The sequence below is a fragment of the Argopecten irradians genome, chromosome 2, assembly GCF_041381155.1.
Source record: "Argopecten irradians isolate NY chromosome 2, Ai_NY, whole genome shotgun sequence".
Lineage (NCBI taxonomy): Eukaryota > Metazoa > Mollusca > Bivalvia > Pectinida > Pectinidae > Argopecten > Argopecten irradians.
Genome location: NC_091135.1, coordinates 26,453,208 through 26,558,564, shown reverse-complemented (window position 1 = coordinate 26,558,564; position 105,357 = coordinate 26,453,208). Strand labels below are relative to the sequence as shown.

The window sequence follows — 105,357 nt, the reverse complement described above, 5'->3', positions numbered from 1 at the left end:
GTCAATATACAGTTCATATTAGAATATTTTAAAGGTTATTCACATCTTCAAACTTTTAAGTTGATTTAATTGAGACATATACACATGTATAATGAAGCCTATGATGGAACTTTTCCTTTCTTCCTTTCATAGCCAAGTAGTTATACATGGTCAAATTGTGTTAAAATTTATCTCAAGAAAGTGGTCTTATAAGCAGGTGGTTTGTATACAGGGTTTTTTTCTGTACATACAAAACTTTCTTCAATAGGTGTTAGATACATAAAAAAAAAAATCTATCAATATTATAACCCATGAGTGACTGACTGTTGGTCTTTCTTCACTTTCTAGGTTGAAGATTTATTTTACAACATTAGCACAAGACGGAAAGCCCTAAAAAGTCCTTCAGAGGAGCATGCTAAAGTCATAGAGGTTGTTAGCAGGTAAGATTGAAGGGAAAGTGTCTGCCAATCTTTTCTCTCTTACATGATGTGAGTAGAATTAACTTTTGCTACTTCATTTGAGAAGATGATATCACTAAGTCATGTCACCTTATATTTCAGGTATGCTGTACATAACAGTAAGGTGGGATTCACTTTAAAGAAGGTAAGTCAGCATTAAATAATTCCCCATTTATCTAGTCATGTGGTTTGAAGAGATCACTCTTGGTTTGGTATTGAACTCAGGAAAAAGTATTCTATGCATTATTTCTACCAGCAGAAGTTGATACATGTAATTAATAGAGTGAATGCAAAACACATTTCCAACAAGCCTTAAATGAAGAAATATATGTTTCAATATTTTTTTATATAGAACTACTCATTCACGCTCATTCATTCGTTTCCATTCATACTAGAATGTTATATAAATTTATTATAGTATAATAATGACTTAATTGCTATAATATCATAGTAAGTGAATGTAACTGAATTACTACTACTTAGTATTATATATACTTCAAATTATTTGTACATAGAAAAACGTTTTGAGGATTTAATATATAAATTTACATGAGAAAGAATAAGTGTATTTATTTGATCAGGTACATGTACATTACGGATGCCACACAGTAGGCATTGTAGATTTACATAACCTAATAAATTGTAGATGGATAAAATGTGGTGCCTTGAATCATTATACAATGGACATTGAAAGAAAAAATGAACTAAATCTTCACTGGATGCACCACATACACAGGATGAGTTATCAATCAGGTGATCAGAATGTTTATCAAAATGAAAGGTCACTTTTAAAATTTCTAAGTTGCAAAGGATTATGTTTAAGTGTAGTCTTGTGAGAGGGAATCCATGAAGACTTCTGAAACAATCATATCATGAACAATTTTCATTTTACATTTAAAAGAAGAAATTGAAAACAGAGTCTCTAATGGAACTGTCAAGTGAGTTCCACATATCCATTGGTAGGAACAGAAAAAAAGCTTTTCTTATAGACTAATTAGTTCTTGACTGTGGAATATTAATAAGCGTTTTACCTGAATAAAACCGATCATCCTTGATTTAATCTGACGCATCTAGAATATAATCGGACATGCTGATTTTTCGGTCTTCACTCTGAATACATTCAAAACCTCGATGTACGAAAGTTCAAGGGACCGTCAGAAAAAAAACTTCGATACATCGAGACTTCGAAATTATTCCGTGTTGAAATTAGACCGATGTTTTTTTTTCACCATGACCAACTGTGGTAGTTGTGTACATGTCGACCTTACCCGTTCCCCCCGTAAACCTTTATAATCATTTGTACCACAGAGTGCAAAAAAACAAAAAGTAAAAAACGAAGGAAATCGCAATTAATCAAATACTTATATTATATACAAGACTTTTAACGTGTACTATGGCCCCCATAAACCCATGTACCATGATGTAACAATAAGTGTTCGGTATGGTTGACAAAAATCACAAAGAGATGGCTTATTAGTTTTTTCGTTAATTATTATAAACAAAAAAAATAAAAACACGTTGTATAAACGAAACTAAAAAGGGGGAAACGAAAGTGCTGACAAAATACAACCAACCTACAAAAAATTACTTCGATTTAGAATGAAATCGATTAGCTCCATTATATTTTATGCCCAAAGGCTTGTGCAATGAAACAGTTTTTGATTAAGGAGTTTGGTTACCAAATAATGGTGGCCACGCTTATTTACCCGTTTTTCCGTTTAAATTCCCTACAAAAACCTCTACCAATCCGGCGGCGAACATCAAAAACGCCTAACTGTATCTTTGCCGTACTACTGAATTTCATATATAACCGAACATGCTGAGTTTAATCTAACACGCTGAATATAATCTTCCAGTCTGAGTTTTTCGGTCTTCACTCTGAATATAACCGAACATGCCGAGTTTAATCTGACACGCTGAATATAATTGGACATAATGAGTTTTTGGTCTTCACTCTGAATATAACCGAACATGCTGAGTTTAATCTGACACGCTGAGTTTAATAGTACACTCTTGAGTTTTCGGTCTTCACTCTGAATATAATGTAACACGCTGAGTTTTCGGTTACAATTCTGAATATAACCTGACCACACTGAATATAATCGTGACACGCTGAAAAACTCAGAGTTGTTGCTTAAAACTACCCAAAAACGAGGAAATTCAGAGTTTTATATTCACCAGTGTATCTTGTAAAGAAAAAAATACTGCTCAAGTCATGATCAGAATGCATTGAATGGATATATAAGCTTATATCAGAACTATATATGTACCATGGTCTATGTTTCTTTAACAGAGCACATGATTTTACATAATATAATTATTAACTTATATTTTTTAACAACATTTCATTGGAAATTTAATGATTTATTTATTTTTAATAAATGTGAATGTAGAACTACATTAAATAGCAATCCATTGCCAACATTTATAACATTATATGATATATTAATTACCTGAGGAAGTCGCTGTCAACAAAATACGTCAGGTGAATTGTGGTTTCACTACATTTAATATATGTAACAGTTAAAATTGTCATCAATAAACCAGAACCAGTAAATAATCAATATTGTCTTCAAATTGTATATGCAATATTAACATGAATCACATATGTGGCACAAGGTGGGAAAATGTACTTTTAATAGGTGAAATAACAAAGACTGACGATAACTGCCTCCATGTGACGATAACTGCCTCCGTTCAAACGGAAGCGCAAATAATAAATTCTCCCTTATTATCACGATTAACGCTGAAAAAGTGCGCACCTGTTACGAACACGGATAATGGTATAGACAACCATATCACATTTTTAAGTCAACTATGTTACATGACTTTGCTATAACCCGGAGATGCTTAACCCGACGATAATACCCTCCATTGCTCTATATATATGTCTAATTAATACAAAAATAATATAAAATAATTCATTCTGCTTTTGGTGCATCAGTACTTCATTCCATATATGACATACTGCCACGGAAATTTTTCGGGATGCAATTAATTATTTTTAATATTTTTATAATGAAGTAAAATTAGAAGCTCAAACTTTTCAATGGTGGTAATGGTGTAAAGTAAGTAACTTTTGTAACTGGACAAAAATATTAAATTGTCTGCTTCTGTTTTGATAGAGAAAAAAATACCATTTGTCAGTGGTGGAGCATCTTTAAGTTGTACCTAAGGGTTTAGTTCTATTGTATACTGGGTTTTCATATACACTCTGTCTTGCCTTAACGTCATTGTCATAATGTGGCATCTATGTTCCTATTGTAGTCGGATATCATTCATTGAAAGAGGTATTCCTTTGACATCAGGAAACTGTTGAATTTCTTAACATAGAATGCATATTAGAAAGTTGAATATACTGTCTCTTAGATATAGAATAATTGTAAAATAAAGCAGGAAATGGATGTATATTGATTCTTGTGGTATTCATTGACAGTGATAATGAAATTACATCATACTTTAAAAAATCACTGTATGGGGGTGTGGGGTGATTTTCCAAGGTGTTTCAGAAAATATTTCTGTTCACAAGTAGGGCAATAGAATTATAGTTGCTACCCATATTGCCTGGTCGTAAAACTATATTTAGGACCATCTTTTATTCTTTTTCCCCCAATTGATTTTCTTCTTCTTGTGAATCCCTTGACATCACCTCACTTTAGGCCTTAAGTTGAGCACTCGCCCCTGTGAGGTACGCTCTGGGTTCTGTCCCCTGACACAACATATAAAAGTGATTCATCCACCCGTTGTCAGTATAATATGCTCCAGTGATATAGCACTATAAATATAAAAAAGACAATAGTTCCACTATACAAGAACACTGAACACGAATATACCTCAGTCTCCCAAAACATACAAGTATTTACACAACACATTGAACACATGGGAGGCTGTCCTTAAATGACCCAGGCTGTTAAATCTTGTAAATCAAACCAATAAAATTGCTTCAAATGCGGTCATGCTTCTTTAAACCTTTTAATAAATCGAAGCATCTAAAGATTGATATCTGACCTCTATTATGCTTGAGTTAATAGCTACCAAGTTTATTGAATTTAAATGACATTGAACTTCATTCAAGGTCATGGGTTTTAAATACCACCAATTCTAGATTGGATGGTAACAAACCAAGGGACGTACTGCACACATGATTAAAAAAAATCTAATTTTTTTGCAGCATGGCGAGAGTACTGCTGATGTTCGAACTCCAACCAACTCTACACATATTCAGAACATACGTACAATATATGGACCATCCATAGCGAGGTAGGTCTTACTTGTACTTCTTCTTGATGGCAATGATGATTTATTTTCATACAATGACATTGCTTCATATAGAGTGATATGGAATTCTATCTCAATTTCAGGCAGACATGGGTTTCATTTTGTATTACAAATACATGTATTTCAGAGTTTACAAGTTATGAATAGTCATCGGAGGAATCAGTAATATTGCAAACCATTTAGAAGATCTATATTGAGCTTCAAGTGACTAATATTGACCCTGGGATAACATATTAGGTACAGGCCAAAAATGATGGCAGATAAAAATGATGTAGAAGGCTAGTGGTAGAAACTTGTATAGATGCCACTTTGTCACAAATCCTGTCCAGCCATGTCACTCTTTATTACGTCACCCGAGACGAAGTCTCAAGTGACCTATTCTTATCGTCTTTTGTCCGTCGTCGTGCGTCGTCCGTCGTGTGTTCATAAACAATTTATATTTTCCACTTCTTCTCAAAAACCGCTGAAGCAATTTCTATGAAACTTTACAGAAACCTTCTAAGGCATAAGGCCAATCAAAATTGTGGATTATATGACCCCCACCCCCCCAGGGGGCTGTGGGAGGGGCCAAAAGGGGTAAAATTGACTAAAATTTCAAAAATCTTCTTCTCCACTCACAGATGTGGTAAAATCAAATACTCTTCATAGATAGAAAAGTCTCAAGGCCCTCTACAAAAATTGTAAATTATATGACCTTGGGGTCTCCGGTTTCCCCCTGGGGAGGGGGTTAAGTTTACTGTAATTTATATAGGGAAAACACATTTTTGAGCATTATTTAGTCATTATAATAGGAAATTAGTCAATTGTAGTCAGAATTATCCCTATGTGATGGCCATTGAATCTTATTACCAAATTTTCCATAACTGATCCCTAGGGGCCTTAAGGGAGGGGCCAAAACGGGTCAAATAGGCTAAAACTTCAAAAATCTTCTTATGAAATTCTGGAACTGGTAGAATCAAATACTGTTCATAGATAAAAAGGTCTTAAAGTCCTTTACAAAAATTGTGAATAATATGACTCTGGGGTCTCGTGTTTGCCCCTGGGGAGGGGATCAAGTTTACTTTAGTTTATATAGGAAAAACACATTTAGGAACATTATTTGCTTAGTTTTCATAGGAAATTAGTCAATCTGGGTTAGAATTATTAGCCTGAGATAGCATTTTAACATCATATCCATATTGGTCCTGGCCGACCCCCCAGGGGCCAGAGGGGTGGGGCCAAAAGGGGTCAAAATGGATAACATTTCAAAAATCTTTCTTCTGAATTCACAAATTTGATGGAACCAAATAATCTTCATAGATTAAAAAGTCAAATTTATAAAATCACTAACTGACTTCAAGGGCCTGATGGGCAAATATATAGTGTTTATATGCATGTCTTTGTTTCATTCTGTATCTGAACTCAGGTGACCGTTAAGGCCCATGGGCCTCTTGTTGTTTAAATTATGGTCATTATGTTTCCATCAAATTTGGTTTTTAAAGAGGCATCATTTCATATAACAAAACAATTATTGACTTTTTGTAAGTTAATAGTAGGAATTGTTTCACCTTTCTCAGGCCTAGGAATTGTTTCACCTTTCTCAGGTTTAACAATTCCTCGTATTAACCTACAAAAAGTCAATATTTGTATAATGTCACAACAAGGGCAGATAACTCTGTAACATACAAATACTGAATTTGTTGGTCATTCATTTGTTGTCCTGTTGCTTGTCTATCAGGTACAAACTTTTCGTTTGAAACAACTTCTCCAAACCCAAGAGGTGCACAGACCTGATAGGAAGAGTCCAGAGACCTATGTAATTTGTTCATATTGTTGAACTTATAACATGTTGGAATGAAGAGCTACATAGTTTGTTCAAAACAATGAACTTAATTTTCATTTAAGGCCACAGGGGTCAAACATGCTATCATATTATGAAATGGCTTCTTTTTAGTAGTTAAAAGACATAGTGATCTAATATTTGGCTCCATAGATCAAAAGGGTCAATTTGGCTATTTCCATATAAACGACTTCTTCTCTGAAACTAAGCAAAGGATAGCACCCGTAATGCAATGGTAGCATCCTTATAGGGTGGGGATTCAAAACTGTATAAATGATGGGGCTGACTCCCAGGGGCCCTCAGGGGTGGGGTCAAAAGTGGTCAATTGGGCTATATTTCCATATAAATGACTTCTTCTCTGCAACTAAGCATGGGAAAGCACCAATAATGCGATGGTAGCATCCTTATAGGGTGTGGATTCAAAATGTGCAAATAATAGGGCTGACTCCCCGGAGGCCTGAGGGGCGGGGTCAAAAGTGGTCAATTTGACTATTTCCATATAAACGACTTCTGCTCGGCAACTAAACATTGGATTACACTCATAATGCAATGGTAGCATCCTTATAGGATGGGGATTCAAAATTGTGCAAATGATGGGGCAGACCTCCGGGGGGCCTGAGGGGGGGGGGGGGGGGCTGGTGGTCAATTTGGCTATTTCCATATAAACGACTTTTTCGCAACTAAGCTTGGGAGAGCACTCATAATGCAATGGTAGCATGGTTATAGGATGGGGATTTGAAATTGTAAAAATGATAAGGCTGACTCACCCGGGGCCTTGACGCGAGGCCAGAAAGATCAATTAGGCTACTATTTTCATATAAATTACTTTAATCCTCTCTGAACCATAGCATATTTGTATGGTATCTATAGCATCATTATATGGTTGTGATTCAAAATTGAACAAATTTTAGAGTCAATTTTGCTAAATTTTCTTATTGTAAGAGTCTTTGTGATTATTACTAAAAAAAAACCAGGTGAGCGATACAGGCCCTCTGGGCCTCTTGTTAGTAAAGTATCAGAAAAAATATCTGATAATTTTTTTAATACATTGCCAGTAAATAAAAGCATGGCATTGATATCTGATAAAGAGTATGTGAATTTATTTTACTGAACATCTCACTAACAACAAGTGTTATTTGAAAACATGTCAGGTTTATTTAGGAGGTGGAGGTAAGTTGGAGTACCTGTATAAAAATGTCCAACCTGCAGTCAGTCACTTGACAATTGACTGCCCCTCATGAGTGTCAACTCTAGGCTAGTGGATATGTGTCAGAACACCTTTAACAATTATAATTTTAACAACATGTCAGTGTGGGATAAAGACAACAAACAATATGAACATTTTGACAAAATCCAATATTGTCTATAATGATGGATTGTTCCCAAATATGATGCCACTATAATTGACGAATTTGTTTAGCTGAAATTCCAATATCGACGATATTTTGATTCAATTTAAGTTTAAAGGTTGTCCTCATTTTGTTAATTCAGTTACGTGTATTTGAATCAATCAAACATTTTATAGACCCCAGATATATTTTTCATCTCTTCATTTGCTCAGTTTAGAAAATTAGAACAAACAAATAGTACAGGTCAAATAAGTCCGAGGTACAGGCCAAGCAAGTCCGAGGTACAGGCCAAATTAGTCAGAGGTACGGGCCAAATAAGTCAGAGGTACAGGCCAGATAAGTCAGAGGTACAGGCCAAATTAGTCAGAGGTACGGGCCAAATAAGTCAGAGGTACAGGCCAAATAAGTCAGAGGTACAGGCCAAATTAGTCAGAGGTACGGGCCAAATAAGTCAGAGGTACAGGCCAGATAAGTCAGAGGTACAGGCCAAATTAGTTAGAGGTACAGGCCAATAAGTCAGATGTACAGACAAAATAAGTTAGAGGTACAGGTCAAATAATTCAGAGGTACAGGCCAAATTAGTCAGAGGTACAGGCCAAATGAGTCAGAGGTACAGGCCAAATTAGTCAGAGGTACAGGCCAAATAAGTCCAAATAAGTCTGAGGTACAGGCCAAATTAGTCAGAGGTACAGGCCAAATAAGTCAGAGGTACAGGCCAAATAAGTCAGAGGTACAGGCCAAATTAGTCAGAGGTACAGGCCAAATTAGTCAGAGGTACAGGCCAAATAAGTCCAAATAAGTCCGAGGTACAGGCCAAATTAGTCAGAGGTACAGGCCAAATAAGGCTTTTGTTTGATCTTTAGTTATTTTGTATATTAATTTTGTATATTTTTTTTTATTTTAATGAAATGTTGAATAAATACAGATATACACATTTCTTCACATTGATGAATTAACATTCCAAATAACTGTTGTATTAACGTTGTACAGAAAATAACAAAAGTGCAATCATATCAATTCTGGTGCATAAATTTCAAAAATATTATTGGCGCGTAACTATATACAATGGACCGGTGATAACTGATCACTTGTGTCCCCAGCCCAAACTGTCCGGAGCGTGGGTTTTTCTGGACTTTCATATTCCTTTTACTTAGCCAATAATCAAATCTGTTCCCTGATACTTCTTAGTTTTCCAGACTATTAGCCTTATCACAGGACCACTGCTTATTTACAGTAGTTGTGCTGTATAATGTGATCGTGTCCATTAGAAGCACTGACCATGAGTACTGTAATATCGGTAGATAATTAGGGGGGTGGGAGCACACACAAGTGGGGGAGGGGAGATGGACAGACTTGATGTATATTAACAAAGATTGGTTATTGTCTAACAGGTCACTGTAATGGCCTCATTAATGCAGTAGATTAAGTCAGTGATGTTTTTAATGTGGTGAGTGTAAAATGGCTGAGCATGACTGAAAACCTAATTCTGTCTACGATCAACTCCTCGGAGAATGCGTTGAATAAAGTAAACAACAGATTTGTATAAATTGGTTGATGGTACAAAGGTAATGGGTGTATTGTTGTGGTCTCAAAAAGGATAACTAACGTCTCTAACAACAACAAAGGACATCAACGTACTGTGTTTCTTTCAGTTCTGGCTTCTTAAGAAATATATGTTGTTTCTTATGGTGGAGCTGTGTAAAGAGGGCCGGTAGTGGCTGAGTGGTTAGGATGTCCTGACATATTAGCACAAGTCATCCACCTCTTAGTTATGAGTTTGAATCCCATGCGATGCGATGAAGATTCAGCAGATATATTCATGAATTTTTTTTTTTTCTTTAGATAATAAAGATTTTAAAAATGAAGGCTTAGAAAACATCATAAAAGAAACTTCTGCATTTGGAAATAGAAATTTCAACCCAAAATCATTTTAGTCTAGCTATAGTCATGTACGTATTAAGATGGGTTTTTTCTGTGTCTATAAAGAACAGATGATATTTTGATTTTATTAGTTTAACATTCTGTTAACAGCCAGTGTCGTGTAAGGATGTGCCAGGTTTGTTGTTTGAGGAAGGCCGGAGTACCTGGAGAAAATCACTGACCATTGGTCGGTACCTGACAACTGCTCCACATTGGATTCAAACTCGCAATTAGAGGTTGAGGGTTTGTGGTATAGTCGTGACATCTTAACCACTTGGCCACGGTAGGCCCAGAAGATAAGAATAGATTTTATTAGTGTTGTATTCAAATTATGAATGTCTGCTGAAGATTCAGATCACTTGTATTATTGTCTTAATTTACAAATTTTTGTCATATTGAACTAGCTAGAACAAGAAAGCTTGAGTTGAGAAAGTAGATTGCAGAATTTTATTTATCAATATTGCGGAAGTATGGAAAATGCTTAGTTAATGTAATTAGATATATGATGTATGTATGTAATATTATTCCAAGAAATTCTATAAATAGGAGCTATCAGTTGAGAATCTGTCAGACAGCTGTCACATACATGCATGATGATGAACCTAGCAGGCCTAGGTTTGTAGCTGAGAAAGTGATTTAAGTCTTCTCCACTCCTCTGATTCTGTCCTCCGGCTACTGAAAAAGATTGATGTGGATTTTAGGGTAAACAACCTTTCTACCCAAACTAGTCTCGTAGTAGGCAGAAAATTCCAGTCCCTGAAGTTGCTACTGTAAATACCTGTCCTTGTTCTACTATGATCTTTCACATCCTGCATGCTGTGTTGTTACCCTTTTAGAGAAATTGTATTGGGATATGTCCATCTATCTGATATGTTTTTTCTGGGCTACAACTGCAAATCTGTTTGATATAACTCCATAAAACTTTCTGTTATATTATGCTAGTGCCTTATTTGTGCCTATCTACTATAAATTACATTTTATTTCTGTATTAAGCACACCTGACCAAAAGGGCTGGTGAGCTTATGTCATGGCGCGGCGTCCATCGTCTGTCTGTCCGTCAACATTTCCTTTAAATTGCTACTAGTCGTAGAGTTCCGCATGGATTGTTAACAAATTTGGCCAGACACATCCTTGTGGAAGGGGAAAAGCAATTACATAAATTTTGGCTCTTAGGTCAATAGGTAAAATAATGGTAAATCCTTTAAATTACTTCAAGTCATAGAGTTTTGCATGTGTTGAAACCAAATTTGGCCAGAAACACCTCTGTGGAATGGGAACAGAATTTGTATAAATTTTGGCTCTGACGGTCTGACCCCTAGTGCAGAAAGAGTGGGATTCAATGGGGAAATTAGAGATAAATCTTTAAATCACTTTAGAAAAGAAATAATGAATCTGTATTCAGTACAAACCAGGTGAGCAATACAGGCCCTCTGGGCCTCTTGTTTTCTGTTACCATGGACGCATACTGGAATTTTGAAAACATAAATGACTTTTCTACTTTGTGTATGATATAAATCAAATTTGGGTTTTAATACCAACAGTGGGTTGAGGGGGAGTTAAGACACACTTTGTAAATATTTTAAGTTTCTTTGCAATAATCATCATCAGGCCTCAGAGTTGAAATTAAAATAAGAATCAAATTATTTGTGTATCAAACACTGCAAAAGTATAAATACTCTCACTTTATTTGCAAGGGTTTATTTGCTTAAAGCTAGCTTAGCCAATTAGATGTATTCTGTACAGATAAAGCTCGCAAAGTTGGCGGCCATCTTGAAATACAAAATGGCGGTCCTTCTTCATGAAGTTTAATACTACCAGAATGTACAGTCAAACCTGTCTTAACAACCCCCTGTATTCAGCGACTTCCTGTCTTATGCGACCTTAATTATTCCTCCCAATGATATTTACTATATAAATGACCTGTATTCAACGCCCACCTGCCTAACGCGAATAACGACCATAAAAATTCACACCATAATGTGTTCATAACCTTTCTCAAGCGACTATTTTGAAATTGAAACAGGAAGTTTTGGAATGAAATCTCGCACGATTTCGTGTGATTTTGTTGTGAACAGTTTTTAAGTCAATCAGATGCTTGATACAATGCATCGCGCCAAGCGTAGTCAACAAGATTTTAATTGCATTGAGCAAATCTATGTCTCTGCAGAGATTGATAAGGCGATGTTTTACGACAGAATGATGATTATAAAATCGCTATTCTATCCTATGTTATATGAAATATAAGTGTATAAACTTGATTGCCAATTATTTCATTGAAATCACTGCGAAATGATTTTATAGAATTCCAGGAAATTACCTGTTTGCCAACATATGTGTCACACGTGTGCAATTGAAGCAGTCGTTCATAACATTGTTTCATTGCTGTCTACAGACATTTATTAAACGTACATGATATTTAAATAATAGAAATAACTTGTTCATTGATATTTCATAATTTTTGATGGTTATATAACTTTTTTCTTTTGATAACGACCCGCAGAAATCTGATTCCAGATCTAGTCTGGCATTTGTTGTCATTGTAAACAGCTACAGTGTACGCTTCAGTCGGCCAATTTTCTGTGAATTAAAGCATTTTGCGATTGATCATGCTTCTGGTACGTAATTATATTCATCCTCATCATATTTCCAGTTGATATTATTTCTTTTAGACACTGTTATATAGATTATTCTGATATATAACTTTGATATATCGAAGAATAAATTATTTGATTTTCACATGTAAATAACGACTTAATTATGTGTCCCAATGGAGCATTTTACGATTAACCATGCATCTGGTACATAATTATTATTACCATTATTGACCCTGTCTTAAGCGACCACCTGTCTCATGCGACCTTATTTTGAACTTCCATTGGAAAGTCACTTAAAACAGGTTTGACTGTATCAAAAATATGGGTGTAGACGTTTAGAGTTTGGGTCTAGCTGGTATAGAACGTAAGATATGGCTCGCAGAAGGGTGTTTTTGGTGACCATTTTTGAAAACCAATATGGCAGACGCCAGGGGCCGTGTTTTTTTGGGTTCATTTTTTTCCTGAAACCTTATGTCCTAAGGAGGTCATATGCAAAATTTCATGCTTTCTTCAAAATTTGAACGATTTTTAGCTCACCTGGCCCGAAGGGCCGGTGAGCTTATGTCATGGCGCGGCATCCGTCGTCCGTCCGTCCGTCCGTCCGTCGTCCGTCCGTCCGTCCGTCCGTCAACATTTCCTTTAAATCGCTACTAGTCATAGAGTTCTGCATGGATTGTAACCAAATTTGGCCACAAACATCCTTGGGGGAGGGGAAACAGAACTTGTATAAATTTTGGCTCTGTCCCCCCCCGGGGCAGGAGGGGCGGGGCCCAATAGGGGAAATAGAGGTAAATCCTATAAATCGCTACTTGTCCTAGAGTTCTGCATGGATTGTAACCAAATTTGACCACAAACATCCTTGGGGGAGGGGGAACAGAACTTGTATAAATTTTGGCTCTGAACCCCCGGGGGCAGGAGGGGCGGGGCCCAATAGGGGTAATAGAGGTAAATCCTTTAAATCGCTACTTGTCATAGAGCTCTGAATGGAATGTAACCAAATTTAGCCACAAACATCCTTGGGGGAAGGGGAACAGAACTTGTATAAATTTTGACTCTGGTCCCCTGGGGGCAGGAGGGGCGGGGCCCAATAGGGGAAATAGAGGTAAATCCTTTAAATCGCTACTAGTCATAGAGTTCTGAATGGAATGTAACCAAATTTGACCACAAACATCCTTGGGGGAGGGGGAACAGAACTTGTATAAATTTTGGCTCTGGTCCCCCAGGGGCAGGAGGGGCGGGGCCCAATAGGGGAAATAGAGGTAAATCCTTTAAATCGCTACTTGTCATAGAGTTCTGAATGGAATGTAACCAAATTTGGCCACAAACATCCTTGGGGGAAGGGGAACAGAACTTGTATAAATTTTGGCTCTGACCCCCTGGGGGCAGGAGGGGCGGGGCCCAATAGGGGAAATAGAGGTAAATCCTTTAAATCTCTACTTGTCCTAGAGCTCTACATGAATTGTAACCAAATTTGGCCACAAACACCCTTGGGGGAAGGGGAACAGAACTTGTATAAATTTTGGCTCTGATCCCCCAGGGGCAGGAGGGGCGGGGCCCAATAGGGGAATAGAGGTAAATCCTTGAAATCACTACTTGTCATAGATTTCTGAATGGAATGTAACCAAATTTGGCCACAGACATCCTTTGGGGAAGGGGAACAGAACTTGTATAAATTTTGACTCTGGCCCCCCGAGGGCAGGACGGGTGGGGCCCAATAGGGGAAATACAGGTAAATCCTATAAATCACTTCTTGTCCTAGAGTTTTGTTTGGATTGTGACCAAATTTGGCCATAAACATCCTTGGAAGAAGGGAAACAGAACTTGTATAAATTTTGGCTCTGACCCCCTGGGGGCGGGAGGGGTGGGGCCCAATAGGGGATTTAGAGGTTAATATTAAAATTCCTTCAGAAAAGAAACGATGAACCTGTATTCAGATCATTACTTGGCATTACAAACCAGGTGAGCGATACAGGCCCTCTGGGCCTCTTGTTATGCTTAGCCGCGCCACTATTAACAATAATCAAGATGATGTTAGATATGTTTAACTTAATGCACTGTATATGTGTATTGTAGAGAAGCTTGACACCAGTGGGCTGACGTACTGACACAGGAAACTGACACAGGAAAGCATTAGCCACTGTACATGTGATTTATGTCCAGCAGGGAGAATACACTATCCATTCTTTATGGTGTATAATACAATCAGTTTCTATGACAAGGAGGATAAAACTCTAACCTGCACCTGCTACAGCCACATTGTTTGTCCTTAATTTATCTATAACTCCATTGCTGTTTTACTACTTCCATTTCGAGCAAAATGTGAACATTTCCGTTTCAAATTAGGTTCGCAAAGAAAAACTTTCGCAGATAAATTAATTGATTTTAGACACCTTGCTTTATTGGTGTAGATACTAATTTGCGGAAATAAATTTTCACAAAGTAAGTATGATCATGAAATATGAGAAAGTCAAAGGCAGGCGAAAGGAAGTTAAATTTACGGTTACATATTTATTATTTGTAGTGTTTGGTTCATTTTGCTTGACATCCTATAAACAGCCAGGGTCAGTTAATGACTTTACTATATCAGGTGGTACGGACATTTATTAAAGCTTGAGTATAATTGGAGAAAAACCTGGCAACTGCCATGCAGGGGTTTTAAAACTTTTGAAATCCGTGATTTTTGTATATGAACTTTTCAGGGGCCTGTGCCTTTTAATTTGGGAAAATACTACATTTTTCCTTCGTTTAAATGCATATATTTTGCAGAGATTTTTCTTTATTTGGGGAAATATTTACATGAAATTGGGAAAATACAGCTCAATTTTTGTAAAGGAAGGGGCCGAATTTCAAATGCACCCAAAAAAAATCACAGAATATATTGATACAGCTCGGCCACAGCTGCTGCAGTTTCATTTGTAAAAATTTGAGAAAATGTTTGGTTATGATATCAAATTCATTTTGAATGGCAAAACTAGATCTATAATTAGCTGACAGGTGATATTTTACCTGTACGGTGTTTGAGCTCTAGAAGTTTATGGCCGAGGTCAGGCTGAGGTGAAAGTGACCATATCTTGTTGACAAAATGTCAGTATTGCAGACAGATCTTGATAGATACCTGTGCAATACAATACAGGTGTAATAATCCATAGGTTCTATAGTGTATTATTTATAGCTACAGATATCCAGACAATATTATCCTAAAATTAAATATGTTTTTAATCTGTAAATTTGTTTATGCCAAAAAGAATAAATGTTTACTTTGTTTTTATACTTCATATTTGACCATGTACTAGGGAAGAAAATATATAGCTTGTCTAGTCTGGATGCAGTGTTTGCTTTTTAGTTTTTCGTTGATGTGAATTTTACTATGAAAGTTTGATTGGCTTGGACGTGGATATATTGTATACCATAGTTCTAACCCATGAAACCGTCTCCATCGGAAGGCTCGTGACTGTAACAATGTAAATGAAACTTCTAATGCTATCTAGTGTCAGGACTGTTCTCCGTTGATAGTTTTCTATTGTCAGGACTGTTCTCCATTGATAGTTTTCTATTCCATCTTTGCATAATACAGAGTTACCTCCCTTGCAGATAGGTATTCATTGTGACATCATTATTTTGAGAGTGAGATTCGGATCATTTTCTCTTAAAAAGTATTATGTTATGTGTTCGAAAATTGATGGCGTCACAAAACAATATCTTTCTGCAAGTGCTGATAACTTTGTACTATGCTAACAGAGTTATCTGTTCATGCCATTCATTCCCTCACATCACTTTCTCTGACGTTACAGTCGCAAACACACCACATTACAATCTATACCAATCCACAAGGGCAGGAAACTATACAAATACGGAATCCTCCTTGTAACTGAGCTCTGTACCTGGGTCCTGGTGCTTGGTTTGATTGCTGAGTGGATGTCCTGATCCATATTTCCATTAGCCCTCTACCTCTGAGTTGCTTAACACTATAAATTTATATCCCATAATGAGCAATGGCTACTCCTATTACTGACCACAGGTCCGTTGTTTTTCTCTGTGTACTCCGGCTTTCCTCCACTTATATTCCTGATAAAGTGTATTACATTCTGAAATATTCTCATTCAAGGAATTTAATAAGGATTTAGGAGAACTATAATTTCTTGACACAGTAGAAAAGTTAAGCTCTTTTAATTAAAGGTGAATTTTTAATTACCACTAAAATTGTTTGCATTAAATGCACATTTCTCATGTGAAAACAGTATCTGGTTGATTATAAAAGATATCTGAAATATTTTGAGGTAAAGTTGCATGTTACCAGGTATTTTTGTAGATTTATTGGAAGCCTGATAGGTTAATGGGACAGATTGTGAGAGATTATTTACATGGCTACCTGAGTTGAGTAGTGTATTATTGGAGGTATAAGTACAGCCTCAAGTGGTATGTAATGAGGTAGTGGTGATACAGGTGTTACTTTACAATCTCATCTGTTACTATTTACATATCTACCTGAGAACTCGTCAGTCACCTGGACTTGTCGAGAATAGTTATCTATCTGATATACAGCTATTGTTATCACGGCTATTATTAACACAAATGACAAATTAAACATTCTGGGATACTTTTGATTCAGAACTTTTATGTTGTAATCGGAAAAAAGAGATTAAGATGTTTGTCCTGAAGGATCTAAAATTTTGAACTTATTTTACATTTTTTAGAATGAAAAAAAGATTAAACTCATTTCAATCAAATGATTCTCTTTTGACTATTAAATAATAGCCCACTCACCTATCGATCATATTTTAAGCTTATATTGTCATATTTTGTCCGAATGCAAACCATTCCTTTATGCTATAAAACAACTTATAACAAATGATCTGTAAATTTGATATTATATAATTGATTATCAGATCAAAACATTTAGTTGTTTCTGCCCCTGCTTAACATTCAGTGTAATTTTTGATAAGTGCTTTGTCAGTATACAGAGACAGGTGATACGTTCTGTTGGATGTGTTTGGCGGCATGTTTCAGTGAGAAAGCACTATAAAAAAGGCAAAAGGAGACTCAACACAAACATACTACAGTCTCCAATTACACGCAAACAAGCATAACAAACAGTACATTGTAGGAATGGATTAGGCTGTCATTAGATTATCTTCTCTGTTAATAGGCTAGTTACTACAGTCTCCAATTACACGCAAACAAGAATAACAAACAGTACATTGTAGGAATGGATTAGGCTGTCATTAGATTATCTTCTCTGTTAATAGGCTAGTTACTACAGTCTCCAATTACACGCAAACAAGCATAACAAACAGTACATTGTAGGAATGGATTAGGCTGTCATTAGATTATCTTCTCTGTTAATAGGCTAGTTAATACAGTCTCCAATTACACACAAACAAGCATAACAAACGGTACATTGTAGGAATGGATTAGGCTGTCATTAGATTATCTTCTCTGTTAATAGGCTAGTTACTACAGTCTCCAATTACACGCAAACAAGCATAACAAACAGTACATTGTAGGAATGGATTAGGCTGTCATTAGATTATCTTCTCTGTTAATAGGCTAGTTACTACAGTCTCCAATTACACACAAACAAGCATAACAAACGGTACATTGTAGGAATGGATTAGGCTGTCATTAGATTATCTTCTCTGTTAATAGGCTAGTAAGTATAACCAACTAGCAGTATGTTACCTATACTATCTTCATACCATGTGTGACAGAAACATTTTTAGATGTAGCACGAAATAAATCTAAAAAAGGAATAAAGACTACAATGTTTAGCTCTGTCTGTTTTTATTATCTTATATCACATAATAATAAAGTCACAAACCTGGTCATAAGCCTTTAAATATCAGACGAGAAACGATGATTTAATTAACATTCACAGTCACAGAAAACATACTGGATGTCAAATTTGTGAAGTTTAGGATTTTGTGAAACAAATCTTAAAAAGTTTGAATTTTTGCAATCGCTGCCGAGCAAAAACGGAAACTTCAAAATAAGTTTTATAAAATCTCATATAAAATAAATAAAATTTTGAAATAATTTCATTTCATGATATCAACCACATTTTAAATAATTTCATTATGTGTTTCAGTATAGGCAGCCATTTTTGTTGTGCTGTCTTCCAGACATGTTAACCTTTGGTGAGCAAAAAGAGGTAGATTTTTGACTCAAATTTAAAATCTGAATATTTTGATATTAAAGCGGTAGGCGGAATATCAGTCTCAAAAGCGGTAGACTTCTGCCAGAATCAGTAGGGTTAACATGTCTGGTCTTCAGATTCTGACATCATGTTGTTTTATGTCAAATCATGACGTATGTTGTATTGGATTTCCTTCCCAGCTAATGTAAATCACTCAAGGGGATATCATACTAGCGACAATGCTGTAAACATACTAATTTTAGCACAAATCCGAAAAATGTAAATTATGATTTATTCGTGGGGATATAAATTAGCATAATTCGGTGATTCAATAATAGAAATACCTTTTACAAAATTTAGCACTGTACACAAATTAGCACGTCATAGTCAATGTGAAAAGAGCTTAAATAAAGCTACCGCTAAAATAAGTACATTTACAGTATGTAAGAATATAAAGTCAGTAGATATCAGAGGAATAATTTGAAAAAAGGTCGCCTATGATGGGCATTATTGATTATAATTCTTTGTAAACAGCCAAATATATTTAAGATAAAATACTTTAGGTAATTTTTTTGATTACAGTATAATTTTTTTTCATAGTTTAAGATTTTCATCTGCCAAAAATTATTGGTAATTTTTGTAACCATTGTAATTGATTTTTTTTAAATAAGGTTATTTTACAAAGGCAATATATTGTTATACAGTGGCTAGCTGGAAGTATTCTTTTCTTTTATAATTCAATATTTATCAACTTTTCAAATTTTTATGCTTCCTTCATTGCATCTATGTCATGAAACAAAGCATAAGAAATGTAGAAGTTGGAAGATTAATTTAAAGAAACAATACTTTTCACAAAAACACTAAACATCTAGATTATCATATTCTCAATAGTGCATTGAAAGTTTTTCCACTGCACAAAATTATGAAAATATGATTTGATAATATTATACTTTTGTCCTTTCACATACATCACATTGAATAATCTATCACTTATATCAAATACACTATTTCATGCAAAATTAAAATCCATATATAAATAGGTATAGATACTTCTGTTTGATTGTCTGCTTCATGATTTAGTTACAAGATTGATATACACGTATAAAGCAAAATATCAAACAAAAACATTGCCTGGATAATTTGTCAACATGTTGATGGGTCACCCGTAACCGTTTGACCGGTGGATATCATCTTGTATTTGGTTAATTTCCATAAATGTCATTGCCAAGGACATTTGCATGTCCTAACTATAGGTAGTCCACAAATTTGACACCAAAGTGATGTTTTGACCACAACATTTCCCTATATAAGTCTCACTGACTTACCTGAATGACCCCAGTTGACCAAATTGATAACCATGAATTTACTTTGTACAGTATACACATGTATCAGATTCTACTGACTGAAGTGATAAACATATTTACACACGTTCCATTTAGCCGTCTACAATTTGGATAACATTTTACATGATGATAAATATTTGTGCAGAACTGTGTCTAGTCAAAGATAATCTGAAAATCACACTCTTGTAATTAATAATCTGGTTTCATTTTAAGAGTTTCAGACATAAAAAATATTTATCACATAAAGAAATATTTTTCATGTTAAAGATGCTCCACCTCCGACAGAGCATAAACGATACTCATCATTTGATCAAGAATTGGTGTTTAATCTTGTGCATTGTATGTCTAATTAATGTAAAATAATTTATGTTGCTTTTGGTGCATACACAACCAGAACTTCATTCCATATAAGATATAGTGCCAGGGAATTTTTGCGGGATGCAATTAATTATTTTTAATATTTTTATCTTGAAGTAAAATTAGAAGCTCAAAATTTTCGATGATGGTAATGGTGTAAAGTATGTAACTTTTATAGCAAAAGAAAAATGCTAAATCGCCTGCTCATGTTTTTGATCGAGAAAAATTACCATTTGTCAGCGGTGGAACATCTTTATAAGTAACATTCACTTCTTAAATTAGCTGGTTTCATTTTTTTAAGAGTTTAAGACATAAGAAAAATTATGATATAATAAGTAACATTCACTTTTTGTTAGCACATACTAATTTTGTGAATTTACTCATTAATTCATTTATGCAGAATTTTGAAAAATTTGAAAATGTAGAAGAATCTTATTCATTTATCCCATTATATATCTTGTATGGAAAATATATTGTATTTAACTCACAAGTTATTGTCTGGATATTTAATATCATCAGTGAAATACTATTTTGTAACTTACTATTTTGAATTAACATTTTTTAAGGAATGTTCCTTAATTAGTCTATTTTCATCAGAATTTTTAAGAAATGTGCAAACTTTTAGAATGTTTTATTCCACTCATTCATATTTGAATTTAGGCTTGATTTTCCATTATTTATATTTTAAGATTAATGAGATTCGTTTTTAAAAAAAGCTATTGCCAATTTTGTAGAAGCAATTATTGGATATTTCAGCAGAAATATTATAATAAATAGAAATTGATTTGAAAATAATTAATGTAAACACGTTTCCATATGTTATAAGGATGCAAGAATTTTATTAGAAATCTGCACAAAAATATCATAATGCGAAATCAATTTAAATTCATGAAAGTGTCAAGATGCCCATTATAACTATGTGAAAAATTATCGGAAGCTATTGATTTAAAGATATGAATTTATCTTCTGGCAAAATATTACTAATGAAATAAAATAGCTTGATTTCAGATTTATTTGACAGCTCATTTCTGACACAAAATTGAAATGGGTTGCATTTTATATCAATGTGTGATAATTATAAGATTTTTAAATCATGTATGGATTTTTACAGTAAAATATTCATGAAAGAATGTTATTGGTCTGTGAGCATTTTATAGGTCAATATACATTTTTTGATTAGACACAAAAAAGTTATTAGGAATGAACAGCAATAATATCACATAAATATGAGCAGCATTAAATGACATACATGAACCTTAAGTTATTATCTTTGTTCTTCGTATCTTGATTCATCATTTACTAAGAACTGTGTTCTGGACGTGACGGCCACCATTTCTATGCCATGATTGTGATCACCGTTTGATGTGATAGGTTCGCAAACCTCATCAGAATCCACATCATCCATTTCCACAATTGACGATTTTGTCCTTGTGTTTCGCCGATCTAAGTAAGAATGCTGCCATTCTTCTTTGATCTTAATTGCGTAGCATTTAAAACAGCGGGACAAGAGTTTGTAATACCCCATCTGTACGTCCTTCAGACGAACAGCATAGATGATTGGATCGCACACAGAGTTTAATAACAGTAGCGCATAAAGGTACTTGTTTGCCCGTAGTAATGTCACAAATAACTTCTGAACCATATCTCGATTAACATGTATCTGGATCACCATAGCAATTTGAAAAATACATGTCGGAAGCCAACACAGTATAAACGTACCAATGATAAGTAGGGTCGTTATCAGCGACTTTTTGTTGTGGAAATTGTCTTTTTGTAAATACGTTAATCTACTATTGATAGCCTTAACTTCACAATAGATTCGTAAGTAAATGAAGGATATCGAAACCAAGCAAATGAAAGTTGTGATCATGATGAGGTACTCTCCCTGGAAATTATTATACATAATCACTTCACAGTAATTCATGTAGCGTTCACGGTCCTTATACGTACTTAGACCCGTCAGAAAATTACAGAAGCCTCCAATAAACGCTAGAATCCACAACAAGGCGATCATTATATTTCCTTTGATTCGGCTTAGAATTGTGTTGTAATACAGAGGTTGAAGCACGGCAATGTAATGATCTATCGCCATGGCGAGTAGATTTAGAAGTGATATCAGATGTGCCATTATATTAAGTCCATTGATCAAAGCAAACATGCATGACGACGTTAAACGTTCATCGGGGTCCAGCAGCGGGGGTAAATTGGCCGAATTAAACACTTTGTTTAACACATGGATAAATACGCTGAATGTGACAAGAATATCGGAGAACGCGAGACTTATGATGAGTTTGGAATGTGTAGTTAGTCCATGTGGGATGTTGGCAGTGGCACATATCGATACAGTATTCACTAGCAATGCTAAAAAACTCAACACCAATATTAGTATTGTCTCCGGCTGGGACAAAATCACCTCGGCCCGCTCATGTATGTTCTGGGGTTGAAGGTTCGTCCAGGATGTGGCGTTTATTACTTGGGAAAATTGTGTAAGCACACTTGGATCGGTTGTATTAAAAAGCGATAGGAACGGATTTGCCGTCACGTTCATGATGACCATGTTTTTATAAATCGAAAGTCCATATCAGACCATTCAGATTGACAATGTTATTGTCCATAACAACAATTAACAGCTTATCAACTCTCCGAATCCATGTCTTGTTAACAGATGTTCCTGTCTGTTGTTAGTAAAATCCACCTGTGTGATTTGAATTCCATCAATATGTAATATTTCTATAAATATTTATATTGATTATATAACACAAAGGAATTATTGGTACTCTCGAAGTAGGTCCTTCATGTATTTTCATGGTATATTGATCCATGAATCTGTAATGATATCCAAATGTCTGGTATTGTTACATAACTTGGTGTTTTCCTTTATTATCATATTTCACCGTCGTCCACCTCTTGTTGTACTAGAGATTATCTATCCGGTCATATCCTTTTCTATCTGCCTTAATTTTTCTCGAAGTCGCATATTATATTCATTCTTGATCAAAATAATTCCTGATATTTTCATAAATCACACCATATTCCTCGTATTGTCATATTGTATGTTTTTTATGTCCCTCTAATTATCATATTTCTTGTTGCCTTCCTCCTTTGGTACCGTGTTTGTACCGATATTGACAGCACTCAAGTATTTCATCTAGATTGCGTTTTTTTTTAGCTGCACACCTTATCCGTTCCTTAGTAGAGGACCTGCACCTTGTTTGGGTGACATTCCATTGTAATGTTGTTTAGTAGTGCGCCAGAATGCCAAGTTGGTATGTGTAAAGCATCACTTGTGAAATAACAACGACAGTGACGTTTGGTGAGAAACCTATGTTTCTTGTGTATAGGATATACACACCTTCTACAAGTGATAATAAATCTCAATGAATGACTTTAGGCTCTTCTAGGATAAAAATATTCTGAAGCCACAGGCTTCTGCTGGAGATGTTAGAGAAATTCTCCCACTTAAGGAAATGTATATAAACTTAGGTATGTTAATACTGTACACAACATTTTTTTTAATGCTTAAGTAAAGAGGACTGCTCTTGCGTCTGTTACCTCAGCATTCTATTTTTAGGCCTTCAGAGGTCACTTGTCCCACTTATCCTATTTATAGAGAGTCATGGTCTACTGGTTCTGTCTTCCTGAATCCGTATGGATCACAACAGTTCACTGCAGCTCAACACATTACCCTGTAAAAGAAAAAAAAATAAAGAAAAATTGCATTACCAATCTGTAAATTGAAATTTTACATCTGAAGTAATAGAATTTTAATAAGAAATTGAAACAAAAAGCTCATAAAAGGAATTTGTATGAAACTTAACCTTGTTGGGTGGATTGACCAGGAAAATAAAAAAAAAAATTATTTAATTTGAGGTAGCCTCAAAAAGAGGAAGGGGCAGTTATATGGAAAGAGGTGATTATTCCGTCAAATATGGTAATTAAGTGAAAAACTGAATTCGGTCAATTTTGTTCATATGAGTTCCATAAGGAGAAAACGTTTTTGACTTTGGGTAAGTCTTGAGTTTCGTATGGAAATGGTAGCCTGGTACAATATTATGCTCAATTTCTCTGGCTATAACTTTCAGTAACATAGTACTATAAACTAGAAACAGTGCTATCATAGAGAGACAAACAAAATTCACAAAAGAGAGACAAACAAAATTCACAAAAGAGAGACAAACAAAATTCACAAAAGAGAGACAAACAAAATTCACAAAAGAGAGACAAACAAAATTCACAAAAGAGAGACAAACAAAATTCACAAAGGAGAGACAAACAAAATTCACAAAAGAGAGACAAACAAAATTCACAAAAGAGAGACAAACAAAATTCACATAGGATGCTGTTCTTAAAGATGCTCCACCACTGACAAACGATATTTTTTCTCTATCAAAAACAGGAACAGACAAATTATTATTTTTCTTCAGTTACAAAAGTTACTTACTTTACACCATGACCTCAAATGGAAAGTTTGAGCTTCTTGTTTTAACTCAAGATAAAAACATGAAAAATATTTGATATTTGCATCACGAAAAAATTCCATGACACTATGCCCTTTGTGGAATTAGTACGGATTGTGCATGCACCAAAAGTAAAATAAATTATATCATATATGTATTTTGGTATTAATAAGACACATATAAACATGATTATAATTCAGTTATTGTTCAAATGATGGGTATCGTTTATGCTCTGTCGGCAATGAAGCATCTTTAAATAACTGCTTACCTAGATGCTTAATAATGTACTCCGCCATGTCAAAATTTTGATTTACTTTCATACCGCAAAGTTCATGTGTACATAAATGGCTCCCGAGGCATGAATAATGTCATTGAACTTACAAGAATTTCTTATAATACGATTTAAAAGATTTGACATATTTTTCTATGATCCACCTTTATTTAAGAATTTATTTTATTTATATATACTCAGAGATTGATTGGTTTCATTTCAGCGGTTAGGTCGTGGTAGGTATAAGTTGTAACGGCGTCAGGCATTTAATATGTATATGTTCTATCAATAGCCTTCTGTCATATACCGTATAATGGGTTTTTTTCGCAAGTGTCAAATTTTCACTATTTTTGCCATAACATATAGCTTGGGGAAAGTTCATTTGGCGAATATTAGTTGAGTACAAATAAATTTACATATGTCATAATGGGTATTCTATCTGTGGGCAGTGACCAGTGTACATGTTTTCGAGGGACAAGTTCACATGAAATTCTACAGTCAACACGGCCAGTGCGTGTTTCAACAAAACAACGATAGTTTTAACTCGAGTTACGTAATTTGAACTTTGAACTCTACCCATGTGTAACCCAGCTCAGACCCAGGGTTGGGAGAGTTTATCTCAGGAGCAAGCTTACTCGTTTTGTTCCTGACTCTCGAACTAGAATCTTTGATTTTACGTCATTGACTCAACCCGCAAGTTTCATGTTAAATCGCCCATTCAGTCTTGTAGCATGTCCATTTGCCCATGACTAATCTGAACATCAGTGATATTAGATAAAAGAAATATATAACCCATGTTGTTTTACATTATACAGGGGATACCATGGTCAGTGTAAAATTGTCAATCATGTCTTACCTGTGATGCTACCAACGTCACCAAACAAAATCCATGGAACACCTATATAGAGAAACATAATGTATGATACAGTAACATCTTCATTAAGCTAAGGATATTCAGTATGATACTCTTCCTGAAACCATTGGCAGATCTCATGTGAAAAAAGTTTTCAAAAAGTTGCAAAAAGGTTAAGCCTTTTTACACCCATTTTTGGTACAGGAGTGTAGGAAATGGGTTGGTGTATACACAGGGTTGTGAATCCCTTAGTGTTAGTTTGTCAAGGAATCAATCATTCATAAAGTCACCATATAAACTCATTCAGCTTGAAATTATACTTGATAAACTTTGTGAACTAGTAAAGTCCAAATTTGTCTTCAGGGGTGAACTAGAAAAGTTCAGATGTGTCTTCAGGGGCGAACAAGAAAAGTTCAGATGTGTCTTCAGGGGTGAATGAATTAAATGAATATTTTCAGGGTCGGGCCTTATACAAGGAATGTAGAAACATTTTTCTTTCAAATTGACATAGTGTGTATTCAACAAACTATTGGAATTCAACGACATTTTATCAGATCTTTTTTTAATTTCAGGAGTTTTTTTTATTCATTTAAAGGGACAATTCAGTCTAAGAGAACATTTAAATTTGTATATATATATCAGATAAAACAAGTTCTAATGGCAATTAGATCAGTCAGTTTTACTGTGATATGCCTGAAACGCCTATGGTGGTGACATGTGTGTGAAATATTCAAACTTGCTCGCTGTCCGCCATTACACACTGTGGTCGAACTTCTTGTATGCCGAACCCTGTCCCTTGTTCGTAAAGTAATGCAACTTTTGGCTAGAACTGCTCAAATCGCTCTGACAGTAGTGTGTTTACCTTATTAGGTGAATTGTCTTGCCTAAAAATCATTTTATCACCTTCTCAGTGGTTATGTAGTTCATTTGTTTAACGTGCGTGACTTTGGCTCGGGTATGGGTACAGAGTTAATATTGTACCTGCTTAATCGTATTGATCAACGATTTGATATTTCAACGATATTAATTAAAATACTTAACAATGTCGTGGAATTTGTCAATGTTTTACGTTATATGTTTCATAAGAAATGTAGAACAATACATTTATGCTATATTTTGCTTATTGGTTATGTAAAAGAATTTGCCTGAGTGAATTGTCTCTTTAATTTAATATTTTTCTGAATGTTATATAAAATGCTCATATTGCAGGTTTTCTTTATAGTTGTAAGTCTTTTTTATTTGTGTTTGAAGGATTCAAATAATTGTGCCACATATTTTTAGGTCTTCTTATCATCTAGTGATGGATGTTGGTTTCTTTATCAGGTAGTCATATTTTACTATACAGAGGACTCCACATAATCGAATAATGGTTATTTGAATATTTCGGTTATTTGTATAAAATTCTGCGGTCCCGATTTTTTCCTTCTTTATCTTTGTTTTTCAACTCTGTGTATATGAATAGACTTCTACATGACCTCCGCTTATTTAGATAAAATATTTGGGAAGTTCTAAAAATAAAATCGAATATTTTTTCAATTTTGTAATATATTTTTAGCGAAATTCGCCGATATATATTTCAAGATACTTCGCTTTTACTAGAAATCATCATGGTGATTAATGTTATTGTATGACTTGTTATTTTATGCATGAAACTGCAAAGGTATTCAAAGCTGTTACAATTTACATCAGCAGCAATAGATCATTACCTTAGTATAACCACTGACTCAAACATCTAATTAAAGCATTTGCACTTTCAAATATGTTTATTTATTAAGGTAACATACCTAAGTTCGCGATCGGTTGGAGAAACCATGCTTCCTTATATCAATCGCCATTCATGGGTAGTCTCGTTCAACCAGAGTCTTGTTGACTACGCCTGACGTGTGCGTATCAAACGGCTCGTTGAACGAGACATAAAAACATGCAAAGTCGACGTGCAATGACTACCGCAAGTTTCGTATGTAATTTTATGGATACAAAAGATACTTGCTAGGTTGTTTCATTGCTACTTGAATATGCATTAATTTCTGAAATGTTATCAAGCTATTCGCCGTATCGATCAACAATACAGGAAGAATTCTCAAAACACATTTAGGTCCAGTGAATGCATGGCTTCATCATCCGCCGCCATTTTCGAATTCATACACGTGTCAAAACATCAACACTTTGAAGTTTTAATCACGATCATAAGCTCATTTTGTCAGGCAAATGTACCTAAATTTGTTTATTATTTAGGTTCAGAATTGCAGACACAAATTCAATCCTGTTTAGTTATAGCGTTTGATATCAATGGTTGAGCTGTTTCTCAAAGATTCATGTGTTGATCTAACGTAAACAAGAACCTAATATTGGAAGATTTTTTGTTATTTAACAGTATAAAAATTGATTTACAACTTCGAAAATGATTACTTGTTGTTCGTTTTAAGTGTAAATAATTTACGTATTTATCAAGTAAACAAAATGATGTCTATTTGCCTGTTCACATGTATGTGGTGGGGTCAAACGGAGGTGCAAAATGCCATCTCCACCTATTCCAATACTCCGCTAATTGAATATTTTTCTTTTGGAAAATGACTTATATAAATAAGCGGAATCCTCTGTAATGGCTTCCTGCTGTGATACTTTTGATCTCTAATTTATGTTTTAATGCTGCTGTCAGAAACACTTTCCAAAAAATAATTTTCCTTTAAAACTGAAGAGTTCAAAGATGTATGCATCATACTCATATGTGTAACCCAAAAGGTTTCAAAATACTCGAAAAAGCCATACAGCATGCAAGCAAATTTTTATAATGCATTGAAGTTGTATGTTCTGTGACTTGCTGTATTTTTGGTATGGAAAAAGTATTGAAAGTGTTCTACTTTTTTTTTCTCTGTCTCTTTAAGTTTTAAACTTTCCATATTTACTGACATTTGTTAAGTTTGTATTCGCAAAGTTATGAAACAATTAAGTTTAAATATTGATTTTTAACATGTATGGATTTAAAAGTACTTCCGATGTCTCCGAACTTTACTGATCTATTTCAATCTGTACGGGTATTGCCGATGTTGGCCACGTAAATCGACTCAGAGGATTCCAATCTATACAGTTATCGCGGATATCGGTCTCCTGATGTAGCTCGGTTTTCCAATATTACCAGAGAAACATGGCCTCGACTGTTGTGGTTCTTACAAAACGAGTGATCTTTCATGTGACATTTACCACTATGTCAATAGTATATTGGTGCTTTTATGGATCTGAACCATCATATAGAGGCATCCATACTCACACATTGTATGTTTTATGGCAGTTTGTGTTGGTGAAAATTACAAGAAATACAACTTTAAAGAAATCAGAAATGAAACATTTGATGAGAGAATTAAATGTTCATGCATTTGTCAATTTTTCCTGGTAATAAGTTATACAGGTATTCTGACTAGTGTCATTCTTCCCTGGCCAAGACACACCAAAGTCTATAAAGGGGTAGTTTTTGCTCCGCTCAGCGCTCAGCATACAGGGAGCTCGAGTAGGACGACTGGTTCACCCATCGTCAGTATAATATGACAGGGTGGGGTGTGTTGCTTGGTGCTTTCTTTGGCATCATGCTTCAGTGATATAGCACAATAAAAAGGACAAGAGTTCCACTATACAAGAAGACACAACATCAACATACTGCAGCCTCCCAAAAACATGCATTACGCACTACATACATGCTACACTCCGCATACATGGGATGCCATCCTCAGCCTGACTGTTCATAGGACATTTATTATTCAAACAAAAAGCATTACTATTAAACAGTATGACTAGACATTGTCTGTGTTTGTGTTGGTATGGTATCATAATCAGAACACCCAGTCATCACACAGAAAAATTGATTCAAGATTGATGTAAAAATTCCCTCTCGCCATTTCAACTGATACAGTTATGAAGATTCTTCCATTGAATTTTGCGACTTAAAATATCGTGTTATTTCCAGCTTTTCTATTATCAGTAGATGAATGACATTTTTAAAAGGAAATGACCATTTCAGCTCCAGAAAACAAGATTGAGATCATGTTACACGTGATCGATTATGAAACAGTGTACAATAATTGCCCTGGACTATGTATAAACAAACCCTGGATTGAAATAATGAGCCAACATCTCTCTATTGTGATATTTCATTGATTAGTAAAGTTTGCGTCGATATCAGCATCCAGAACCATAAAATCTTCAATTACTGAAGTATTAAAAACATATTGAATGTAAGACAATATTTTTATTAAATTGCATTATCTGCCCTTAATGCTCACAACAAATGTTATTCCCATGTACAACTTTGAACAAAAAGGGAAAGATCTCTTTTTTTTTATGCTCAAAGCCTTTCATAATTTTTACACACTACAATTAGTGACTTCTTTTGAGGTGAAGATGGAGATTTATTAACCAACATAAGGAAATTATTTATCACAAGGTTGAAATGAAAGTCTTCTATTCTGAATCTCAATAATGTTCTGTCCAACATATGCTCGGCCTGTTGCAATCAATTCACATGTTTAACCTTGACCTTTCATTCAAAGTCAGGGGATTAAATTTATGAAAATATGAATGTCTATCTTTCTGAAAGTCTAGGAAAGCCTACGATGATCAGTTTTCAAACTGATTGTGATGTTATATTTTTGGGAGGATAACATCATACCTTTGAGAGAAAACAATATGAGTTTGGCTCATAAAACAATGACGTCACAATAGATACTGTATTTATATGCATTAGAGACAATTATATAATAGGTTGGAAGTATTACAGTCAGTAATGGCCACATCTTTTATTCCAGTGTGGCTAATATTTGTACAAATACTGAAAAAATCATTAAAAGGGCATTTTGGCTTATATTCAGAAGGAGCAACTATAATCTGGAATATATTGTACCTACCAGGAGGTACCGAATAGATCTTCACAGTAGGATATCAGTATGACTATTGATGGAAAGCTGATAAAGACCTTGTGTTACCAGATAGAGACAATTTGACATTAAGCTAAGAGTACCTGTGTAATTGTGTTAGAGTGAAAATAACATTTATTGTATTGTGTTTGATTTCAAAGTGATCATCAATGTCCAATAAAATATAAAAACCTGAAAGTGATTCAATGCAGTTATCCATTATGATGTCAAGATCTTTGTAATGATTTTAATGATCCTGATATGGTCCTAACAAAGTGTTGTATTTTTTTCGGATTGATCCAAGATGGCTGCCACAACCGCCATCTTGAAAACACAATTTGATTTAGCTGAAACTTGCATGAAATTATCCTGACATGGTCCTTACAAAGTGTTGTTAATTTTTCATATTGACTCGAAATCCATGAATTTTTTGGCCGTTACAGCCGCTATCTTGAAAACATATTTTGAACTTCTTCTCAAGTTCTACCAGAGAAAATTAAATGAAACTTGTATGAAATTGTCCTGACATGGTCCCAACAATGTGGGTTTTTTTCCATTTTGATCCAAAATCCAAGATGGCTGTCACAGCATCTATTTTGAAAACACATTTTGAACGATCTGTGTGGTGTGGCTGAAATGTACCTGAAATGATCATGACATGATCTCGGCAAAATATTGTTACATCTGGTTGATCCCAAGTCAAAGATGGCTACCATGACACCATATATAGATTATTTCCTATACGATTATTGCCAAGGTAGTCATATGACCATTAAGGCCCTTGGGACTCTAGTTGTACTTAATATGTTTTACATTGTCATAATTAGATTTAATACAATGTAATGTGGTTATGATAAACTTCTAGGGTAGTGCATCTTACGTATATTACGACAACTATAGTAACTTTGGTTAAGAAAGAAAATGACTTATGTTGTTACTTATAACCATGACTTTGTTGTAAGTGTATTTTTAATAAACATGCTTTTACATTTTTGACTGTGTAATATCATGTCATACATGCATCTATTCATACCCTTATTGACGGCATATATCAAGTCGTACATCTATTCATACCCTTATTGACAGCGTATATCAAGTCATACATCTATTCATACCCTTATTACATAGCAAGATAGATATTTCACTGCAAAAGATAAAAATGAGTGTATTATATTTACCAGTTATTTACTTTTATGTGATATGATTGAAGTGACTGTAGATATACATCAGTGTCACAGTACTTACATGCTCTGAGTTGATGCGAGACTGTCGCTATGAAAGATTACAAGACTAGGCCACTATTTATATATACTGTGTACCCTAATTGCTGTATATATGTTTTGCGGATGATAATATGTGTGCGATCATGATCCCCCAGTAACATGTGTTTATTGATATGTATACTCAGGTCTAAATATACATCTCAGACACACAAATCTAGATCTATTTATCACGTACAGCTGGTCCTGTACCAAGAAGACATTCAGCTTGTCAGCTGGTAGACAGGAGCTACAAGACCTTTCAACAGCACTTGCATAATTTTGCATCTAAAGAAACTGCAGTTGACTTGTGTATAGCTTATTTATGTCCATGTATTGCTATGTAAATTGGAGATAAGCAAGGACAAGCAAACTTTTTACTTTCAGTTATATTTTGCTCACAAGACCTTCAATAAAATATATATGATACTTCAAAGTTACGTTATTGATGCTTCACAGAGCCACATTCCAACCCTTTCTACTCTCTCTTTCTCCTCCCTCACCCTCTCTACCGGGGTACTCTCTCTCTCTCCTCCCGCATCCTCTCTACTCTCTCCTTCCTCACCCTCTCTCCTCTCTCTTAATCAGTCTTCCATACACAGGAACCTTCAGAAAAATATATACAATAAACATGCGTTTCATAGCAAAGTAATTCACAACACTGAAATACCTCCCCACCCTCCCTCTATCTCCCTCACATGCTCCTCCCTTCCCCTCTCTCTCCTCCCTCTCGTCCTCTTTTTCTCTGCTATCCATCTCACTTTCACTCCTCCTTCTCCATCTTTCCTCCTCACTCTCTGTCCCTCTCACTCCATCTCATTCTCTCATCTCTCCCCTCCCTCTCACTCTCTCTCATTCTCTCACTCCTCTCACTACTCCCTCTCACTCCCTTTCACTCCCTCTCATTCTCTCATCCCTCCCCTTCCCTCCCTCTCACTCTCTCTCCCTCCTACACCCTTTCACTGTCTCATTCCTCCTTCTCCCCTCCTTCTCACTCCTTCTCCACCTTTCTTCCTCACTCCCTCTCATTCTCTCATCCCTCCCCCCCTCCCCTCCCCTCCCCCCCCTCCCCTCCCCTCCTCCCCTCTCCCTCCCTCCTCACTCTCCTCCCTCTCCTCCCTCATCCCTCCCTCTCACTCTCTCTCCCCTCCTACACCCTTTCACTGTCTCATTCCTCCTTCTCCCCTCCTTCTCACTCCTTCTCCACCTTTCCTCCTCACTCTCTCTCCCTCTACTCTCTCCTCTCTCTTCTCCTCTCTCATTCTCTCTCTCTCCCTCTCCCTCTCATCTCTCTCTCTCCCTCCCCTCTCCTCCCTCCCTCCCCTCCCCTCCCCTCCTCACTCTCCCTCCCTCTCACTCCCTCATCCCTCACTCCCTCATCCCTCCCTCCCTCTCTCCTCTCTCTCTCCCTCCTACACCCTTTCACTGTCTCATTCCTCCTTCTCCCCTCCTTCTCACTCCTTCTCCACCTTTCTTCCTCACCTCCCTCTCATTCTCCCCTCCCCCTCCCCTCCCCCTCCCTCCCTCCCTCTCCTCTCTCTCTCCCTCTCACTCCCTCATCCCTCCCTTTCCCTCCCTCTCACTCTCTCTCCCTCCTACACCCTTTCACTGTCTCATTCCTCCTCTCCCCTCCTTCTCACTCCTTCTCCATCCTCCCTCCTCTCTCTCTCTCTCTCCTCTCCCTCTCTCTCTCTCCTCACTCCTTCTCTCATTCTCTCATCTCTCCCCTCCCTCTCACTCTCTCACTCCCTCTCACTCCCTCTCTCTCCCTTTCACTCCCTCTCATTCTCTCATCCCTCCCCTCCCCTCCTCACTCTCTCTCTCCCTCTCACTCTTTCAATACTCATCCTTCCCCTCCTTATTTCCTTACTTTCCACCCTCTCTACTTTCCCCCTTGCTCCCTCTTCTCTTCCTTCTCCTCTCTCTCTCTCTCTATTTCTCTCCTCACTCCCTTTCCCAGTATCACTCATCACACAACTTTTTTTTGTTGAGCATGTTAAACTTCCCTGCAGTCTGTGACGTTAACTTTTTTTCCCTGCTAGTCATTTGTACTAGTTAAACCCAAAATTTTACTTGTCTGACTATTTAATCACTAGTCCAAATTAAATATACAGCTGTTTTGCTTCAGCACTTCAGTCATAATCAGTTTAAGATTTTTTTATCGCAAATTCTTGCAAAATGATGTATCTGGACTGAATTAATCGCATACAGAATGCAATCAAAATGTGTTGAAAAATGCAACTGACCACTGTAAATATAGTATATTTACCGATTTTAATTGGTTGTGGAGTCACTAGTTCATTACAATTGGCATCAGTCCAGCCATAAAATTACCAGTCATGGGCATTGGACTAGTGTTTTAAGCTGCAGACTGGCCCTGAATAAACTTGTCCTTGATCCATATAGAGACTCTTTAACAGTCATTTTAATTATTGGGTCAAAATTTCTTCCAATGGTCTGTTTCACTGAACATGGGTATATGAGGATTTTGAGGACACAGAATAATGTAACGATTGTAGTTTTGTATAGGTCTGATTAACCTTGACTTTTTATTTCAGGTTACAGATATCAAATTAGCTAAATCATTTTCTTATTAAAAAGGAGATAAAGAGAGACCTGATATTTATGGTATAGTATCCTTGGCCAAAGGCTCCCAAATTGGTCAACCAAAAAATGGCCTCGACCATTATGGAAGATCACAAGGTCTGAACAGCATAAAATATTTCAAAGGATTCAGATTGCTTATTGAGATTGTAGCGTCCTGGGATGAAGAGTTAATAAATTTATACAATTCAATAATGTTGTTGACCTTCATTCAAGGTCAAAAAGGCTAAATTCTTTTAAACAACTTCTTCTCATTAAGTCAGAGCCCCTGTCAGCAGTATACTGGGATTAAGGATTACCAATTCATTTAAATAATAGACAGAATTGTTTATTCCTGGTATTTATAGTTAGAAAATGCTGAAATCTGTGAATGAATTGTTTACAGTTATAACAGACTTAGAAACCTGATATCTGCAGACTGATCTGTAGCTTTTGAAATATGTGTTGGCCAATAAGGTTCAAGTGTACAGAGAGTTTGAAGTTATATGACAAAGAAAGGACATTTTGTATTTACTTTGTTTTCAATTTAGGTAGCTGTGAAGGCCCATAGGTAATACTTTAACAACAAATAGATATTGTCCTAAATAGGTATTGTCTTTATGATAATAGTGTACTTAGGATAGTGATCAATAGTAAAGAGTTTAGTTAAATGTAAGTCATGGTCAATAGCCAAAACTAATATTTTGAAACAAGATATCTATACCTTGTGTACACATAGAAAAAAATCAATGGTATTATTGACAGGAGTAGAGAAGAATTAATGATTTTTTAAATTCAACATTAGATAAAGGAAAGCTCTAGAAAATTTAATTGAAAAATCACTTTGTAAAAAGAGGTCTTTAGATCGGTCAGACAAAAATGTTATATAAATGCTATAACACATTGATAAAAAAAATCACAAGACTTAGACATTACTAATGTTTCTTTTAAACCAACGAAAATTTTCAATATAATTTTGTGTGACAGTGTTACCTGTAACTACTAATGTGTGACAGTGTTACCCATAACTACCAATGTGTGACAGTGTTACCTGTAACTACCCAGGTGTTACAGTGTTACCTGTAACTACCAATGTGTGACAGTGTTACCTGTAACTACCAATGTGTGACAGTGTTACCTGTAACTACCAATGTGTGACAGTGTTACCTGTAACTACCAATGTGTGACAGTGTTACCTGTAACTACCAATGTGTGACAGTGTTACCTGTAACTACCAATGTGTGACAGTGTTACCTGTAACTACCAATGTGTGACAGTGTTACCTGTAACTACCAATGTGTGACAGTGTTACCTGTAACTACCAATGTGTGACAGTGTTACCTGTAACTACCAATGTGTGACAGTGTTACCTGTAACTACCCAGGTGTTACAGTGTTACCTGTAACTACCCAGGTGTGACAGTGTTACCTGTAACTACCAATGTGTGACAGTGTTACCTGTAACTACCAGGTGTGTTACAGTGTTACCTGTAACTACCAATGTGTGACAGTGTTACCTGTAACTACCAGGTGTGACAGTGTTACCTGTAACTACCCAGGTGTGACAGTGTTACCTGTAACTACCAATGTGTGACAGTGTTACCTGTAACTACCAGGTGTGACAGTGTTACCTGTTACTACCCAGGTGTGACAGTGTTACCTGTAACTACCAATGTGTGACAGTGTTACCTGTAACTACCAATGTGTGACAGTGTTACCTGTAACTACCCAGGTGTGACAGTGTTACCTGTAACTACCCAGGTGTGACAGTGTTACCTGTAACTACCAATGTGTGACAGTGTTACCTGTAACTACCAATGTGTGACAGTGTTACCTGTAACTACCAATGTGTGACAGTGTTACCTGTAACTACCAATGTGTGACAGTGTTACCTGTAACTACCCAGGTGTGACAGTGTTACCTGTAACTACCAATGTGTGACAGTGTTACCTGTAACTACCAATGTGTTACAGTGTTACCTGTAACTACCAATGTGTGACAGTGTTACCTGTAACTACCCAGGTGTGACAGTGTTACCTGTAACTACCAATGTGTGACAGTGTTACCTGTAACTACCAAGGTGTGACAGTGTTACCTGTAACTACCAATGTGTGACAGTGTTACCTGTAACTACCAATGTGTGACAGTGTTACCTGTAACTACCCAGGTGTGACAGTGTTACCTGTAACTACCAATGTGTGACAGTGTTACCTGTAACTACCAATGTGTGACAGTGTTACCTGTAACTACCAATGTGTGACAGTGTTACCTGTAACTACCAATGTGTGACAGTGTTACCTGTAACTACCCAGGTGTGACAGTGTTACTGTAACTACCCACGTGTGACAGTGTTACCTGTAACTACCCAGGTGTGACAGTGTTACCTGTAACTACCCAGGTGTGACAGTGTTACCTGTAACTACCATGTGTGACAGTGTTACCTGTAACTACCCAGGTGTGACAGTGTTACCTGTAACTACCCAGGTGTGACAGTGTTACCTGTAACACACAGATGTGACAGCGTACCTGTAACTACCAGTGCATGTTACCTGTAACTACCCAGGTGTGACAGTGTTACCTGTAACTACCCAGGTGTGACAGTGTTACCTGTAACTACCCAGGTGTGACAGTGTTACCTGTAACTACCCATGTGTGACAGTGTTACCTGTAACTACCCAGGTGTTACAGTGTTACCTGTAACTACCAATGTGTGACAGTGTTACCTGTAACTACCAATGTGTGACAGTGTTACCTGTAACTACCCATGTGTGACAGTGTTACCTGTAACTACCCAGGTGTGACAGTGTTACCTGTAACTACCCAGGTGTGACAGTGTTACCTGTAACTACCAATGTGTGACAGTGTTACCTGTAACTACCAAGGTGTGACAGTGTTACCTGTAACTACCCATGTGTGACAGTGTTACCTGTAACTACCCAGGTGTGACAGTGTTACCTGTAACTACCCAGGTGTGACAGTGTTACCTGTAACTACCAATGTGTGACAGTGTTACCTGTAACTACCAATGTGTGACAGTGTTACCTGTAACTACCCAGGTGTGACAGTGTTACCTGTAACTACCAATGTGTGACAGTGTTACCTGTAACTACCAATGTGTGACAGTGTTACCTGTAACTACCCAGGTGTGTGACAGTGTTACCTGTAACTACCAATGTGTGACAGTGTTACCTTTAACTACCAGGTGTGACAGTGTTACCTGTAACTACCCAGGTGTGACAGTGTTACCTGTAACTACCAATGTGTGACAGTGTTACCTGTAACTACCAATGTGTGACAGTGTTACCTGTAACTACCAGGTGTGACAGTGTTACCTGTAACTACCAGGTGTGACAGTGTTACCTGTAACTTCCAATGTGTGACAGTGTTACCTGTAACTACCAATGTGTGACAGTGTTACCTGTAACTACCCAGGTGTGACAGTGTTACCTGTAACTACCCAGGTGTGACAGTGTTACCTGTAACTACCAATGTGTGACAGTGTTACCTGTAACTACCCAGGTGTGACAGTGTTACCTGTAACTACCCATGTGTGACAGTGTTACCTGTAACTACCAATGTGTGACAGTGTTACCTGTAACTACCAATGTGTGACAGTGTTACCTGTAACTACCAATGTGTGACAGTGTTACCTGTAACTACCCAGGTGTGACAGTGTTACCTGTAACTACCCAGGTGTGACAGTGTTACCTGTAACTACCCAGGTGTGACAGTGTTACCTGTAACTACCCATGTGTGACAGTGTTACCTGTAACTACCCATGTGTGACAGTGTTACCTGTAACTACCAATGTGTGACAGTGTTACCTGTAACTACCCAGGTGTGACAGTGTTACCTGTAACTACCCATGTGTGACAGTGTTACCTGTAACTACCCATGTGTGACAGTGTTACCTGTAACTACCAATGTGTGACAGTGTTACCTGTAACTACCCAGGTGTGACAGTGTTACCTGTAACTACCCAGGTGTGACAGTGTTACCTGTAACTACCCAGGTGTGACAGTGTTACCTGTAACTACCCATGTGTGACAGTGTTACCTGTAACTACCCAGGTGTGTGACAGTGTTACCTGTAACTACCCAGTGTGTGACAGTGTTACCTGTAACTACCAGGTGTGACAGTGTTACCTGTAACTACCCAGGTGTGACAGTGTTACCTGTAACTACCCATGTGTGACAATGTTACCTGTAACTACCAATGTGTGACAGTGTTACCTGTAACTACCCATGTGTGACAGTGTTACCTGTAACTACCCAGGTGTGACAGTGTTACCTGTAACTACCCAGGTGTGACAGTGTTACCTGTAACTACCCATGTGTGACAGTGTTACCTGTAACTACCCAGGTGTGACAGTGTTACCTGTAACTACCCATGTGTGACAGTGTTACCTGTAACTACCCAGGTGTGACAGTGTTACCTGTAACTACCCAGGTGTGACAGTGTTACCTGTAACTACCCATGTGTGACAGTGTTACCTGTAACTACCCAGGTGTGACAGTGTTACCTGTAACTACCCATGTGTGACAGTGTTACCTGTAACTACCCAGGTGTGACAGTGTTACCTGTAACTACCAATGTGTGACAGTGTTACCTGTAACTACCCAGGTGTGACAGTGTTACCTGTAACTATCCAGATACAGTGTTACCTGTAACTACCAATGTGTGACAGTGTTACCTGTAACTACCAATGTGTGACAGTGTTACCTGTAACTACCAATGTGTGACAGTGTTACCTGTAACTACCAATGTGTGACAGTGTTACCTGTAACTACCAATGTGTGACAGTGTTACCTGTAACTACCAATGTGTGACAGTGTTACCTGTAACTACCAATGTGTGACAGTGTTACCTGTAACTACCAATGTGTGACAGTGTTACCTGTAACTACCAGGTGTGACAGTGTTACCTGTAACTACCAATGTGTGACAGTGTTACATTTAACTACCAGGTGTGACAGTGTTACCTGTAACTACCAGGTGTGACAGTGTTACCTGTAACTACCAGGTGTGACAGTGTTACCTGTAACTACCAAGGTGTGACAGTGTTACCTGTAACTACCCAGGTGTGACAGTGTTACCTGTAACTACCCAGGTGTGACAGTGTTTACCTGTAACTACCCAGGTGTGACAGTGTTACCTGTAACTACCAAGTGTGACAGTGTTACCTGTAACTACCAATGTGTGACAGTGTTACCTGTAACTACCCAGGTGTGACAGTGTTACCTGTAACTACCATGTGTGACAGTGTTACCTGTAACTACCATGTGTGACAGTGTTACCTGTAACTACCCAGGTGTACAGTGTTACCTGTAACCAAGTGTGACACCTGTAACTACCCAGTGTGACAGTGTTACCTGTAACTACCAGTGTGTGACAGTGTTACCTGTAACTTCCCATGTGTGACAGTGTTACCTGTAACTACCCAGGTGTGACAGTGTTACCTGTAACTACCCAGGTGTGACAGTGTTACCTGTAACTACCCAGTGTGACAGTGTTACCTGTAACTACCCAGTGTGACAGTGTTACCTGTAACTACCAGTGTGACAGTGTTACCTGTAACTACCCAGGTGTGACAGTGTTACCTGTAACTACCCATGTGTGACAGTGTTACCTGTAACTACCCAGGTGTGACAGTGTTACCTGTAACTACCCATGTGTGACAGTGTTACCTGTAACTACCCAGGTGTGACAGTGTTACCTGTAACTACCCAGGTGTGACAGTGTTACCTGTAACTACCCAGGTGTGACAGTGTTACCTGTAACTACCCAGGTGTGACAGTGTTACCTGTAACTACCCAGGTGTGACAGTGTTACCTGTAACTACCCAGGTGTGACAGTGTTACCTGTAACTACCCAGGTGTGACAGTGTTACCTGTAACTACCAATGTGTGACAGTGTTACCTGTAACTACCCAGGTGTGACAGTGTTACCTGTAACTACCCAGGTGTGACAGTGTTACCTGTAACTACCAGTGTGACAGTGTTACCTGTAACTACCCAGGTGTGACAGTGTTACCTGTAACTACCCAGGTGTGACAGTGTTACCTGTAACTACCAAGGTGTGACAGTGTACCTGAACTACCAGGTGTGACAGTGTTACCTGTAACTACCCAGGTGTGACAGTGTTACCTGTAACTACCCAGGTGTGACAGTGTTACCTGTAACTACCCAGGTGTGACAGTGTTACCTGTAACTACCCAGGTGTGACAGTGTTACCTGTAACCTACTACCAGGTGTGACAGTGTTACCTGTAACTACCCAGGTGTGACAGTGTTACCTGTAACTACCAGGTGTGACAGTGTTACCTGTACTACCGTGTGACAGTGTTACCTGTAACTACCCAGGTGTGACAGTGTTACCTGTAACTACCCAGGTGTGACAGTGTTAACAGTGTTACTGACTACCCAGTGTGACAGTGTTACTAACTACCCAGGTGTGACAGTGTTACCTGTAACTACCCAGGTGTGACAGTGTTACCTGTAACTACCCAGGTTTGACAGTGTTACCTGTAACTACCCAGGTGTGGCAGAGTTACTGTAATGTGGCATTTTGACAGTTTTTAACCTGTAGGTAGAGTTTTAGGATTTTAGATAAAAGATTTATGCTCAAATGCCCGATATAAAATGGTGCATGTCTAGCTCAAAATGCCCGATATAAAATGGTGCATGTCTCTGAATATATCATTGTCTTATTTAAGACAAATCCTATTTAGTTTTTTAAAAACCTAGTTATTTTAGAATAAATGAATATGGCTCTTACTCATCCTAATGTCGCGTGGTATCTGCATTAAGATTAGTGTCACCTTACATTAGGTAGACCATGAGATAATCCTAATCTTCTATGAAATACCTTAACACCATTACGACTGTGATATAAATCAATAAGATACTTATTGATTATTATGATTTCTGTAGTGTTAGTTCGACAAATTAATTAAAAGAAAAAAAAACTGAAAGTGAAGAGAGAAAAAAAAGAAACAGAAAAAATTGAAGTTGGTGGTTCAAGTGTTTCAGTAATGTCATCATAGAATATGGCCCATAAGCATTTACAAATTGATAATTTAAAATATTCTCTGCATATCTCTAAGGCTTATTTAGAAACATTGTTGAGAAATTTAATATACTTAAAAGTGGTATTTTCGAAACCAATTCTCACATAAGACTAGGAGATATAAAATGATGAAATGTAACTTACATTGAAAGTTTCCGAGTGTTATCCAAGAGTGCTATATGACATCATTTACACTCAAGTCAATGTGAACTGTAACATATATCAGTTGATAGTTTTCAAGTCTGATCCCCACACTTTAAGATATCCAGTCAGAAACATAATGTATTAGGTTGGTAGCTCCAGTCGCCACTGTGTCCAGTCTGTAAGGTACACTGATATATCAGTCCTAAACAGCCTTGAACTTGAAGTAACCCTGTGGATCATTCTTGACCACCATGTATTGATGTAACCCAATTGTCACAGTTGGTAATTGTCTGTATTGGAAATTTATTTTGAATAATTGATGACCGACAAAAGAGATTTGTAAATAATCTTGTTAAATGTGTTGGCTTTAATCTGTAGTCAGTGTTATATCTAGCCCACAGCTATATCACTGTTACGGATATCAAATGTTTTCATACCAACTTTCCAAGTCCACGATAATACACAGATTCACTGATAAAGCAAATTAGTGGTATATTTAACTAGACCATGTGTATGATAACAATGTTAAATCATATCATTAAGTCTGGCTCTTGTGAAATGATGTTTATTTTTCTAGCTGATTGGGGTGTGAAACCCCACTTGCTTTCGTTTAGTCTTACCCCCAGGGTCTCGATGACCATATGTCCGTGTAAAATTAAGTCTTGCTTTAAGCTTTTATACATTTTATTGTAGTATACAAAACCTGTTAGCCAAAGTCTAAATAACATGAAATGTTCATTATACATTAACATTAGTGCTGGAATGGTTAGTAAAAATGCCAACCGGTTAACCGGATCAGATTAACCGAAACGTAACCGGATAACCGTACAATTTTGTAGCTGTTTAAGTAAGTAACATTTCAGTCGTACATCGATGCCATGAATTAGTCATACTTCGTCTGGATTCCATAACAATTATTCATATCTTTCAGGAAACACTCATTTAACACAAAGAATAATTACTTCGAATTGGATTTTTTTTGTTTGTTTTTAATAAAACCATGATGGTGAATGAAAATCGGTGTAAACACTTACAACATCAAAGTATGCCTACATCCAGAACTCCTCGGGGAATAGATATTATTCTCGCGATAATACCCGATGAGTTCTGGATGAGTATGCCTACTTCCTGCACATGGCTTCTTTTGCACACGGCATTTGCACACATCACGCTCACTGGAACATTTGCATAGAAGCCAAGTGACACCTATAAGCGTTTTAGTGACGATCCAGTTTCCGATAACAACACTGTTGTCGTAACACTTTTAATTTCATTACAAAATTGCGCTTCTGAAAGCATGTATACTTTATAGGTGAATTAAGACGGCCATTAGTACAGGAATTACATTACTTTGAGGATTATTTTTGCCGTACGAAATGTATATGGCACTTATCGGATAGCTAAAATGCTAACCGGATACAAGCTGAAACCGAACCGTAAAACGGTTATCCGGTTACCCGTTCTAGCACTAATTAACATAATGGCCTCTATTTTGTTGTAGTGATTACTGTTAAACCAGAAATAGAAAGCAATCAAAATTTTATTGTCAATACTATCAGAATATTCATGAAATAATTGGGTAGCAAAAAAACCACACAAGCAAATCCATTGTTTTACAGTTTTATCATGTATAGTTAAAACTGTCTATAAAGACCAACCAAGGGGAAGTGAAAAATGACTTATACACAGTAAAAGTTGTGTTGAAATTGCCCAATAAAGATAGTGGTCATATTAAAAAGGTGGTCTTTATACAGAGGTGGTCACTAAGGCAGGTTTTACTGTATGTTCTATATGTCAACATTCTCCATTCTGCCCCTTCCTTCCAGAAGGGAATTAAAAATCTACTTGTGGACAGTTGTGGTACTATCAAGCTTTTAGTATCGAAGCTTTTCATTTTGGGTTAATTAGCACAAAGTCTTAGACTAAGGAAAATATTAACCGATTTTCTTTCAAATTTGGTAACAAGGTTGAATGCCTTACGTGCCTGGCCAACTTCGATCAACTCTTTCAGTTTCCAGAGTTATGGCCCTTTAATTTACTACAAATGTCATTTTTCTGCAGATTCTGTGTAATAACTAACAAATGTTAAAACTAATATTGTTAAAACTTGGTAACAAAGTTATATGCCTTAATGGCTTAGCCAAGTTTGATCGCCACTTTTTGGCAGATCTTAATTAGCAGAGTTATGGCCCTTTGATTTAACAAAAAATAAGTCATTTTCTGCCACTTCCGGACAATAACTGTAATAAATATTAACTGATTTTCTTCAAACTTGGTAACAAAGATAAATGTCTTACTTCCGAAACAACACTGTTGATCGTAACACTTTTAATTTCATTACAAAATTGCGCTTCTGAAAGCATGTATACTTTATATTATAGGTGAATTAAGACGGCCATTAGTACAGGAATTACATTACTTTGAGGATTATTTTTGCCGTACGAAATGTATATGGCACTTATCGGATAGCTAAAATGCTAACCGGATACAAGCTGAAACTGAACTGTAAAACGGTTATCCGGTTACCCGTTCTAGCACTAATTAACATAATGGCCTCTATTTTGTTGTAGTGATTACTGTTAAACCAGAAATAGAAAGCAATCAAAATTTATTGTCAATACTATCAGAATATTCATGAAATAATTGGGTAGCAAAAAAACCACAAGCAAATCCATTGTTTTACAGTTTTATCATGTATAGTTAAAACTGTCTATAAAGACCAACCAAGGGGAAGTGAAAAATGACTTATACACAGTAAAAGTTGTGTTGAAATTGCCCAATAAAGATAGTGGTCATATTAAAAAGGTGGTCTTTATACAGAGGTGGTCACTAAGGCAGGTTTTACTGTATGTTCTATATGTCAACATTCTCCATTCTGCCCCTTCCTACCAGAAGGGAATTAAAAATCTACTTGTGGACAGTTGTGGTACTATCAAGCTTTTAGTATCGAAGCTTTTCATTTTGGGTTAATTAGCACAAAGTCTTAGACTAAGGAAAATATTAACCGATTTTCTTCAAATTTGGTAACAAGGTTGAATGCCTTACGTGCCTGGCCAACTTCGATCAACTCTTTCAGCGGATGTTATTTACCAGAGTTATGGCCCTTTAATTTACTACAAATGTCATTTTTCTGCAGATTCTGTGTAATAACTAACAAATGTTAAAACTAATATTGTTAAAACTTGGTAACAAAGTTATATGCCTTAATGGCTTAGCCAAGTTTGGTCGCCACTTTTGGCAGATCTTAATTAGCAGAGTTATGGCCCTTTGATTTAACAAAAAATAAGTCATTTTCTGCCACTTCCGGACAATAACTGTAATAAATATTAACTGATTTTCTTCAAACTTGGTAACAAAGATAAATGTCTTACTTCCGAAAAAAACTTCAGTTTATTTTTTCATGTTTCAACCAAGGTTAAACCTAACCTCAATAATGTTTTTCTACGATATGTCCTGAAAGCGAAGGATGGAAATTCCATGAATTGTTGGAAACAGTCATCAATATATTTCTTATCATCGTTGTGATACTTGTTATTAATTAGAATTTATGTGGTACAACACTGAGATGTTAAGCTTCTCATTAGGTAATTAAAAGTTGGCCACACAAACCATAATTTTGATAAAAATAGTCATAAAACTTAATTATTTCCTTGAAGATTATAAGACTCTTTCATATGTGGATATGAAGGATAGGAATATTCTACCCGAGGGTCACAGAATGTAGTAAAACCCTAGGCTTAAACTTCAAAAATCTTCTTCTAAAATTCTGGAATTGGTAGAATCAAATACACTTTATGGATGGAAAGGTCTTAAGGTGTTTTATAAAATTGTGAGTTATATAACCTTGGCTCTCACGTTACCCCCTGTGGAGGGGGTCAAGTTTTCTTTAGTTTATATAGGAAAAACACATTTATTAACATTTTTGGCTCAATTTTTATGAGTCAAACTTGATTAGAGTTATTAGCCTGAGATATAGCAGTTTAACATCAATATCCATGTCGGTCCTCGCTGACCACTTGGGGGACCAGAGGGGCGAGACAAAACTGGGTCAAAATGACTAAAACTTTAAAAAAAATTCTGAGTTCACAGGTTTGATGGAAGCAAATGCTCTTCATATATTAAAAACTCAAATTTGTAAAATCGTTGATCAACGTCAAGGGCCAGTATATAGTGTTTATATGTCTTTGTTCCATTCTATATCTGTACTCAGGTGACCGTTAAGGCCCATGGGCCTCTTGTTGCAAATATATATGTATGCATCCCCAAAGAAATCCTATCAGACTTGTAGCAGATATCATTGAAAAGTCTTTGATCTAAACATTTCTCATCATGAATTAGAAAAGTCTGATTTAGACCTCCATGATTTTAAGACAATTGGCTATGTAACTCATTCATCTCTGAAAATTCAAAATGAACTAGTCCAGCCTTTGGAATTGTATTAAGTTGGTGAATGAGTTTATCACTACTCTCTTGAGCAGTACATTGTCTGAATAACAAACCTTCACTCGTATTGACTTCTAAACCATCTTATATTTTGGTAGGCTAATCCCTTGATCCCTGGAGGTCCAAAGGCATTCAATTTTTAGTATGACCTGCATAGCAAATTAGGGTTAAGGTTAAAGGTTTTGAAAGTCAAATTTTGTACTGTTTGTTCTCTTTAATTGTTGTCTTAGATATCTCTGATGTCTGCTTAATCTCTGATTTAAGTTTCTAGTGGAATACTAAAACAGAGATAATGAAAGTCTAGTATAAAAATGGAATATTCAGTGCTGACACAAAGATCTCCCCAGTGTCTTGTTATAACCAAAGGGCTGGACAAACATTCCAGTAGATGTGCCTCCCTCTGTGGGGGATTACAAGCTAGCCCAAAGTCACACCATATTGGTGCTATAAACAGTAAAATTCTGCTGGTGTGGAGCTAGAACAATTTTCTAGCAGTGTTGATATGGAAAAGATTTTGTCTAAATTGATAAAGTGAGTGGAGTGTCTGTATAATATATTGGTTCTAGTTAGCTTACCATTATCCATGGCAGACTGATATATCTCACTGATTTTATTGCAATGTCTTTGATTTGTGGTCTGTCCAAGTTGTCTTTGTGCATCCCTTTGTCATTTAATCATTCTGTACCAATTATCTTTCCTTTATACCACTCTCATAAGTTAAAAAACACCAATGGTCAGATATTTGACCAATATAAAACAATTAAAGCATCCTATTACTAAAGTTCACCAAATTGTCCAAATCATGCAGTGACCTTGACATTCTTCAGTCAACTTTAAAGGGAGATTTTTGCTATATCTTTTGTACAGTCTTTACTAAGGTAAATGACCTTCAACTTTAAAAAGAGCAGGAGTTCCACTACAAGAAGGAAAATATAGCTCAGTCTTCCAAAACACGCACCTTGCACCTCGCACTATACACACACAAGACACCACATACATGGGAGTCCACCCTGGCTGTTGATAGGATAGATATGTCATAGCAATCTGACCTTGTAGTCTCAAGGTCATGATCAAGTGAATAAGAGGAACTTATTCAGACTAGAACACAGTGAAAATTAAGTCTCATAGTATGAATTCCTTAAGTCCTGCTTAATAATCTGTTAATGGATTGTATTTAAAAATCACTAAACTAAAATAGCAACATATTCATTTGGAGTTATGACAGAATTTTTATTTTACTATCATCTTTTCAGTTCAGTTACAAGTACATGTAAATTTGCACAAGTTTGATGGAGGGAGGGGGCGAGATGTTATCTTAATATCCTCTTTTATAAGAAGTTTAACAGTGACTTTGCTTCTAAATTTACATTAAATAAGGGAGAGTCTTGCTTCTAAATTTACATTAAATAAGGGAGCGTCTTTGATTTCTTTGATATTGTGGAAAGGAATCTCCTTTGATAGGGATAATTATGGGATATTACTTGATTATTAACTGCTTTTCCTGAAAGTCCCTGAGGAAATTCTTTTTCCATTTTGAGATCCAGTATTATGACATTATATTGAGACAGGTTTGATTTTACCTATAGCTGTGGTAATAGATAGCCTGGCTTCAGATTAAAACGTGATATAACAAAAACATGATACCAGTGTAACATTAATTCTATCTGAAATTCTTGTTTTATTAGGCCTTGGCAGACAAAATAAAGTGTGTGATTCTTGTGTTCTCGAGGTATTCAATTACCTGAGGACTATTAATATTGTTTGTGTCACGGTCGACTTCATTCATCATCTTCTAGCTCCGGGATTTAGGCCATGTGTACAGTTACATGTAACCTCCCTAGTTGTCACATTCACTGTGCATATCTTACATATTACAGAATATCTTATGTCTTGTTTAAGCAACAATATCAAATCTAAATGTAGTCCAAAGAAAAAGTCTTGTAGGAATAGGAAGAATAGAAATCATAAGAACTATAATTGATCAGATCCCAAATTAAATTAAAATCATGCATTGGGGTCAGCAGGTACAGCCGTCCTTGTGCCCTGACCTGCAGGGCAGCCGTTAACATGGCATTATTTTCATGTGGACACTATACATCTGTTGACCAAGTTTGAGGTCAATGTGTGTTTCGGTGAACCAGAGGGCCAGACTTTTGCCTGGGGCCTACCTAAAGCTATTGCTATAGTGACTAAAATATTGTTTGCAACTGATTTACACCATGGAATATTTTTGGGTCAAATGAATATTACAAACAATGTAACAGCTCATTGATACAGTAACTTAAGTTCATTGATACAGATTCTTTGCAATGAAGCCAAAGCCATCAATTGTAACCTTTGTTTCCTAATGAGCAGTTGTCACACTGCACATTCACTATACAAAATCTCAGGTCTGCTGACTTCTTATGAGCCCACCATCATCGTCTGTCTGTCCATTTACAGTTCTTACCCTAGTTGTGTAAGTTGTATTTTCGGATTGATCAGACAATAATATGGCCATTAGGCACTCATAATGTATATTGAATATTGTTACTGCTATTTCTTAAAAAGTACTGAAGGGATCTGTCTCAACTTTCATATGTAAGCTCCCAAAGGCCCTAAGTTGTGCATATTACATTTTGGAACTGATTGGACAACAAGATGGCAGACAGGCAGCCATCTTTGATTTTGCTAGTTCAAGTCTGTTACTGCTATTTCCAAGAAATTAGTTATAAGAGATCTGTCTCTCCTTTGGCCCTAGTTACCTATATATTTTGAATTTCAAGATCAATTTAACAAGATGGCCGATATGATTTTGACAATTGCAGTTTAATTGTTATCACTATTTCTTGAAAAGCACTGATGGGAGCTCACTGACATTTCGTATAATGTACAATAGATCCCCGTTATATCGCCACCTTTTGTTTCCCTAGATTTTGGCGATATATTGAGTTTGGCGGTATATCAGATTTGTTGTTGAAGTTTGAATTTGGCCTTATAAATATAGGAATTCCTTCGGTGTCATGCTGAAACAGGCTTTCTAGTCAGTCTGTGTACTGTATGGCCTCTTTTTATTTTGCGATATGAATAGTTCCAAAATTAAACTGATATCAAAGTTAATTTCAATAATAGTCATTCAATAAATATGCAAGCTTTATGTGTGTAAAATATGAAAACTGAACTCGTTTTTGTTACCAAGTATCGTGCCGTAATTGCCGGCTAGCTGGGATTTTTTCGGTTACATGATATTTTTATCCCAGGAAATCCCACCTATAAATGAAGTATGGAAGTTCTGAACAAGCATAGTGTGGTTGTAACCTCACTTCTGCGCACATGTCTGCAAATATCAAAACATGTGCACCGGTAATAAACGGCACTCAGACGATCTTACTAGTAATCGATGGATTCTTCTGCACGCACGTAATATTTATATCGCACTAGAAATTGCTAGTCCCATTTTATGGTCCAATATAAACAAAAGGCGATATTGAGAAACAGACTTGTGGGTTCATTTTTGTCAATAAACAACTAACGTTGATAGTAAGTAAAACACATATACAGAAGTGAGTTTTATTCACCACAACTTGTGACACCTACCTGTAAAACAATAACAAAGGTCTACCCATATGGTTTATTAATTTCACTGTGTACACGTGGTCATAAACACGGCCATAGTGTGTGTAGCTGGTTACCTGTCGGTCGACATTCGAGAACCTTACGAAAACATGTGCCCCTATTAACAGAATTTGGCGATATTAACAAGGTCATTATAGTGGTATTTTAATCATTTGTTCCACGAATGTGATGGCGGATGGCGGTAGGCGGGTTTGGTGGTATATAACAGGTGTATTTGTATGAAGGGAAATCCGTTCTGAATAAATTCATGGTGATAAGCGGGTTTGGCGCTAAAACGGGTGGCGATATAATGGGGTTTTACTGTAGGTTCTTCTTGGACCATATTCCGAATTTGCATATTACACTTATCTGCACTTGCGGGTAGGTATTGATTGTGACGTCATGTGTTTAAGAGCGTAACGTCATACATTTCAGAGAAAACGACGTGAGTTGCGCTCACAAAATAATGACGTAACAACCAATACCTACCCACAAGGGAGCTAACTCTGTAATATGCAAAGACGGAATAGATCTACCAATTGCATTTTATGAATAATCAGGAAACAACATGGCTGATAAATAGCCATTTTGGATTTTGACAATTTACTTAACTCCTGGAAGTTGTGATAAGTCTCGCCCCCGGAGGTTTTTGAGAAAATACCAGACAAAATGTCCAGTTGTTGTGTGCTAATTCATTTAATTTAAATATGCTAAGGTTAGTGCAATTATTTTAATTGACTTAGAAATAATCTTAAGATTTATTCAAAACCTGCATCAAGATTTTATTTTGATATTGCAATCTGGAACAAAGGTGCAATAAACCACCATTTTGACAATATCGAGTGTCGACTATAGTCGACACAGGAAGAGAGAGGTAAAATTCCTATAGTCGACAACAGGGAAGAGAGAGGGTAAAATTCCTATAGTCGACAACAGGAAGAGAGAGGGTAAAATTCCTATAGTCGACAAGGGGAAGAGAGAGGGTAAAATTCCTATAGTTAACAACGGGGAAGAGAGAGGGTAAAATTCCTATAGTTGACAATGGGGAAGAGAGAGGGTAAAATTCCAATAGTTGACAACGGGGAAGAGAGAGGGTAAAATTCCTATAGTTGACAACGGGGAAGAGAGGGTAAAATTCCTATAGTTGACAACGGGAAAGAGAGAGGGTAATATTCCTATAGTTGACAATGGGGAAGAGAGAGGGTAAAATTCCTATAGTTGACAATGGGGAAGAGAGAGGGTAAAATTCCAATAGTTGACAACAGGGAAGAGAGAGGGTAAAATTCCTATAGTTGACAACGGGGAAGAGAGGGTAAAATTCCTATAGTTGACAACGGGAAAGAGAGAGGGTAATATTCCTATAGTTGACAAAGGGGAAGAGAGAGGGTAAAATTCCAATAGTTGACAACGGGGAAGAGAGAGGGTAAAATTCCTATAGTTGACAACGGGGAAGAGAGGGTAAAATTCCTATAGTTGACAACGGGAAAGAGAGAGGGTAATATTCCTATAGTTGACAATGGGGAAGAGAGAGGGTAATATTCCTATAGTTGACAAAGGGGAAGAGAGAGGGTAAAAACTTGTTGACTGCAACAAGGGTATGGAAAGAGTCCAATGTTATATAACTTCTTTGGAATTCTAGACATGTTAATGAACTGATAAACATTTTACATAATACCAGTTGTCTGGATGTAACTGAAATTTGAGAATAATAGTACAGAATATATATGTCTTACAAGTTTGCTGTTTTCTGGGCTTGATACTTGATAACTACTTCCTTTTCAAGGAATCTAATATGTTTAAGTTACAGTTATACTTAATTGACCAATCGATCGCCATGCCTCATGCTCTGTTATGCGTGTGTATCTATATATATTGTTTAAAATCTGGACAATTTCCTGAATCGAAAATAAGCTGGTGTAGATCATTCAATTTCTTACAGTCAAATATACCTTATAAATATGCCGGCTTTGAAGAAGACCATGCATACTTGGTACTCAGCTTTTGATTGCTTGCAGCAAAATTATCTCAAAAATTAGCTGACTACATCTAAAGAGTGAACAATCTAAGGTATTAATGTTCTGTGGTGTTGTTGTTTTATTACCTACATACATACATGTAAATGTATTTAAATAAAATCATAATTGTATCATCAAATATGTTTAAAATGACCACTGATGAGAAAGGTTTTGAAAGCACGCCGGTCTTGTAAGTAAGTCTAAATCAGGATAAAATAAGACACACTTGAAAAAAGGCCGGTCTGGAAAATAAGCCTGAGATTTCCTAACAAAAAAAAAGAATATAAACCATAGCTTATTATCAAAAATTCAGTATATTTTATGTAAGAATAAATGTTGTACGTAGCATACACATTGTAAAGTTATATGTACAATACCTGGTCTGTTTGATTGGCATCTCAGGCAATAGGAGACTTTTAATTAACTGTATATGTCAAAAATAAATTAGAATTTCATACTTACTCTATCACTTGTCCGGTTCCTACCCCGTGTGCATGTCTCACCCAGTATACACCACCGTTTTAATTGTTGCTGAGAATTCGTATAGTCTTACAGATATAAATAGACTTGACTAGTATCATATGGCAACCTTTTTACACCTGACTCGCTCATTTCCATACAAACCTTGGGTACATATAATTTCAAGGTGACCTGAAGAGACATCTTAGCAATAGTAATAAAGAGGAATTTATACACATTTGGGCCGGAATCATGTCACCCATTGTTAAATCCTGTCGGGAGACTGGATTAGATCAGTATCTTTATTTTTAGAATCCAGGAGATTTTCTGTCTTTCCTGTTGAAGACATTGCAGTCATATTGTATTGATATAATAGCCTTCAGTATCACCTTATCTAGTAAATCATGGCTAAAGAAAAAAAATGTATCTATATTTAGTCTTGTTTATCAGTTATGTTGTGAGCTTTTGCAAGTACGTGTGCACTCATAATGATGTTTCTCTGAAAATTTAACCACAAAAAGAATTCTTCATGTTACCTTTTCAGAAGTTAACACATATGTTCTTAACTTTTACACCATAGGAGGTAGACTGTTAGGATGAAAATGTAATAAAATATCCACTCTGGTAACTATGCTTATTGCTGAGAAAGATATAAAATTAGTGATCACACTTACTATGAAGAGAAATAGAATACTTGTAAAAGGGGATTTTATGAGGGGAAAAAATAAAACATAAATTCTGTTGGGAGCGGCTTTTTGAAGGAATTTAACGACAATAAAACTATCATTAACTGTTCCACAATAGATGAAAAGTGGGGGAGGGGGGATTGAAGACAAAGATATATATTAGTTTACTATTGCAAGCTAGGGCATGGCAAAAAGCAGATTGAAAGTTAAAGTTCAAGGTCACTGTTACTATAGTAATTTGTTCCCTGTGTTGCCTTGTATACCTCAGGCTTATAGAACTAATAAAAGTGCTTATGAGGGTGCCCTATAGCTATCAGGTTGTCTGACCATCTGTTCTCCCTTCCTTTCTGTCTGTCTGTTTTTTCTTTTTGTACAATAATGATAGAAGGAAGTGGAGTATTGCTCTTAATTTGATTGCACGATACCATCAGAGTCACTCAGATTTGCTGAATAACGGAGGGCAACCAGATACAAAAAGTTTACTAAGCGGCCATCATGAATTTCAAAAATGACCAAAAAATGAAAGTTTTGTATGTAAGGAAATGGAATAGTGTTCTCAAATTTGGTACAGTGATTTCCCCATGTCATCTAGATCTGTTACGTGCCTGTTTTGGCAAACTAGATTCAAAATGGCTCCTTAGCAGCCATCATTGATATAAAGAAAGAGAATAAAATGGGTTTTGCACCTAACTGATACAAAACTGATACATACTACTTTAATTCTTATGATAGAGTCTGATATTCTGGTTGAGTCATTTAGCGGAGCCCTTCCTGATATGTTGGTATTCTAGTTCATGTACAGTAACTAGAAGTTCCTTCACCATAATAAACTTGATTGCTGTTTATACCTCAGAATGTCAAGAGTCATGGAAATCCTGTCAGTATAATTTAATATAGTGTCTACAAATCATGCACTGAGTTTATTTTCTGTAAACAAATTAACCTATAGCAGTTGATCAGTAAGTCAGTTTGCTGTATAGATTTGTTTTATGTCGTTCCAGGGAGATGTTGGAGGTGGAACATGAAGACAATAAGCTGTCTTTTAAAGTCCATGGATTTGTAACAAATGCTAATTACTCCACCAAGAAGTGCACCCTGCTGCTCTTTATTAACCGTAAGTCCACCTGCCGGTGTCAGACAGAATCTGGTAGACGTGAGGGGAAAAGTACATTGAGCATAGAAGCTCCAACGATCCAATCCAGTCGTAAAAAGTCTCCACCAAATCAGATTATTCAGCCATACTAAAAATACCATTAGAACTGCCTCCTGAAACTCATCCAACTGGAAATTGATTTGCTTTTACGAAATAAAAAGAGTTTTCATATTGCTGCTAGCTGTTTCGTTTTGGGATTATTGATTAATTGATTTTTAGGTGTGATTTATTGGTAGGCAGATAAAGAGTGCAGGGCCTATACTTTAATGCATTTTTGGGCTGATATTTGGCCCCATCTCTGGTTGAAGATAGCAAACTTTTCTCCCAATTTATTGCTTAAGTTCTCAAATGATGCTTCAGATTTGCATTTTATGTTGATATAAAAGGCTAAAACGTGATTTAAAAAAAATTTAAATTTCCTTGGAGAAATAGGTAATAGTATGCATAAAATTCCCAGTTTGACTAAATATGATGTACTAGAGAATAGGCCCAGAGAGTGACATTATTCTTTATAAATCATAGGTAGCTTTCCCCTGATAGTTGATGGGATTTTAGATAAACTCACTCGGTGGTTTTGGAGTTTATGATGAAGAAAAAGATTTCCTCTGTGTAGTATAAAGGCCTGCATTATATTCATTTACTTTTTGTATTTTGGGATTTAATACATTGTATAAGCTTACCTGTCTAATGAACTTATGCTGCAACACTTTGCAGTATAAGTATTTCAGCTACTCTTTACACAATGGTTTTTTTTTTCGAAAAAAAAGTAAGAGACTCATATCAAGAGCTGCCAAGTTTGTTCAAATGAATGACCTCAACCTTTACTTTACAGGGATCAATTATAATTTTCAAAACTTTAATGTCTTCTTACCAATTCAGAAATCTAATATTTGACATGTAGCATGCTGGAATAAAATGTTACCAGTTTCTTTCTATTGAATGAACCTGACCTTTAGCGTAAGTTCGCAATGGGGTTTTATGAGGGGGTCCTATTAACAGCCATGGTCATGTAAGTATGTGTCAGGTTTGTTGGTGGGGGGAAGCCAGAGTACCTGGAGAAAAACCACCGACCAGTGGTAAGTACCTGGTAACTGCCCCACATGGGATTCGAACTTGCAACCCAGTGGTGGAGGCTTATGGTAAAATGTTGAGACATCTTAACCACTCGGCCAACGTGGCCCAACATGGGTCAAATGTGAATGATATATCTCTTTAAGTGCTTTCAATAATGAAATGTCTCATATGACCCTGGCTATTAATATGATGTTAAAATAATCAAACAAAGTGTCTCATCCATAGACCTCATATGAACCTGTAGCATGAAAGGGTGACAGACAGGTTAATCAAATAAAATTTAAAAAATTATAGGGGCTGAAAAATTGTTCAATTAAATGACCATGACCTTCAGTCAAGCAAGGCCCAATCTCACTAGAGTCAGTTTTACAAGTGAAGTAATTGCATTAAGCCTTATGTTTATTTCTACACAGATCGATTGGTGGATTCAAGTGCCCTGAGGAAGTCACTAGATACAGTGTACCAGGCATATCTTCCTAAAAACTCACATCCATTTATGTATCTCCATTTATGTATCTCAGGTAAGACTAAAAACTCCCATCCATTTATGTATCTCAGGTAAGACTAAAACTCCCATCCATTTATGTATCTCAGGTAAGACTAAAGACTCCCATCCATTTATGTATCTCAGGTAAGACTAAAGACTCCCATCCATTTATGTATCTCAGGTAAGACTAAAACTCCCATCCATTTATGTATCTCAGGTAAGACTAAAAACTCCATCCAATTATATGTTCTCAGGTAAGACTAAAATCTCCATCTATTTATGTATCTCAGGTAAGACTAAAACTCCCATCCATTTATGTATCTCAGTAAGACTAAATATATTTATGTATCTCAGGTAAGACTAAAGACTCCCATCCAATTATGTATCTCAGGTAAGACTAAAACTCCCATCCATTTATGTATCTCAGGTAAGACTAAAGACTCCCATCCATTTATGTATCTCAGGTAAGACTAAAGACTCCCATCCATTTATGTGTCTCAGGTAAGACTAAAGACTCCCATCCATTAATGTATCTCAGGTAAGACTAAAACTCCCATCTCATCCTTATGTATCTCAGGTAAGACTAAAATCAATCTCAAAGACTAAAACCCATCCATTTATGTATCTCAGGTAAGACTAAAGACTCCCTCCAATTATGTATCTCAGGTAAGACTAAAGACTCCCATCCATTTATGTATCTCAGGTAAGACTAAAGACTCCCATCATTTATGTATCTCAGGTAAGACTAAAATCCTCCATTAATGTATCTCAGGTAAGACTAAAGACTCCCATCCATTTATTATCTCAGGTAAGACTAAAAACTCCATCCAATTAATGTTCTCAGGTAAGACTAAAGACTCCCATCCAATTATGTATCTCAGGTAAGACTAAAACTCATATTTATGTATCTCAGGTAAGACTAAAGACTCCATCCATTTATGTATCTCAGGTAAGACTAAAGACTCCCATCCATTAATGTATCTCAGGTAAGACTAAAGACTCCCATCCAATTATGTATCTCAGGTAAGACTAAAGACTCCCATCCATTATGTATCTCAGGTAAGACTAAAGACTCCCATCCATTAAAGACTAAAACTCCATCCATTATGTATCTCAGGTAAGACTAAAGACTATCCAATTATGTATCTCAGGTAAGACTAAAGACTTCCATCCATTATGTATCTCAGGTAAGACTAAACTCCATTATTTCTCAGGTAAGACTAAAACTCCTATCCAATTATATGTGTCTCAGGTAAGACTAAAATCTCAACAATTTATGTATCTCAGGTAAGACTAAAACTCCCATCTATTTATGTATCTCAGGTAAGACTAAAGACTCCCATCCATTAATGTATCTCAGGTAAGACTAAAGACTCCCATCCATTATGTATCTCAGGTAAGACTAAAACTCATTAATGTATCTCAGGTAAGACTAAAGACTCCATCCATTATGTATCTCAGGTAAGACTAAAGACTCCCATCCATTATTATCTCAGGTGTAAAGACTCTCAGTTCTAGGTAAGACTAAAACTCCCATCCATATGTATCTCAGGTAAGACTAAACTCCATCATTAGACTATGTTCAGTAAGACTAAAGACTCATATGTATCTCAGGTAAGTACTCAGTAAGACTAAAGACTCCCATCCAATTATGTATCTCAGGTAAGACTAAAGACTCCTCATCAGGGTATCTCAGGTAGACTAAAACTCCATTTATTATCTCAGGTAAGACTAAATTTATCCAGTGTCTCAGGTAAGACTAAAACTCCAATTATGTATCTCAGGTAAGACTAAAACTCCCATCCATTATGTATCTCAGGTAAGACTAAAGACTCCCTCCATTATAAAAAGACTAAAAACTCCTATCCAATTATATGTGTCTCAGGTAAGACTAAAATCTCCAATTTATGTATCTCAGGTAAGACTAAAACTCCCATCTATTTATGTATCTCAGGTAAGACTAAAGACTAAAATGACTATCCCATCCATTAATGTATCTTGGTAAGACAAAACAAAGACCCATCCAATTATGTATCTCGATCAGATAAGACTAAAAACTCCCATCCATTTATGTGTATCTCAGCTTAGACTAAGCTATACTAACATGACACATAATTGAATATTATCCAATGATGAAGAGTGCAGAACAGGTCAATACACCTTATGTCCATTATTTATAATATATTATAGCTTAATTATCCCCCGCTTTCTCCGAAATGGGGGATATCAATTTGGGTTTGTCCATCTATCTGTAACACTTCGTTTCCATGCAATAACTGTAAGAAATGTAAACCAATTTTCTTCAAACTTGGTGACAAGGTTAAATGCCTTAAGGGCTCAGCCAAGTTCGATTGCCACTGTCGATGTTATTTAACGGAGTTATGGCCCTTCAAATTACTAAAATTAAAAAAAATTCTGCCATTTCCGTGCAATGAGTGTAACAAATGTGAACCAATTTTCTTCAAACTTAGTAACAAGGTTAAATGCCTTAAGGACTCAAATTCGATTGTGACTTTCAACGGACCTTATTCAGCGGAGTTAAATTTTAAAAAGTCAGTTTCTGCCACTTCCGTACAATAACTGTAATAAATATTTACTGATTTTCTTCAAACTTGGTAACAAGGTTGAATGCCTAAAGTGCCTGGCCAGGTTTGATCAACTCTTTCAGCAGACGTTATTCATCAGAGTTATGACCATTTAATTTACTTCAATTGTCATTTTTCTGCAGTTTCTGTGTAATAACTAACAAATGTTAAAACTAATATTGTTAAAACTTGGTAACAAAGTTAAATGCCTTAAGGGCTTAGCCAAGTTCTAAAACATCTTACTTCTGAAAAATTCTTCAGTTTATTTTTAGCTCACCTTGGCCCCAAATTTGGCCACAAACATCCTTGGGGGAAGGAAAACAGGACTTGTATAAATTTTAGCTCTGACCCCCGGGGGCAGGAGGGGCGGGGCCCAGTAGGGAAATAAGAGGTAAATATTCACATTTCTTCAGAAAAGAAACAATGAACCTGTATTCAGAACATGACTTGACATTACAAACCAGGTGAGCGATACAGGCCTTTTGGGCCTCTTGTTTAATGTTTCAACCAAGGTTAAAACCTAAACTCAATAATGTTTACCTGCAATATGTCCTGAAAGCGGGGGATGGAAATTCCATGAATTTGCTTGTTAGTTATTAGATTTATAGTATTGTCAAAGGATATTATGAAATACATTCAGATTTATTCCATATTCTGTCATAAGACAATACTATGAATCAATAGTACACGCTTGACTTGGCCATAATGTATAATTACCTCAGCCTCATGTTCATATTTTGCCATTTTGATTTCTAAGAGAATAGGAACACTTGATGTTGCAAAACATTAGGTATTGCATTTCCATGTAAAAGCATGCTTTTTGTTACAAGTTCCATTTGATCAATTTGAAGTGTTGTTTAGCAAAGATTGATGACAGAAGACAAAATAAATGGATATTATCTGGGATTTTAAAGATAATTAAATACACACGGTAGTGTGAGGGGTTGAATGTGATATTTTAATTTAATGCCAAGGTAAACAGTACATCAGATTACAACAGTAAAGGTGATAATGAGTCTGTTATAGGTTGAAGACAAATGGTGACTGTTACTAATCATCAGGCAGGCTTCTCCCTAAATACCACATAGCCAGCTGGAATTTTTGCACATCATTGATATCAAGATTTTCAATTCATTTTACAAAATTTGTGAATCTCGGTGAATGGAAATTTTGTGATCTGACTTCATAAGAAGATGTAATTAATAATCATTATTTTAAGGATATTATTTAAGCCACTACTTCAACATCAGTATCATATTAGCACTATATCCTGGAAAATAACTTTAACAATTTGGATTTAGTTAGTTTTAATGTCCTATTAACAGGGAGGTTCATGTAAGGATGTGCTTGGTTTAATGGTGAAAGAAAGCCGGAGTATCCGGGGAAAAACCAAATACCAGCTGTCAGTACCTGGCAACTGCACCACTTGAGATTCAAACTCGCGATCTAAAGGTGGGGGTCTTATGTTGAGACATCTAAACCACACGGCCACCAAGGTCCACCCAACCTTAACAATACGCTTTAACAGCCTTCCATATGATTAGAGGGGTAGCCGTCACCTGCTACAGAGATAATCCATTAATTAGCTCTGGACTATTAATCAAACATTAATCGTAAGTGGCTAGTGCATTTTGCTACCTTAGAAATAGTTTTTGGGTTAAAGATAATGCCTGAATTTGTGTCATGTAGTTCTTATATAGTGTGAACTGGTGTTAAGGTCGACCTGCTGACCAAAATGTGGGGATAATGGCATTAATTTAGTCTGGTATCAATTAGATCAACTTCTAATTAATAAGTAATCTGTCTGGAAATAGAAATCCTAGTCTAGGTCATCTAAGTAGAATCAATGTATACAGGTGAAAATCATTATCACAGTAAAGTTGTTGCAACTGTCGTAAAGCTTTGAGGTACGCCTATATTATCATATTCGCTGTAATTAGCCCCCTCTCCCTATGAACTGCCCTTCCCCCTTTACTGGAATAGAGTTGAAGTTGTATAAATGCCCCTTCCCATGGATTTAACAAAGTTTTACAACATATGATGCCTCTTACATCAGCATTGTATCCCATATTATATGAACATGGGAGTCATTATGGGAATCATGACATGATAATGCGTCTCAATGGATAAAAGACATATGCATGTTTACAGAAAAAGTTTTGAAATATGATTGACTTTTTTTATATACAACTTAAATTTTGGTTCATTAATAACCCCCCACCCCCACCCCCACCCCCCCATACTGACAACAAAGGCATTAAGATGTGCATTGCCAATAATGATATTTTGACCTAGTTCATCTCACCACACTGTCAGAATACCATATTGCTTCCATGCTGCGAATTCAACCAGAGATTTAAAATTGTACTGTAGAGACCCTTTAACTCAAACTCATATCAATTGAATACCGCATTTAGTTTAAAATATTAAGAGTTTGCAGAGACATTGTCTAAATAACCATACTTTTGATAATTATCAATGAGTAATGATACTGAAACACGCAAGGCGGGGTGTTGTTATGAAACAATTATGTTGGTGGGTGATGAAAGGAAGTGACATGCATATTTGCAGTAAAACAATTGCCAGTAGTGCATATCATGGCTCACTGCAATCTGAACCTGGCAGCTTCCATAACAGGTGATGTGTTCTGATTGAATCAGCCATTGAATCTTAATGCATTCACAAAGACAGGGTTTAGATACAGCTACAATTAGATTTTAACCAAAACCTATTCTGATAACATTTGAGATGCTATAGATACTTAAATGTTGTCCTTTAGAAATGTACACCTGGGTTCATTTTTGTGTCGCATGCAAAGCACTTAGGTATCACCATGTCGGTGTCCAACTGAGATGGTTTCCGTGGTTTAACTTAAGTATTTATAGTCCGATTTCAACCAAATTTTGTGTATTGCTTTATATTAATGTGATCTTAAATAATTTTGATAATTGTCAAAATCCGTCAATATTTGCAAGAGTATCGGCACTTTAAATTTGTCAAAAAAGATTAATCTATGGTTTCTGCTTGAAAACTTTAGTATTTATTGTTCAATTTAAACTTATTTGGTATATTGCTTTATATTAATGAAATCTCGAAGTGGTTTGATACTTGTCAAAATCCATCAATATTTGCAAGAGTTAGAGACTTGATAACTTTACCTAATTTTTAAAGATGCTCACAAATGGTATTTTTTTCACTATTAAAAACAGGAGCAGACGATTTAGTATTTTTCTTCAGTTGCAAAAGTTACTTACTTTACGTCATTATTGCCATTGAAAAGTTTGAGCGTCTAATTCTACTTAAAGTTAAAAATATGAAAAATAATTAATTGCATCCTGGAAAAAATCCGTGGGACTATATCCTATATGGAATGAAGTACTGATTGCACATGCACCAAATGCGAAATATATATTTTCATATTATTTTTTTGTGTTAATAAGGCATATATATACACGATTAAACACCAATTATTGTTCAAATGATGTATATCATTTATGCTCTGTCGGCGGTGGAGCATCTTTACAATATTTTCAACTGTAAATAACTATTATTTGTGATGCTGTGCAGGCAACACATCCGCTTTCGTGGAATTCTTGTTAGTTCACCTGGCCTGAAGGGCTGGTGAGCTTACAGGGCTTTTTTTTTAGCAGGATTTGGGGCCGAAAATCGTCATTCCCCATGGCATTTTTCCCAATTCAACCTTAAAATTTACCAAAATCAGTTTCTTGAAAACTATCCAAAAATATTGCATGAACTTAGTTGGTTAAGGCTTTAGATATTTGTGAATTGGCTTCAAAGAAGTATATAAACTACACTGTAAATAAAAAATCTTAATTGTTATGCTTTACATGTATTTCATATTTCATAATTTTCCCAAATCTTGGTTTTGGTGCTCCATTTCCCAAATTCAAAGCCACAGGCCCCATTCCCAAAGCAGTGAGGAAAAAAGCCCTGGCTTATGTTATGGTGGCATGTGTCGTCTGTACGTCAACATTTCCTTTAAAACACTACTAGTTATAGAGTTCTGCATGGATTCTAACCAAATTTGGCCAGAACCATCCTTGGGGGAAGGGGAACAGAGTTCATAATGCATAAATTTTGGCTCTGACCCCCCGGGCGCAGGAGGGACAGGGCCCAATAGAGGTAATTCCTTTAAATCACTACTAGTCATAGATTTCTGCATGGATTGTAACCAAATTTGGCCGGAAACATTCTGGGTCCCTTCAATTCATGTGTATTCCAAAGAGAACATTAAGATTTTTGGGTGTTATTTTATACATTTACTGATTACCCTGCCTTTAGATTGGTACATGTCAAGTAAAAATCTCAGAAAGCTTCCAAATGAAATATTTGCACAAAGACTGATGTTAGTTTAGCGGTTATTATAGATAGATACAGAGAAATGATCTACTGGGATCCAAATTACAAAAGATGTAGTCATTTGTTTTCAATCTAAATTATAACTGCATCAGTGAAGTTTGATTGCATTTATATAGATGTTTGCTTTCAGCAGTTTACTGGAATGTGTAAACAATTTTATATAAAGAATAATGTTGATGTGTGTAGATCCTTAAAATTTTAAGATCGATTATGTTACTGGGAAGACAAGTCAAAAATATAAAAACAAAATTTTGTGATTTGTTTGATGTACAGCTTGGAGATTGCTCCCCAGAATGTTGATGTGAATGTCCACCCTACAAAACACGAGGTCCACTTTCTACATGAGGATGCTATTATAGAGTCTGTACAAAAGGCTGTGGAGGCCAAACTACTGGGGTCAAACTCGTCACGGACATACTACACACAGGTAAGTATGCAGGGTACCAGTGTTATTGGCAGTGTTCACTTCTACTACCATTATACATCATAGCTAATAGATACAGATTCATAAGCATGGTGTTGTCTTTCAAAACATACGATTAGTCATAACAATCCTTCTGACCTGGGGTGGTATGTATCAAGATGTAGGAAAATGGCCCCGATAAAGAAAAAGGTGAGAGGTGGCCAGAAAATGACCAGAAAGTAAAGGGGTTAAGGTCAAAGGGTGAGGGTCACAAGGTAAGAGGGCTGAGGGACTTCAGCAATTATAGGAAATAGAAGGGCCGGTTCCCGAGTAAGTGGTTCCCAATTAAAGGGCTAGGGGACTTTAGCAATTATAGGAAATATAATTGGTTTCCAAGTAAAGGGCCAAGGGACTTTAGCAATTATAGGAAATATAATTGGTTTCCAAGTAAAGGGCCAGGGGACTTTAGCAATTATAGGAAATATAATTGGTTTCCAAGTAAAGGGCCAGGGGACTTTAGCAATTATAGGAAATAGAATTGGTTTCCAAGTAAAAGGCCAGGGGAGTTTAGCAATTATAGGAAATAGAATTGGTTTCCAAGTAAAAGGCCAGGGGAGTTTAGCAATTATAGGAAATAGAATAGGTTCCCAAATAAAGGGCTAGGGGACTTTAGCAATTATAGGAAATATAATTGGTTTCCAAGTAAAAGGCCAGGGGAGTTTAGCAATTATAGGAAATAGAATTGGTTTCCAAGTAAAAGGCCAGGGGACTTTAGCAATTATAGGAAATAGAATTGGTTTCCAAGTAAAGGGCCAGGGGACTTTAGCAATTATAGGAAATAGAATTGGTTTCCAAGTAAAGGGCCAGGGGAGTTTAGCAATTATAGGAAATAGAATTGGTTTCCAAGTAAAAGGCCAGGGGAGTTTAGCAATTATAGGAAATAGAATTGGTTTCCAAGTAAAGGGCCAAGGGACTTTAGTAGCAATTATAGGAAATAGAATTGGTTTCCAAGTAAAGGGCCAAGGGACTTAAGCAATTATAGGAAATAGAATTGATTTCCAAGTAAAAGGCCAGGGGAGTTTAGCAATTATAGGAAATAGAATTGGTTTCCAAGTAAAGGGCCAAGGGACTTTAGTAGCAATTAATGGAAATTGAAGTAGTTCTAAGTAAAAGGCTAAGCAATCAACAGAAATAGAAAGGGTTCCAAAGTAAAGGGCAGTGTGACTTCAGTATTCAAATGAAAATGACGAGGTGTCTAAAACCTTGAGGTGGAGAAAAGTCAACTTCGCTAGCCAAGGGTATTAAGTCCGATTCTCTTCTTACTACCCGTGGCATATCTCACTTCGGAACAGGTGTTTTTGCTTTCAAACTCTGATTGGATGCAGCTAGGTTCAGGCGGCCAATGAAAACGCAGCTTTGATATGTCAACAAAACTGAACTGAAGCGATAGTATAGTGACCTACATTTGTATGATGAGGCAGCAGGCATGTCATGCCTGTCATCATCAACTCCTAGTGAAGTTATATATTACTATCTATTTAATCAATAAGATGTTTTATACCAGCTAAATGAACGTCTTGGAGATGTTGCTTTCCAAACAGATTGGAAAGTACATGCATGGTTTATGTTTCACAAAGTAAACAATTAAAATATATACTGTGATCTCGTTATAAAATTGGACATTGCAGAACTTCTGCATGAAACACAAAAACTGGTGTCCGAACTTACTAATAAACAAATGACTCACACACATGTTCATCTTTGGTATTTTGAATCTGTCGCAAACAACACACGTGTTTTATAGGGCGCTGCCATTTTTTCAACCATGCAACAATGATACGAGCTTTTTAATTGGTTGGTTATTACGTAAATGGAAGGGGCGCAACTGCGGTGATCCAGCAGGTGGCGCAGTGCGGGACCATCCATTCTGAAGTGAGATATGCCAAGGGTAGAAGAAAGAGAATCGGACTAATACCCTTGGCTAGCGAAGTTGGAGAAAAGTATACCCATTGCAAAGAAAAACCACCGACCTATGGTCAATACCTAGCAACTGTTCTACAGGTGATTTAAACTCGAAACACAGAAATTCAGAGCTAGTCGTTATGTGCCAGAACACCTTAACCTCTCGACCATGGTGGCCTATTTCTGGAATTTAGTAGGACACATGTGGTGTGTATTTGATCAGATTAACATGGTCAGTTATCAATCTGATACCCCTCAGCAGTTTCTGGTCAAATTCAAACCATATCATTATTGTATCAACCGTTACAATGAATACAGTAGTAGATTTTATTGATAGATAGTGAAAGTTCACCTTTTGTCACTTGTATGATTTAGTTAACATTCACACTTTGTTATTATTTGGCGCCTGGTTAGAGTTTTAAGGTCATCAGTCAATGGTAGAGGTCACAGGTTACGCCTGGCCACTTTATAAATAGACCCCGGGTATGTAAGGCATCATTTATTTTGATTTTATTTGTTTATCTTCAGGCCTTGTTACCCGGTGCTTCCTTCACTGCTGAAGAAAAGGCCATATCCTCAGGTGAGTGGTTTATTTCAGGTAACAATCAGTCGTTACAACTATTGATTGACCTGGCAGCTCACCTCATGACCTTTGATTGTGACCTCTAGATTCCTTAAATGACCTCTAAAGTTTACTGAGTACCCAGGTTGTACCGATCCACAGTACCTATAAAGTAGCCATGTCCCTATGACATGTTGTTGATAACCTTGGTGATGCACATGTAACGGCTTCATGTGTTTTATTAATGAACCCACCTGTAAGGTGTGAGGTTGCAGGACAGATGTAATGCTACCTATGTCTGTCAGCCTGTCTCAAGCTATTGCTACCTTTTTTGATTTAAAATCGTGGAAGAGCAAACAAATTACGTAAGAAAATCAGAACACTTAAAAAAAAAGAAATGATGTTAGCTAGGGTTAAAAAAAAGACTTGATGTTAGCTAGGGTATCTGAATAATGTATAACTTGAGTTAACTCCCTTGGACTTTTCCATAAAGCTGAATTACAGTCGAGACTGTCTGAGCGACCCCCTGTATATAGCGACTCCCTGTCTTATGTGACCTTACTAGAGACCCCCCCAACGTATTTTGCTATATAATGGGTCTGTTTTCAGCGACTCCCTGTCTTACGTGACAAGCTCCATGTTTTTACAACTCACACATCATTAAAAGTCTGTCTTGAGCGACTTTTCATTCGCCTGGGGTCATAATTATGACCGAGAAAGAGGTGTGAACATCGAACTAAACATTGACTGTTGACTAGGATAAGAGTAAATTACTGTGTAACCAGTTTTGACAGATAATGAAAGATCGTTTTTCCCCACAAAATTTGGCCTATAACTATTAAATAGGCTAGATATCATTCAAATATTTCTCCATACTAAACAATGGTAAACATTGACAATTAATAACGAAACACGTTAAAGAAATAGGCAAGTTTTATTTTGCCTACCGTATCATCCTATAGCTTGGCGTGGGTGACTCTCTTCTTGTTTTGTACATGGCATTTTCGACCAAACATAATTTCGTTCTTTGATATGAGTAAACAATCATTATAACTGCCATCCCAAAGTCAGAAACCCTATATTTTCTTCAAACATTTCTCATAACACCAAAAATTCTTGTAAAGACAAATGCACAAGACTTTGGCTTCTGTAATGGCCACCATTTGGTAGCAGTTTACAGTAGATTTGTAAAATTTAGCAAAATAAAGCCCAGGTTTTAAAATGTTTCCTCTACTGTACAGTAGTAATGTTTTTTAATTTATACAACATCTGCAATTGTTTTGCAATGGTTGTTTTTGGAGAAGTGTGATTTTTGTATTTTTTTTAAGCCTGAAAAACCATGACATACACATATTTTTTTAATTGCAAAAAAAAAAAAAAAAAAAAAAAGAGATTTTTTACCCAAAATCACATCCCTTCCAGATAGAATTTTTTTCTTGAACAAAGTTTAAAACCAAACATCAATGTATGTCTGCTTGTAATTTATTACTAGATCTAAATGATTTTTAATAAAAAAAAAATAAGATAATTTTTCATTTTTGTGTTTTTTTATTATTATTTTTTATTAATTTCAAAAAAATTAGGTAATTGATATATTTATAATGAAGAATAAATTTACAGACAATTGAAGACATTGTTTGTACAGTGATGTTGCGGATGAACTTGGACAGTCTTAAGTGACTCCCTGTCTTATGTGACCTTTTTGTAATGGTCCCTTGGAAAGTCACATAAGACAGTCTCGACTGTACATTACAAACTAGGTTGATTGGTGCGATTAGTAGATTTCAAAGTCTGAGAAAGCGTGAGGAGTGCTCGTAGGAATGCCCCAGGGCAGTTATATGTATTTGTAAGATTGTCCCAAAATTTTTATTTTTGAAAGCCTAGGCAAGCAAAACTTAAAACATAATGAAATTTCAAATGAAATTTACACAAATTTAAGATATACTATTACTTTTTAGGTAATCTGAACTGAAGGGTCAGGATGAGCCATAGTCATCATGTTTTGTCATCCACCGTGCATAACTTTCATTCAAATGACTCCTTCTCAATAAGCGAAAGGCACAGGAAAAATTAATTTCTTTCTTAATGATATTAATTAAAACTGTTTAATCCAGAAATTTCTCTATACCAGCCAAGTTATGCTGTAGCTATATTTGTATGCCATACATTATTTCTGTTAAAGTGATATCTTATTTTTGTTATAAATACATCACCTAATATTAGTCTGTGATGAAGTTAACTGTAATGATCTATTTTGATGAAAGATTGGCCATAATGTAAAAATTGGATATAATATACAGTAAAACCCCTATAACTCGAACACAAGGGGACCAGGTCAATAGTTCGAGGAATACGGGGTATTCGACTCATCCGAGGTTGATCACGATCAACAGTCAAAATGTCCGGTTTCAAACTATGACAAAACAATGCACTGCAAAGACATTTTAACTACCCTATCTTTCAGGATTTTTGATTTCTTTATTAAAGTTTTTTATTGATAGTAATATTAAGTTGAAAAAAATATATGTATAACATAAACTGAGCGTTTGAAAATGCTTACATCAAAATGTCATTCCAAGCAGAGTAAACAATCATCATCTAGGTCATTGTACAATCCATATTGGTCAATAAGTAGTGCATTTTCTATTATTTAGTTATCACCAATCATTTAAAACATTTACAAAATACATACTCACAATTAACCAGCATAATTAATTTAATTACGGACATAGGAAACGATATCTATATATGTCTATTTTGTTCATACAATATACAGGAAAAGATACGGAACCCACTGATAAAATGTACTTTGCATATCGTTTGATATATCGTTTATGTCTTTCGATAAATAACATTGTGTTAGCATGTCGAATGAAAACAACACAGAAATTTAAAAAGAATGAACTTATAATTAGGGTGACGTCAGCAATATCTTCCGCCTCTCTTGACATTTCACAATGCGTACTTTCTATTAACACGGATCAACAACTTTCGTATTTACAGCAAAGATTATTACGAGAGAAACGTCAATAATTTAATGCCTTTTCTTAAATGTTCAAATAAAGTTAACGAGAAACAAAGACTTTCGATCGTGTAGGTAGGTATTAATGACACCGTTAATCCCGTAATTAACTAAAGGCTTGATTCGCCACCTGTATAAACACAAGGTCGTGAGCAATTATCCATGTCGGTTGGTGCAGTCAGGTGTGACACAGGTAAAAAAATCTCAAGGGCCGAACACCTGTTCGACGAATACATGGTTAAATACTATGTATATGATGAAACGGGGATATATTTCTGTTCGAGGAATGAGGGGTATTCGACGAATAGCTGTTTGAGCTATCCGGGGTTTTGTTACATAGATTATATAGAGACACGGTCGGGACCGTACGACCAGTTCGACGAATTCAAGGAATCCGGGTTTGGGTTAGAGGGGTTTTACTGTATTCATAATGTAAAAAATGGACATAATATATTCATATAAATGTAAAAATTGGACATAATATATTCATAATGTAAAAATTGACCATAATATATTCATAATGTAAAAATTTTGACATAGTATATTCATAATGTAAAAATTGACCATAATATATTCATAATGTAAAAATTAGACATAATAAATTCATAATGTAAAAATTGGACATAATATATTCATAATGTAAAAATTGACCATAATATATTCATAATGTAAAAATTGACCATAATATATTCATAATGTAAAAATTTGACATAATAAATTCATAATGTAAAAAATGGACATAATATATTCATATAAATGTAAAAAGTGGACATAATATATTCATAATGTAAAATTGACCATTGATCACAGCACTAATTAATCAGATTAATAATTGACCTGAACAGATAGCTAGAATATTATTGCCATGATAAATTAACACATTATTTTGGTAAAAAAACGACCATTACTCACTTCAATTAATTATTCTTGTTATAAATTGACTATAGTGCGATATTCTTGTGAAATTAAAATAACAACAATATTTTAAAATCATTCATATGAAAAATCAATCATAACACATTATTCCTTTTTAAGATTAACCATAGTCTACTACATGATAATACTAATGATAAACACTTTTTTATAATGCTGGTGATTATTGTATATTATAACAACAGTTTCTTTCCTAGTTGAATGGAGTTTGCTGCATTACCTAGCTCAGTTTGTGTATACAATAGTATAAAGAAATATCTACAAGTTATTGTTGATAAGTAAAACATTGCTACTATAAGTACAATAACACCACCTACCTTTTTATATGCTGAGCTGCCTACATTACAGCTGCTCCAATGTAGCTGTATGAGAGTATACTGGGACTTGTTAATCAGTCTGTGATATGATGGTATGCTAGGCTCAGCTGCTGTCTTAACCAGCCGACTCACTTCTCTGTCTGATCGCAATTCTGAAAATAGTATCATTTAATATCGACAGCTGACCCTGTCATCGACATCAGCATTTATTTTATTGTTAAACTGTTTAAAGGGTTTTAATCTCATTGTCATGTCCCTACAGCGAGGATTTAAATATTATACTCTTTTAAACAGCAATGCTTAATCCTATTGTCAAACGTCAGTGGTTAATCCTATTGTCAAACATCAATGGTTAATCCTGTTGTCAAACATCAATGGTTAATCCTATTGTCAAACATCAATGCTTAATCCTATTGTCAAACATTAGTGGTTAATCCTGTTGTCAAACATCAATGGTTAATCCTATTGTCAAACATCAATGGTTAATCCTATTGTCAAAGATCAGTGGTTAATCCTGTTGTCAAACATCAATGGTTAATCCTATTGTCAAACATCAATGTTTAATCCTGTTGTCAAACATCAATGGTTAATCCTGTTGTCAAACATCAGTGGTTAATCCTGTTGTCAAACATCAGTGGTTAATCCTGTTGTCAAACATCAATGGTTAATCCTGTTGTCAAACATCAGTGGTTATAATCCTGTTGTCAAACATCAGTGGTTAATCCTGTTGTCAAACATCAATCGTTAATCCTATTGTCAAACATCAATGCTTAATCCTGTTGTCAAACATCAATGTTTAATCCTATTGTCAAACATCAGTGGTTAATCCTGTTGTCAAACATCAATGGTTAATCCTGTTATCAAACATCAATGGTTAATCCTATTGTCAAACATCAGTGGTTTATCCTATTGTCAAACATCAATGGTTAATCCTATTGTCAAACATCAATGGTTAATCCTGTTGTCAAACATCAATCCTGTTGTCAAACATCAATGGTTAATCCTATTGTCAAACATCAATGGTTAATCCTATTGTCAAACATCAATGGTTAATCCTATTGTCAAACATCAATGGTTAATCCTGTTGTCAAACATCAGTGGTTAATCCTATTGTCAAACATCAATGTTTAATCCTGTTGTCAATCATCAATGGTTAATCCTGTTGTCAAACATCAGTGGTTAATCCTGTTGTCAAACATCAATGGTTAATCCTGTTGTCAAACATCAGTGGTTATAATCCTGTTGTCAAACATCAGTGGTTAATCCTGTTGTCAAACATCAATCGTTAATCCTATTGTCAAACATCAATGCTTAATCCTGTTGTCAAACATCAATGTTTAATCCTATTGTCAAACATCAGTGGTTAATCCTGTTGTCAAACATCAATGGTTAATCCTGTTGTCAAACATCAATGGTTAATCCTATTGTCAAACATCAGTGGTTTATCCTATTGTCAAACATCAATGGTTAATCCTATTGTCAAACATCAATGGTTAATCCTGTTGTCAAACATCAATGCTTAATCCTATTGTCAAACATCAATGCTTAATCCTATTGTCAAACATCAATGCTTAATCCTATTGTCAAACATCAGTGGTTAATCCTGTTGTCAAACATCAATGGTTAATCCTATTGTCAAACGTCAGTGGTTAATCCTATTGTCAAACATCAATGGTTAATCCTGTTGTCAAACATCAATGGTTAATCCTATTGTCAAACATCAATGCTTAATCCTATTGTCAAACATTAGTGGTTAATCCTATTGTCAAACATCAATGGTTAATCCTATTGTCAAACATCAATGGTTAATCCTATTGTCAAAGATCAGTGGTTAATCCTGTTGTCAAACATCAATGGTTAATCCTATTGTCAAACATCAATGGTTAATCCTGTTGTCAAACATCAATGGTTAATCCTATTGTCAAACATCAATGGTTAATCTATTGTCAAACAAAAGGTTGATTTTATCATCTTACAACCAGTACATTCATTTTCTAAGTATCCAGTTTTGGTTCTTTCATAAATATACTATAGATTCCACTTAATTTCTCAATCATGCACAATAATCTTATTGTCAAACATGCATGGTTTGTCCTAATGTCAAACATGCTTTGTTTAGCTTAGTGTCAAACATGCATAGTTTGTAATGTCAAACCTGCATGATTTATCTTGATGTCAAACATGCATGGTTTATCTTAATGTCAAACATGCATGTTTATCTTAATGTCAAACATGCATGATTTATCTTAATGTCAAACATGCATGATTTATCTTAATGTCAAACATGCATGGTTTATCTTAATGTCAAACATGCATGTTTATCTTAATGTCAAACATGCATGATTTATCTTAATGTCAAACATGCATGGTTTATCTTAATGTCAAACATGCATGATTTATCTTAATGTTTATCTTAATGTCAAACCTGCATGATTTATCTTAATGTCAAACATGCATGATTTATCTTAAAGTCAAACCTGCATGGTTTATCTTAATGTCAAATATGCATGGTTTATCTTAATGTCAAACATGCATGATTTATCTTAATGTCAAACATGCATAGTTTGTAATGTCAAACATGCATGATTTATCTTAATGTCAAACATGCATGGTTTATCTTAATGTCAAACATGCATGGTTTATCTTAATGTCAAACATGCATGGTTTATCTTAATGTCAAACATGCATGATTTATCTTAATGTCAAATATGCATGGTTTATCTTAAGTCAAACATGCATGATTTATCTTCCTGTCAAACATGCATGATTTATCTTATTGGTAGGCTTCAAGGTTTACAGGACCAAGATGAAGGATGCATGATCTAAAAAGGTCAACATTTCTTAATATCTTCAATCAACTGGATCCTATCAAATAAATGCAATAATTTATTAAATTGTAATTTATTTGTCGAAGAGTTCATCTTGTTGTGAAACATTGTGAATTTATTTTTATTGTCAAACAATCAGAATTTATCTTATCAAACATTCCAGATTGTGTTTGTTGTCTAGACTTTTAGGGTTGTAAAAACTGGATAGTTTTTTCATGGAGGATTGAATTTTGCTATTTTTGCGGTCAAGCTAATTTCCGCGAACTTAAATACCTGCGAATGAGATAAAGATAATGATGAGTAAGGCATGATCTGTGTACCACTAATAGATATCATAGATGATATCGCGAAAATTTTCTCCCCACAAAATTAAATACTTATATCATGTTAAATCGATATCAGCAATGAATTCTTAATAGGGGGTGGTGAAAGACCATTAGAGACTATAATTAGGGTTGTAAATAAATGTGATGTTTGTTAAATACTTTAAATGCTTGATCTCTCCAGTCCTGATGTGTGAAACAAGGAGTTTCAAAATTTAGAATTTTACGATGTAATAAATTTTGAACTTTTAACTGACAGATACCCACTGTACCAGTTACAGTTTTAATGTTTGGTAATTAAAGCTATTTTAAACGTTGTAACATAGCGATTGAAACCCCCCCACTCAAAGTGCTGATCTATTACTGGGTTAATTAATTACAGTACTTTATATACTACACAAATGAGAATACAACAGGTACTATTTCAATCGACACCTGTACTTAATACCTGTAGTACCCATTGTGGCGATTCCTTTGATAAAGGTGACATGGCCATTCTGGATTCCACATAAACTCAAAATACTTGTTAATTGAAACATTAACACTATTCAATGCTTGAATCCATCCAAAATCCCAAAGTTATGGGGTCATCAGACGACCTTGTAGGGTTTCTCGACCCACTTAAATACCCCCTCAGATCATTCCTGGCAAACAAACAGAAGTTAACATAGCAAAATTTCAAGAAGAAAATTATACACTTTGATTATCAATTTGTCATTTTCCAGAAGGGAATGTTACGATGAAACAAACAATGTTTTCAGTTTGGTACAAAAAGTAGAAAAATTGTGCTTTTTATATGGACCCAAATTCATTACATCATTTTAGCCTTTTGATTAATTGCTTAATTGGATGAGGTCCAGGATACCTTGTTAGTTTTGGGAAAGATTTAATGGCCGAATGCCTCTTACTGCATGGTACATTACTACAATCTTCAGGTAGTATAATCATAAACATTCACCCCTGAAAACACATTTAGACTCTTCTTAGTCAAAGACCAGATCAGTTCATTATAAAATATTAGGGGTAAATGAGTTACTGGATTCTATGCCAACCTTAAACTATAGTCATTAAGATCCACTTAATCAGATGCACCTGTAGCTCAAACTTTCACCTGTGGGCTACAAACTTTCACCTGTGCGCTTCAAACTTTACATAACAAGGGCTGTCTGTTAAGTGTTTTCCTCCAATTAACAATTTTCCTTTGTTTATCAGAAATATTTACCAGGTGTGTCTATCCATCATTTTGTTCGAATCAGTAAGAATTATTTTATAGGTTTCTATGGTAACAATAAAGACCATATTACAGGCTTCTTGTGTTAATTGGAAACATTTGACAGATTTCCTGGGAGTTCTTCAAGATAATACACTTGAAGCTAAGAAGGAAATAAAATATGTCACCTGACTGTGACTCTGAATAGATCCTGACATTGTCCCAACCAAGTATTGTTGTTTTTCCTTGTCAATCCGAAATCCTAGATGGCAACTACAACTGCCATATTGAAAACACATTTTGAACTTCATCTCAAGTTCTACCAGTTCGATTTAGCTAAAACCTGTCTGAAATGATCCAGACATCATTTTGACCAACTGTTGTTATTTTTTTGGTAGATCCAAAATCCAAGATGGCCAACCCAGCCACCATCTTTTAGACATACTTTGAACTTTTTAGCCCACCATCATCAGATGGTGGGCTATTCAAATCGCCCTGCGTCCGTGGTCCGTCGTCCGTGGTCCGTCGTGCGTCGTCCGTCCATAAACAATGCTTGTTATCACTATTTCTTAAAAACTGCTGCAGGGATTTTGTTCAAACTTCACATGGAGGGTCCCCTTGGTCCATATTTGTGCCATACAGATTTTGAGGCTGAGCGGAAAAACAAGATGGCCGCCAGGTAGCCATCTTTGATTTTGGCAGTTAAAGTTTGTTATCGATATTTCTTGAGAACTACTGAAGGGATTTTGTTCAAACTTCACATAAAGGTTACCCTTGGTCCCTAGTTGTGCCATACAGATTTTGAGGCTGATCGGAAAAACAAGATGGCCGCCAGGCAGCCATGTTTGATTTTGGCAGTTGAAGTTTGTTATCGATATTTCTTGAGAACTACTGAAGGGATTTTGTTCAAACTTCACATGAAGGTTACCCTTGGTCCCTAGTTGTGCCATACAGATTTTGAGGCTGATCGGAATAACAAGATGGCCTCCAGGCAGCCATCTTTGATTTTGGCAGTTGAAGTTTGTTATTGATATTTCTTGAGAACTACTGAAGAGATTTTGTTCAAACTTCACATGGAGGTTACCCTTGGTCCCTAGTTGTGCCATACAGATTTTTAAGCTGATTGGCCGCCAGGCAGCCATCTTTGATTTTAGCAGTTGAAGTTTGTTATTGATATTTCTTGAGAACTGCGGCAGGGATTTTGTTTAAACTTTACATGGATTGTACCCTTGGTCCCTATTTGTGCCATACAGATTTTGAGGCTGATCAGAAAAACAAGATGGCCGCCAGGCAGCCATCTTTGATTTTGGCAGTTGAAGTTTGTTATCGATATTTCTTGAGAACCACTGAAGGAATTTTGTTCAAACTTCACATAGAGGTTACCCTTGGTCCCTATTTGTGCCATACAGATTTTGAGGCTGATTGGAAAAACTTTTGATAGTTAAGGTTTGATATCCCTATTTCTCAAAAAGTGCTGAAGGGATCTTTCTCAAATTTAATATGTAGGTTCCCCTAGGGCCCTTGTTGTGCATATTGCATTTTTGGACCAATTGGTGAACAAGATGGGCGCCAGGCCGCCATCTTGGATTTTGATAGTTAAAGTGTTTTATGGCTATTTCTCAGAAAGTACTGAAGGGATCTGTCTCAAAATTCATATGTAGGTTCCCCTAGGGCCCTAGTTGTGCATATTGTGATTTGGGACCGATCGGTCAACAAAATTGCTGCCAGGCAGCCATCTTGGATTTTTATATTCAAAGTTTGTTATCGCTATTTCTCAGAAAGTACTGAAGGGATCTGTCTCAAAATTCATTTGTAGGTTCCCCTAGGGCCCTAGTTGTGCATATTGTGATTTGGAACCGATCGGTCAACAAAATTGCTGCCAGGCAGCCATCTTGGATTTTTATATTCAAAGTTTGTTATCGCTATTTCTCAGAAAGTATTGAATGGATCTTTCTCAAATTTCACATGTAGGTTCCGATCCCCTAGGGCCCTAGTTGTGCATATTGTGATACAGGACCGATTGATCAACAAGATGGCTGCCACGGAGTCACCTTGGATTTTGATAGTTGAAGTTTGTTACCGCTATTTCTCAAAAGGTACTGAAGCGATCTGTCTCAAATTTTATATGTAGTATGTTTGAAAAAGTTTAAAAAGTAGAGGAAAGATCCATCTTTCCTTTGTCAGATATAGATCATTCTTTGGTGGGCGCCAAGATCCCTCTGGGATCTCTTGTTATCAAGTTCTAGCTGTGCATTTTAACTGAAACTTGAAATTACCCTGATATGGTGCCGACTGTACTGTTATTTCTGGGGTCATTCGAAAATCCAGGATGGCCAGCATGACACCATATCTAATTCATTTGCTATTTGACTGTGGCCAAGGTTGTCAAATGATTGTTAAGGCCCATTGGGCCTCTTGTTTCAGGTTCTGGTGACAAGACTTACGCACATCATATGGTGAGGACAGACAGCAAGGAACAAAAGCTGGATGCCTTCTTGTTAGGCACAGCGAATCAGAATGCCAAAAACCAGGGAAACTCAGCCAATCAAAGTGCTGGATCCAGTAAACAAGGGCCAATTTCTGATAAGGAGGGTAATGGGGATGAAGACAGCTCTACGATGGAGGTTGATGTAGGGTAAGTTAACATAGTCTTTGTCATTTCAAGGTTACCCTACAAGTACTCATTTTTGTGGTAGTTTTTTTTCCTTTCAAGTGCTTATTCATGTACAGTGGTAAAATTTGTTTAAAAAAAAGTTTTTCCTGTATTAAATCACCAAATTGTGTTAATTAAATTATATCTATGCTAATAAATCATAATTTACAGTTTCTCATATTTACGCTGAAATTTGACAGCTCTAAAATAAAAACATTCACATTAATTCATTGGTACAAAATTTTGTGTATTTGAGTAAGCCTCGCCAGTCTACACAAATTTCATTCATTGATTTTGAACTAAACTAGTAACTGCGAAAATGTTGCCTGGGTGACAATTCTGACAATTGCCATCACCATGCCATGTTAAAAAGAGCAGGTGGGTGTGACTTGTACACTGTACAAAATACAGATTTTGACTTTATATATAATATATCAAGCTAATAAAGCTTGTTTCTAAGACTTAGTTAAATATGCCTCTGATTGCCAAGATCTGGGTAAGATTCCTGATCAGGGTGTATTGTAATTCTCTGTCCTACAGATTCAAGCTTTAATTAATTGACCAGGCCCCGATTTCTCGAAATGAACTTAAGTCAAAAACTGACTCAAGTCGTAAATATTCATATAAGTTACATAGGAGAAAAACTTAAGTTTTGACTTAAGTCTGCACTTTTGTTTCGAGAAATCGGGGCCAGCTCTTATTTAGGTTTCATAGAAATTTCATTTGGAGTTTTTTGTATTGGATCCTAGTTGTGCCTATTGGATTTTTGGACTGATCCAAAAACCAAGATGGTCAACGTGATGATAAAATCATTTTCATCATCATTGGATTTTATTTCTACCTTTTCCTCGACCTTGACCTTCAAAAACAATCAATGACCTTTGTCCTTTTGATCTGATAATTGTCATTTGACCTTTCTTACAGTCAGTGACCTCCATATAACTGTTGATATAATCTTCTCCAGTTTATATGCTGCCATTGTCTGGCTGTAGTTTTGAGAATCGCAGTCGAGATGTGAAAATTATTATCTCACAAACATAGGATGTTAAGGCTACAATGTGGACTTAAGTACTGTTGTCTGAGTGAGTTGAGCAATAGAATCCGTTAATTGTCATATACAGTGACAAGGCAGACAGAAATAACTGTGAGCTCAATTGTTTACTTTGCAGACAAATACGAACTCGATACTTAATTCAATAGAAATAGCAAAATAGGCAAAATTCTTTTACTTGTCAGTTTACTGTGTGGAATTTATCTGTTAGCCTGAAATATTTATGAGTTGGGATTTCAAGTTACATATTTTATCTGTTAGCCTGAAATATTTATAAGTTGAACTTTGAATTTGTTGTAGTATATCACCTAAATGTAATGATACGTACATGTTTAAGATGTCTGAGTTTTCCTGTGATACGGTTGTCTGGTATATTGGTGAATCTGAACATGTCACTGCCGAGACACCCATGATTATAAGCCAGGGTTGTATTTCCATGCTTCCATTAACTTTAATTTTCTGCTGCTTCTATCTTAACCCTGTTATCAGAGCTTTATAAGCTCATTCAGTAACAAGATAGCTAAACCACTTATGGTATTCCATTCTGTAATGAAATGTATGATTACCATTGACTGCTGCTTTTCTTTGCTCAGGTTTTTTTTAATGTGAGTGGCAATAATGGCTAGTCACCATTATGTAATATAATGCTAAGCACAATTAACACAGGTTTCCTGGAAAGGAAAATAGTTCTGGTTATCTAGACCAGTAACCATGTGGAATTTGTCTGGATTTGGACTTACACTTTATGTAAATTGAAAACGTCCCCAGCATTGAATTTAATGTTTAAATTGTGCTTGCTTTTATGTTGGTTTAGGATATTTTTTAAGATAACTTTTCGGTCTGTTGTAAAGTTTAGTTTGTCATAAGGTTTTAATGGGTGCTCAACTTTCAGGTTTGAGATTCAACTGACAAATTTGGGATTCAACTAATGGATTTGGTGCTTAACTGACAGGGTTGGGATTCAAATGACAGGTTTGGGATTCAACTATTGGGTTTGGTGCTCAACTGACAGAATTTGGATTCAACTATTGGGTTAGGAGCTCAACTGCCAGGTTTGGAATCCAACTGCCCTATTTGGGATTCAACTGACAGGTTTATGATTCAATTGTCAGATTTGTGATTCAAATGCCTGTTTCGGTGCTCAACTAACAGGTTTGGGATTCAACTATCTAGTTTGGGATTCAACTGTCAGGTTTGGTGCTCAACTGTCAAGTTTTGGATTCAACTGTTAGGTTTATTGTGCAACTGTCAGGCTTTGTGCATAACTATCAGGTTTAGGATTCAACTGACAAGTTTGGGATTCAACTATTGGGTTTGGTGCTCAACTGACAGGGTTGGGATTAAAGTGACAGGTTGCGGATTCAACTGACAAGTATGGGATTCAGCTGTCAGGTTTGGGGTTAAACTGACAGGTTTGGTGTTCAACTGTCAGTTTGGTGCACAACCGTTAGGTTTGGAATTCAAATGTCAGGTTTGTTATTCAACTGCCCATGGTGCTCAACAAACAGGTTTTGTTGAACACCAACTATCTAGTTTGGTGTTCAATTGTCAGGTTTAGTGCACAACCGTCAGGTTTGGGATTCAACTGTTAGGTTTAGGATTCAACTGTCAGGTTTTGGATTCAACTGTCAGGTTTGGGGTTAACTGTTGGGTTTGGGATTCAACTGTCAGATTTGGTGTTCAACTGTCAGGTTTGAGATTCAACTGTTAGTTTTGGTGCACAACTGTCAGGTTTGGTCACAACTGTCAGGTTTGGGATTCAACTGACAAGTTTGGAATTAAACTGTAAGGTTTGGTATTAAACTGACAGGTTGGTGTTCAATTGTCAGGTTTAGTGCACAACCGTCCAGTTTGGGATTCAACTGTTGGGTTTGGTACTCAACTGTTAGGTTAAGGATTCAACTGTCAGGTTTGGTGCTCAATTGTCAGGTTTTGGATTCAACTGTCAGATTTGGTGCTCAACTTTAAGGTTTGAGATTCAACTGACAAGTTTGGGATTCAATTGTTGGGTTTAGTGCTCAACTGACAAGGTTGTGATTCAACTGACAAATATTGGATTCAACTATTGGGTTTGGTGCTCAACTGACAGGGTTGGGATTCAAATGACAGTTTTGGGATTCAACTGACAAGTGTGGGATTCAGCTGTCAGGTTTGGGATTGAACTGACAGGTTTCGTGTTGAACTGTCAGTTTGGTGCACAACCGTTAGGTTTGGGATTCAATTGTCAGGTTTGTTATTCAACTGCCCGTTTTAGTGCTCAACTAACAGGTTTTGGATTCAACTATCTAGTTTTGGATTCAACTGTTAGGTTTGGTGCTCAACTGTCAGGTTTTGGATTCAACTGTTAGGTTTATTGGGCAGCTGTCAGGTTTTGTGCGCAACTATCAGGTTTGGGATTCAACTGACAAGATTGGAATTCAACTGTTAGGTTTGGAATTAAACTGACAGGTTTGGTGTCCAATTGTCAGGTTTAGTGCACAACCGTCAAGTTTGGGATTCAACTGTTGGGTTTGGTACTCAATTGTTAGGTTAAGGATTCAACTGTCAGGTTTGGTGCTCAACTGTCAGGTTTGGGGTACAATGTTAGGCTTGGGATTCAACTGTCAGATTTGGTGTTTTACTGTCAGGTTTGGGATTCAACTGTTAGTTTTGGTGCGCAACTGTCAGGTTTGGTCACAGCTGTCAGGTTTGGGATTCAACTGTTAGTTTTGGTGCGCAACTGTCAGGTTTGGTCACAGCTGTCAGGTTTGGGATTCAACTGTTAGTTTTGGTGCGCAACTGTCAGGTTTGGTCACAGCTGTCAGGTTTGGGATTCAACTGACAAGTTTTGAATTCAACTGTAAGGTTTGGGATTAAACTGACAGGTTGGTGTTCAATTGTCAGGTTTAGTGCACAACCGTCTGGTTTGGGATTCAACTGTTGGGTTTGGTACTCAACTGTTAGGTTAAGGATTCAACTGTCAGGTTTGGTGCTCATCTGTCAGGTTTTGGATTCAATTGTCAGGTTTGGGATTCAACTGTCAGGTTTAGTGATCAACTGTCAGGTTTGAGGTTCACTGTCAGGTTTGGGATTCAACTGTCAGTTTTGGTGTGCAACTGTCAGGTTTGGTCACAACTGTCAGGTTTAGGATTCAACTGACAAGTTTTGGATTCAACTGTCAGGTTTGGGATTCAACTGTCAGGTTTGGTATTCAACTGTCAGGTTTGGGATTCAACTGTTAGGTTTATTGGGCAGCTGTCAGGTTTTGTGCGCAACTATCAGGTTTGGGATTCAACTGACAAGTTTGGAATTCAACTGTTAGGTTTGGGATTCAACTGACATGTTTGGTGTTCAATTGTCAGGTTTAGTGCACAACCGTCAGGTTTGGGAATCAACTGTTGGGTTTGGTACTCAACTGTTAGGTTAAGGATTCAACTGTTAGGTTTGCTGTTCAACTGTCAGATTTGGTGTTTAACTGTTAGGTTTGCTGTTCAACTGTCAGATTTGGTGTTTAACTGTCAGGTTTGGGATTCAACTGTTAGTTTTGGTGCGCAACTGTCAGGTTTGGTCACAGCTGTCAGGTTTGGGATTCAACTGACAAGTTTTGAATTCAACTGTAAGGTTTGGGATTAAACTGACAGGTTGGTGTTCAATTGTCAGGTTTTGGATTCAATTGTCAGGTTTGGGATTCAACTGTCAGGTTTAGTGATCAACTGTCAGGTTTGAGGTTCACTGTCAGGTTTGGGATTCAATGCTCAGATTTGGTGTTCAACTGTCAGGTTTGGGATTCAACTGTCAGTTTTGGTGTGCAACTGTCAGGTTTGGTTACAACTGTCAGGTTTAGGATTCAACTGACAAGTTTTGGATTCAACTGTCAGGTTTGGTATTCAACTGTCAGGTTTGGTATTCAACTGTTAGGTTTGTTGCACAACTGTCAGGTTTGGGATTCAGCTGTTAGGTTTGGTGCACAACTGTCAGGTTTGGGATTCAACTGTCAGGTTTGATGCTCAAATGTCAGGTTTGAAATTCAATTGTCAGGTTTGGGTTTCAACTGACAAGTTTGGGATTCAACTGTCAGGTTTGGTGCTCAACTGACAGGTTTGGAATTCCGCTGTAAGGTTGGTGCTTAACTTTCAGGTTTGCTGTTCAACTGTCAGATTTGCTGAACTCTGAGATTTAGTATTCAAATGTTAAATATGGTACTCTGATGTTAAGTTTTGATTCAAATAGAATATTTCCGATAGGTTTTTCAGTGTAAAAGAACTTCATTGATTTAAGGCAGTGTTGACAGTTGTATTTTGTATTTGGAGATATTTAAGTTGTGTATGGAATTGTACTTTTGGTTTGTTTATTTTTACGTCCTATTAACAGCCAGGGTCATGTAAGGACGTGCCAGGTTTGTTGGTGGAGGAAAGCCGGAGTACCCGGAGAAAAACCACCGGCCAACGGTCAGTACCTGGCAACTGCCCCACATGGGATTCGAACCCGCTTCCCAGAGGTGGAGGGCTTGCGGTAATATGTCGGGACATCTTAACCACGTGGCCCCTTGGAATTGTACACAGTGACTCATGATGTCTATGAACTAAACATCCACCAGACTGATCTCATGGAATGGTTATCAGGTCTCCTAGGGCATATTTTAGTTGGACACAAGATTTGGTAACTGTCTTCTGACAAAAGTGGTACTACATCATGAACCAAAATATTCCTACATAAATATTGGCTAGATATAAATCTATCTTCTTTTAATATAATAACCCCGTGTTAAGAAGAGTGACACATTGTTCTGTGATTGTTTATCAGACAATGCAGTGTTTAGTTTGAAGTGAAATTCATGATTCTGCTATTTCAGGAGTGTTAAGAACACAGAAGTATTGTGGTGTCTTACCAGCATTTACTGGGGAGGGGTAATACATATGTGGTCTATATATAATGTAACACCGATAAGACAGATTAAACAGTGAAATGTATGGTAGAAATAGGCCAAGTGTTATCCCCAGTAAGTTTCTTTTATAAATAGTGTGTCAATCATCTCACACAGAAAAGAATCAGCTGGTGTCGTCTGCTTCTCAGACATAATGCCTTTGTAACATACTGAACAACACATACCATAAAACCTGCCATAGTGACCACCTCTATATAATCTGCATAATAAGACTGCTTTCTTAGGGTCCATGATGCCTTTGTACCATACTGATGTCTGAACTACAACTATAATCTGCATAATAAGACTGCTTTCTTAGGGTCCATGATGCCTTTGTACCATACTGATGTCTGAACTACAACTACCATAAAACCTGCCATAGCGACCACCTCTGTTTAAAGACCATCTGCCTAATAAGACTGCTTTCTTAGGGTCCATGATGCCTTTGTACCATACTGATGTCTGAACTACAACTACCATAAAACCTGCCATAGTGACCACCTCGTATAAAGACCATATGTATAAATACATATTAAAATTGTCAAATAATATACTTGATTATTATCGTCATGTGCCCCTTGATATTCAGGGGATTACAATCACTTATGAGTGTAGAGATCGTAAATAAATTCAACCCGTGTAAAGATCATAAGTGATCGTAATTAACCCCCTGGATATCGAGGAGGAGGAGAATGAAAAGTTGGTATGAGTATAGTTTCATTTTTGTTCAAATGAGTGACCTTCATCATGATTCCATGGGTGGCATATACCATTGACTTCAAATTTGGCCAACATTTATCTAGCAGTTCATATTACTGTTGCTTCAAATATGGTAAATACTTACCTAGCATTGAAATTACATTCCCAATTTTGACACGAAGATTATATATTTTTATATACACAGAGATAGTTGAATAATTTGTAGAAAATTATGTCAGTCAGTTGATAGCGTACCACTCATTTATTAAGAGTCCTATGACTTGTTACTGACAACTGCACCTAAAAACATACAAACATGACTCAAATTGTACTAATTAGGGGGGAAATTAGGACTAGTAAATAAACAACTTGCTTTTCCCATTTCCAATAGACCGAGACAATCATGATTTCCATGCCTTGTTTCAACATGTTTTACACCTGGGTACAAAGTTACATGTTCATGCTTTTCATGTGAAGTTGACTACTCTGGTATAATTCCGTATTTTTTGTTTCTTTGCAAGTACTTAAAGACCTAGATTTCTAGTTGTGTTTTTTTTTTTACTCTCCAACCTCTTGCTCTACATTCTTTACCAAAAAAGCAAGACTTTTTGAGTTGAGTGACGATCAATACTACACAAAGCACGATTTGGGGTGACCTTAATCTTTTTTTTAATGTCAATATGAGAATAAAGAATAAACATATAAATAGCCGACAGTAAAGGTTCCTTTTCACTTGACTTTTATCTGCAATGTTGACATTGGAACCAAAAGTCAAGATCCAGTGTGTGTTTTGAAGCCTTACGAACAGTCTATTGTTTGAACAAGATTGATCTGTTTTATGTTCACTTCCGATCGGTCATCTGATGTCAGAACTCTGGTTTTGTCTACGACTGACATTATTGATACCAACATTCATTCATCACGCTGGCGAAAACAGGTTGAAACATTGACGTCCTAGGACTGATCAATGTATTTGACTGATGGCAGATTAGGATGAAACCCCAAGGAATATGTTATATGACACAGAATTGGTTCGCACTGATCAGATGAAACTCTGCTGACAACTTTCTAACTGTACATTGACAGAATATGAACTTTTTCCTATAATATTTCAGCTCTAATGAAATCAAAAAGTGCTAATCTTGTGGGGACAGCAGGCATTGTTTTTATGCTGGAAATAGGAAAAGATTAATATAATCTCATAATCCGTCAGCTAAATCAAATTTTGTCTTTTGATGGCTATGCAGACTTATAGTCATATTGATTTAATGGGTGTTCAGAAAATCATATTGAATTAATGGGTGTTCAGAGAATCTTGTAATGCCCATGTTTGATAGGATTTTAGGCAAGAAAATATAATTTAATGGATTTAAGAGCAAGCGCATTGTGTCTTTTGATAGGTTTTCAGGCATGTGCATTATATTTTTTGAAAAGGTCACAGTGTCTTTGAAATGGTTTTTCAGACATTGGCATACACATGTTTTAATGGATATTTAGGAATAGCACATACGGTCATGGCCAAATGAAAGCCCTATGAACTGTCCTCTGCTGATTAAGCACATCCGCATTAAAAATACCATATTTTATCAGAGATAAATGATAAGATAATGGCTTGTATATCAAAATACATCCTCATTAAAAAAATACCATATTTTACCAGAGATAAATGATAAGATAATAGCTAGTATATCAAAATACATCCTCATCAAAAATACCATATTTTACTAGAGAGAAATGATAAGATAATGGCTGGTATATCAAAATACATCCTCATTAAAAATACCATATTTTACCAGAGATAAATGATAAGATAATAGCTAGTATATCAAAATACATCCTCATCAAAAATACCATATTTTACTAGAGATAAATGATAAGATAATGGCTAGTATATCAAAATACATCCTCATCAAAAATACCATATTTTACTAGAGATAAATGATAAGATAATGGCTAGTATATCAAAATACATCCTCATCAAAAATACCATATTTTACCAGAGATAAATGATAAGATAATGGCTAGTATATCAAAATACATCCTCATTAAAAATACCATATTTTACCAGAGATAAATGATAAGATAATAGCTAGTATATCAAAATACATCCTCATTAAAAATACCATATTTTACATATTTTACCAGAGATAAATGATAAGATAATGGCTGGTATATCAAAATACATCCTCATCAAAAATACCATATTTTACCAGAGATAAATGATAAGATAATGGCTAGTATATCAAAATACATCCTCATCCAAAATACCATATTTTACTAGAGATAAATGATAAGATAATGGCTAGTATATCAAAATACATCCTCATCAAAAATACCATATTTTACTAGAGATAAATGATAAGATAATGGCTAGTATATCAAAATAAATCCTCATCAAAAATACCATATTTTACCAGAGATAAATGATAAGATAATGGCTAGTATATCAAAATACATCCTCATCAAAAATACCATATTTTACCAGAGATAAATGATAAGATAATGGCTAGTATATCAAAATAAATCCTCATTAAAATACCACATTTTACCCAAGTTAAATAATAACAGTATATTGTATTGATATAGAGATTGAACAGTGTTTTGATTGCGTTAAAGGTGGTATGAACGCAATAGGATACAGACATATTCAATGTAGCTAAGTTAGCGCTACATGTAGAATATGTCTGTATACCATTGCGTTCATACCACCTTTAACGCAATCAAAACACTGTTCAATCTTTATCAAATTTAAAACGGTGATGGTTGCTAAGTTGGGTAACTACGGTAGTCAGGATGACCAAAGATATAGTTCCGATTGTTGAATGTTATAGCAGCAGTTTGATTTGAAATATAACAATGACACCTTTAAATTATTTTTAAATTTTGGGTTTTTTTTTTCAATTTGATAATGTATCAATAATGTCCATTTCCAATAAAAATTGAGATAATTCCGAGGCGGAACGACTACCGGTATATTACCGTTGTCGGGGTAGTGATGCGGTTTGAAGTGGAGCGAGCCGCCATATTTGATTTCCAACCAAGGAAAGTAACTGTGAAATAGCCTGTTGATCAAATGGTATGACTGTTGAGCTGCTGAATGTTTGTAATGTATGTATCGGTCTACGTACGCGATATAGACTAAATTCTTCGTAGTCACGAATTTTATTGTAATGTACGGATGATAGACAAGTGTTTGCATGGTGTCTGACTGATGTAACTATGGAATTACTCGAACATTCCTGAAGAAAGCCCCCAGTTGTAGCCTCGACCAGCGATTCTTTTTGTTGTTTTTTACCGTTACAATGCTTGAATACATATTCTGTTTGATGTCAAATACATTTTAATTGGATCTAATAACAACTCTTTATTATTATTTTGAATCCGACAACAAGGAAACTTTGTTTACACTTTATACAGTAGGCCAAACAAGTAGGCCAATGACGAGCATGATATTGTCTGTGCCGCCTATAAGGATCAATCTTGAGACAAATAGAAGATCGAAATCGTTTTTTAGTTTATTATTAATTCAAAGCAAATCTGTCATCTGTGAAAAGGTAAAATGTAAATTAAGTAATTAAAGTTTATTTAGATTATCATATAATGGCAAATCTTACCGAAGCGTGAACTAGAAGTATACAGTCCGATCCTACTCAGGGTTTGTATTCATACGTCGTTGCATTTACGCTAATTTGAACGCAACTCCCCTCCCGTTGAATATATAGGGGCATATGTAAATATATATGAATAACCTGTACATATTCCTTCAAACAGGCCGGACCATGCTAGAAGTTCTAAACCAGATACTGTAACAAGGACAGAACCAAAACGTCAGATCAAGTTATCAAGTGTGCTCTCCCTACAGCAGGCCATTAAGGATGATGTACATAAAGGTATGACAACCAAGGCTTTCATACACTCAGGTAGAAACAGAGGTAGATTTGGCTTAAATCTGCAAAATTAAATCTTAACTAGAAATTCTCGTGGACACATTTTGACACAATTTTCACCATTAACATTTTAGTCTAAGTATTAAAATAATGCAGTATACCAACTGTATATGGTATTCTTATATAAATTTAAGTCTCAGGATTATCAAGCGAGTCCTGTTATATTTGACTAAATATGACCCCCTGTGACCATCAATGTAGGTCAAGGTCATTTATACCAACTTATGGGTCAAGATCATTCATATCAATATTGAATTCATCCGTTGTTGCTCTATGTTAATGATTTTTCTCTGGGAACCCCAGTTTTCCTCACGCACTAAACATGGCACTTAACGAATTATTCTTGCTATTAAATCAATGACTATTAGACTCTAATTGTTATGCCCTCAGCAATAAAATGGAGAAGCATATAGTGTTTCCCATGGCTGTCAAATCTTGTTGCTGCTTTCCTAACCTTGAGGTTGGGGCATTTATGTCATATCTTAATTTTCAGAATTTTCTTTGCTAAGTTTTGATACTAGATTATCTCGTTCTATTTTGACACCTATGAAATCAGACACAGAGTCTGTATTAGGATTATAATGTAAAACCTCATTCACAATTTTGATGATTTATTGAATGGTGACCATAATCTAGGGAGGTATGGCCACTTCACTTTTTAAATAAAGAGTCATTTTTAAGTGCCCCTATTTGCTCCCTGTGAAGAATGGAACTTTTATACATGATTTGTATTACAGCCTGTCTGTTGATGATACTCACGCACAGTCTCATTGTCATGGAAATATTTAAAGAGTTGTATAAAAATCTGTTTACCACCCAATCAATTGTTTACGTCCTGTAAAATTGTGCTTTCATAACTTCCTATTTTTTTGTTGTTATAATATCAGAGATAAGCATGGTGTTTCATAAGCTGTAACTGTGTAATATCCACATGTATTTAAGATTCATTGTGCTTTTGGGCTATGTAATTCTAAAAATCTACAACATTCTAATTCTGGATTAAGTTTACTATTACTGAACGTCTCCGGTGAATACAGTGGCCTACCAGGCATATGATGTTTTAATTAAAAGACTAAACAAGAGACCAGGGATTTACGGAGAGTTTTATAATCTGAGACAAATTGACTACATGTGGAGCTCTTCTGGCAGATAAAACTGCCCACTTCTTTTGTAGCCTGAGTAAGCACATACTTCCATCAGCAACACTAAATTTAGACAAGCAGATGAAAGGATAAAATACTTAATGGCTAGGATAAAAGCAAGGTAATATATAAATCAATTCCGAATGTTGGTTTTGTCATTATAAAACAAATCCTAAACCAGTTCATGTGTTGATAACTCTGTCGTAGTTTTAATGGTCCTGAGATTATGACAGACAGAAGCTAGCAGACAATACAGCTTTATCCGGTAATTATATGTTGAAACATGTGGTGTATAATTCTCTGTCGTAACATTGCTGCACTACAGACCATCAGTATAGGTCCGACATCAGTGTTTATCTGAGGCCCAAAGGTCCTGTCTGTCTCACAAATTCCATTACAAAAGATCAGAGTTCATCATATTGACCAAATATCATTGATAGATAATTAAAGCTTCCTTCTTTATTTGTATTACTGACCTTACCTCATTACCAAGATCACGAATCGGTAGCTTTTGTTTGTAAAAAGTCGGAGGTCCTAGCATAGTAATAGTAATAGATTTAATCTACATGATTGACCTTTCCATCTTTACAAGGTCATTGTATGATAACCATGTTTACTACTTGAAGTTAATTCTTTATAGCCAACAAGACTCCCATAAGCAATGTATTAACATCCTGCCGAGATGTAATTTGTTTTATTGAAGGTCGTTGGTTTTTTGCTCACCTTTTTCCAAAGGGTTCCAAATTAGACAAATCGATCATCAAGCTAAACCTGATCGTTCATCTTCTAAAGAATATATCATATTGATATCCAAGTGTGTCTCCCCTAGTAACGGTTTTCTTGGCCATCTCCCTAGGAACGGATCTGAAGGTATATGATTTCTACCTGTGGAGCCAATTAAAATGACCCTTGTTGTTTAAAAGAACAAAAATTATCCATATCATTTGTAACTCTCTTTCATTATCAACAGTTTTCTGTACCATTCATGTTTTCTACTTGACCTACAAGATTTGAAGTATCATGATATATCAGCCCGACTGTTTCATACTGAGACCATTTGTTTCTTAATTTGTTCATTTTGTTAATGATTTTTAGCTCACCTCATTCAAAGGTTTTGTCAAAATTATTAAAAAAAATATGCTAAACTGGGCCCATTACTTCCTAAGGAATCAAGTGCAAAAAAAAAAAAAAATTTGTAATTAAGGCCCCAGGGCATCAAAATGAAGGTGCCCTATAGTAATCAAGTTATCCATATTTCCATATTTTTTCTTATGTACAATTATAATGGAAGAAAGTTGAGTGCTGTTCACAAACTTGGTAGGATGATTCCTCATACAATCTTAATCCCATAGCCAGTCATGGGAAACTATTTTAGCTAATAGATTCAAATGGCTGCAAAGTAGTCATCTTGGATTTTAACGATGAAAGAAACAAACTGAAATATTTGTATGGAAGTAGAAAAATTATACTCAAAAGTAAGATTATTCCCCATGCCATCTAGATCCGTTATGTAACTCTTTTAGCTAACAAGATTAAAAAGGCCTGTCAGCAGCCATCTTGGATTTGAACAATGACATTAAATGTTTTATACCTAATTGATACCTTTACTGCACCTTGATATGAACTTGATGTGGTAGTGTGTGATACTCTGGTGAGTACTGTATGTATGGGGCCCTTCCTCACTTGTCAGTATGTTAAGTTTGCAGTGATTATTGCTGGAGCTGAAGTGTACATGTTAGTTACAGCCAATGTTGACAGTCCTTGTAAGGCTCTGTCATTACAGCTGTGCTTGAGTGCTTTACCATAATCAGGTGGAAGATAAGGTCTCCCTAGGACTCGTGTCTTTTTAGTCACATCATTGTATTTATAATCATCAAGTCCCCCAAGATCATTGTAAACATCGGTCAGAAGTTGGAACAAATGCATCAGTGGTTTGAGGTCATACTAGCTCAAATTCAAACTAGCTCAAGGTCAAACTAATGCAAGGTCAAACTAGCTCAAGGTCATACCTGATCAAGGTCAAACCAGCTCATATTGAATTTTTTCATTTTTTATTTGACAGTCACATGTCGTCTCTTCGTCTGTCATATCTTTGTTATCACTTATTCTAAGAAACTACACAGGATCTTTATAAAATTCCATTGGTATGTTAGCATTGGTCCCTTATTGTGCCTGTATTGCATTTTCAGACTGAAATTTGATAGTTACAAATTGTACCAAATACATAGCCAAAGCAGCTAGGGCCTAGTTTCACAAACGGGAATTCCTTAACTTCAAAGTATGCATTTGGGGACTGATTAAAAACCATAAATAATCTTATTAATGTTTCCCTTATATGGTTTGGTAAAAGTGATGTTTTGGTTTAGTGTTGTTTGCCTAATATGGCTATGTTTAAGTGTTGATTGCCATATATGGTGTTTAGTGATTATTGCCTTTGAAAGTTTGGTTTAAATGATGTTTGCATTCTTTGTTTACAAGGACATGATTTTTTGCTCTCTATGTTTGTTTTTGTTGCAGGACTGACTGAAATTTCAGGATGACCTATTGTCATCGTGTTTCGTCCGTCGTCGTGCGCCGTGCGCCGTCCGCCGTCCGCCGTCCGCCGTGCGCCGTCCGCCGTGCGTCGTGCGTAAGACTATTTATACAAAAGCCTACTCCTCCTTCATCCTTTGATGGATTTCATCCATATTTGGTTTGAAGCATCATTAGGGAAGGACAATCATATTTTATATATAAATGAGCCTGGTCCGACCCCTAGGGGCTGAGGGGTGGGGCACCAAAAGGGCAAATTTTCTTATTTTAAGCTTTAAAAATCCTACTCCCCCTTCATCCTTGGATGGATTTCATCCATATTTGGTGTGAAACTTCATTGGGGAAGGACAATCATATTTTATATAAATGAGCTTGGTCCGACCCCTAGGGTCAGAGGGGCAGGGCCTCAAAAGGGCAAATTTTCTTAATTTTAGCTTTAAAATCCTACTCCTCCTTCATCCTTGGATGGATTTCATCCATATTTGGTGTGAAACTTCATTAGGGAAGGACAATCATATTTTATATAAATGAGCCTGGTCCGACCCCTAGGGTCAGAGGGGCGGGCCACAAAAGGGCAAATTTTCTTAATTTTAGCTTTAAAATCCTACTCCTCCTTCATCCTTGGATGGATTTCATCCATATTTGGTTTGAAACATCATTGGGGAAGGACAATCATATTTTTATATAAATGAGCCTGGTCCGACCCCTAGGGGCTGAGGGGTGGGGGCCCCAAAAGGGCAAATTTTCTTATTTTAGCTTTAAAATCCTACTCCTTCATCCTTGGATGGATTTCATCCATATTTAGTGTGAAACATCATTAGGTAAGGACATTCATATTTTATATATTTTAGATAGGTGTGACCCCTAGGGGCTGAGGGGTGGGGCCCCAAAAGGGCGAATTTTCTTATTTAAAGCTTTAAAATCCTACTCCTCCTTCATCCTTGGATGGATTTCATCCATATTTGGTGTGAAACATTATTGATGAAGGACAATCATATTTTATATAAATGAGCTTGGTCCCACCCCTAGGGGCTGAATGGTGGGGCCCCAAAAGGGCAAAATTTCTTAATTTTAGCTTTAAAAACCTACTCCTCCTTCATCCTTGGATGGATTTCATCCATATTTGGTGTGAAACATTATTTGGGACGGACAATCATATTTTATATAAATGAGCGTGGTCCAACCCCTAGGGGCTGAGGGGTGGGGCCCCCAAAGGGCAAATTTTCTTAATTTTAGCTTTAAAATCCTACTCCTCCTTCATCCTTGGATGGATTTCATCTATATTTAGTGTAAAACATTATTGGGGAAGGATAATCATATTTGATGTAAATGAGCGTTTTCCAACCCCTAGGCGCTGAGGGGTGGGGCCCCAAATGGGCAAATTTTCTTAATTTTAGCTTTAAAATCCTACTCCTCCTTCATCCTTGGATGGATTTCATCCATATTTGTTGTGAAACATCATTGGGGAAGGACAATCATATTACAAATGAGCCTGGTCCGACCCCTAGGGGCTGAGGGGTGGGGCCCCAAATGGGGAAATTTTCTTAATTTTAGCTTTAAAAATCCTACTCCTCCTCCATCCTTGGATGAATTTTATCCATATTTGGTGTGAAGCATCATTGGGGAAACACAATTATATTTTATATAAATGAGTCTGGTCTGAACCCTAGGAACTGAGGGGTGGGGCCCCAAAAGGGCAAATTTTCTTAATTTTAGCTGGCTCACTTCCTGTTTTAAGGTTTCAGTCTCGATCTCAATAAAAATTGGTCTATAGGGGTTTTAATTGATGCCGAACAACATGCATGCAAACATTTTCTTAAAGATTTTGGTATTCCAAGATGGCCGCTGGCCCACTTCCTGTTTTAAGGTTTCAGTCTCGATCTCAATAAAAATTGGTCTATAGGGGTTTTAATTGATGTCGAACAACATGCAAACATTTTCGTAAAGATTTTGGTATTCCAAGATGGCCGCTGGCCCACTTCCTGTTTTAAGGTTTCAGTCTCCGATCTCAATGAAAAATTGGTCTATAGGGGTTTTAATTGATGCCGAAAAACATGCAAACATTTTCGTAAAGATTTTGGTATTCCAAGATGGTCGCTGGCCCACTTCCTGTTTTTAGGTTTCAGTCTCCGATCTCAAGGAAAATTGGTCTATAGGGGTTTTAATTGATGCCGAACAACATGCAAACATTTTCATAAAGATTTTGGTATTCCAAGATGGCCGCTGGCCCACTTCCTGTTTTAAGGTTTCAGTCTCCGATCTCAATGAAAATTGGTTTATAGGGGTTTTAATTGATGCCGAACAACATGCAAACATTTTCGTAAAGATTTTGGTATTCCAAGATGGCCGCTGGCCCACTTCCTGTTTTAAGGTTTCAGTCTCCGATCTTAATGAAAATTGGTCTATAGTGGTTTTAATTGATTCAGAAGGGGGAACTTTAGGTAAGGACAATCATATTTTATAAAGGACCGAGGTAAGACCCATGGGGATAGTATGACCTAGGTCCAAAATGGGAGCTTTGCTGAAATTTGGCTTTAAAATCTGACTCCTCCTTATATTAATCCTTGAATGGGTTTCGACCATATTTGGATGAAGGGCTACCAAGTTTGTTCAAAAAATGACATTTACCTTTTTCAGAAACTTACACATTCAACTAAGGAGTTCCTTGTATTGTTTATATTAATCGTTAACCAATACTTTATACTGTGACTTTGTTGTTATGTGCCATGAGTCAGATGACCGTTAAGGCCCATGGGCCTCTTGTTTGCTCTCTATGTTTGTTTTTGTTGCAGGACTGACTGAAATGTTCCGAAACCACAAGTTTGTGGGCTGTGTTAACGAGGAATATTGCTTGATGCAGCACCAGACAATGTTATACCTCATTAACACCACAGCTGTCAGGTTGGTCTCTTCCTTATCAAACCTATTATACAAAAGACCCACTAGTGAATAGAAGCGTGACATATAAATATGGTAATACAATATTTGTTGAATTATGAATAGAAGGGTGCTTCAGAATTATTTACAAAACAAACCATGATCTGTTTTTGTTTTTCTTTTTTCTCTATCAGTGATTTCGGTTCTTAATATTAAACAAAATGTAAGTACTGAGCTCTTATCAGTTGAAGACATTATCTTGACAAAATTTGTAGAAAATGACTACAAGCATCCCCCTAAGCTGATTTGCATTACACTGACAATATAAGGTTTCTATAACCTTGAATATAAGGTCAAAGGTTAAATAAACGTTACTGAACTAGAGTGGGACCAATGTTATAATACTAGATGTTGTGCGGTATATGATAATCTTATATCCTTTTAGCCTTAATTGCCTACAATTAGAGGTCACCACTGTTTGGTAGGCTAGATAATGAGATGTGATCACAAAGATTTAGTTGATTTCAGTCCACTTATTTTGATGATATTACATTCATGATCTTTTACAGCAAGGAACTGTTTTACCAAATCATTTTGTTTGACTTTGGGAACTTTGGAACTCTGAGACTTTCGGTAAGAAATTTTCTATAATGATCATACATTGTTAGTACTATATTTTAGTTCCCTGTCACTGAAACTGGGGAGGGACTAATTGATAAGTTTTCCCCTCCATTCATCCAGAAAGTGCTGTTGTCTTGTCTTCTTTTACATCCCAAGACTTTATGAAATACATCTGTGATGCCAGTCTTTTGTATGCCTTTGTCTAACAAAGTGTATCCATGAACAAATTAGAGATTTTTACATTTATTTCAAGCAGCTTCATTCCTTGAAAAGGTGTTTTGCTTTAAAAATTAAACTGTTTATAGCACAAAAATGAAGCTACTTCTGTGGTGACTGCGAATATTAAGTACAATTGTGAGCACCCAGGACAGTAAATATAGGATCTGGCATCAGATTTAGGTGGTTTGGTAGTGTTCCACATTCCGTCAATAACTTGTTACCGTATTCACCATTATAAGTGCCCTCCCCCTATAAGCTTCCCTCCCCTTTTCATGAGGAGAGTTGAAGTTGTATAAACTCCGCCTTTCCATGGATTTAACAAAGTTTTACAACATGTGATACCTCCAACATCAGCATTGTATCCCACATTACATGAACTTGTGAGTCTTTTACATGTGAATCATGACATAATAATGCATCTCAAAGGATAAAAGGCATATGCATGTTTACTTTAACAGATTAATGTACAATGAGTACAGAAACATTTAAAATATGGCTGTCTTTTTTCTTCCACAAGTTTCATTTTGGTTCATTAATAGGCGTCTCCTTTGTTACAATTTGTAAGTACCCTGGGCGCTGATTAGGGCAATGTGGTATGTAATTTATTGACAACTTTTCCTATGTGTTAATTACACATGAAAATTGTGTGTAGGAAACTACACTAGAAGCAGAACCCTACCACCCCTGTATAAAGAGCACCTGCTTCATAAGACTACCTCTCTAAAATCCAAAATTTTTAAATTTAACACAGTTCAAGCTTAATCAAGACTGCTTGGCTAAAAAGACCACTTTTTTGTCCTTTCGTTGGTCTTTATAGACAGGGTTGACTATTCCTTACTATAGTAAAGTATATTCAGATGTATCAGCTGATGATGGCATTTGGCTGAATTCCAATAATGTATTTTGATATTGTAAATTATGACCAAGTTTTTCACTTTATTTAAATATATACTTAAAGATGCTCCACCACTGACAAATGGTATCTTTTCTCTATCAACAATAGGAGCAGACAAATAAATATCTTTCTTCAGTTGCAAAAGTTACTTCCACCATTACCACTATAGGAAAGTTTGAACTTAAAATTTTACCTGATTTACCTGATTTTACCTGATTTACCTTGATTTACCTGATTTACTGATTTACCTGATTTACCTTGATTTACCTGATTGACCTGATTTACCTGATTTACCTTGATTTACCTTATTTACCTGATTTACCTTGATTTACCTGATTTACCTGATTTACCTTTACCTGATTTACCTTTACCTGATTGACCTTAAAATTTTACCTGATTTACCTGATTTTACCTGATTTACCTTGATTTACCTGATTTACTGATTTACCTGATCTTCGATCTATATAGGGAACAATACCTCTTGACCTCCTCAATTTAGACTTGAGTCACTTGAATTTTCACTTGTTGCACATACATCGCCGAGTCACACTCATAGATGCCCACTCAATTTTAATTCAGGATAAAAATATCAACCTCCTGTCTTGACTTATCAGTTTTTTATTTGTCGTTTTATTCTAAGTCAGTAAAAGTGTTATTCTATGCGTTTTGTAAAAAGTTTGGCTGGACACCAATATCTATCAGTTGTATCCACTAATTTTTATTATAGGCTCCAATCTATCCCACTAGACGGGATAAAGCTTTAGATTAATCAAATATAGGCAGAGATTCCAGTGTTAATACAGTTCACCATCGTCCTGCTACAGTCTGGTCTTATATACTGACCTACGTAATTTGCCTAAAAGTACTGTCCCACTGAACGTCTCGGACCACAAATTGACCACACTCAGTGACCGATTGATATTAATTAGGGATATATACACAGGGATAATGAGACTGATTGAGGAAGTGTATTCTGTTCATTGTAATAATATACATCTTGTGTAGACATCTGTACACATGTTACTGTCACTGACGATATCTGATATCCCTATACAATGATGTAATATATACATCTTGTGTAGACATCTATACACATACCACTGTCACTGACGATATCTTATATCCATAGACAATGTTGATCTCAAGTAGTCCACTATTAGCAAGTGAAGCCGAATTAGTGCAAAAAATTTTGAACAAAGTTAGAAAATTTGCAAAACAATCATTTAAAGTTTATAATTTGACAAAGTTCTATGAAAATTTTCTCCTTTGTTGTACTGTGAACAAATACAATCAGTGCTTGTATTTCTATTTTCTCCTTTGTTGTACTATGAACATATAAATCAGTGCTTGTATTTCTATTTTCTCCTTTGTTGTACTATGAACATATACAATCAGTGCTTGTAATTTCTCCTTGTGTACTATGAATTCCCATACACTTACCCTGATGACATAATCACCACAACGAATTATTACTGAAGCAAATACATAGAAGGAAGATTATACATGTACACTTGTGATATTAGATAATACATCTTATGTTAATGATATATTGCTCCAATCTTAGAACAGGCTATGTACTCCACTGTTTGTCTATGTAGCACTGTAAGATTTAACTCCCTTTGTGTGTAGTAGTAGACAGGGAATGTTGTCTTTTCCTCTGTATGCAGTGTAGTATACTAGAATTGTCTCCCCTGTCTCTACCAGTACAAGTTTGTATGTACCTTGTATAGCAGGAATTTTCTCCCAAAACTATATATGGAAATATTAAATAATAATTCCAGTGATATTTTTTTTAAGTCCTTCTTTGATCCAGATCTCTGTGTATATTGTATGACATTTTACTCTTAATTTATGTCTATGTGACCCCTTTCCATGTGTTACCCCTGTCTATGTGTGTACCCCTTTCCATGTGCTACCCCTGTCTATGGGTAACCCCTGTCTATGTGTAACCCCTGTCTATGTGTAACCCCTGTCTATGTGTAGCCCCTGTCTATGAGTTACCCCTGTCTATGTGACCCCTTTCCATGTGTTACCCCTGTCTATGTTACCCCTGTCGATGGGTGACCCCTGTCGATGGGTGACCCCTGTCTATGTGTGACCCCTGTCTATGTGTGGCCTCAGTCTATGTGTGGCCTCAGTCTATGTGTGACCCCTGTCTATGTGACCCCAGTCTATGTTACCCCTGTCTATGTGTGACCCCTGTCTATGTGACCCCAGTCTATGTGTGACCTCAGTCTATGTTACCTCTGTCTATGTGTGACCCCTGTCTATGTGTGACCCCTGTCTGTGTGTGACACTGTCTATGTGTGACCTCAGTCTTCTTTGTGTAACCCCTGTCTATGTGTAACCCCTGTCTATGTGTGACCTCAGTCTATTGTTACCTCTGTCAATGTGTAACCCCTGTCTATGTGTGACCCCTGTCTATGTGTGACACTGTCTATGTGTGACCTCAGTCTTTGTGTAACCCCTGTCTATGTTACCAGTGTGACCTCTGTCTATGTTACCTCTGTCTATGTGTAACCCTGTCTATGTGTGACCCCTGTCTATGTGTACCCCTGTCTATGTGTGACCTGTCTGGTACCCTTTGTGTACCCTGTCTATGTGTGACCCCTGTCTATGTGTACACTGTCTATGTGTGACCTCAGTCTTTGTGTAACCCCTGTCTATGTGTGACCCCTGTCTATGTGTGACCCCTGTCTATGTGTGACCCCTGTCTATGTGTGACCCCTGTCTATGTTACCCCTGTCTATGTGTGACCCCTGTCTATGTTACCACTGTCTATGTGTGACCCCTGTCTATGTGTTACCCCTGTCTATGTGTGACCCCTGTCTATGTGTAACCCCTGTCTATGTGTAACCCCTGTCTATGTGTGACCCCTGTCTATGTGTGACCCCTGTCTATGTGTGACCTCAGTCTATGTGTGACCCCTGTCTATGTGTAACCCCTGTCTATGTGTGACCCCTGTCTATGTGTGACCCCTGTCTATGTGTGACCCCTGTCTATGTGTGACCCCTGTCTATGTGTGACCCCTGTCTATGTGTGACCCCTGTCTATGTGTGACCCCTGTCTATGTGTGACCCCTGTCTATGTTACCTCTGTCTATGTGTAACCCCTGTCTATGTTACCAGTCTATGTGTGACCCCTGTCTATGTGTGACCCCTGTCTATGTGTGACCCGTCTGTCTATGTCTATGTGTAACCCCTGTCTATGTTACACAGTCTATGTGTAACCCCTGTCTATGTTACCCAGTCTATGTGTGACCCCTGTCTATGTGTGACCCAGTCTTGTGTACCCAGTCTATGTGTGACCCTGTCTGTGTACCCTGTCTATGTGTGACCCCTGTCTATGTGTGACCCCTGTCTATGTGTAACCCCTGTCTATGTTACACAGTCTATGTGTGACCCCTGTCTATGTGTGACCCCTGTCTATGTGTGACCCCTGTCTATGTGTGTGACCCCTGTCTATGTGTGACCTCAGTCTATGTGTTACCCCTGTCTATGTGTGACCCCTGTCTATGTGTGACCCCTGTCTATGTGTACCTCTGTCTATGTGTAACCCCTGTCTATGTGTGACCCCTGTCTATGTGTGACCCCTGTCTATGTGTGACCACTGTCTATGTGTACCCCTGTCTATGTGTGACCCCTGTCTGTGGGACCCCTGTCTATGTGTGACCCCAGTCTATGTGTGACCCCTGTCTATGTGTGACCCTGTCTATGTGTGACCCCTGTCTATGTGTGACCCCTGTCTATGTGTGACCCCTGTCTATGTGTGACCCCTGTCTATGTGTGACCCCTGTCTATGTGTGACCCCTGTCTATGTGTGACCCCTGTCTGTGTGACCCCTGTCTATGTGTGACCCCTGTCTATGTGTGACCCCTGTCTATGTGTGACCCCTGTCTATGTGTGACCCCTGTCTATGTGTGACCCCTGTCTATGTGTAACCCCTGTCTATGTGTGACCCCTGTCTATGTGTGACCCCTGTCTATGTGTGACCTCAGTCTATGTGTAACCCCTGTCTATGTGTGACCCCTGTCTATGTGTGACCCCTGTCTATGTGTGACCCCTGTCTATGTGTGACCCCTGTCTATGTGTGACCCCTGTCTATGTGTGACCCCTGTCTATGTGTGACACGTCTATGTGTACCCCTGTCTATGTGTGACCCCTGTCTATGTGTGACCCCAGTCTATGTGTGACCTCAGTCTATGTGTGACCCTGTCTATGTGTACCCCTGTCTATGTGTGACCCCTGTCTATGTGTGTGTGCCCTGTCTATGTGTGACCCTGTCTATGTTTGGTGTCTAGACCCCTGTCTATGTTACCCTGTTATGTGTAACCCCTGTCTATGTGTACCTGTCTATGTGTGACCCCTGTCTATGTGTGACCCCTCAGTCTATGTGTGACCCCTGTCTATGTGTGACCCCTGTCTATGTGTGACCCCTGTCTATGTGTGACCCCTGTCTATGTGGACCCCTGTCTATGTGCCCTGTGTACCCCTGTCTATGTGTGACCCCTGTCTATGTGTGACCCTGTCTATGTGTGACCTGTCTATGTGTGACCCCTGTCTATGTGTGACCTGTCCTGTGTACCCTGTTTATGTGTGTACCCATGTCTGTGTGACCCTGTCTATGTGTGACCTCTGTCTATGTGTGACCCCTGTCTATGTGTGACCCCTGTCTATGTGTGACCCCTGTCTATGTGTGACCCCTGTCTATGTGTGTACCTCTGTCTATGTGTGACCCTGTCTATGTGTAACCCCTGTCTATGTGTGACCTTGTCTGTGTGACCCTGTCTATGTGTGACCCTGTCTATGTGTGACCCTGTCTATGTGTGACCCCTGTCTATGTGTGACCCTGTCTATGTGTACCTGTGTCTATGTGTGACCCCTGTCTATGTGTACCTTGTCTATGTGTGACCCCTGTCTATGTGTACCCTGTCTATGTGTTACCCCTGTCTATGTGTTACCCCTGTCTATGTGTAACCCCTGTCTATGTGTAACCCCTGTCTATGTGTGACCCCTGTCTATGTGTAACCCCTGTCTATGTGTTACCCCTGTCTATGTGTGTCCCCTGTCTATGTGTTACCCCTGTCTATGTGTGACCCCTGTCTATGTGTGACCCCTGTCTATGTGTTACCCCTGTCTATGTGTGTCCACTGTCTATGTGTTACCCCTGTCTATGTGCGATCCCTGTCTATGTGTGACCTCTGTCTAAGTGTTACCCCTGTCTATGTATGACCCTGTTCCTTTGTATGTCTTGTCTGTTGTAGGAGCCAGCACCGATCTATGACCTTGCCATGATTGCCCTTGACCTTGATGAAAGTGGATGGATGGAAGCAGATGGACCTAAAGAGGATTTAGCTAATTATATAGTGGATTTCCTGTCCAGTAAAAGGGAGATGTTGGAGGATTATTTCTCCATGGAGATAGATCTGGTTGGTATTGAGAGTATATACTATTAGTTACACAATTTGTTAGTGACCTAATACGCAAAAAAATTGGGTCTTAAATAAATATGTATCAGGCGAGGCGATCCCAATACATCTTCTTCTTCACTAACAAACTGTGTAACAAATTTATCCCCTCGAAGACCCTTTCAATCAAATAACTGCAAAAATACATTATGTATGGAATCAAAATGACTCCTATCTTAAGCAATTTTAGCTGAATGAATGATTTACCTCATTTTACATTACTGTTTAATACTCCTCAACAAGTCATGATGATTTCATTTTGCTATTTTGATATAACTTCAGATCCTTCTCTAGAAAAAGGGAGGGACGCTAATTATGGCGTATACAGTATTTTTTTACAGAGAAGTTGCGTGCTTCCCTTTGTTTGATTGTTGTAGGAAGGAAACCTCCATACAGTCCCCATATTACTAGAGAACTTTGAACCAGATATGGATGGCCTACCTATGTTTATTCTTCGTCTGGCAACTGAGGTGATAAAATCAGACACATATAAAATACCTCTTCACAATTAATAAATCTACTTTTCAATATTTTTTTGCTCTCCCTTAATATTGCTGTACATGTATAAATTGAATGTGGCTTCAATTTTTGAATACATTGTGATACAGTATAGGCAGGTTATTGATGAGGGTCAATGTTTTCGTAATTTGGACCAAAAACAAGACAGTTGTGAAATTTCACGATTTAGCTGTAAGAGTATATGTAATTTACTGTTAATCAATTTTCCACAGATAACCTTTTCACAATCATACCAATGTCCCACAAAACCGCAAAATGACTGGTTAAATGTTATATGTTATATACATAGTATTTTCATAATATTTTCTCAACTGCCCATGGAGCACATACAGTTATTATGTCTATTTGGGTTCTTGTTCTGATTTTATGGAATCATTTCCTCAGACAAACTTGTATAATTATCCTTTCATCTGTAGGTTGACTGGGATGAGGAGAAGAGATGCTTTGACAGTTTTGCCAAAGAGACAAGCCAGTTCTACAGTGTCAAGAAGAGTATGTTTGTTCCAGCTGAGGATTCAGATGTAAGTAAAACAGACTGATATGTCAGTGTCTTATATCTGATCACAGTGATGGTTAGAGAAGGATATGATAGATTTCAGTTTGTGTGGAAAGATCCAGGGGAAAAACAATCTTAGAAAGCATAAATATATTGTTCTGTAGATTGCCAGTCATTTTTAACACTAGAGTAAATTCAATTCATCCATCCCTGAAATTTTATAATGGACTGGTCTAGTCTTTGATTTGGAACAGCCTAAATGTGTCTTCAGGGGTGAATAAGTTAAACATCTATAATTTTTTTGTAGTTGACACGGTCAAAAATAGGGTCATACTGATGTCTAACTATTATAACTGATATTCTTATAGAAATTTTTTGCTTTTATAATTTCTAACAACTCTGAATTGAATATGTGTATTGCAAAACAGGAACATATAAAGTGTAGATATTTATAATATTGTTCCATGATCATTGGGATAACCCTGATATGTTGATTGGTGACAATAGAGTTTTCTAGAAACAATATATGTGTGTATTTTGATGAATAGTTTCAGAATTGGGGGAAATGCAGAGCTTTCTAAAAATAATTTATGTGAATATTGGGAAATGGTTTTTATTTAAAAAATAACTATTAAAATTCTTTTTGTGATAAGATAAAAGAAAAAGTGAAATGGAAACTTCTGTGTTTAATGATCCATTTTGGGTACTGACACTAGTACACTGTACTCATGTCACTAAACATAAAAAGCAGGAGCAAAATAAACTGAATACTGAAATATTATTTCTACAGAAGAATTGGAAGTGGAAGACAGAGCATGTGGTGTTTCCTGCTCTGAGAACGCTGTTATACCCACCATCTACCATGGCTAAGGATTCAAGTATACTACAGATAGCAAATCTACCAGACCTCTACAAAGTGTTCGAGAGATGTTGATACCAGACCACTACAAAGTGTTCGAGAGATGTTGATACCAGACCTCTACAAAGTGTTCGAGAGATGTTGATACCAGACCTCTACAAAGTGGTCGAGAGATGTTGATACCAGACCTCTACAAAGTGTTCGAGAGATGTTGATACCAGACCTCTACAAAGTGTTCGAGAGATGTTGATACCAGACCTCTACAAAGTGGTCGAGAGATGTTGATACCAGACCTCTACAAAGTGGTCGAGAGATGTTGATACCAGACCTCTACAAAGTGGTCGAGAGATGTTGATACCAGATCTTTAAAAAATATGGTTGTAGGTAAAAACCATAAGTATTTTGCAATAATATATAGCAATCTTATTATTGAAAAAGAACAAAGAATTTTGTCATGATTTGTAGCAAACTTATTGTTGAAAAAGAACAATCATCATTTTAATGTTGACAAAATTCTACCACATATATACATTGTTCAGAAATAGATGAAATCTACCAGATCTGTATAAAGTGCTATAGATATATTAATTAGCCTACTCTATGCAAAGTGTTCGACAGGTGTTGACAAACTCTACCAGATCTGAGAATTGTTGATCATATCAGCCAGATCTTTATATAGTGACATAGACATATGTTGATGAATTTTGAGGACCTTATCGACGTTCATAATTTCATAGATCCGAACTAAGTGAAGAAGAAGAGTCGAGTGTTTCATATATTGTTGTTATTAATGATACTTCATTTGTTGTACATATATAAATACAAAAAAGTTACACTTTGTCTTCTTTTTACCACACCTGTCACCAATTTATTTGAATTTTACCTGAGTGTATAGAGGATGAGCCGAAAGGCTCAAGGTAATAAAAGAATAGAATAGGATAGATAAGATCAATGGCATAAAGTTGTGGGTATCCTGTTACAACACCTCACCTTCATTGACCTTATGTTGGCTCCGAAATTAGGCAGACTTTTCTATGACCTGATTCTCTCCTTGATTTCAAATAAAGACGATGATGGGACTGTTGACTGGACCTTTGTAGATATCTTCAAAATAAAATGGTGTAGAAAACTACAAGTGCTACCTAGAAAACAGGTTAAAAAAGTACTGGGAGGTTTGACTTCTCCATCCCACTCCCTGTCCGATAGATCTCTGGTAATCCTAGAACCATGGGAATGGAGATCAAGACGAAGTAAAAAAAAATGAATATGGAAGGGGGAAAAACAAGATATGCCTTTTGTATCGTTTATTTCTCTGAACACAATGTCACATCTTTATTTTAACACATACCTTATATCAGTTTTGAAAAAATGAATAATAAAATATGTATCACAGTCAAAATAACTGTACTTAATACAGTAAACGATTTGGTTGTGCACACTTTACAAAGTCACCAACACATACTTGTCAAGTGCCTCTGGAAGTGACGATATAATCAATTATACATTAACATCTCTGCTGTTTAAAGTTCTTATTCATAGAATTATTTTAAGAGGCTTCAATTCACGATTGATTCTCTTTGAACTATGTACAGATGTAATTCAAATTCTGAATTTAAACCTGCCATAATTTACAGTATAGTAAGGGTTACGATATCCCTTCATATGGAGACAACATATGAGTTTGTTCCCTCCAATGAATTTGTGGGTGATGTAATTATATAATGAGGATGGGGACGTATAGAATCCTTCATCCCCTTTGGGCTGAGACAGGAATCTTACCCCTTGGGTTGAGATTATCCTAAGTTGTCTAACACGAGGCTGTGTCGAGTGTTTGACAGCTTAATAATCTTATCCCTAGGGTTGGGATATCCTGTCTCATCTCACAGAGGGCGAATGACTCTTTTCCTCTTACCCCGTGCACCACTTTGTGTCTCTAATAAACGTGTCACTTATTCAAGCGAGGATGACGTAACCTCAATGAATCTTCGTCTTCGTCGTCTTTTGACGTCATTTCATTGTTGTGGTGACGTTATAATACTATTACCGCGACGTCATGATACTGTTGTTGTGACGTCATACAATTAATGAGCACGTGCAAAGATCTCGTGTAGCTTGTCTTTATCCTAGGGTAAGATAGAGATATCCATCTCTTGGGTAAGAGAAAGACACGCTCTCACATCTATCTTTTACAGAGTAACACTCTCATTTAATGATTTCGTCAGTTTGATCAATGTAATGTACAGTAGTGTTGTCTTATTCCAATATTTTTTTTTAT

At 36.4% G+C, this 105,357-nt stretch overlaps 2 protein-coding genes across 8 annotated transcripts; one reads left to right on the top strand and one right to left on the bottom strand.

Moving 5' to 3' along the window:
• The first annotated feature begins 542 nt into the window (after positions 1 to 542).
• LOC138314964 (DNA mismatch repair protein Mlh1-like) lies at positions 543 to 103,915 on the top strand. 2 transcript variants are annotated; one of them, XM_069255628.1, is made up of 14 exons: positions 543 to 582; positions 4,609 to 4,697; positions 53,965 to 54,077; positions 55,604 to 55,695; positions 62,914 to 63,069; positions 65,536 to 65,587; positions 76,627 to 76,837; positions 87,280 to 87,398; positions 93,922 to 94,030; positions 94,576 to 94,639; positions 101,005 to 101,169; positions 101,586 to 101,678; positions 102,144 to 102,248; positions 103,014 to 103,915. In XM_069255628.1, exons 3-14 carry the CDS (start codon positions 53,969 to 53,971, stop codon positions 103,155 to 103,157), a joined length of 1,419 nt encoding a protein of 472 aa, XP_069111729.1. In that variant the 5' UTR covers positions 543 to 582; positions 4,609 to 4,697; positions 53,965 to 53,968; the 3' UTR covers positions 103,158 to 103,915. The 2 variants fall into 2 exon arrangements, with proteins under 2 accessions (XP_069111729.1, XP_069111730.1); XM_069255629.1 differs by lacking the exons at positions 543 to 582; positions 4,609 to 4,697; positions 53,965 to 54,077; positions 55,604 to 55,695 and adding an exon at positions 56,613 to 56,626 and having other exon boundaries at positions 62,916 to 63,069.
• LOC138314965 (adenosine receptor A2b-like) lies at positions 18,162 to 52,390 on the bottom strand. 6 transcript variants are annotated; one of them, XM_069255631.1, is made up of 3 exons: positions 52,281 to 52,371; positions 25,815 to 25,856; positions 18,162 to 23,916 (listed from the first exon to the last, which is right to left on the bottom strand). In XM_069255631.1, the coding sequence occupies exon 3, from the start codon at positions 22,785 to 22,787 to the stop codon at positions 21,495 to 21,497; it is 1,293 nt and encodes a 430-aa protein (XP_069111732.1). In that variant the 5' UTR covers positions 22,788 to 23,916; positions 25,815 to 25,856; positions 52,281 to 52,371; the 3' UTR covers positions 18,162 to 21,494. The 6 variants fall into 6 exon arrangements, with proteins under 6 accessions (XP_069111732.1, XP_069111733.1, XP_069111731.1 ...); XM_069255632.1 differs by lacking the exon at positions 52,281 to 52,371 and adding an exon at positions 41,767 to 42,136; XM_069255630.1 differs by lacking the exon at positions 52,281 to 52,371 and adding an exon at positions 31,961 to 32,010.
• Positions 103,916 to 105,357: the final 1,442 nt, after the last annotated feature.

What these genes read in the sequence shown, in the direction of transcription:
- LOC138314965 (XM_069255633.1), bottom strand. Translation starts at nt 22,787, where the DNA reads ATGGTCATCATGAACGTGACGGCAAATCCGTTCCTATCGCTTTTTAAT.
- LOC138314964 (XM_069255628.1), top strand. Translation starts at nt 53,969, where the DNA reads ATGTTGGAGGTGGAACATGAAGACAATAAGCTGTCTTTTAAAGTCCAT. An exon ending in CACATCCATTTATGTATCTC is followed by an intron (nt 55,696 to 62,913) that starts CATTTATGTATC and finishes TGTTTGATGTAC; the next exon opens with AGCTTGGAGATTGCTCCCCA. An exon ending in ACGATGGAGGTTGATGTAGG is followed by an intron (nt 76,838 to 87,279) that starts GTAAGTTAACAT and finishes TCCTTCAAACAG; the next exon opens with GCCGGACCATGCTAGAAGTT.